Source organism: Mauremys mutica, chromosome 11, assembly GCF_020497125.1.
Source record: "Mauremys mutica isolate MM-2020 ecotype Southern chromosome 11, ASM2049712v1, whole genome shotgun sequence".
NCBI classification, from domain to species: Eukaryota; Metazoa; Chordata; order Testudines; family Geoemydidae; genus Mauremys; species Mauremys mutica.
Genome location: NC_059082.1, coordinates 46193186 through 46297627, shown reverse-complemented (window position 1 = coordinate 46297627; position 104442 = coordinate 46193186). Strand labels below are relative to the sequence as shown.

General features: G+C 48.6%; 3 protein-coding genes and 1 long non-coding RNA gene across 7 annotated transcripts; 1 reads left to right on the top strand and 3 right to left on the bottom strand.

Annotated features, from left to right (window-relative positions):
• Nucleotides 1-4517: 4517 nt before the first annotated feature.
• On the bottom strand, nt 4518-12466 carry LOC123343558 (immunoglobulin superfamily containing leucine-rich repeat protein-like). Its single transcript, XM_044978688.1, has 2 exons — nt 12385-12466; nt 4518-7841 (listed from the first exon to the last, which is right to left on the bottom strand). The coding sequence occupies exon 2, from the start codon at nt 7834-7836 to the stop codon at nt 6568-6570; it is 1269 nt and encodes a 422-aa protein (XP_044834623.1). The 5' UTR covers nt 7837-7841; nt 12385-12466; the 3' UTR covers nt 4518-6567.
• A 16907-nt stretch (nt 12467-29373) lies between these two features.
• ISLR2 (immunoglobulin superfamily containing leucine rich repeat 2) lies at nt 29374-36126 on the bottom strand. 3 transcript variants are annotated; one of them, XM_044978928.1, is made up of 3 exons: nt 35706-36126; nt 34378-34457; nt 29374-32545 (listed from the first exon to the last, which is right to left on the bottom strand). In XM_044978928.1, the coding sequence occupies exons 2-3, from the start codon at nt 34413-34415 to the stop codon at nt 30496-30498; spliced, it is 2088 nt and encodes a 695-aa protein (XP_044834863.1). In that variant the 5' UTR covers nt 34416-34457; nt 35706-36126; the 3' UTR covers nt 29374-30495. The 3 variants fall into 3 exon arrangements, with proteins under 3 accessions (XP_044834863.1, XP_044834864.1, XP_044834865.1); XM_044978929.1 differs by lacking the exon at nt 34378-34457 and having other exon boundaries at nt 35706-35801; XM_044978930.1 differs by lacking the exons at nt 34378-34457; nt 35706-36126 and adding an exon at nt 33700-33836.
• An 18823-nt stretch (nt 36127-54949) lies between these two features.
• Nucleotides 54950-99229, bottom strand: PML (PML nuclear body scaffold). 2 transcript variants are annotated; one of them, XM_044979631.1, is made up of 9 exons: nt 99075-99229; nt 96656-97140; nt 90524-91107; nt 89308-89369; nt 81143-81229; nt 79660-79915; nt 76979-77031; nt 58053-58200; nt 54950-57206 (listed from the first exon to the last, which is right to left on the bottom strand). In XM_044979631.1, the coding sequence occupies exons 1-9, from the start codon at nt 99078-99080 to the stop codon at nt 56632-56634; spliced, it is 2256 nt and encodes a 751-aa protein (XP_044835566.1). In that variant the 5' UTR covers nt 99081-99229; the 3' UTR covers nt 54950-56631. The 2 variants fall into 2 exon arrangements, with proteins under 2 accessions (XP_044835566.1, XP_044835567.1); XM_044979632.1 differs by having other exon boundaries at nt 76979-77028.
• Nucleotides 62061-95496, top strand: LOC123343974. The gene is made up of 3 exons (XR_006572423.1): nt 62061-62306; nt 92002-92091; nt 94811-95496. It is a non-coding gene; the product is annotated as an uncharacterized LOC123343974 (long non-coding RNA).
• Nucleotides 99230-104442: the final 5213 nt, after the last annotated feature.

The window sequence follows — 104442 nt, the reverse complement described above, 5'->3', positions numbered from 1 at the left end:
GAGGGGGGACAGGCGTTGTCCCAGGGGTCCCACCCACCGCGTCTCCCGCCATGCTGAGTAGGGAGGGAGGGAGAACACCGGAGAAAGGGGCGGGGGGGGGGAAGGACAGGTCAACCACTCCTCCCTGCTAGGCTGTGGGCAGGGGAGGAGGGTGCCAAAACGGGTGGGGCAGATAGGGGGACTACCAAGGACTCGGGGGGGGGTGTCAGGTACCAACACAGGATCGAATTCCGGCTCCTCTAGCTGCACTAGGGGAGGGGAGGGGGAAACAAGAGCAATGGGGGGTGCAGTGCAAGAGGGGCAACTGAAACAGGGGAGAGGCACAAGCGCACTGATAGAGCTATGGGCGCACGAGGGGAGGGGCTAATCAGGGTGAGGGGCCACGGAGGGAAGGTAGCAACCAGGCTGGGAGTGGGGCAGAGGGACCAAGGGGCTGGCTTTAGGGCTGGGGCAGGACAAACAAAGCTGCAAAGGGAGGTGGGCGGGGCAGGCAAACAAACTGAAGCGGGGGGGGGTGGGGCAGGGAGGCTACGAGGGGCAAATGGGGCAGGCAACAAGGGGCAAAGCTAGGGGGCCTGTTGCAGAGGGGCAGGGGTCAGTCCGGGGAAGGGGGGGGGTGCGTGCACCCACAAGCACTTGTGCAAAGTCAATGGCTGGCTGGCTGCTGCTGGAAGCCCAAATGGTGGCAATAGGGCGTGGCAAGCCAGGCGAGCAGCTGGGTCCCAGAGGCAGGAGCAGAGGCAGATGGTAAGCAGCCTGCGGGGGTGGTGGAGGGGGCAGCGGTGGTGGTGGGGGGAGGGGGGGGGACACAGATGGACCAGGGGGCAGGCTCCACACCACACCCCCTGTGTCCCCACAAACACAGTCTAAACCCCCACCACTAGAGCACAGTTAAAGGGTTACTCAGTCTTTGGGAGCCCCCTCCACAGTGGTCTTCGGTGTTCTGTGCGCTCCCCAGCAGCCGGTGGTCTTTTCAGTCCTCTTCTCCCTCCTCCTCCAGGCTCCAGCAGCTCCCCAGGACAAACACAGCTCCAGCAGCAGTAGCAGCAGCTCCTTCTCTAGCAGCCCCAGTGGCTAGGCAGGAAGGACCCCCCCACAGGTGGCAGCTGTAGTGGTGGTGGTGGGGTCCTGGCTTCTCCCTCCAGAGGTGGGGGAGTGGGGGCTGGCCAGCAAGGCCCCCCCCACCCCTCACTCACCCACTCAGCAGCAGTTGCAGCAGCAGCAGTCCTGGGAAGAAGCACTCCAGCCAGCAGCAGCAGCCCAGGAAGGGAGAAGGAGCTCCAGCCAGCAAGGCAGCCAGAGAAGGGGGAGCCCTCCAGCCAGCAGGGCAGCCCAGGGACACAGAGAGGGCCCTGTAGCAGGGTGGACCCCACTCCTGCCCTGAGGGGTTTAAAAGTGGCCTGGCAGGGCTTGAGAGCTGCTGCTCTAAAAGCTGGGCTGATTGAGGGAGTGGCTGCAGGTGAGGCCACGCCCCAAACTGAGCCACAGCTGGCCCCTATAAAAGGCCAGGGAGGCCAGAGGCCCAGACAGTCTCTCTCTGCATTCAGAGGGAGAAGGGCCTGGCTGCAGGGAACTGAGACAAGGTACCTAGGGTGAAGCAGGGCTGGGAAAGGCTGAGGAGCTGGGCAGCTCCAGCCTAGAAAGCCCCAGGCTGCGGCCTAGCGAAGGGCCAACAGGTACTAGGGGTTGCAGAGGGCAGCCCAGGGGTAGGCCAGGGCAGCAGGTCCAAACCCCTTTGCCTGTGATGAGTAGGGTGATACTGCAGTCTGCCCCAGAGTGTGGGGCTAGACAATGACTGGCAGTAGCCAATACTGAGGCAAGGTGGGGATAGAGGGTGGGGGTTCCCCAAGGAGGGGAAACCCAGAGAGAAAGGGGTTACTGCCAGGGGCAGCACCCCATGTAAAAGGGCACCGGGTCCAGGGAGGGACACGGGGGCCAGAAGACAGGCGGATCACCGGCCAGCAGAGGGCGCTCCAGCGCTGGACAGAGCTAATTCCCGGAGTTACCAGCAGGAGGCACCGCAGGGGTGAGTCTGACCGGTCTACAGAGGGGTAAACTGCTCTATGCAACTCTTTAGGGTGTCAACAGCTTCTGGGGCATGGCAGTGAAGGGACTCCTTTTGCTGCCCTGGCTCTCCTGAGGGGAGTGGGGGGAACCATCACTTCAAGTGGTAGTGGAGTCCTAGGGGGTCTAGGGCCCCAGCTTGTTTTCATGTGTCCCTGGTGGCACATGCAAAGGGGGAGGGGTTGGCATGCTCTCTTGGCAGGGATTGACCTGCTGGGTTAGTAGGCCCTGCAGAGCCACCCCTCCCCCTTGCATGCCCATGGCCCCTCAGACCCAGAAGGCAAATGGGGTGGGGCTGATAATTGCCCTCCCCATGGAGCCCTGGGTGTGATGTTTTTCCCCTTCTACCTGCCTCCTCTGTTGCATAGTGAGGGAGAGGAGATGGCCCAGGTTACTTCCCTTCAGCCTCAGCCATCACATCTGAATCGAGAATTCCCGGTTTATTTCATAAGCCATGGCTGGGTATTTTCCCATGGGACCTCTCCAAGGGGTGTCAGATCCACCCCACCCACATCTTAACCGTAGCCTGCAGCTGGTGATTCATGGAGATGTCAGGATTTCAGTCAGCTTTACTGCTGCCAAGAGGGGCAGATCCTGCTCTCATATCCACCAGCCAAGGGTGTGCTGTCCTTAGCACTCTCACTCTCACCCACTGAGCCACAGCCAGAGAGGAAGGTCATTTTAGAGAGATCTTTATTGCGCTCTGTATGTTTCAGCCACGTAGTTCTGAGAATAACAATGTGAGGTGGATACAGCGATATTGCTCTAGCTCTTTTGGTGATAGTATTAGCAAAACACACTGGGAAAGAGAGCTTTAAGTATCTGAGAAACTGCTGTACAGTACCCTGCCCTTCATCTATAGAACAGCTGGCTCAGCCTGCCCTTTCCCTATAGAACTGCTGGACTGTTCATAGGTGCCTGGGACAGCAGGAGCTATAGCCCATATCCTGGTCTCTCCCCTGCCCCCAGTACATGTGGCAAAGTTCTGATGTCATATCCATGGCAGTACAGCTCAGTTACTCACTCTCCCTCATCTCTTGTCTTCCCAGCTCTCTTCCTCCCCATGCACTGGGGGCGGGAAGGGGGGGTCTGTGCTTAGCCCCATTTGGACATGAGCATGAAGAGATGATTGGGGGTCTGGGCTGTGATTTTTTTCCCCTCTCACTTTTACAGTGGTATAACTCAGTGGGGCAGGTTCTCAGCTGATCTCCACAGAGCTTTGACAATTGACACCAGCTAAGGATCTGACCCATTAACTTCATGGGAAAAGTGAGTCAAGGATCAAGTCAGTTATATGGTGTAACTGATTCATCATGTGTAGGATAGGAGGATAATTGTGATTGAAGGGCCCAATACTGCAAAGTGCTGAGCACGCCCTGCAATACACTGAGCATCCTTGTCTCAAGGGCATTCAGGGGACTCAGATTCTAGCAGGATTGGGCCTTTTGGGGAAACAAAAGAAATAGAAGTGTGGAAAAGTTTCAGAATACTCACACATGCACCTCAGTCTAAAGGTCAGTGCTGGAAGCCCAGCCTCTGCCTCAGCTCAACCATATGCTCATCCTCTGCTACCTACAAAGCATAGAATCATAGAAGATTAGGGTTGGAAGAGACCCCAAGAGGTCATCTAGTCCAACCCCCTGCTCAAAGCAGGACCAATCCCAACTAGATCATCTCAGCCAGGGCTTTGTCATGTCACCATCTAGTGGTGTGAACTGCACCAGCTACCCCTGCCCCCGGTGCAATCCAAAGAGGGCATCTCAGGGCAGCAATAAGAGAGGACACTGGCTGAAGGACAGCTAAAGGGGTTTGCTGTGGGTTGGGTCCATCCTTCCTTTCCCTCTTCCCACAGATCATGATCATCTCCTTATAGTCATCTCAACTGGCTGCTCCCCCAGAGACTAGCATGGTTTTCCATTCAGCCATTCACCCTTAGCCCTGGTCTACACACAGCCCCGGGTTCGAACTAGGGTACACGAATTCAGCTACGTGAATAACGTAGCTGAATTCGAACTACCCTAGTTCGAATGACTTACCCGTCCAGACGCCGCGGAAGCGAACTCCGCGGCTCCAAGGTCGACTCCGCCAACTCCTCCTGCCGCGGTGGAGTACCGGAGTCGACCGCGGCGCTTCCGGAGTTCGAACTATCGCGTCTAGATCAGACGCGATAGTTGGAACTCCGAGAAGTCGAACTCGTCGCGTCGACCCGCGTGGTAAGTATAAACGTACCCTTAGGCTCTTATTAATATGAAGATGGTATTCTAGAATCATAGAAATGTGGGGCTGGAATGGACCTTGAGAGGTCATTAAATTGAACCCCTTGCACTGAGGTCAAGTAAACCTAGACCATTCCTGACAGGGGTTTGTCCAGCCTGTGCTTAAAAATGTCCAATGATGGGGATTCCACAACCTTCCTTGGTAGCGTGACCAGATGTCCCAATTTTATAGGGACAGTCCTGATTTTTTTTTTTTTTAGTCTTTTTCTTATATAGGCTCCTATTACTCCCACCCTCTGTCCTGATTTTTTCACACTTGCCGTCTGGTCACCCTATCTCTTGGAGCCTGTTCCAGAACTTAACTCCCCTTATAGTTAAAAGTCTTCCCTTATGTCTAACCTAAATCTCTCTTACTGCAGATTTAAGCCTATTACTTGGGGGGAGGGATAGCTCAGTGGTTTGAGCATTGGCCTGCTAAACCCAGGGTTGTGAGTTCAATCCTTGAGGGGGCTATTGGGGGATTTAGGTGGAAATTGGTCCTGCTTTGAGCAGGGGGTTAGATTAGATGATCTCCTAAGGTCCCTTCCAACCCTAATAATCTATAATTCTGTTTTTTTTACTATCCTACCTTCTGAGGACATGAAGAATAATTGATCATTGTCCTCTTTATAACAGCTCTTAACCTATCCGAAAGGTCTTGCTTTGAGCAGAAGATTGGACTAGATGACCTCCTGAGGTCTCTTCCAACCCTAATCTTCTATGATTCTATGAAAACTGTTATCAGTCCCCACCCCCCCTCTATCTTCTTTTCTCATGCCCAGGTTTTTTACCTTTCTGCATAGGGCAGGTTTGCTAAACCTGCAATCATTTTAGTTGCTCTGCTCTAGACTCTCTCCAATTTGCCAAATCTTTCTTAAAGTGTGGTGCCAGAACAGAACACAGTGCTCCAGCTGAGGCCTCCCCAGTGCTGAGTGCCTTCCACATGACACTCCTGTTTGTCCACCTCAGAATGATGTTAGACTTTTCACAACTGCATCACACTGACTCATATTCAATTTGTGATCCAGTATAACTTCCAGACCCTTTTCAGCAATGACTGTCTAGCTAGTTATTCCCCATGTTGCAGCTGTGCATTTGATTTTTCCTTCCTAAGTAAAGTACTTTGCACTTGTTTTTATTGAATTTCATCTTGTAGATTTCAGGACAGTTCTCTTAATTTTTCAAGGTAGTCTTGAATTCTAATCCTGCCCTCCCAAGTGCTTGCAACACCTCTGAGCTTTGTTTCATCTGCAACTTTTATAAGCATCCTCTTCACTCCCATTACCTGTCACTAATGAAAACATTGAATAGTAGTGAATCCAGGACTGACCTCTGCAAGACGGACCACTGCAGGGCAACAGTAAACATGCCTGTCCAGTTTGACAGTGAACCACTGATAACTCCTTTGAGAATGATCTTTCAACCAATTGTGCACCCACCATATAGTAATTTTATCTAGACCACATTTGCTTATGAGAATGTCATGTGGGATGGTGTCAAAAGCCTAACTAAAATCAAGATACCATGTCTACTGCTCCCCCATGCATCCACTAGGCCAGTAACCCTCTCAAAGAATGAAATTAGGTTGGTTTGGCATGATTTGTTCTTGGTAAAACCATGCTGGCTATTCCTTACAATCATATTATCTTCTAGGAGCTTACAAACTGACGGGGTAATAATTTGAAAGGAAGCACCTGATTGGTTGATGAAGGTGCCAGCTGTTCAGCCATCTGGTATTACCATTCAGAGGTGAACTTAGCTCCCCTAATGAAGGTAGATGAAAGGATGCTTTTGGCTTCTACCTGAACCAAATCTCTGTATCTGTTCCAGGGTTCACCCATCATTGCACACTGTACAGCTAATAAAAAATAGTTTAAAGCTGGGTCATGCCAGATAGGGGTTATTGCACCAGTGTTGCCATTAATCCTGAAACAGCACAATCATTCCAAAGATGAGTTGAAATCAACCCCTGCCTGCAGATCTGAACACCTTAGACTTGCAGGTGGAGTTGGGATCCTGAATCAGGTTTCCCAGCTGGCTTGTTTAATACAGTTGGCTGAACCAAGCACCTGTTTCTGAATGCCACCAAACTAGGGGGTGAAGGAAGATTTGAAAGTCACATCTGGGTTCTGCATCTCAGCCCCAGCTTTGATTAGTGCCTCAGACAGCTCCCAGCAGCTCAGTGCATGCGTGACACTATGTCAATATAAATGATACAGAAATACAAAGAAACCCTTTGGCGTTTCCCTTAACAGTAAAGGAAAATGACTAAACAGAGCATGTAAGCCCAGAGATGTGACTCCAGAAGAGTGCCTCCATCACTGCTCCCCATCCCTGCAGGAACACGGTAAATGATCACAAGCTTTTCTCCAGCCTTGGAGGAATTGGCTTGAGCTTCCTTGTTGCAGTGTTTGGCTCCAAGCTTACTGGTTGCGAGATTGTTTCTGAACAGATCTTCCACTGTGTTCTCTGAATTGGCCAATGCCATGTTGACAGAGACCTCGCGAGTACCAACCTCATTGGTGGCCAGGCAGGTGTAGGTCCCTTCCTCTTGCTTGCTGAAGTTGGGGATGACCAGGGTACCATTCTTGAAGAGCAGAAAGCTCTCTGCATTCTGCTTGGAGCCCCCAGCAGATAGGTCATTCCCATCTCTTTCCACATTGGGCCCATTTATCTCAGTTCCTTGGCTAGAGGTCTGGATCTTCCATCTAATCTCTGGCTGGGGGCTGCCTGTGACGCTGCAGTGCAGCATGAGCATGAGCCCATCATACACCACGGTGTTGTCCAGGTTGGGGTGGTACGTCAGCTGCACAGAGGGAGGTGTACATTGAAGTTTAGGGATCTTCCCCAGGGGGATGCCTCTGAGGCTTTCCGGGGCTGCACAGCTGATGGAGTCCCTCTTGGGGATGGAGATCAGGGTGTTCTCAGCCCAGGTCTTCAGCCACAGGAGCCTGCATGTGCAGTTCAATGGGTTATTGTAGATCTGCAACTGGGACAGTGAACTCATGGCATCAAAAGTGCCCTGGGCGATGGTGGTGAACTTGTTGTCATTGATCCACAGGGACCTCAGGTCTTTCAGGGTGTGGAAGGCCTCCCAGGGCAGCTTCACAAGCTGGTTGCTGTTCATCTTCAGCAGCTGCAGGGCACTGAGGTTGTACAGATCCCCCCAGGGGAAATCCACAAGCTGGTTATGGCTGAGGTCTATGTTTTTCAAATGCAGCAGCCTGGCAAAGGTGCCTTCCTCAATGGCACAGATTTCATTGTGCGCCAGCCACAGTGACTGTACCTGGGTGACATCCAGAAAGGAGCTCTGCTGTAGGGAGGTGATCTTGTTGGCAGACAGGGTGAGGGTGGTCACATTGGAGGGCAGCCCTGCGGGAACCGCCTGGAGACCTCTGTAAGCACATTCTGCTAGCTGGCGGCCATATTTTTTTTCTACACAAGTGCAGGGCTCCGGGCAGCCCTGGCTCACCGCAAAGAAAGTTGCAATCCACAGGCAGAGAAATGGACTCATCATTTCTCCTGTGGATAAAGAGACCAAGATTGGCACAAATTATTTTGCTTGCATCTTTTCTCTAAGACCTCACTGCTTCTCTCCTCTGGACCAGGGGCAGCTCTAGGCATCAGCAAAACAAGCAGGTGCTTGGGGTGGCAAATTACCAGGGGCAGCATAATGTTGGGGCCCCAGCTCAGACCTGAGGCAGTGTCCTGGGCTGGATCCTGACCACCCTTTGTTCTCTGACCGGGTGCCGCCAGGGCTGTGTGGCAGGGCAGGGGGAGCCGGCTCAGTGGGGAGTGTGTCCCTGCCGCTCTCCCACGAGCAGTGGCCAGCCCCCCTCAGGCAGGAGCGACAGCTAGGCTGGGTAGCCGTCCAGCAGCGTGACTTGGTCCGATCAGCACGGACCACATGAGCTCTTAGGTTGGCGCTGATGTCCTGCCTATGCCAAGGCCTCCGGTGCCCAGCTCACACAGCGCCCAGCTCACTCTTTGGCCAGCCCAGTGAGTAAATGAGTACGCTAGTAGGAAATTGTTTTATTTCACTAACTACAAATTCTCTTGTTTCACTTTTTTAAATTTTAAACAGTCAAAAACAAAACAAAAAAATTGCAAAGTACAAACATGTAAAAGCCCCAAAAAAGGGGGGGAGCCAATTTTTTTTGCTTGGGGCGGCAAAAAACCTAGAGCCGGCCCTGCTCTGGACTGCAGGTTGGAGCAGCATTTTCCCCTCTGGTTTTTATTTAGCCAATCAACCCAAGGAACAGCAGATTATTACAATACCACACATGGCTAGCTATAATTGTGGGATAAATGTGATGAAAAGAGGATTTAAATCTGATCTGAATAAGGTATTTACATTCTAACAATAACAGATCCTTAGAATCCATACATATTGTAGCTCCTAAATAACTGAAGATCTGAGCTTTACGTTGACTAAGCCCTAACACAACAGGGCAGCTAGGGTCCCCTAGCTGCCACTGAAGTACAAATAGTTAATAATACATAGAGCAAAATCAGCTCAGATTTCCCTCTGCTCCAGTTTCACAAGCGGACTTGGATATCTTTTTTCCTACATGCAGTTTTAGCTGCTACCTTCTTTCCCTCTCCTTATCATTTATAAGCAGATTTTTGTTGGCAAATATATATATATCTGCGATGTCATGATTACTGTAAGGCAGTGGTCCCCAACCTTTTTCATCTGGCAGGTGCTGGACGACGAGCCACCAAGGACCATGGCCGGCGGACGAGCATCTGCCAAAATCCCCCCGAGAAGCAGCAACATCAATAGGGTCACCGCCAAAATGCCACTGAGAAGCAGCGTCATCCAGAGGCGTCTGCTGAAATGCTGCCGAAGATCAGCAGCATTTCGTTGGTGATGCCTCTGGATGATGCTGCTTCTCAGCGGCATTTCAGCGGATGCTCATCCGCTGGACAGTACACAGGCACATATAGATGCCCCGGCAGGCGCCATGGTGCCTGTGGGCACACTGCATCGGGGACCACTGCTGTAAGGTTTGCAAAATGATTTTGGATAATGCAAAAGACAGGGCTGATTTGACAAACTGTGAGACAGCGTGAGATCAAGAAACCCATTGAATCTTATGCTATTATCACAAGATGGGTGCGAGGAGTTGGCTCCAGTCTGCATCTCTCTGTTGGAGAGAGAAATGTGAAAGAACAGTAAAGATTTCACATTAATCTGATGGCATTTTCTGCTCTAGTCGATGCATTTCTGAGCCTGGCAGAAGGCCTGGATGCAGAAGGTCTGACTACACTAGGAACTAGGCTGTGATTTTTCTTCCTCACATACACATACTTGTGCTAGCTCCATGAGAGCTAGTGCAAGTATAAATAACAGCGTTGCCATGGTGGCACAGGTAGCAGATGCAGAAGCATGGCTTAGCCGCACTGAATACATACCCACCAGTTTCAGTCAGGTTTGTACCTGGCATGGCTCAACCCATGCCTCTGCTGCCACTCCTCATGCTACCGCAGCTACGCTGCTATTGCTACTCATGCCAGCTAGATGAGAGCTAGTGTGAGCATGGCTACACAAGTAGGGGAATCCCACCATTAGCTGGTTGTGTACATGTTGCAGCGGCCCAGCTAACTGAAGTGCCCCTACATAATGAAGTGAAGTTTCTACCAGAGATGGGCAGGACATTTTTCTCAAAACAGTTTTTTTTTCCATGAAAAATGTCCTTTTTGTCTAAATTTACACACAAAGGGATCTTGATGAAATTTGTTTAGGAAAACCCACAAAACAAAACATTTTGATGCTCTTACATAGCACTTTTCATCAGTAGTGCTCACAGTGCTTTACAAAGGAGGGCAGTATTATCCCCATTTTTACAGCTGGGAAAACTGAGTCATGGGGTGGGGCCATGACATGCCCAAGGTCACCCCGCAGGCTAGGAGCCTGTTGCAACATTTTCGGTATGAAATGTTTTGATTTTTTTCATTCAGAATTACTTTTTGACATTATATTCTTGGGTGGGGGAAGAAGGGTTGTATAAAATAAAATTTTAAAAGGTTGAAATTGGAATGCAATGACTTTGGCACGAATTTCATTAAATGGGAAATTTCTTCTTTTGTGTTTTTCATTTCAGAAGGGAAAAGATTTTCACATTGTGGAATTTCCCACAAAAATGGAAATTCCAGTTCCCCGCCTCCCTCCACTGGTTACACACTCGTAACCAAAATATCAAAGACAATTAAACTAGCAAGGCTCTGTAGCAGTACAAGCCTTTGCCATTTTGAATCATTTCTTTAAAAATATAAACACTGCCTGAACAAAAATCAGCACTAAATGGCCAAACCAGGGTCCATGAGCAGAAGAGTCTTTTGTGAATGGACGCTCTGCCACTGCTGGTGTATGGACTCGTTAGGTCAGGGGTCAGCAACCTTTCAGACGTGGCGTGCTAAATCTTCATTTATTCACTCTAATTTAAGGTTTCACGTGTCGTTAATACATTTTAACATTTTTAGAAGGTCTCTTTCTATAAGTCTATAATATATAACTAAACTATTGTATGTAAAGTAAATTGGGTTTTTAAAATGTTTAAGAAGCTTCATTTAAAATTAAAATGCAGAGCCCTCTGGACTGGGCAGTATGAGTGCCACTGAAAATCAGCTCGCGTGCCACCTTCGGCACATGTGCCATAGGTTGCCTACCCCTGCCTTAAGTCAACTCCTGCATACAAGCATTAGGGTACTCAGGCCAAAACTGCTACAGAAACAGAGTAGCAAATGCAATGATCCTCTGCTCAAACACCCTGCTCCCCTGCACAGTGTGATTGAGTCCCAGTGAATCTATGCTGGGCGTGGTCCCTCCAGTCTCCAGGGGGCTGCATTCCAGCATAGAGAGTTTGTGTGGAGCCCCCTACGTTGCCTCTCCTCTACCTGACCCCCCCCTGCAGTGGCTTTTCATGCCATATGGAACCTGGCTGTGTACGGAGCCCAGGACTGACCCTTTACTTTCTTGTCAAAGGGCCCGATCCTGTAGACTTTCCTGGGACAAAATTAATGCACTTCTGTGGGTCTGTAGCCTAAGGAAGAATTGTGGGTTCAGACCTGTCTGGGATTCCAAGTCCCATGTTCACATGTGATAAGTAGCCTACCTGTAAATGCTGGTGGGGCTAGGCAGTCTGTTGCAAGGTGTATGTTAGCCCAGGCTGAAGCGCTGCTCAGTTTCTCAGGCTTGGGCTAAGAGTACAACTGGTCACAAATGTTTGTGTCCTGTCTTTGCTTGACTGTCCAGCGTTAGATAGTATATTGCAATCTGCCTAAGAACCCACTAAGTGGGGATGTTCCCAGAGTGTGTGTGTAGGGGGAGGGGATTGGAAGCAATATTTGGAACATGGCTGTATTGCTTCAAAACCTGGCTTTTGTCTGCTTCCCATTTCCCATCCCCCTTTCCACTTCCTAGCCTCCCACAGCTCAAGCCTTATGCTTTGCTCAGCTGTTAAGAATGTGTCTGGATGTTGCTGTTGGTATTTGCCTCTCCAGTCCTGGCCTGTGGATTTTTTTTTCTCCGGCCCCTTGGGCCAAGAAGAATGCTTTCTTCTAACATTCAGTGCATCTACTCCTCTGCCCAATCTTGCCAAGAGGATCCTGAGGAGTTTGCAGGTACAGTACTTGATAGCAATACAGGGCTCCACCCAGCTCAAACAAACACAGCCCTGTGCTTTCCTCAGGTTTTGACAAACATGACTTTTTAAAATTGAAACATCCATGGCTTCAGTTTCCAGTAAATAAAGTCTCCCTGTTCTGCAGGGGAGTCAGAGACCTGGCTTTAAAGCCACAAGGACAATTGATTTCAGGCTATTGTAGGGCCCGCATATCAGCTTATCAAACAGTTCTCCCCTACCGTTGGACCTCTATCAACATCAGCCCAAGTAATGTTGCTCAGCGAGTCCTACTCAGAAATGATCTTAGAGGCAAGATTTTTCTGCAGATAAATGGGCCAGTGTTTCAAATAATTACCTGGGAACAGAAAGTTAAATGCTAATACTCTTATTTAAATGTAAAGGCTCCCATATTGATCACTTAAAAGGTAGACTGTTACCTCTTTTTGCTGCTTCCCCTTCTGGCTTCCAGAGCAAATCAGTTCACGGCAAACTCTGTAAACATTGTTCTGGGTCCTGTCAGAGTCACACAGTCCAAAAATGTTGTTAATAAAAATACCCACACAACTCTGCCCTGGCAAAAGAAGTGCCAAAGAAAGCACAATCACCTTTTGTTGGTTGCATGCCTCAGGGAGAAGCAATAGTCTTTGCTATTGGTCCTACAACAGTTGTACCCTTATTCCTGGTGTATTTACAAACAGAGTTTATTTGCCCAAGTGTTGTCTTTGTGGATATATGGGTAGGGAGGACTAAAAACACTTTTAAATGGAAGTGATGTCCTGTGAACCAGTTGAATCACTGCTCCTCAACTGACATATTTTTTTTTTCTTCCCCTGGCAGTTTATAGTGCATAACATTTCAGTGTCCCACCAGGCTCATCCTGAAGACATAACTGAACAATTTATTTTCAGCAGCAAGGACCTGCCTTTCATAAGGGACTCTAGAAACTTAAATGGAAAAAGATGCCAAATTATTTTTCCCCTCCTCTTCTCTTGTGATACAGCTAGGAATCTCTTAAAGAAACAGTAAATGGCAAAACCAGCTTGTTATGAGAATTCAGGACTCCGAGCCTCTGAGCTGCAACTTCCACTTCCAGGGCAGATGTTCAGTTGATTTCTCTTTCTCTTCTCCCCCCGCCCCACCCCCTTTTTCTTTTTAACAGCACCAACCCACTTAAAAATCTGTATTTTTCCATGCTCTGCAATCTGAAGGAAAAATAACTCCAGGATTTTTTTAATGAATAACTGACGAAGCAAAACTCTTAAATGGCCTAGTCCCCATTCTGAATTCCTAGTACGAGGTAGCCAGTGCAGTTCTGCTATGAAATATATAAATTCTCCTCTTTGCCTCTGCTACTGATTTAGTGGCCAAAATGCCTGAGTCTGAGCCATACTGTCAGCCATAAGTTAGCCCCTCTTCAGATCAGTAGCCAAGAACTCTATACATTAAGTTCTGAAGAGCTGATGATGCCCCTGGAGAAATCTTAGACATGCAGGGCCAGATTCTGTGATCTGGCCCAATGTAAGTTACATTTCCCTGCAGTGGCTGAGCCCTTTGCACTGAGTGGGGGATTTGCCCTGGGAGAAACCAGCTTGTGGTTCCGTATTCACTCTCCCTTGAGTTTCTTGCCATAGTGTGAGCAATTTTAACTCCCTCTGGGACCCACTTTTAGGAAGGCTACTTTTGGGAGGCAATAAATTAGTGTGCTACGTCAACTAGCCTGTGGAACTCCTCACCACAAGTTATCACTGAGCCCCAAAGCTTGCCAGGATTTCAAAAAAAAAAAGTTGAGCATTTCCCACAAGTAGTAATGGGAACAATCATGGTTACAATAGCTAGGATAAAAATATAAGGGATATAAACCCTCATTCATTAGCCAACTATTAACAGCTAGGAGTCAGGAAGACAGTTCCCCTATGGGCAGATTATTTCATAATTGTTCACTATGGATTTTGTTCACCTTCCTTTGAAGTATCTGTCTGGATGCTGTCAGACAGGGGACTGGAAATGATGAAAGACTGGTAATTCACAACTTTTAGAGATAGAAAAGACCTGCTAAACTGTGTTCATTCCCAGGAAAGGGCAGATTAAAGTCCAATTTCCATTACTGGCACAGGTCTGAAGTGAAACAGAACCTATGCTGAACTCACATGGTGCTGTACAAGCAAGGTAATAAAAATGTCTAATGTACAAAACTCTAGCAAGCAGCTAGGTACAATAAATAAATAATAGCTAGGAGCTTCCATAAGCAATGATGTGTACACCAAAATGGCTGCTATGGCATCACCATAATGTAGTTGTTGCAGACAACATAGAAATTCAATAAAGTAGTGAGGTACCTGATCTTTGTATAACACTCTATCCAGGGTGTAGCAGATAAACATACAAACCCTCCAACATGTATCATACTGTGGTGGGGGTGGTAAAGCGTTCCTAACCCCACCCATTGTTTGCTGTATGCCTTGAAGCATGAGGATTGATAACCCTTGCCATTTTAATCCTAGCTAATGCAGGCTTAGACACTGTTCTTATAGTATCAATGTTTAATGTGCCAGAAACCTTTCTGTAACTTTACAGCAAGCTTGAGTCCTACCAGTGTACAAACAAACTGCACAAGAAATGAAAAGACTTCTTTGAGCCAAAAGCTTCCATGAAGTCACTGTAGCTATAGGAACCAGGGATGTAGGAAAAGCAGCAAGGCTTTGGCCAATTTTGGTTTTTGCTAGCCAGAGTTGTAGGATTTCATGGAGCAATGCAGCTGATTGTTGATCCACTTATGGCCAGATTCTGGCACAGGTCTGGTGTAAATGAGAGGCAAACTTGGCCCATGCTTTCTCAGGTACTGCACTTATGCACATGCTTATACACAAGCCTCAACAATACACATGTACACAAGCTTCAACAATGTTTAATTTAATCATGTGCTTAAGTGCTTTGCAGGATCAGGGCTTAAAACTAGTGCCCATCCACTATTTCATGTGTCCTGATGGAACAAGTGCAGAGACATCGTCTTTAGTGGTGTCAGGCCCATTTACCTCAAGGCTGAATTTGGTCCTTTGAATTTATTGGTGCACAGGACAACAGTAGGTGTAACAAAACTCATCCCTTACACAGCACTTCCGAGCCACCAGTTTCAAATTGCTTAATTACCAGGCTTGAAAGGATTAGATTTTCATTGGTAAATATCAGTAAAAGTCAACTTCACTGTGTACACACACACACGCACACACACACACACAAATTGAGGAAAAAATGTTTCTATCCCCAGTAATCAAAATTTACAGCTAGGCAAAGTACAAAAAATGCTGCACGAGCATGTATTCGAGTTTGATTTAAGGCTATTGTCTTTGTATATTTTGACAAGTGATGGTGACAATTTTGTGTTTTAACAGCTATGAAGATTTAACTTTTTGAATCTCAATGTCTATGGTCTTTAAATAATTATTGTCTGATCCCCCCATTATCTTATCCCCCCATAATTTCCTGCAATGGTGAAAATTGATGAAAATTGAAAAAATGCTTAAAATGCATAATTCTGTGCAAATGTTGACAACTGAAATTTGATACAAATGTTTAAAGTTGCACATTGTTTTTTATCCATCAAATTGATTTAAAAAAATAAAAGTTGACTTCTGCCAAGCCTGTTTACACCTGTGGTCCAGGCTAGCCTCCCAATGCCCTGGCAAGTGGTGTAGAAAAGGATTTGTATCAATCTGGCAGAAAGGTAAACTGAGGGAGAGGGAGGTGAAATGAATTCCTAGAGGTCATGCATGGCCTAATTCTGTTGTTAGTTACATCAGTGTGAACTGGGAGCGATGCCAGCCCTGCTAGTGGAGGTACTAGAGATGGGCCTATTAGTTTACCTTTCTGTTCAAGCCATGGTGCTGCTGTGATGATATATGTGAGTCACAACTGAGCTCAAAGCTGACTCTTGAATCACTGGCCAGGCTCATGGTCACAGGCTGTGCCATGAGACATCCCTCTGAAATGAGCCTGCTCCTGATGCCATAGCCATGGGACAGCTCTCATTCGAGATCCTGACTCTGACAGAGGCCTTGTCTATACTAGAGAGGGTTTGCTGGTATTGCTGTCCTAGCAAACCCTCCCAACAGAGCCAAAACTTATCCAGAAAAGAGGACTTGTGCCCCTGCAGCTTATATACAGGAGCAGGGGTGGGGGAATGTAGTGCCACTGAAGTGGAAATATTGCGGTGGGGGGCTGATGCATGTTTCCAGGCCCCCTTGGTGTTTTCTGGATGTTTAAAGGGGCACTGGCATAGTTTGAGTAGGTTAGATCTCAGCGAAATCAATATTCCCATTGTTATTGCTGCTTGCTATGTGCTCCATAATATCTGTGAGAGTAAGGGGGAGACATTTATGGCAGGGTGGGAGGTTGAGGCAGATCACCTGGTGGCGAATTTTGAACAGCCAGACACCAGGGCAATTAGAAAAGCACACCGAGGCATGAAAAGCACACTCACATCAGAGAGGCTTTGAAAAACAGTTTCATGACTGACCAGGCTATGGTGTGACAGTTGTGTGTGTTTGTCCTTGATGCAAACCTGCCCCCTTTGGTGAATGTACTTTCCTGTAAGCCCCCCCTCCCCCCTTCGACCACAGTTGGCACAGGAAATAAAGTCCCTATTGTTCTGAATCCATTCATTCTTTATTTATTAAAAAATGCTTGTAATCACTGACAACGCTGACTAGTAAATGGAAGCCTGGGTGTACAAAGGGTTTAATAATGGGATGGGGTGGGGAAGGAGGGAGGACAAGGCCACATTGCTTATTGTAGCCACACTACAAATCAAAGCTGTTTGAATGACAGCCTTCTGTTGCTTGCTGTCCCCTGGAGTTGAATGGGAGGGTGCCCGGAGTCTCCCGCCCTGTGTTCTTGGGCATTTGGGTAAGGATATGAAACTTGGCAAGGAGGGCAGGCGGTTACAGAATGGCTGCAGCGTGGTCTGTACTCTGTGCCTTTCCTGCAGCTCCACCAGATGCCTCATCATGTCTGTTTGCTCTCCCATTAGCCTCAGCATCTCCTCCTGTGTCTTCCGATCACGTTTACTGTATGCTTTCCTGGCCTCTGCCACTGAATGCCTCCATGCATTCAGCTGTGCCCTATCAGTGCGGGAGGATTGCATGAGCTTGGAAAACATGTCATCACGGAGTGCGGTTTGGTTTTTTTTTGGCCTTCTAATCTGCAATAACCTCAGGGATGGAGTTGATGCAGGGAGCAGGTATCAATGATCAATGGTTCCATGTCTAGATGGCAGCCGGTATCAAGTGGAGTGCCCCAAGGGTCGGTGCTGGGGCCGGTTTTGTTCAATATCTTCATTAACGATCTGGAGGATGGTGTGGACTGCACCCTTAGCAAGTTTGCAGATGACACTAAACTGGGAGGAGTGGTTGATACGCTGGAGGGTAGGGATAGGATACAGAGGGACCTAGACAAATTAGAGGATTGGGCCAAAAGAAATATGATGAGGTTCAACAAGGACAAGTGCAGAGTCCTGCACTTAGGACGGAAGAATCCCATGCACTGCTACAGACTAGGGACCGAATGGCTGGGTAGCAGTTCTGCAGAAAAGGACCTAGGGGTTACGGTGGATGAAAAGCTGAATATGAGTCAACAGTGTGCCCTTGTTGCCAAGAAGGCTAATGGCATTTTGGGTTGTATAAGTAGGGGCATTTCCAGCAGATCAAGGGATGTGATCATCCCCCTCTACTCAGCACTGGTGAGGCCTCATTTGGAGTACTGTGTCCAGTTTTGGGCCCTACACTACAAGAAGGATGTGGATAAATTGGAGGGAGTCCAGCGGAGGGCAACAAAAATGATTAGGGGGCTGGAGCACATGACTTATGAGGAGAGGCTGAGGGAACTGGGATTGTTTAGCCTGCAGAAGAGAAGAATGAGGGGGGATTTGATAGCTGCTTTCAACTACCTGAAAGGGGGTTCCAAAGAGGATGGATCTAGACTGTTCTCAGTGGTAGAAGATGACAGAACAAGGAGTAATGGTCTCAAGTTGCAGAGGGGGAGGTTTAGGTTGGATATTAGGAAAAACTTTTTCACTAGTAGGGTGGTGAAGAACTGGAATGGGTTACCTAGGGAGGTAGTGGAATCTCCTTCCTTAGAGGTTTTTAAGGTCAGGCTTGACAAAGCCCTGGCTGGGATGATTTAGTTGGGTTTGGTCCTGCTATGAGCAGGGGGTTGGACTAGATGACCTCCTGAGGTCCCTTCCAACCCTGAGATTCTATGATTCTATGGAGAGTACTGTGGTACTGGTAAGGTGTCCATCCCCCCACACAATGGAATGCAGCTGATCATAAAAGCTGCATGTCTGGGGCTCTGACCTGGAGTGACCATTTGCCTCCTTTGTCTTTTGGTAGGCTTGCCTGAGTTCCTTAATTTACACTACCTTAAATGTAGGGGTAAATTGACCTAACACGGCTAAATTTGACCTAACCTCTACTTGTAGACCAGGCCTAAGATCTGGTCTGTACTAGAAATCTGTACTGTTTAACTTTCCTGGCACAGTTAAAGGTATATGCTCCATTCCAGCCACTCCAGTATAAGGCACTGGTGTAGGGGGGGTGTATAAACACCCACTGGCAAGGTCAGGGTTAACAGGAGCCAGCAAGCCCAACTAGCCCATTCTGTGACCTGGAGTGGAGGCAGGTGATTAAGGATTAGAACCAGCCTATTAAAGGAAGCATAGCAGAGGGAGTTTACACTCTGGGCCTGGCCCCCCCAAGGGAGAGGGGTAAAGGGCTCCAGAGGGCTTCCAGAGAGGCTGGGGAGCCTCTGAAAGTCAGAGCATTTTCCAGCAGACTGGGGAGATGCTGGACTTCTAGAAGGACAAGATCCCTGGGTCTCAGTCTGAGACACAGCCCACAGTGGGAAGCAAGCCAGGGAAACAATAAGGGTTTGGGAGGGGTTGATTCTAGCCAATTCATGCAGGGCTTTTGACCTGGCACCTGGAGGAGCAGGTGGGCCTGGCCTCTCCTACTGACCCAGCATGGGGTAGGAAACCTACCTGAGGTAGAGGAAGCAAGGACTATAGACACTGGGATTTCTGCACTACCCAAAGAGAGGTGAGATTATGACTAGCTGGGCTAGAATCATGAGAACCCAAACCACTGTCTGGAGGGGGAAACAGGCAGAAACATTGCCCTATCACACCTGGCCATGGTGCTCTGGCTGATGAGTTTGCTCTATTATAGGCACTTTGCTACTGGTGTCACTGCACCCATGCTAGGCTAGGTGATACCGATTTAAACAAACTGCCTCGCTAAGTGATAGCACTAGAGTGGTGCAAAAGCTGTGTGTGGCATTGGCCTAGAGAACCCTTAGCTAGCTAGGGCCTAATGCTCCTTGTACAGTTGATCCATCAGTGTGATGTGAATGCAGAAGCTACTGACTCAGAACAGAGCATTTCACCCCCTCTCTGCCCTGGCACAATTGACAAACAAGGGGCAGGTGTTGCTTTGATGTTCATTTTTAAAACATTCTAAAAATGAGCTACTCTTCCACTATCAATAACCTGCGTGTAATAAATCAGAGCTGTTGACTCCCACCTCTGATCGGCCCGTGTTGCAGCCTCCTTTGCCTACTTGTTACGTTGTCAAACAAAGGCCGTTCACCATCACTCTGCACCTTTGTGCATTTCCTCACGTTCATCCCCAGCTAGTGTCAAACATCCAGAAGCTGACAGAGCCTGATTCTCATTTTTACTATGGCCCCTTTACAGGAACATGGAAGGCTGGAGGTTCCTTAATTTACACTCACTATCTGGCCCCCTTTACTCTGATAGACCTGTGCACAGGAGCCTTAGTGGAGATGAGCATCAGGCCCTGTCATCTGGAACCAGGGGTATTTTACACTAGTGTAAACAACTGCATAAGGGAGGGATAGCTCAGTGGTTTGAGCATGGGCCTGCTAAACCCAGGGTTGTGAGCTCAATCCTTGAGGGGGCCATTTGGGGATTGGTCCTGCTTTGAGCAGGGGTTTGGACTAAATGATCTTTTGAGGTCCCTTTCAACCTATGATAAGATGTAATCAAACTGGACTATCCTTCTAGCTTTCTCCCCTGTGCCAATTTCCCCTTTCCTCTCTAGTGTCTCTGTCCATGGGTGGCAGGTTTGTAGAAATTTTGGTGGTGCCCAGAACCTGCCCCTGCACAAACTCTATCCCCCCAAAACTCTGCCTCCCACCTGCTCAAGGCTCTGGGAGGGAGTTTGGGTGGGGGGGAAGAAGTGAGGGGTGCAGAGTGCAGGCTCTAGGAGGGAGTTTGGGGGAGGGATGGGGTGCAGGGGTGGGGCTGGGGATGAGAGGTTTGAGGTGTGGGACGGAGCTCAGGGCTATGGCAGAAGGGTGGGGTGTGGTGAGGGCTGTGGGGCTGGGGCTGAAGGGTTCATGATGCAGAAGGGGACTCAGGGTTGGGGCAAATGGTTAGGGTGCAGGGGGATGAGGGCTCTGGCTGGGGCTGGGGATTTGGAATGTTGGAGAGGCTCAGGGCTGGGGCAGAGGGTTGGCGTGGGGGGATGAGGGCTCTAGCTGGGGCTGGAGATGAGGAGTTTGGGGTGTTGGAGGGGCTCAGGACTAGGGTAGAGGGTTGAGGGTGCAGTGGGGGGGTGAAAGCTCTGACTGGGGGTATGGCCTCTGGGGTGGGGCAGGGCTGGGGATGAGTTTGGGGTACTGGCAGGCTGCTCCAGGACAGGGGCCAGAGAGGAGGACTCCCCCCAGTCCTTTCCCTGCCGGCAGCAGCAAGCTCTGGGGGAGGAGTCCCCCTTTTCTGCCCCCCCAGCAGCACACTCATCCCACCACTGTCACTGCATGTGCTCCTAGGGCCACTCTCAGGTCCAGGAATCTCCCTCGCCTCCCCCATGGTGGGTACCAGGGGGTGCTGCGTGCGCCTCTTCCCCTGCTGTTGCCCCTGACTGTAGCCTCACTGGGGGTGGAGGATGGGGCTGCCTCCTTGCCCAGCATGGGGCAGGAGCGGTGACTGGGGGGGGGCTGTGCTGGTGGAGGGTCCCACTGGAAAAGGGAAGGGTCTGAGGGGGAAGGGCAGGCTCAGTCAGTCTGCCCGGGCAGTCAATATGGGGGGCACTAGGACCCTGCAGCAACTGCTGCTGCAGGCAGCATGGAGCTGCAGGGAAAAGGCAGGGACGCTCTGCTCCCTCCTGGGCTGGGGAGGTGCACAGGGTCAGCAAGGGGGGGTCGGGGAACACTCAGGGGAGGCGCAGGGGGCAGCAGGTGGGGCAACCCAGCCCCAAACATTGGTGGAGCTGGGCTCCTGGGCTCTGACTATTGCTGGTGCCCAGGCACCATGTGGGTATGGAACTTGCTGCCCATGTCTCTGTCCCTTCTTGGCCTCTGACTCATTGTCCAGCATGACCCATGTTCGTCATCTACTTCTCTCTCTGCTGCATTCTCTTGGGTCTACTTTCTGTTTAACCAGCATCCTCTGTCCTCCTCTAGCACATCAGCCTCTGATTGCTCTGTCTCTGCTTGACTCCTCTTTCTCTGCCATTACTGGGAAATTGAGGTCAGCCAATCACACCCTTTTTGCTTCCTGCTTCTCCAATTATCTGGCCTCTGGGGCAGTCAGGACTGCAACCAGCTGCTCTTGGAGAAGGCCAGTTATCTGTTACTTGAGAGAGTGAAAATGAGTTGCTCTCTGGTAATGAACAAACGAATCCCCCTGGTTCTTAGAGCTTTTGCTCAGCTTCTAACCCCTCCCCGCCTTCCAGGGGTGCGTGAGGTTGCCGAGGGAGTGGCTGATTGCACAAGGCTGTCCCTTCATTTCCCAAGGGGCTCTTACGCCAGCTGCTGGGAGCCTTAAATGAGGCGTGTAGGGCACAATGCATAGTACAGGACTGATACAACTCCACTGAAGTCAATATCACTTGGCACTTCTGGGATTCAGGCCTGTTCTGCTGTCTAGCACTACCAGGCAGCTGAGCGCATCTTCCTCCAGAGTCAGCTGCAGCCACTGTACTTCAGGAAACAGAGTGAGACCAGTGCTATAAAGTTTTTAAATCAGAACTCTCTTTACTGGATACATAACAAGATGTGTCCTGCATGCTCTGAGCAGGCATTGCAGAGCCTGAGCATGCCTCCATCACATGAGAGACCCCTTACACTGCAAGGCCCCCTGGTGACTAGGCATGACAAATTTTAAAGAGACAGTGTCACAATACACTACAATGCCATGTATGCTGCACCCACAAGTCTAGCCAGAAGACTGACTGGGTCATGTTCTAACATTTTATCAAGACACCAACCCAGAGCCTGTGCAGCTGATGTGCAAAGGCTGCAGTTCCAGGGTCACACAAGCCTCTCTTTACCACCTCTGCCCTGCACAGCATTTCTCTACATTGATATTCTGTGGCGCAGCCCTGTTTTACAGATTGGGAAACTGAGACACAGGTTGACTACAAGATTTAGCCAAGTGCCTTGACATAGTACGTTGGCTATAGAGGAATTTTGGTCTATTTATATGATCTGAGTGGTGACTAGGCCTGTGATTTTTTATTCTGCTGATACTAGTATGGATGTTTGTTAGTCTCTAAGGTGCCACAAGTACTCCTGTTCTTTTTTTAGTATGGATGTATAGTAAGGATGTGTAGAAGCAGATGGGATGGGCTGAAAAGGCAGGGGAGAGATCCTCTAGAGAGGAAGGAGGGTTTGAGCAGAATGGCATGGATGGGCTTACTGGGCCAGATCCTCAGTTGGTGTAAATCAGTGTAGCTCTGTTGAAGTTACAGGAGCTTCAGCAATTAGATTTAGCTATTGCTGAGGAACTGGTCCACTAAGGACAGTTTATTGATGTGGCAAGTGTGTCTCAGTCCATGAGGTATGTCATATCTTTAATACACAGGCACATCACCTGCATTGTTCAACCTACTTCTTATGCACCCACTGGGGGAACTTCTACTCTGGCATTCACAACTTGGCAACCCAGCTGACTTCAATGGGTTGAAGCATACAGATCACTGAGAGCAGAAGATGGGGTATATGTGAGAGGCAGTGTTATCAGCTGGTTGGAGCAGGAAACTGGGGTTCAGGACATAGACCCCCCCACTTCAGCAAAACACTTAAGCACATGTTTAAATCCCATAATCAATGAGACCTAACCATGTGCTTAAAGTTAAGCGCGTGTGTAGGTGCTTTGCTGAACAGGATTGACAGTTGAATCAGGGCTTCAGTTGATAGTTATGCGCCACTTTCAGATCCTTGCATAGATGGTACTATATAAATGCAAGGTATAATTCTACGCTCTGAAGGCAACTCACCAGGTCAAGTCTGTAATCACTTGGTACCCCAGTTTCCCCACCTGTGAAACAGGGCTAATAATACCTACCGCACATAGGCTTATTCTGGAGTTGAATCAATGAATGATGTTAAAGCTTCTATACTAAAAAACACTATCCAAGACCAAAAAAGCATTGATTGTGTAGGTTTTGCACTCTCTTTATGTATTCAGGCTTTGACAGTAAAGGTTCCAGGACTCTGAATGAGAACTATTTCTGAGAGCTCTTTGACCAAGTGTCCAGGGGTGGCACTGAGCATGCTCTTCATTAACACACAAACCCACAAGGTTATTTTTATGAAAGGACAGGGAAAGAATTAGAGCTGGCTGGGCCCTCTGATGTGTAGGATAGTCTATGTTCCAGGGTGCTTAGAAGCCCTGTGCCTCCCAATCTCATGGGAATACAATATATGCCCTTCTTCATTGGTACAAGATTCAGGAGAAGTTGCATGCTCTGAATAAAAGTTATTCTACTATGCTACAGGGCTAAAAAGTACATTACAATTGATAGGATTAGCCTGGGGTGAATTTCACCCTTTCTTATTATTAGCTGCAGTTCTGTGATAGGATGTCAGGCACTAGGACTGGTAGGGATGGGGGCAGGGGATGGCAAACATTTTCACAATATTGAATTTGTTTGGCATTGCAATGTTCTGGTCATTTCCATGTAAGACCTTGCAGGGAAATGCAAAGATATTTTACTGCCTCCGGGGGCCTTTGCGGAACCAGGGCTAGGGTGAGCAGGGTAGAAGCTTTGGGAAAAAGTCAAGCTCATCAGAAAGCTTGAGTTAAGGTTTATGAAGGCAAACCTTAGGAAGGGGTTACCTCTTGGTTACTAATCCAGTGTGCATGTGTTCAGCCTCAAGACCACTTGAATTTGCAATGACTCAAACAACAAGACATGGAGGCCTCTCTTCCAGAAGACTCCCTACCTAGGGGAGGAGAGGGGCAGGAGTGACTGCTCTAGAGCTGGATATACCAGCTTAATGCCATGTGCAAGGGATTTTTGTAAGTCACAGGGAGGGCATGGGGACCAGCTCTGCCCATTCTGCACATGGGGAAATGCCCACAAAAGACTCAAAGCAGTGGAGAATCAGGTCCAGCAAGTTACATTCCCTCAATTGCATGAGAGACCCACAAATCTGGAAAAGCATGTTTATAATTCTCTTGGTCAACACCAGGGGGACCTGGGAGAAGGATTCCCTGCCCTGTTACATACTCTATTTGTCATCTGCCCTTGGTATTGTGAAGGGAGGATAAACTACCGGGCAAAAGTGCAGTGGACTATTGCTTCCTCTCATCAATGAAACTCAACAAGCCATTTTATGGCTACTAATGCTGATATTGATCACATCAGCGCAGCTCAGGACAAACAATTGCAATGCAGCAGACTAAACATACCACAGCATGTCGGTGCATCCAAATGATTATACTTTCCCAATGACTTGGCTCCATTGCTGAATGCTTGCGGGACTGATCCTTCTTCCACACTGGTGTAAATCAGGACTGAGTCCATGGAGTCAGTATAGTTAAATCAATGTAAATCCAAGCAGAATTAGGCCTTAGAAGGCTCAGAATAACACTGGAAATTCTTGTTGGTGTCCTTTAGCCAGTAGAACAATGTGAGCTCATCTCTCTATGGGACTGTCTCAGAGACAGACCCTCAGCTCCTGTAAATTGGCTGTGCTCCATTGAAGTCAATAGAGCTATGCTGATTTACATATGTTGGGGATCTAGCCCTGAAAGTTTAGGGGCCTGATCCAAAGCCCACTGGAGCCAATGGAAAGATGCCCATTGATTTCAATGGGTTTTGGATCAGACCCTCCAGTTGTAAGCTGCTCATGCTCATGAAGAAATTAAGGAATCGGATGGTGCAGCTGAAATATTAGTCTAATAAATGGATGTCATCATCCCAAATTAGGATGGGATCTAGTAATTTAGAGTCTGATTCTGCTGTCACTTACACCTGGTACAATTTGGGAATAACTCCACTGAACTCAGTGGAGAGCCCAGAGGAGAGTCACACCCCCAATGCAGCAGATGGCTCCAAGTAGCCACTGCAGTTCACATGTTATCCAACATGGAAACAATCTCTTCCAATTGTTCTGCAATGGGGAAGATCCTCCCCTGATGTAGCTCAGCTATGAAGTCAGTGGAGCAACTGTGATTTGTTCCAGCTGACGATCTGGCCCCCAACCTGTAACAATATCTTCTAGCATTCTTCCCCCACAGCAGATTCCTTGCTAAGTTCCTTTCAGGAGATTTCCTTCCTCTTTTTCTTGCCTTCTCCTCTCCACTGCAGGTCAGATTCCAGACCACATTTGAAAACAACCCACTGTTGTCCTTGGCATTGATTTTTGGCATCCTTCAGCAGCAGGTGAATTACCTTTTTGCAAACAGGACAGCTAAGTTCCTGTTTCCTGCATCCATTCAGCTTCTAGCCAAGGCCTTGGGTTAGCAAAATGCTTCAGCCTGTGTTTAAATCTAAGCACAGGAAGGGCCCCCTGACTTGTGTGGAGCCATTAATGAGCTCAGAGTTAAACCTGTCCTTTGTGGAGCCAGGGGTCATGTCGTCGTTGCAGAGGCTGCATCATAATTTTTAAAAAAATCTTCAATCACACTTTATATTAAATTTTCAATGATGAGGAGTTTATCACTGATTCAGAGATGTCATACGCATGTCACAGACAAGAGTATATATGTTGCAGAAAATTATGAGCACATCAGTGGAAGGTGCTATAGATGGGTATAAGCAACATGCAGGCCTTTATAACAATTTATAACCATTGACTATTAAAACATCTATTAATAATTTATTAACACTTTATAAACTATTTATAAACAGAGACAGTATAAGTGTGGCTAAATTACCTATGCAATTTGATGATTGCAATAATGATTTTGTATGATCTAAAACTCCATCTTCTGTCATAGCCTTTCTGACCTCTCCCTATTTTTTCCCTCTCCAAATGCTAATTAATACCCTCCAAAAGGGAAAAGTCCCAGTGTAATCCAGCACCAATGTTTTTCTCATCATAACTAGATTCCCTGTAGAAACATTAGGGGAAAAATCTATTACTCCATAATTAATTGGATGCAGAAATGATTGTACTTCCTTATTCTTTGTATGTTTTAAGGCATAAAACTCAATTAAAATGTATTCACAAAAGGGGATTGATCTATACTGGGAATTCTGAATCCCTATCATCTTTTGAAGTGGCCACATCCTAATAGCTGAAAGCAGAGAAAACATTTGGGGCTAATTTCTGGTCTGTTACACTGGTGTAAATCAGGATTAACTCCAGTGATTTTAATGAATTTACAATAAAGTCATTCTGAAGATCAGAGTCTGGACCATATTATTCTCCATTTTAAAGAGATTTAATCCATCCATTCTTTTGTCTTGACTATGTCTTTTATTTTTATAGTCCAGGTTTGCTTTCTTTCAATATAGCAGTCTAGAAAAACTTAATGTTGACAAAGGCTGAAATTTAAAAAAAAAATTGTACCTGTGCCTGAAGGGTGGCAAATACAAGTTCCTGAAAATGGTTTGTTAACATGCTTTTTTCATGGATTTTGGACTTGCTTAGTTATACGAAATATGGACATTATTCTAACATATGAATATAGAATAGTCTCTCTGTCCTCTGTTTGTGTGTACAAATATATATTTACACAAACACACATGCATTCTGAGATTCACAGGATTCACAGAATGTGAGTGTGTGTGATATTTCTCTCTCCTCCTGTTGTTTTTTTTTTAAATTCTGGAGTCTGTGGTATACATGACCACAATGATCCTTTCTCGCTTTAAAATCTGTGGATCCTGTCTGTCTATGAATGCAAGTATGTTTATGGGTAGGTATCTATGTATATGTGTGTACATGCCTACCCATTAACACACACACAGGCGTTAATATATATGTAAGCACACAATCTTTGATATATATACCTATGTGCAAAAGCAAACGCTGGCTAGCTCTAGTCTAGATGATAAAGGCAATTAAAAAAAAAACAACAACACTGATCTTAGTGTAATTGTTGGATAAAACCATTGGGTGGGGAAGGTGATTGCAAACACCTCGGTGGGGATGTTAGGCGTTGCTAGCTCTGAAATCGCCTCGTTTTACATGGAAACTAGCTGCTGTCCTTCGTTCTTACTGCTTTCCTACCCGCCTTCTGGTGAAATCGACATGGGCAGAGGGCTCCTTTTGATTGCCCCTGGGGTCGGTAGCGCTTCTAAACTGTGGGATTCTGGGATGCCCAACAGCGCCAAGGGGTTAGAGACCCGTGGTTTGGAACAGAGCCTGGCGTTCAGGAATACACCCTGCGAGGGGTACGCACTGGGAGGGTGTGTCTGCCTCAGCGGAAACGCCAGGGGAAAGCTCCAGTCCTGTCCCAGGAAGGGCGGGGATGGTCTAGTTCTGTGTTGGGGCGCGGGTGGCTGTTTTAGGAGTCGGAGTAAGCTCACTACTTCCTGAAGATCAGCGGGCCAGGGGCACAGGAAGCTGGAATCTTTACATCGGGGCTCAAATAAAACAGACGGACCAACTCTCCCCACCCCCACCCGCCACCGCACACAGGAGTGCACGGTTCCTTGGGCTTACATAGAATCTTACATACACACCCAGTATATACATGTTTGCAAAGTATGTTACAGCGGACCTATGCGTCTATATACGATATATTGTTAACGTGCGTGTCTAAATAATCATAGCTGCACTCAAAGTATGTACGTTGACCTACATACATAAAATGTGAGTACACATAATATGGGTGTGTAGGTCTACAAACACATTCAAATATAAACAGTGTTCTTTATTTACAAAGTGATTGTGTGCATAGCTGCGCACGCCCACCTAGAGTACATACTTTTCTCACATACGCAAAATGTGTGTATAAATAATCTGTGTATGTGTTAAGACACCCAAAGTACATTTACCTTTATTCACTGTGTGTGTGTCTATATCTACACGAACAAAACACGTATATAAATAATTTGTGTATATATCCACACACAACGTACACACATTTACCTTTATTCACAAAGCTGATGTGTAAGGGTGTAGATACATGTGTGTCTATATCTGCACACACACGGAGTATATGTATTATCTACACGAGCAAAACACACACACACGTATTATATATTGCCTGTGTATATATCCACACCGCGAAAGTACGGGCATTCACCTTATTTCATAAAATAGATGCATGTTTATAAATAATTGGGGTGTATATTTATCTGCGCGCACACGCAGAGAGTATACACATATACCTACATAAACAACGTATATGTGTGTATTTGCACACACATCCTCAGACACACACGAAGCACGTACCTCTAGACACACAGTACATAGAATGTTCATACAGATACTTTGGGGGCCATAGTTAAATATTACCCTGGCCTGTGTGTTGGAGTCAGTCAGTTTCTCTCCCCCGCAAGCACCTACCTTATTTGAACATACGCGAAGCTGGTGGTGGCCAGTCTAGTTTTATTCTTGCTCAATCCATGTGACAACTTTCTCAGTGCTTTCCCTGCATGGTAGACGAATTTATTGTTGGGATCGGGATTAGGGTTATTTCATTCCCAGTTTTTTGTGTCTCGGGTTTTTTTTAAATCACTTCGCGAAACAAAGCAAAACATGTTATTGGCGATCAAATCAACTCTCCAAATGTCCCTGTGCTCGTAAAGGTAAACACAGACAAAAGGTACCTGTGAAACAAAGCAGGCTGTCGCTTTGTAATTCCCTGAAACTGCCACCTCTAACGACGACCCCAAATTCTTTAAAGAGAAAGAACATGCTACAAAAACAAACAAAACCACGAGGGGAAAAAATCCCTCCGGAGAAATTAGAATGATCACAACCACAATTTTAAAAATAACTGCATCTGAAAAATAAAATTCCAGTTTAAGACAAAGGAGAATATTGTAGGGGAAATAATTATACTACAGCTTTTTAAGTTAAGCTGAAATATGGATTTGATTTTCCATTAATCTACCCCATCCCCTCCATAAATAATGGGCAAAGAGTCCATTTTAAATCTGTTTTATTGACTCTTCACATACAGAAGCGCTTAGAAAAGGTTATGGTTCCGTTTGTTTTCAAGGTTGCTTTTGAAAGTATTTAACAATCAATTAACAAACAATCTTTCTTCGCCTTGGGGACAGTTGTGCTGATTCATTTTGATTTTTGGTGCTTTTTTAATACAGAGGCAAAAAATAACCCACAAATGCACCTGCTGCATATACATTTCAGATTTTTCTCAATTCCACGACAAAGGTTACCTATCATTTCCCGTTCCCCTTTAAACATCACAGACTCACATCAAGGGTACATACATTTCTCTATAAGCACGCTACTCTACTCAATAAACATCTAGGAAATCTCAGAGAGTCACATGCCTCCCAGAAGGTCTGGGAAAAAGGGACAACAAAGATCAGAGGTGGTATTTCCACACTCCCTTCCCTACCTCTAAAGAAATGAGAAGCACCCACTATTTAAGAGAGGACCAAGTCACACACACATCTTAAATTCTACAGCACGGTTCCATTAACACTGTCTAGGTACAGGTGACCCACTAGATCAGCTTGTGTATCTTTGATCGGATGGTCAGGACCGGTGTGGGTTTCAGTTACCCACTCACCCATCCTCCCCATACACGGATTTATACATCCCAGCGTGGGAAGGGCACGGCTGTTTGCATTGGCGTGGGAGGGCGATGGGAGCTGTCCAGCACAGAAACTGCCTGAAATTGACATCACTCACGCTTGAAATTGACAACTGGCCTTGATGAAATTAACTCAGGATATCTTCGAATTTTTTTATGTGAAAGAGGGGGAAATAGTCAATCCATTGTATTTTAATTGTAACAAACCAACATAGCTTTTAAAAAAGACCACAGCCTCCGTTTAGGATTAATATGTTGGGAGCAGATAGTTTTGTTTTGTTTTAAAACTTTGTATTTCAAATAGTGTGTTAAAAACTTTTTAAAGGCCAATTCATTCCACCTATTTTGTTTAACCCCACCCTGAAGTGAGGCCAGAAAAACGGGTTGGGATTTGAATCCTGTTGGGTTTCCCCCACGCTGGGCTGTTGGCAGAAGTGTCTTTGGAAGGATGTAGCTGATCAACCAACCAGTGAATGGCTCAGGTCCCACCTCGAGTTTGTATCTTACTGTATTATACGATATACTGGTTGGGGCGGTGGCTGTGGGGAGGCCAGGGGTCGGATCAGCGAGCTGGCTGCCTGTAGTTCCCATTGATCTCTTGGGCGATGTTCACAGCCTCGGCCCCCAGGGGCAGCCTGTCGCTGTATTCGGACCCCACCTCAAACTCCTCCGGGTTGGCTTTGGATTGGGACTCGGCGATGGACTCGGCCACCAGGCTCTCGTCTCGCTCCATCTCCCCCTCCGCCTCCGCCTCCCGCTCCTCTTCGCCATCCTCCGCCTCACTTGGGTTGTAGTTCTTTTCCGACTCCACGTAAGAGGCCCGCGGGTCGAAATCGGCCGCTATGTGCTTCTCCATCTGGTCCGGGTTCTGGGCTTTCATGATGAGTTTGTAGGTTTTGCCCTGATACTTGGCGAGCAGGTGGCAGCAGGTGGCCCCCAGCAGGGGGACAGTGGCCAGGGCCAGCAGGAAGATGCTGACCACCACGATGATGATGAGGGAGGGGATCTCTTTCTTGGTGGTGAAGACCACTTGCACCTGGCAGTCCTCCCCCAGGTAGGTCAGGCAGACTGAGTAGTTGGTGCCTGGGGTCAAGCCCTGGAACCAATAGGAGTTCACTCCTTCCTCGATCCTGGACCACTGCACCATGGAGTGGCCCTGGCCGCTCTCTGCGCATAGGTAGAGCGCTCGCAGGTGGGCTTTTTCCGGCTGGCCGTAGAAGGGGGTGAGCTGCACCTTGGCCTCCTTCTCCGACACGTCCAGCGCGATGACGCCCAGGTCGAAGGTGTGCTGCTTCAGCTGGCCGCTCTGGTTGAAGGCATGGTTGGAGACGTACTGGGTGTCCGCGCTGGAGCCGCAATTCTTCTCGAAGGGGGGCCGCTTGGCGGGGACCTGCTCCAGGCCCGGCGAGTGGGAGCTGTGCCGGGTGGGGCTGAGGGGTTTGGGCCTCTCATCGGGGCTGAGGACGCTGTTCTTGGAGCCCTTGGGGCCCGGCTTCCTCTCGCCCGGCTGCGCTTTGCCGGCCAGGGGATCCTCCATGGGGTGGGCGGGGTATTTCTGGGCCCCAGCCACAGCCACGTTGACCGAGGTCTGATTGCTGCCCAGCTCGTTGGTGGCCAGGCAGGTGTAGGTCCCTTCCTCACGCTTGCTCAGGTGGGGGATGACCAGGGTGCCGTTCCCGTAGACCAGGAAGCGCCCTGCGCCCTGCTTGGAGCTGTCAGACGGTAGCTCGTTCCCAGCCCTCTCCACGCTGGGCCCCTTTATCTCCAGGTTTTGGCTGGCGGTCTGCACCTTCCAGCTGACCTCCGGCTGGGGGCTGCCCCTGACGCTGCAGTGCAGCAGGAGCGTGAAGCCGTCATAGAGCTCGGTGTTGTCCAGGTTGGGGTGGTAGGTCAGTTGCACGGAGGGAGGCGCGCACTGCAGGTCGGGGATCCTCCCCAGGGGGACGCCTCGGAGGCTGTCCGGGGCTGCACAGCTGATGGAGTCCCTCTCGGGGATGGAGATCAGGGTGTTCTCAGCCCAGCTCTTCAGCCACAGGAGCCTGCAGGTGCAGTTGAAGGGGTTGTTGTAGATCTGCAGGTGAGACAGGGAAGTCAGAGAATCGAAAGTGCCCTCGGCGATGGTAGTGAATTTGTTGTTGTTGATGCGCAGGGACCTCAGGTCTTTCAGGGTGTGGAAGGCCTCCCAGGGCAGCTTCACCATGTGGTTGTTGTTCATCTTGAGTAGCTGCAGGGCACTGAGGTTGTACAGATCCCCCCAGGGGAAGTCTATGATCTGATTGTAGCTGATGTCCAGGTTCTTCAGCTGCACCAGGATGGCGAAGGTGCCCTCCTCGATGGCGCTGATCTCGTTGTGAGCCAGCCACAGCGAGGTGACCTGGGTGACCTCCACGAAGGAGCTCTTCTGCAAGGAGGTGATCTTGTTGGCGGACAGGCTGAGGGTGGTCACATTGGAGGGCAGACCCACTGGGACCGCCTGCAGATCTTTGTAAGCGCAGTCTGCGAACTGATGGGCGTATTTGTCCACACAGGAGCAGGGCTCCGGGCAGCCCTGGCTCATCCCCAGGAAAGCTGCGATCCACAGCCAGAGCAACGGGTCCATCTTCCTCCTGCAGCTAGAGAGAGAGACAGGCACGATTACCCCACCCGCTCCTAGCCTCGGAGACACAGCTGCGCTCTCTGGCTTGGGAGCAGCCTGGTCCCTCCGCTTTCCCCTTAACCCAGGGAGAACAGGAAGCAGCGCTCTGCTCCCGACGGAAAACCCAAGGCAGCGAGACTTGGGGACAGGGGACAGCGCGCTGCACAAGCGGACCCCCGGACATGTGTGATGCGCAAGATAACATCAGCCTAAGCAGTAACACACCCAATCCAGAGCTAAGAGCCAACAAATCATTGTTTCATTTCGTTTTCTTTCTGCCTATTTCTCTGTTCTTTCATCGGATCGCATGCCGTTTGGAAGTTGCATGGAACCACGTTTCCGGCACACCCGAAACTCAGACAGCACTGTGCAGTTTTAAAATTGCGTTAGAAATCTACACGATCCAGCTTTTCCTTTTAAAAGCCCCGGCATCCCTTTCTTAGACTTTCCTGTTGAATTGGTCCTGAAGCTGCGTGGCACTGAACACCACGAGAAAGCTCCCAGGAGAAGAAATACATTCTCCAAAAAGCGCTGTCTTAGACTGATAACAGAACAATTGATAAAGCAACGATTATAAACTTTGACAATAAAAAGCATGCTGCCCACAAAGACATGAATAAGGAAAGATCCTTATCTATCTAAAACCTCCTGTGTGAAACCACGCTCAGATTTATCCTAATAACCTATAGTTTCCCCGGTGTTAATTTGAAGACAAACCGTGCCATTTGGGAAAGGCTGCGGATCAGAAAGCTAGGGAATCATTAGCATTTCTGCCATGTACCCCTGCTGCTTCCCTGCTTCAGATGCGAAGACAAACACCCCAGCTAACATTTGGGGCTAAACCCGGGCCCCACTGGAGCCCATGGCACAACTCCCATTGATTGCAAGGGAAAAAGGATCCAATCTACCGTAGCATCAGAAGAGATCATTTTCTTTTTCCGCCAGCAAAGCTGTTTGTTCCTGCGGTCCCTTCTTTGCTAGTCCATCCTGCCCTGCCTTTACAACCATGCCACGCGTGGCACACAAAAGCTACCACAATCTGCATAACTGCAGGCAGCTCCCAAAGCCAAAAAGGAAAGGGATCTCCTCCAGCTAACGTCCTACGCTCAGGTGAAGTTTGCCCAGCCTTACCTGCTCAGCTTGGGATCTGGAGTGCAGATCTATGGGGGCAGCTTCCAGGAAAGCACCCAGCTGCAGAAGCCAGACTGAACTCCAGGCATTTAGTTGGGAAGTACAGGGAGCCCCAGAGATGGGTGGACAGCTGTGGATCTGTTGCTCCTGGTGGTGGCTGGCTTTAATTTTGCAATCGCAGAGGCAACACACATTTTTTGAGCTTTGAGCTGTCCAGGCTGCGAGTCCCACTATCCTGATGACTGATCCCCCCCTCGGCCCCCTCCCTTTTTTAAATTGCTGCTGGGTTGGAGAGTCAGTGCGCGCTCCCAATGCGGCAGGGAGCGCGCCTAGCCTCTCCCACCGCCTGCATATTCTGAGTGTGTTAAAGCTGTAGGGATTCCCACCAAACCCAATGCAATATTTATCATGTCAATATGTTTCCCCGTCCATGTGCCATCTTTCAACTCTCCGCCCTCCTCCCGCACATTCCATGTTTAGTGAATCTATTTGTTGTGCACTAATTGAATGCAAATAGCTTCTAAGCACTTCAGTGTGGAGAGAAACAAAGGAGGGGGCTGGACTAGATTATCTGGGACGAGTTTGCTGTTTTGAATGGCTTAAACTCTTTTAAAAGAAAAATAAACATGCAGATGATTTGATGCAGTCTCAGTGAGAACCGATCGTGATCAACCTCACCTCCACGCATGTGTTTGCATAAAGTCTTTTAGCTCCATCTCTCTCGACCTGCTTCCGCCCAGAGCTCGTTAGGTTTTGAACTATATTAAACAAAATAAATAATTGATTTTATTTGCAGAATTGATCCCCCTCCTCCAAGTAATTCGGGAGCCAGCTGCAGCACCTGAACGCAAGAAGGAAATGATGCTACCGCTGCTGAGCATGTTTTTTAATTCAATGAGGCAAGAGGGGAAACAATAAAACTATTGTTAAGTTTTAACCATTCAACATGTACACAAATGGATGTTTGAAAAAATTTAACCCCAAAATCATTTAAAATGGGTTGAATCACCATTGTATATATGTAATCAGAGAGTTATAAACTCTCAGATCTATTGTGTTAAGGGAGAAATGACCTGATGAACTAAAATTCACATGCAGGAAGAAATATACATTTTGGTGTACAGTACGTCCACATAATGTTACTATATACTAATATGTGTAGATTCCTTTCACGTGTGGGTATATATTCTTAACTAGATGTGTGTACAAATACATCCATCCATCAAACATGGATGTGTACACGTAAACCCACTATAATATTATATACATTCACTTATGAACATATACAGTACATTCATTACATGTTTGTACATCTATATACATAAACATTATATATATATACACACACACACACACACACTTACGTGCAGGGAATGTACACGCATTATATACAGAATATATGCGACATGTGTCTACATATTCAACTCCACACACGTTTGGGTGTGGCGGGACCCGCTGTGAATGAATAAGGGTTTATCCAATTTTGCCGGGTGTCTCTAAGAAGATCAATACCCTCTGACATGCTCATACATATTTTAATGGCCAGCATTTAAATGAATGCCAAAAAGGGCGGGGGGTGGTATCCGAAAAGAACCTCTGAAAAGGGTCCTCTGCTTTCGAAGAAGCTTTTAAAATTAAATATTAACATCCACAGAGCACAGTGCTTTGTTAAACAAACAGCGTCCCCTGAAATTGTTCTAAAACTCATCTTTCTTTCTTTGCCTCACCTACACAGACATTTGCACTACTTTAGTTAAACGGATTTACTTAAACCAGTTTAATTAATCTGGCACAAATGCCTGTGTAGACCCTCTTAAATTGGTTATCTTGGTTTAGTTTAAACCTGTTTCTAATTGCAGTAAACTAAACCGAAATGATCCTGGTTTAAACTGAAATAAGACCCACCATTCCACCTGGTCTTTTGCATTGGTTTAATAAAACCGATTAAAATCAGACCTTTAGTTAAACTGGTGTCACCCTGTGTAGGCAAATCCAAATTTGTCTACCTGCTCTGATCCCATTCGGAGGGTCTGCTGTGCTCAGATGCTCAGCATAGTGTCCCAGCTCCTCAGGTTTATCTGCATGCAGCTCCTGGGGGAACAAATCAGCCTGTACAAAGGTGAACGGTATCTGGCGTGATCATGCAAATTAAACCGTATAAAGCCACTGCCGGGGACATCTGTCATTGGCTGGAGTTTGGGGAGAGCAGAGCAGAGCAGAGAGAGCGAGCTGCAGTGACCAGGGTGGGACTGGTGTCAGCTCGACAACAGTAAAATCATCTTTGGCATCATACAGCAAGTATTGGTGCTGGCGCGCTGCTGCCTTTCCGTGCAGATCTCGAAAGTCTGGTGAATCAAAATCCGTTATTATCTCCTGAGCAAGCCTGTAACTTTTGGAAAGAAGGTGAGCTCTTGCCCTGAGGGTTGTGCATGGTCCTGTGGTTATGTGAAGGTGCTGCATTAAGACGCAGAAGAGCTGGGCTCAATTCTTGGCTCTGCCACTGACTCCCTGTGTGACCTTGGGCAAGTCATTTAATTCCTGTTGACCTCAGTTTTCTCATCTGTACAATGAAGGTAATAATTCTGTATTGCCTATTTAGACTATTTAGTCCACTCTGGAGGACTTTAGGGCGAGATAGAGATGATGGATTCAACAGATTGCCCTGCCTATAACTGGATCTGCCTTTTGTGAGGCGGTAGAGAAGATGCAATAGACTAGAAAAGCAGGTGAAGAAAATTACTTTGCAGCTAAAGGACGAGTCTAATTATTTAATTGCCTCTGGGCTCCAAAGTCCCATCCTCCCCTAATAACACAGGGAAATCTACACCTGCTTATGATGGAGTCTAGCACTAACGTGGCTCCAGCCCGGACATTGCTTCCTTAACAGTGCAGTTCTTTCTTGTAGGAGAACTGCAGGTCGATTGGGATTAGAAAGGCAAAACTAGGGCTGATTTGCAGCTAGTTAGACAAGGATTGTTTTCAATTCCTCTGGTGCTGATGACATCACTTTTTCTTTAACACTAAACAGCGAAATGCCTCCGTCTCTCAGCTGTTCCGCGGTGCCAGACAGACAGTTCCTAGCCCCCCCGCCCCCCCGAGCTCTGTCAGCATTAAGGGACCTGCTATTTATTTTTGAAAACAGCTTAATAAAGGAAGCTCTCCGGGCTGTGTTACAAGCTTTTACAAACTGTCTCTCCTATTGCTGCTGCTTAAAGCAGCCTGCACCGAAGGAACCAGCAGACAGCTCCCGCCAGCCACAACACAAGCAATCGAGGGGTGAACTTCTTTCTCACCCTGACGGGCTGGTGGTTGAGCTGTCTCTCCGAGAGAGACTCCTCAGCAGCTTGATGGCCTGATTGCCTTTGTTTTGTCTTAGACTGGTATCCAAGTGGGACGCGGAGGGGATGAAAGATTCCGCGTTACGATGCCTGGTTCTCGGCGATCGCAGCCTTGTAACTGTTACTCGTAACAGAGGCTGGGGGCGGTTTTCGGCTAACGAGTGACCTGCTTGAGGAGTAGTGCAACCCATCAATGGTTTGTGCCCAGCAGGAGCGGCTCTAGCTTTTTGGCCGCCCCAAGCCCCTGGCAGGGACCGGCAGGGCGCCTCCCGCGGCTTGCGGCCCCAGGCACGCGCTGGTCCCCATTTCACACCGGGAAGCAGTGGCGTTCATTAGTGTTAATGATCACATTCCACGATGCTAGAGACAGGACATTAAGGGAGCTGGCCCATGGCTCTAACCCACTCCGGCAGTTCCAGAAGTGTCTGCAGTAAAACATGGCCCCGTCCTTCCAACTGCTGGTCTTGGGGCTGGGAGGGGCAAAGGGCCCGATCAAAAGCCCACTGAATCCAATGGTAGGTTTTTCACGCACGTCAGACGCTTGGGCTCAGTCCGCAGTGAGTGGGGGGAGGAGGACAAAAGGCGGTGGGGAGGAAGAACGGCCTAGCAGATAAGGCTCTGTCCTGTTACTGAGGAGACCTAGCTTCCATTCCTGGCCCTCTCTCTCCTTCTTGTATCTCCTCCTGGATGTCCCCTACCTGTCATGGTCTTATCTATTTTGACTGCAAGCTCTTTGGGGGCAGGGACCATCTACTACTGGGTGTTTGTAGAGCACCGAGCACAATGGGTTCCCACTCTTGGCTGACCCTTAGGTACCACCAGAATACCCATATTCTATACAAATAGGTACCTAGATGGATGAGGTGTGGGGGGAGGTGGGATAGAAGATGACCAACACACAGATGTGTGGGCCGGTGGGGCAGTAGGGATTTAATATAGCCCCACTGTTAGACCTGCAATAGAGGCCAACCTACAGGATGGGGAGTGAGCAGATACTGGACACAGTGTTGGTATATAATACTCTAAATGATCTTTATTGATTACAAAACAAACTTTACTCATACACATTCACACCCCAAACATACTATACCAGAGCCCAAAGTCTGCTAGAGAAGATTATTGCATTTGGAACATGACCTTGAATGGAAGGTGTGATGGAACTGGATGCAACACTCGATACCTTAGAAAATGTGTTTGAGAAATATGTACAGCTGTACAAGCCTGATGCCAGTAAAAAGCAAAGGGCAGTAGTATGGCTGTTGTGGCAAACTGTAAAAAAGGAAATTGCATATAAGGGGGAAGTCTGTGCAGAGTTAAACATTACAAGAGCATTTTAAAACTTGCCAGAAAAATTTGTAAAGGGAAGTGAGGCAGGCACAGATAATGCAAACTCAGAACAAATGGGAAACAAAATAGGGAATTGGAGAAAAGAATAATGGATTGGGAAAAGATTAAAGCAGGCAAAGATAAATTAGACTATCAAGTCATAGGAATGAAACAGTTATTTCGAGATTTGACTAAACATTTCTCACAGCTGGTGCCAGAAAACTATAGCAGCAATCTACAAGTTGCGGCTGAGTGTCAAAAAGAGAGAGATTTGGATTCTAATGATATTTGGTATGGAGAGGACCTGTGAGGGAGTCAAGAGAAAGGGGTAGAAATATGGCTGTTGGCTTTTATGCTTTTTGAAGAAAAAATATATTTGGAGAATATATTTTCGGGAATATGGTTGGGTTTTTATTGTTTATTAATCAGATACCAGTAAACAAGATTGCACAAAGAATCATGGCAGACAAGTCCCAATATAGAAGGGAAGAAATAATTGAAGCCCCAACTACTGTGGATCTAACAATCTGGTTGGAAGGAGTGCAAGTAAACATAAGTGCACAACATCCAGAGTGTATGCCGTATGCTTTGCCTCTGTTACAAGCATGGCAACAACAATGGGGAGACAGAACTATTCAAAATAAGAGAGGTATAGGTAAATATATTGTAGCTAGTATTGGAGCTGGAGTTTTAAACTCATTTGATATTGAGACTTACAAGGGAAAATATCAGCTTTGGGTAAGATTTTGGGGGCTATACAGACATGTGACACACAATTTTGGTGCATTATCGAAACAAGGAATAAGAAGTGTGGACCTCCAGTTGAAACAAGCCCAAGCTTTGAAAACATCTCTAAATGTAAATCTGTTTGGTGTGTCTGAAATTGACAATAAAACTTTATTAGCAATACCATGTGTACAGATACAAACTTATGGGATACAATACATACAGAGAATGGTTAATCTGTTACGTAATTGACAATGGTCTTTTTAATAGTTCAAAGATCCTCATATATGGAATCAATGAATTACAGGATGGAAGAAATATATGGAATTTAATTGGGATCAAGCCACTCTGAGGAGAGAATGGAAAGGCAGAATGCTGTTATACAACACAGGGAAGCAAAGAAAAGCAGCAATGGCCTGGGTGTTGCCAAAAATTATTAATGCAGAGTTATGGCAAATAGAAATAAGTGAGACACACTTGATTCAAGAAGAAGGGGATTATAAATTAGTACAATTAACAAAACATTGTGAAGAGTGGGGAAGAAGCAAATAGGCGTCCCTACAACTAACTTGGTCCCTAGCGGGATGTCATTTGAACCATTCAAGTGGACAAGGTACCATGCAATATTTAGCCTCTAATGGCACAAGAGTGTTTGATTTAGGCAATGGGTGTATTTGTGTGGTAACCACTGAAAAAACATGTATTTTGGGGAAGTATGACAGAAAAAGGCCCAACTGAATCATGTAAATGAAATGTAACAGAGGTCATTATTAATGGAATTATTTACTGAGATCCTCTATTTTTAAAAAAGGAAATTGTTTGGGAACCAAAAGATGTGGATTGGTCCTTTGATTTGGGGAAAAATGGGAAAAACTGAGGGAAGTGAAAAAAAATCAAGCAATATGCAAAAGATGTCTCTATGTCTGCTCAGCTGGGAAAAATAAACATTTTGATCCACAATGGTCAAATATTAAAATTGGGGAAAGAAGAATAATTGGTAATTTCTTATTGGTATGATGTTTTAAAGGATGGTTTCCCAGTGTCACAGCTCTTCTAAATTTAATGCAACATCCTATTGTGATATTATTTGCATTAATGATTTTGTTAACCTTTATTATGCTATATTTATACTGCCGAATAAGAAAGCGACAAGAAATTTTGGAGCAAGTGATGTATAAAATTGAATTGTTTGCAAAATTATAATGTGATACAATAATTAACAGCATAATCATGTATCGAGAGGGGGTAATGTTGGAATATATATATCCCAACACCACCCCATAGCACACCAATGAAGAACTCATTTCCACTCTAATTATGGATGCCTTCTCCTTTTGTGGCCCAATCCTGCAGTCCTTGCTCAGGCAAAACCCATTTTAGGAGTCCAAGGCAGTCTTGTCTATGTAAACAGTGCAGGAGTTGCCCAGGCAGATGAGGTTACCAGATCCCCTCTGTGGAACCAGGGGCGGCTCTAGCCATTTCGCCGCCCCAAGCACAGCAGCACACCACGGTCCCGGCTCCGGTGGACCACAGGCGTGCCTGCAGATGCTCCACCGAAGCCACGGGACCAGCGGACCCTCCGCAGGCACATCTGCAGGAGGTCCACCGGAGCCAGGACCGGCGACCAGCAGAGCGCCCCCCGTGGCATGCCGCCCCAAGCACATGCTTGGTGTGCTGGGGCCTGGAGCCGCCCCTGTGTGGAACTCCTGATCAAAATCCCACGTATATTGCTTTGGGATGAAATTCACCCCTGTGTGGAAAGCCAGCACTAGACCCAGGCATCTACTGCTAGCAGTACATGTATTACTATGTACATCTTTTTATCAAATACATTGGGCAAGGACTTGGAAAGGTGACACCATGCCCTGCTGATTGGATCCTCAGCAATTTTGCATGGGACTTTCTAGAGGATGAGCTCTGACCCAGATTAAAGTTACTGTAATTCATTGCCCCCTTTTCTACCTCCTACTAAGACTTCTTAGTCCATCTTGTGACCAGAGACAAGATGCTGAAATACTGCATCAGTGTTTTTCAAGACATGTTCCGGTGAGTGGTATCTTGATGCTAGAAACAGGTAATGGAAAAGACCTCTTGGACTATCCCAGTGCAGATATCAGGGTGATTTTTCCTGTTTCTCTAACCCTGATACTCTTATTTCTTTACTTCAGTTCTATACTGACCTATGGCAAAAGCGCCTCCTGGTGGATGGACTGTGCGATTGCTTCCATATTTTCCTAGCTACATCTTCAGCTGAGTGGTGTTTTATGGGAGAGGAAAGAAGATCCTGGATGCAATGAAACTATAAATATGAAAATGTGTGTACAAGCTGTCAATCCATACAGAAGGTTCAAAGGGTGAACGTTTGCTGGCAGTGTGGTGTGGTGGACAGAACATTAGCCTGGGAGTCAGGAGATCTAGCTGCTATTCATGATTCTGCCATGGGCTCACCTTGGGAATTCACATTGCTACCCTGTGCCTCAGTTTCCCCATTTGTAAAATGAGGATCATGAGGCCCTGCTTTGGGCCATTTTATGAGCTCCTGGGATGGAAAGCTCTGGAGAGGTGCCACATGTGATAAATAAAGAGGCTGGACTGACAGCTTGTGGACCCTCCTACTGGAAACATACCCTACAGTCACCTGCTTCCCCACCTCGGGGAGCACCCTAGAGCTTTAGAAACATGGTTAGACCAGTGGTTCTCAATGTGGGGCCCACAGGCTGCTTGTGGCGCAATCATCACACAGCTGCAGCCCATGTGACATCCTGAGGGCTATATAGGTAATACATATATTGTGTGGATGTGGCCCACAATAGTAAATAGGTGAGAAACGCTGATTTTGATACAAACCAAGGGGAAGATGGACTGTGGACCAGATATCCAGCTGCTGTGAATGGTGCAGCTCTAATGAAATAAGCAGGCTAGATCTCCAGCTGGTGTAAATCATTGTGTCCCTGCTAGAGTCAATGAGCCAGAGCTGTAGTGGGTATAAATCAGCATAACTGTGAGGAGTGGCAGGGCTATAACCTGGGTCTGCTGAGTCTCCAGATGGGGCCTGCTTCCACACAGCCAGCTAAGGCCTTTAGGAGTAGAAACACTTGACAAGATCATGAGCCACGGGCTGTGCCACCCACTTGGAGGAGAGGAAGGTGATCAGGAACAGTCAACATGGATTCACCAAGGACAAGTCATGGTCACCTGATTGCCTTCTATGATGAGATAACTGGCTCTGTGGATGAGGGGAAAGTGGTGGACATGACATACCTTGACTTTAACAAAACTTTTGATATGGTCTGCCACAGAAAGTTAAAGAAATATGGATTGTATGAATGGATTACAAGGTGGATAGAAAGTTGGCTAGATCATTGGGCTCAATGGGTAGTGATCAATGGCTTGATGTCTAGTTGGCAGCTGGTATCAAAGCAGAGTGCTCCAGGGGTCTGTCCTGGGACCGGTTTTGTTCAGCATCTTCATTAATGATCTGGATGATGGGATGGATTGCACCCTCAGCAAGTTTGTGGATGACACTAAGCTGGGGGGAGAGGTAGATAGGGTCCAGAGTGACCTAGACAAAATGGAGGATTGGGCCAAAATAAATCTGATGAAGTTCAACAAGGGTAAGTGCAGAGTCCTCCACTTAGGATGGAAGAATCCTATGCACTGCTACAGGCTGAGGACCAATTGGCTAAGTGGCAGTTCTGAAGAAAAGGACCTGAGGATTACAGTGGATGAGAAGCTAGATATGAGTCAACAGTGTGCTCTTGTTGCCAAAAAGGCTAACAGCTTATTGGGCTGCATTAGTAGGAGCGTTGCCAGCAGATTGAGGGAAGTGATTATTCCCCTCTATTCTGCACTGGTGAGGCCACAGCTGGAGTATTGCATTCAGTTTTGGCACCCCCACCACAGAAAGGATATGGACAAATTGGAGAGAGTCCACCAGAGGGCAATGAAAATGATTAGGGGGCTGGGACACACGACTTATGAGGAGAGGCTGAGGGAACTGGGCTTATTTAGTCTGCAGAGGAGAAGAGTGAGGGGGGATTTGATAGCAGCCTTCAACTACTTGGAGGGGGGGTTCCAAAGAGGATGGAGCTAGGCTGTTCTGAGTGGTGGTAGATGACAGAACAAGGAACAATGGTCTCAAGTTGCAGTGGGGGAGATCTAGGTTGGATATTAGGAAACACTATTTCATTAGGAGGGTGGTGAAGCACTGGAATGGGTTACCTAGGGAGGTGGTGGAATCTCCATCCTTAGAGGTTTTTCAGGCCTGGCTTGACAAAAAGCTCTGGCTGGGATTAGTTGGAGTTGGTCCTGCTTTGAGCAGGGGGTTGAACTAGATGACTTCCTAAGGTCTCTTCCAACCCTAATCTTCTATGATTCTATGAAGCTGGAAACACACACAACTAGCCTTTCAGGTACAACAATGAAGAAGCTAGATAGTGCTAATGGCCCATCAACAAAGACAATGGACCATGGAAGTGCTTAGGGCTGCTTCAGTCAGCCTATGGGCAATGGCTGCCATGACTCATTGGGAGTATGCAAGGGCTTGTGACCAGATCACATGACACTGAACTCCATTTTGGTACCTGTACTTTTCCACAAACTGGGCTGGGAACAAAGGGGTTCCTACTTTATGGAAAAACCTATATAAGGGGGAGTGACATCATGACTAGGATTCACTCCCCTCCAAGACAACACCTGGAATCATTGGAGGAACAAAGACTGAACTGGGGAAGAGGGTCCCGGGTGGGTTTGATGGCTAACAAGTGGATCAGAAGTTTAGTGTTCCAAGGGGAATTCCAGTCAACAGCATTGCAGAGATTCCAGTCGTGCTACTTACAGACAAGAGCAAGTCACTAACCACACCAGAGTTAGCACGTGAAGAAGTCACTGTCCTGTGGCCTTAGTATCAAGGAGATCACAACCTGGCCAACTTGCTCATTGCACAAGTCTCGCTGGAGTCCAGCCCTGCCCCCTTCCCCTCCCTAATGCCAGTGGGGGCAGCCTACCCCGGATGGAGCTACGGGGCCCAACCCTGCCCCTACTGATGCCAGTGGGCCCAGTCCTACTCCAGAATCAATAGTCACGGAAGAGTCTGGACAAAAACATTTCAGATCATGGATCGTTCACCAACGTTTCATATTGACTGGTCACTGTTGATGATTCCTGCTGTAGGATTTGTCACCTAAGTAGATAACTGAAACTAGTAAAATACCAAGTAAGGAACTGCCCTCTTTCCAGCACTGTTTTTCAAACAACAATTCATTAGAGTGGAAGTTCAGGGCCATCAGGATTCACAAGCATTTTCACAGACACCTAGCTGTTTTTCACATGCTCACAGTCAGCGAACCCAGCTTGGCTGTCAGGAGGGAAGGGGGAGCAGGAGCAGAGCGAGTTCCCTGGAGGGGAGGCAGTGGGAACCTGCTGGGGACCAGGAGCCTCTGGGGTGAGAACACTGCGAGGTGGTGCTCACCTAAGAGTGGACAGAAGAATCCTGAAGCAGGAAGGATGGAATGGGGCTGGGAGCTGGAACCCAGGCTGGGCTGAGGAACTGTTTTGGTGTTTTGTTTACATGTGAAGAAGAAACTGGGCCTGGAAAGAGACTCTGGGTGCAACTGCACAGAAAACAGATCAGGTTGTGAACATTACCTCAGCATCTGGTTTGCATGGGTTGGATTGGCACAGGAAAAGTTACTGAGCTTCCTGGCATCACCAAGAAACTCCCTGGCAGATCCCACCTTGAGATCACTCACTGCCTTGGCCTCATGGCTCTCTCACTTTATATACCTCTGGTGGGTCTCAAACCTCTTGATGCAAAAGCAGCAAAAAGCCCTGTGGCACCTTATAGACTAACAGATATATTGGAGCATGAGCTATCGTGGGTGAATATGTCTGTTAGTCTCTTGATGCAAAGGTACTCCTCACAGTCTGAGCACCAGAATGCTCCCCCTTACCCACAACTGTCACAGACTAGGTCATTGCATTTGACAATTTTCTGGTAGGTGCTTATCTTGGCCTGCAGGTGGGTAAAGAGCAGGTTGTGCTGGTCTGGGATCCTGCTGGCTTCTGGGATGGGAGCGCTGGACAATGGACTTGTTCACTTCTAGACAGTTGGCGGACAAGGTGTGAAGGCAGGACAGGAGCTTGGGATTTCTGGGTTTTTTTTTTCTGGCATCCCTGGCAGAGTAGGAAATGGAATTCTTCCTCCATCGCCTTTGGGAAGGAGAGAGAAAGCATGGAACTCCCCCTCACCTGCATTTTCCAGCCAACTCTACTAATGAGTTCAGCTCTATGTGTAGGGTTGGTGATGCCTGGGAGGGGCAAGAAGGGTGACATGCCCCTTCCCAGATGCCAGGGGGGCACATTCAGCAGGGAACAGCAGCAGTGAAAGGGGCAGAACGTGGGGCAGCCGGCAGTTCCTCCGGCATGGCTGTACCGCCCCAGCCCTGCCTCCAGCTCTTCCACACAGCTGGGTCTCCTGGCTGGGGTCTGTACAGCTCTACCGGAGGACAGTGCTGTGGGTGGGGCTGCGGGCGGTACTGGTACAGCTGCACCAGAGGAGCTGCTGGTGTGGGGAGCCAGGCAGCTGCTTCGGCATGGCTGTACTGGTACGGCCCTCAGCCCCATCCTCCGGTGGGGTGTACAGACCCCAGCCAGGTGACACAAATTGGTATCCTGAAATCACTATCCAGCGCAACAGGAGAACAGACCCCCTGCCACAGGTAACATGGGATGGGGGGGCATGGAGCAAGTGCGGGGGCCCCCGGGCAGGGTGGAGTCACGAGGGGCGGTCATGTGAGGAGGTCACGTGCCCCCCCCTTTAGCTGGTGCCCCCCTTTAGTCCCTTCTATGAGTCGCCTATCCCACCAAAGTGCCTCCCAAAACAGGGAGAATAAATGGCAGTGACTTGCAGTGAGATCTATGAAGTAGGTGCTCTGGGCACCACTCAGAAGTATGATGTTGAACTGGTAAGAAGCTCCAACTTGGCCGACCAAGGACTCAGACAGGAACAGCTCCACAGCTGGCAGTAGCTCCTCAGGGCTAGGTTTCCTCCTGCTGCTGCTACTGGTGATGGTGATGGCAGGAGCTGGTGGTTCTGCCTCATTCACTGTCACCACGCTGTCTGCTAGGGACAAAGGTGTAGAGATGGGTTCGGGGGCGCCAGGGTGATTGGGATGAAGTTAGCTGTCAGCCCAGGAGTGGCAGGGATCCACAAGCCACTGTCCAGTAAAGCTCTGATGAGCGGTCAGAAAGGAGTCCCCTAGTGCTTCCTGTCCATCTATCCTCTATCGGCCACACGTATAGCACATGAATCCCCATTGTATCGGGGTATTATAGTAACCTGCTACAACATAAAAACAGAGGAGAGTGGTATTGTGAGTCCTGTTCTAAGAGTTAGGATGATCCAGTGGTTAGGGTAATAGTCTGGGATTTAGGAGACCCAGCTTCAATCCTCTGCTCTGCCACAAGTTTCCTGTCTGATCTTGGGCAAGTCTCTTAACCTGTCTGTGCCTCTGTATACTGGGGATAATAGCACTGCCCAACCTCTGATGGGGGCTGTGCAGCTAAATACAATTGATTGTGAGGTGCCCATATACTAGGGCAAGGGTTTGAGAAGTACCTAAATAGACAGTCCTTATTTAATCTCTTCTTCCTGTCCTAGTGACCATTAAAGAGACATTTGGCAACACTCATTGCACAGCAGCATCAGAGGGATCAATTAAATCCCTCCTCTCACAATGGGAGGTGTCTGTGCACCTCAGCTGCTGTTCTAAGTTCACTTCTGGCAACAGATGGGCTGCTGCTGGGAAAGGGCAGTCACTCCCTAGGAAGAGGGAGGAGTGTTTGGAGGCTGCAGTCTCTCCCAGGGAGGAGGATTTGGAGCTGGTACACCCTGGGCAAGGAGGGGAACCAGAGTGGTAGGTAGCAGTACAAGGAAAGAGCAGTGAGGGCTGGGAGAGGACAGCCCAGAACTGCTGGGTGTAGGGTCTCTGCACAGGAACCCAGAGCAGAGGGCAGGCTGGGTGCCGCTACCCGACATTGAGAGAGTGGCCCCTGAGGCAGTGAATGGGAAAACTGCCTGGGGCTGCTGAAGAACAGACTTTGAAATACCCCAGAAATGGGGAACACTGAGTGACACGGCTGGAGGGCTGACTCACAAAGAGGATGCTGTAGTTCCTGGGACGGAAAGGAGCTACAGACTGAGAGAGAGATGGTGTGATGGCATGCACCCACAGGAAGGGATGTCGGTCTCAAGCGCTAATCCCCAGAGTGACCAGGAAGAGGCACCAGACAAGCAGAGAATGGTGTGCCCCATGACACTCTCCCATGGCATGGGGCCAGAGATCCAGCATGGGTATGGAGCTATGGGGCCCCATGTGGGGTTTGCCTTAGTACAGGCAGTGCCTAGCACATGGGGTGGAGGTTCCAGTGATTGAGCGCAGCAGGACACTGGGCAAACACAGACTCCTGGCATCCCCTGGGCCGATGGAGGGATTGTCTAGATGCTGCGTGAGCTCTCCTTGTGCAGGGGAGGCTGCTGGGTCTGGTGCCCTGGGGCAGGTCCCCCTGCAGGGCTGCCAACTATCTCATGTGATGTCCCTACCATGCCTGCTCTCAGCCACGTCTCGCTGCCAGCTGAGCTGCAGGGATCGCCCCACTATGTCTCTGGTCGGTCAGCAGGGCAGCACTGGGGCAGAGGGGCCCGTGACCTCCACTCCTGCTGCTCCCCGTGCTGGATTGGCCCAATGGGGAACAGCCATGGGAAGGGGAGTGGTGGCTGTAGACAGCTGCTTCAATGTCACCTTATGCTGGCTTTTCAGGGAGAGGGCCTGGGGTGCAGGGAGAGAGTGGGGTGCAGAGACTGAGGTGGGCAGAATGGGGGTCAGGGGTTGGAATGGACAGGGACAGGAGGGGGAGAATAATGGGAAGCAGGGTCTGCTCCAGGATTTCCTACCCCCTCCCCTAGTTGATTTCTCCTCCCCTCCCTCAGCAAGCCTCCCACCCCCTCGAAGTGCCCCATGCTCTTCCCAGCCCCATCCTCGCCCCCCACAGTTGTCCAGTCTCTCAATCCCATGCTACCCCTACTTGGGGACAGGGGGAGTAGACCCTGACAGGGGACAGAGATCCATTCTCATTGCCACACATGGGGCTGCCTGGCAAGGTGTGGAGAGGATAGGTAGGGGGCACGTCAGGGTCTTGCAGACCTCACTGCACCCAGTGGCCGGTACAATCCTGGCTCCATTAGGGACAAGCCTGCTGCACATTGAATGCATTGGCATCCTGGGCACCAGCCTGGCCTCCTACATGCTGCAGGCTGAGACAGGCAGCCTGCAAACGGGAAACTTGGCCTGTTGGAGCCCTGCAGCCAGCTGCTCCCTTCCCTCAATCCTGACTCAGCCTTCCTTGGCAGCAGTGGAAACTTCCAGCAGCTCTTCCTCCCTGCAGGTCACACAGAAAAAATGAAAGAAGCTGTGGCACTTCTCCTGCTCCTTATTCTCTATTGGCCACAGCAGTAACTAAACAAGGTGGTCTCACAACACATTTTTGGTGGCCTCAGAGTGCATCCACCAACTCATGATGGTGGCTGCTCTGACAATCTTTCTAAGCTCAAGCCCTGCTGGCCTGGGAACGTGGGTTGGGAACTCAACTTGGTGCAGTCTGGAAATGAACCGGCTGCAAGTCATGCAGCTGGCTCATGGTGAAGGGGCAGGGGGGCCGATTGGGTCCATGAGACAAGACATAACATGATACAAGGGAGAGACGTTTGCCATGCTCTTCCTCTCTCTTCCACCTCCATCTACAGACATCACCATCAAGCGACTGAAGCGCTGATCAAAGGGGAGAGCCTGGCTGAAGGGCAACCAGCCAGCCTGTGGTGAGAAGAATCTAAGTTTGTAAGGGCATTGAAAGTGTTAAGATCAGCTTAGAATGCGTTTTGCTTTTATTTCATTTGACCAAATCTGACTTGTTATGTTTTGACTTATAATCACTTAAAATTTACCATTATAGTTAGTAAAACTGTTTGTTAATTCTACCTGAAGCAGTGTGTTTGGTTTGAAGTGTTTCAGAGAGTCCCCTTGGGATAACAATCCTGGTACATATCAATTTCTTTGTTAAACTGATGAACTCATATAAGCTTGCAGCGTCCCGCAGGCATAACTGGACACAGCAACATGGAGGTGTCTGGGGCTGGAGATATTGGCTAGTGTTATTTGGTTGCATAATCCAAGAAGTAGGTTACATGCCAGAGGCTGTCCGTGAACAGCCCAAGAGTGGGGGTTCTCACAGTAGAGCAGGGTAAGGCTGGCTCCCAGAGTCAAGGATTGGAGTCACCGGTCCAGATAACACCAGAGGGGAACGCCACAAGCCTATTCACAGAAAGCAGAAGCTGTCCCAGTGGCTGGGGATCACCCTGGCCATATCCCCTTTTCTGCAGGAGTAGGGATGCACAGGAGTTACTGCAGTGGTTTCTGTGCCAGTGGCAGATTCCCCTCTGCAGGGAGAACTGTCTCCTGGCTGAATCTACTGGCTTTGCAGCAGCTCAGTGCGGGGAGACCATCCTCAGAATTGCTCCAACAGACCATAAACATAGCCCATCATTTTACAGGATCTTCCTGCCAAGCTGTCTGGTCCCCCGCTATTCAGAGTTTGGGGATAGGTCACACGAAAGAGAAATCTGGGCTAAACACCTGCATAACTGTAACCCCTCTGCCAGGCTGAAACGATAGCAGCAAGGGCCAGGTTCAATACCTAGGGGTCCCTTCCCCACAACATAATGCAAACCAGCTCGAGCCCCCACCCAGTGACCTGGGAAAATCTTACACACACCCCTGGGCGCCTCAAGGAGGCAATACTTCCCCTCTCGCAAGCACAGACTCTTGGTGTAGCAGAAAAGGTTTAATTACATAAGATAAACAACAACAAGCATGAAATTTGGAAAATACCTCAACTGGAGTTCATAGGTCAAACCGTGAGCAAAGACCCACCCCAGCAACTTGGGCCGTGTCCTTCTCTCTGGGCCCTTGAGTCCAGCAACCCCCCAAATCACCCACAGTCCCAAAAGTCCCACAATTCAAAAGTCTCTGTCCCGGGTCAGGCAGCCCAGAGTTCAAGAGTCTCTTTGCCCCAGCCTAGGTAGAAAGGGGCACCTTATGTGGTTCGGGGCCAACTGCCCTGCCTCTTCGTGGGGTTCTGCTTCCACTAGTCGTCCCTGCAAACAGCTCAGCTCCGCTTACTCTGTGGGCTGCTCCACTCTGCCAGCTGCTCTGGTCCACCAGCCGTCCTCACGAGCTGCTCAGCTCCACTCACCCAGTGGCTGCACAAACTGCTCCACTCCGCTCTACCAGTATTGCTTCAGGCTCCCCCACTCATTAGCACATTGCTCTCAGCTCAGCAAGTCCAGCTCTTCAGTGATTTCAGCTCCACTCATTAGCACAGTGCTCTCAGCTCAGCAAGTCCAGCTCTTCAGTGATTTCAGCTCATAGTAGGGGAGCCCCAGTACCAGTGAATTCAGCTCAGTAACCTGCATCTAGATTCTTAAGGGAATCAAAAATTAACTCTGACATTCCACAGTGGAGAGAAGCATAGGTGGAACTGGTGCTTCTGGCTCACACAAGGAGCCTGCACCACCAAGTACAGATACCTGTCCCCAGCCTCTCTCTCTCCAATGGGTTTTGGAACCCATGTCCCCCGTCTAGCAAGCGCTATCCTGCTGACAATGAAACCCCCCATCACAAGACAATTTTGTAGTTCCCCATTTACCCAGTCAGGGTGACAACATTTCATTGCTCCTGCCCCAATAACAACGAAATTGGGGGTCCCACAGCTGTGAAAATAATCATCCCATGTTGCTTTGCGGTATGCTAAGTTGGGTGGGAGTGCCAATGCAAATAACCGAAACTTCTTTCCGCACTCCCCATAATTTACCACCAGATGTCAGGGTGGGGCTCATCCTGACTCTGCTTACATCACTATGACATGGGAAAAGAACACACATTTTCTAATTCTGTTCCAAGAGACATGGTGTTGACTGGTTAGTGCTAAAGGACTGTGCAGAGATCCTTCTGGATGCAGAGGGGGAAAAGTGATTAGGGGTGTGGTATATGGACAGTTACCTATTAGCACTAAAGGATCATGATCATGTAACATTTTCAAGAATGCCTAAGAGATTTAGGCACCCAAGCCTCATTGAAAGTCAATGGGACCTTGGTGCTTCTTGAAAATGGCAACTATCAGAATGTACCATACGCAGTGCCTGACCGGGTTTCAAAGGGACCTAAGGGAGTTAGGTACTCAACTGCCATTGACTTTCAGTAGGTCTCTTTGGAAATCCTGCCTTCAGTCATTAAAACCATACTGTGCCTTTCTTATTGTCTGTATTGTAGTAGCATGCAGGAGTTCCATTCAGAGCTCAGCTCTCCAGCATGCTAGGCACGGCACACACATGGAAAGTGTCTGTGTCTTGGCTCTGACACCTTGGAGACTTGAGCTAAGATTTGCACTAATATTTAAGTGCCTAAATCCCCTTGGGAGTTAGACGCCAAAGTACCTTTGTGGCTCTGGGTTCTATTCCCAGCCCTGCCCGCATGTCCTGTTATAATAGTGAGCTAAGTGCAAGTGAACTAGGCTGAAACAAATATATCCTGCAGTGTTACCCATGTGGGTCTGTTACAGGCAGCTGTCCTGTAAGGGGCATCGGGCTCAGCCTTGCCTGTGACCCAGTGTCAATCCCCCAGCTGAGCCTAGACTGGACTCATTTGCTGTTAGTGACCCCAGCTGTGACAGGGAGAACTCCAGAGTGCAGAGCTCAGTCAGGGAGGAGACCTGGGACAGAGGAGCTGGGGTGTGCTGCTCTCTGTGAAGGGCCTGAGGCACAGGGCTGTCGAGAGTGGGTTTGGGCCCCGGTGAAAAAATTTTTCGGGCCCCCCAGCCAGGGCGGACCGGCTAAACAGGGTTGACGAAGCCAGGGAAGCTGGGCCTCGGGCCCCCTTCCAGACTGCTGGGCCCTGGTAATTTGTACCAGCTTCCCCCCCACCCCTTGTCAGTCCTGGGGGCAGGCAGGCTAAAGAGGGCCATAAGGCTAGGGTTAGTCCCCGTGGTGTCCAGGAAAAGGGGCAGGCCAGAGAGGCATCCTGTGGGCTGGTGTTGCAGGGAAGGAAGGAGCTTGGAGGGCCTGGAACCAGAGGCAAGAGGCTGAGAGGTCGGAAGTGGCTCAGGGAAGCAGCAGCAGCGTATCTGAAGGAGCAGGCTTAGCTGCTGAGCATTGGATCCCTGGGCTGGACCCCAGAGCAGAGGGTGTGTCTGGGTTTCCTTCCCAGTCCAGAGGCAGGGACGTAAAAGCCCCAGCACAAGGACTCTTGAGCCCAGGGTGAGGCTGAAGACTGGGCCCGGAGGGCGGGTTGAGGAGCAACCCCAGAAGATTGGCAGGACCTCTTGGGATGTTTGGACATTTAATTGTACTTTGTTACCACAGAAGGGGCCTGGACTAGAAGTCGCTGAGCCAGAGAGCTGGGTTGTGCACAGGAACAAGCCTTCACAGGGCCAATGAGGAGACCAACAGGGGGTGCTAGAGGTAAAGACCCTGGGAGGCACATGGTGGTGAGTGGTACTGCTGACAGTATCTAAGATTGGAGTTGAGAAGGAGGATGGCCTTATAGTTAGGGCAGTAGCCTGGAACTTGAGACTGAGGTTCAATACTTCATTCCCTTGCAGACTTGCAGTGTGACCTTGGGCAAGTCACATATAGGGTGACCAGATGTCCCGATTTTATAGGGACAGTCTTGATTTTTTGGTCTTTTTCTTATATAGGCTCCTATTACCACACCCCCTGTCCCGATTTTTCACATTTGCTGTCTGGTCACCCTAGTCACATAGCCTCTCTGTGCCTCAGTTCCCTTCCTGCCCAATGGGGATGACAGCTCTGCCCCACAGGGGTGTGCCATGATAAATACAGTCAAGATTGTGAGTTGCTCAGATACTGTAGCTACGGTACTTCTAAGAGCCCCATTACTAGATACAGTCAAAACGTTATACTAGCTGAGAAATTAACATGTGATCATGTCATTAAGTCTGGTAATGTACCGGGGGCATTTGCATGTTTGCTCTTTACTTTGAATGATATTGCCACAGTTCCCATAGCTCTTGCATGGGATGTGTCTGTTACATGGGACAGAGTGCTGCAGCAGGTGGGGTTAATGGGCATTCACTTGGGCGGACTTGCCTCACTCATAATCAAGTTGACCAAACCTTTTACCTTAAAGCAAGACTCAGAATGCTTCAGGCTTCCTGGGTCCCTCTGATTTCTAACAGCAACACTGATTCCTCAGCCTGGGGCCCAAATCCTGCTTGTCTTTCTCATGGGCATAGTGCCATCATCTCCAGTAGCCTCACAGAGGGGTAAGGAGTGTTTCAATAAAAAAGAACAGGCAGGCTTAAAAACACAGAAAGCCTGTTTATAAAAGTAATGTATTGTGATAAAAAAGTTTTTCCCTAGGTTTTAGACTAGCACTGGTCATTTTTTAGTAAGCCCAATATGAAACAATTGGCTTTCAGCAAAGCCATTGTTAGCAAAAACAGCCTCCGTGGGTATGTCTACACTACGGGATTATTCCGATTTTACAGAAACCGATTTTTGGAAACGTATAAAATCGACTGCACGCGGCCACACTAAGCACATTAATTTGACGGTGTGCGTCCATGTACCTAGGCTAGCATCGATTTCCGGAGCGTTGCACTGTGGGTAGCTATCCCATAGTTCCCACAGTCTCCCCCGCCCACTGGAATTCTGGGTTGAGATATCAATGCATGACGGGGCAAAAACAGTGTCGCAGGTGATTCTGGGTAAATGTCGTCAAAGTAATTTGCTAACAAATAGAGGTTAAAGTTTTGTAAAGGCCTTGATGAACACTTGAAAAGACAAACCTATCTGAAGACACAGCCCTTTTGTATGTGTTGTAATAAAAAAAGCAGACAAAAGCACCCCAGGCCTAAACCCTAAGACATTTTTTTTCCCTAAGGTTTTTAGTGAGAACGACTTGAAACAGCCTTTTGAAGGTAGTGAATTAAAAAAGAAGAAAGCCTTGTTTTTCAAAGGGGTTATCTGAAGACACAATTTTTTCATTTAGCCCCTTAGGCATATGTGTTTTAGTAACATGTGAGTTTGCAGAAACAGCCCCGAGTTAAAAACAAGGCCTTTCCAAAACTTTAACCTCAATTTGTTAACAAATTACTTTTATAAACTAGCTGGCTGTGGCTTTAACCCTAAGGTAATTTCTTTTTTATTTTACCTTGTAAATAAAACTACTTACAAAGCAGTGCCTTCTTTACATAACAAAAGGAAAATGTTTAGTTTAATAAATAGAGGTGAAAGTTTTTTAAAGGCTTTGATGAACACTTGAAAAGACAAACCTACCTAAAGACACATCCCTTTAATTACAGGAGTGTTTCAATTAAAAAAGCACACAGAAGTATCTCTGGGAAAAAGTTTTTAAAAGCAGGCCTAGGGCTTTCTTGTTATGTTCTGGCCTTCTCCTCTGTGATCCACTGACTCACAGAGGTTGTTTTTGCTAACAATGGCTTTGCTAAAAAAGCCTGTTGTTTCATATTGGGCTTACTAAAAAATGACCAGTGCTAGTCTAAAACCTAGCTCTGGACAGCGCTTATCTCAAGCAGCTCCTGGAAGCAGCAGCATATCCCCCCTCTGGCTCCCAAGTGGAGACGCAGCCAGGTGGCTCTGCGCGCTGCCCCATCCACAGGCACCACCCCCGCAGCTCCCATCGGCCGCAGTTCTGGTGCTGACTGGAGCCACCAGGATCCCTTTTCAACTGGGTGTTCCCATCAAAAATTGGACACCTGGTCACCCTAGATTCATCCAGCCATCAACAATAAATGAGTGAGCCTGTCTGCTCTTCCTTAGCTGAACAGGAGAAGAGAGGTGGTGATATCCCTGTAGGATGGAAGGAATAGGGCCATGGGGTGGCATCTGCTTCCCCCAGGTTTGAATTTGAACCAAGAGCAGATGGGATCAAATGTTCATCCTGGAGAAACCAGCTCAGTGCTGGTGCAGTGCCAAGGGAGAGACTCTGTGTAGAGATATGGCCAATGTCAGCTATGACCTACCCATGCCTGTGGCACTGAACATAGAATGCAGCAGGTTTAGCCCTCAGAGGCTGAGCATTTGACTGGGTTTGAGCTGGCAGAGGCATGTGTCTGCCAGTGCTTTGCGACACTCCCCTCCAGCTAGGTCATGCTCCTCCTCAATCGTCTGGAGTTCACATCCAGAGCTGGACACCAGTTTGCAGTGACTTCTCGACTCCAGACCTGGTGAAATGCACAGGGGGATTGTGGGCATAAAATCCCAGCTCTCTAGGGCTGCCACTGGAGCTCAAGGAGTGTTTCCATGTGTATGAAAGCTAGGAGCCTCCCGCTACCAGAATGCAATGTGATAGGCACCCAGACACCATGCTGATGGGCATTATAAGATGGATGGAGAGAAAGGTTTGAACCCATGTTCATTTACCATTCCATCCAACAGGGGATCGCAGTGGCAAATGCTCATTAGCCAGGACATTGCAGGACCTACTGGAGGGTCCCCCTCAGAAGGCTGGTGGCCACCGTGAGTCCTAAAGGGCAGGGAAAGAGAGACCTACAAGGCCACGTCACCCACGTGGAGTAAATGTTCCCCAAGGTTCCTAGAAAAATTATCACATCCTGTGGCTCCTGGCTGTGGGTGAGGCAGGCTCTGCAGGCTCACATCTTTGCAATCAGCTGCTTCCTCATTCCAGGTGCAGCAGATGATGCAAAACACAGGTCCTGAGAATCCTGTATGTAGGGAGGTAGGATAATGGCTGGGACTAATTGTACAAGAGAGACACGAATATGCCAAATTTAGGAGTGGGCCTGAGAGCTTAATAAAGGTAATCACAGCTCTCTCTGGCTCATACTGTCCTCCCAGGTAATGCCTCCTCTGTCTCTTTGGATGATAAAGGAAGATGCTATCACTCCCCTTGTCTAAAGAGAAGAAAGGGGGAGAGTGGGGTGACATGAATATTTCAATTGAGTGGTAGTCTGTCTAGGGGGAAAATGGCTTTTGCTGATCCTGCCAGATTTCCAAAGGTGTGTGTAGCAAATAGGCCCCTCTACAGTTGTGACATGGGTTAGATTACAACCAGGAACATCTTAAAGACTCTCTTAGTTTTAAAAGTAGTTTAATCATACATGACAGATAGAGCACTGGGACAGTCTGGTGGTGACTGACATGCTAAAAGCACCTAAGGATAAGGTAGCTCAGTAACGGCCTCAAGCTGCAGTTTGTTGCACTCTTGCTAGGAAAAGGGAGAGCTGTTTTTAGCTGTTTAGCAGCTTCCTCTCAGGTGCAGTTCGGGAATGCAGCGCTTGATCCATAGCACAGATACACTGACAGTTGATGGCACCAGTAGAAGCAGATCGACTGTCAGCAGCAGCACTGAACAATAATATATCTTATCACTCAGAGCTTCAGGCTGATGACGGAGAGACCTGAAGTCACTGGCAGCCCTCTCTCCTGCTACGACTCCTGCAGTTCACAGAGGACCATATTGCGCATTGCCAGAGTCTTTGCAGCAGACCTGGTGAGCAATTTCTCCTGCAGCAAAGGCTGGAGGGAAGTGTAAGATTCGAGGTTGCAATGAGAGAGTATAAGCCTCGGCTCTGTATCTGTGTGGATCTCCAGAAGTTTACACAGATCCCTTAGGGCCTTCACTGATGCCAGAGCGCTGCTGTCGTTCAGAGGCTTGTGCAGGTACATTCTCACCAGGTTCTTCATTTTATAAAGACCAAACGTGGGAATCTTTTCCTTAATTAAGGGCAGGGTGTCCAGGTAACCACAGACAGTTGTGCAGAAGTCCCATTTCTTGGCAAAAGAATCCAAGGCTTTAAAGAGAATGGTGAGCTCCGATGTCCAGAAGTTATATACAACTAAGATGGGCTTGGGAACAGAGCGGAGGTAGCAGAGAAAGTGCTCTAGCCCTGTCTCAAGGGAGACACCTTGTGAAATCAAACTGAGCACAGACTCTGGGGTTTGTATCACAACCTTAAAGCTGTTTTCTCCATTCGCTGCAGCCAGTTGAGTGATAATCTGTGCTAGAATAGGAAAATGGCAGAATCAGGAACTTTAGAGACATCATTCAGCATCAGTAATGCAGAGAGAACTGGGATATGGGGAGCTGAGAGAAAGGAGTCAGAGGGCCCAGTGATCTCTTAGTTCTTGTCAAAATCTGGTATTGTAGGGACGCCCTGCCTACTAGCTGGAGATCTTTGCCTTCTGTAAGTGATGACTGGGTGTAAAGGCAGCGTTGGGGGAGGAGGTTCCCAGCTAGTCCATCCTGCTGTCTCTTTTCCAAGCAGATGAGAATGCTTTTGCTTGGAGCTAAGCGAGGTCCTGATCAGAGAAGGCTTAGATTCCAATTATTTATTCACCTGATGTAACACACTAGCAAAGTGTGCTTCTTTGTCCCTCTAGTGGCAGGCAAATATAAGAGGATATCAGCCCTGCTGCTGCTTCCTGCTAATGGAGTTAGTCCTTCAGTGCAAGTGGCAGGGGCCTGTGCTTTGGAGCTAGACGGCTCAGGTTCAGTGAAGACTCAGCTATGGTCATTACAATAGTCACTGGGTTGCTCTGTAAAGCACTTTGTTCCCTTAGTGATTGGCACTATAGAAATATCAAGGGTAGAAGGATAAACAAAGGGGGAGTGGACCTGGGCCAAGGATTTTCATGATGCTGGGGGCTGATTTGTGTGAAGCCCTGTATGACTGCATGTGTCTAACCTGAACAGGCCTTGGAGTTTGTAGGAACTCCAGAAGGAAGATCTGCTCTGGATTGGTTAATAGCAGAGCAGGAGCAGGAGCTGCTATAGAAGCTCCTATCCCCTGCCCATACCACACAGCTTATCTGCTAATAGGGATTCTCAATGAGCAAAGCAGACTCACTGTCTTTGTTGACCTTCATGTCGAAGAACACCAGCGTGCGTCCCCCAAAGCCAGCACTGGCCACAACCCCAGAGCCTGGTGCACTGCTTTCCCATTCGAACCGCAGGTATGAGGAGGAGTCCTTGCTGCCCTCTAGCATGCTGGAGAGCTGCAACAGAAAACCAGAGAGAATGCACCATGCTCCACTAGTGCCAAGAATCATCCGGATTCACCTGCACTAGGAGGGAGCCCTGTGCATGTGCTGAGAGGTGGAAAAGGAGGCTAGGCAAAGGTGGTCAAGCTGGGGGGTAGAGGAGTGGCTGAGTTTAAAGTCTGCGCTCTAATGCCTGTCTAGGTAACCACCTTGACACTGGTGTGAGCTTGGGACCGTTCCCTCTCCCCAAAGGGAAAGGAGGAGGAGGCAGAAAAGTCTTGTTCCATGGTCTTGTCTGATCTCTTGATGCTCATCTCTAATGCTGTGGGAGCCAGATGAAAAACAAAAAAGCAGATGGGAATGGATGATGCTGCCTTTTCATATTCTTTTTCTCCAGGTTTTCACTAGCACCACACAATTCTGAAATCTCACCTGACGTGAAATATGTTGACCTACTTTGCAGTTGGTTGAAAAATGGGGGCACAGATTTTGAAATGAAAAAATTCTCCATGATTTATTGTTTTTTCTTGGTTTTCAGCAAAATTTGAAATGTTTTGGGCAGAATTTTGAGACATTTGTGATAATTTCTCCTCTCTCTTTGTCTCTCTCACCCCCTTGGTATTTATGAAGCACTCAGACTAAGCACTGTAAGGCTCTGTACTCCTTGGACAAATGAAGGGTTGCTTTCTACGTGACATTCTGCAATTCTCTTTCCATTACAGATGTGCCTGCACTTCTGCCATTCTGCTTGGGAGACTAGTCTGGAGTTTAATAGATCTGCAGCTTAGGAAATCGTTGTGTCTTGTAAACACAATCTGCAAAAACACCCTGTCAAGTCAGGTCCCAAATAATTGTGGTTACTAAATATATCTTAACAGGCAGGGCTACGCTCCACACAGCTGGCTGGTTGGGCTCTGGTGGCTTCTAGAAAACATGGTGAACGCCACTGGAGGGCTCATCAGCTTTTTAAAGGGACACTACTACTCTTTTCCAATAGACTACAGAAATATTGCCTGCTGTCCAGCTTACATAATCTTCCGCTCAGTTTCATTTAATTCATGCAAGTTTATACCCCTTGAAACAATTCTTCTCTCTCCTTTGCATACTAGGAACACATTGCATATCAGGGCTTGATTCTGCTCTCGTTTACACTGGTATAAATCAGAAGGAAGTCCATAATCAATTGAGTTACCCAAGGACAAAAACACTGTGCTGACTTTTCCTTTCTATTCACAGCAGTTGAGAGGCTAGGTCTTGCTGCCACTCCCCTGGAATGAGAAATCAGCTGTTCTGCTTCCAGTTTTCCACAGAAGGTATCCTGCGTATGAAAGATCCCAGAATTTGTGCCATTAACTGCCCACAGCAAACTAGCCCTTGCTGCATCATATCTAGACAGAGGTGTGGGCCAGGGGTCAGACCCAGAGCTCTCAGGTCTGACACTGGTGCCTTGTGTGTGTTGGGATACAACTGCTGTCCCTTGCTGTGTCTCAGTTTTCCCACCTGCACATGGAGAGTGATGACTTTAAGCACTCTACTGTGCTGCAGGAAATGTGGGTTCAGTTCCTGGTTCTGCCATGGGACTGCAAGGTGACATTGGGCAAGCCACTTCCCTCCCATCTGTACAATGGAGACACTGATACTGACCGTTGAGATCTTCTGCTCTCTATATAGTATCAGACACCACCTTTCTACAGAAGGGGAACTGAGGTCCCTAGGTCACACAGCTGGCCAATGGCAGAGCCACAAACAGAACCCATCTCTCACATGGGGAGAAGGGATAAATACCAGGGAAGGAAAGGCATTATTTAAGTTTAGGGCCAATGTTGGCATAAAAACAAATGAATATGAAATGGCCATCAGCAATTTTAGGCTTGAAATTAGATCAAGATTTCTAACAATCAGAGGAGTGACATTCTGGAGCAGCCTCCCAAGGGGAGTAGTGGGAGCAAAAAATCTAACTGGTTTCAAGCCTGAGCTCGATAAGTTTATGGAGGATTGGAATAATGAGACTGCCTATAATAGCATGTGGCCCATCAGCGACTGCTAGTAGTAAATATTCCCAATGGCTGCTGATGGGACAGCAGATGGGGAGAGCTCTGAGTTACTACAGCAAATTCGTTCCCAGGTGTCTGGCTGGTGCGTCTTGCACATATGCTTAGGGTCCAACAGTCTGTCATATTTTGGGTCAGGAAGGATTCCTGCCCCCCCCCCCCATGTCACATTGGCTGAAGCCATGGAGTTTTTGGCCTTCCTCTGCAGCATGCAGTCACTTGCAAGTTTAAACTAGTGCAAATGGCAGATTCTCTGTAACTTGACATCTTTAAGTCATGATTTGAGGACTTCAGTAGCTCAGCCAGAGGTTCAGGGTCTATTACAGGAGTGGGTGGGTGAGGTTCTGTGGCTTGCAGTGTGCAGGAAGTCAGACTAAATTATCACAATGGTCCATTCTCGCCTTTGAGTCTATGAGTCTAAGTCCCAGGCCAGTGATCTAGCCAGAGCTGTAACCAAGGTAGTGCAAATGGGAAGTCACCCAGGCCACAAAGCTGTGGAGGAGGAAAAATGGGGCAGAAACAGAGGTGACATGTAAAGCCCCAGGTGGCAAGGCTTGGGTGGGCCAGCCCCACGCACCAGTGTGTTAGGGAGAGAGTGCCATCTCCAGCCCCTGACTCTCCTCAGTGGGCCACCCAGCCTGTCTGTGTTGGCTGGGGGGGGGGGATGCAAAAACCTTGGGGGCATGTGACTGAGAGCAGAGAAATTCCATTTGGGGTTGGGGTTGACAACTTTCTAATCCCACAGATCCAAATACCCTAGCCACGCCCCTGCTCTTTCCCTTCCCTGAGGCCCGCCCCACTCACTACATTCCCCCTCCCTTGGTAGCTCACTCTCCCCCACCCTCACTCACTTTACTGGGCTGGGGCAGAGGGTTGGGGTGTGGGGGTGATGAGGGCTCTGGCTGGGGTGCGACTTTGGGGTGGAGCTTGGGCAGAGGGGTTCAGGGTGTGGGAGGGAGTTCTGGGCTGGTGCAGGTAAGGGCTCTGGGGTGGGACCGTAGATGAGGGGTTTGGGATGCAGGAGGGGGATCCAAGCTGGGGGGTGGGGTGGAAGGGTTCAAGATGTGGGAGGGGGCTCTGGGATCAGGCAGGGAGTTGGAGTGCAGGGGGGGCAGGCTCTGGGGTAAGGTGGGGGAGGGCTTTGAGGTACAGGAGGGGGCTCTGGGTTGGGGGGGGGCTCAGGGCTGGGGCACCGGGGGGCTAAGGCAGGCTTCCTCCCTGTCCTGGCACCGCAGACCATGCTGTACCCCAGAAGCAGCCAGTAGCAGGTCTGGCTCCTAGGCGGAGGTGCGGCAGGCAGCTCTGCGCGCTGCTCTTGCCCACAGGCACCACCCCTGCAGCTCCCATTGGCTGTGGTTACTGGCCAGTGGGAGTGCAGAGCCGGTGCTCAGGGCAGGGGTAGGGAGTGCGGAGCTAGGACAGGTAGGGACTAGCCTGCCTTAGCCCTGCAGCGCCACCAACCAGACTTTTAACTGCTCGGTCAGCAGTGCTGACCAGAGTTGCCTGGGTCCATTTATGACCAGGTGTTCCGGTCAAAAACTGGACACCTGGTCACCTTATTTGGGGGGGCTCTCAGATTCCACTTTATATTCCTGGCTTCCATTTTGAATAAGCAAGAGTCACTCCACCATTAGAAGCTGAAGGTCACAGAACATGAAAAACCAAATTGGTGGGAAAACCAAATTGGTGGGGAAAAGGTGGTGAACAATGCTAAAAATAGAAGAAGATCATACCACTGTCAGGTAAATAATGATCCCAGTTTAAAAACAGATCTGACAGTTTAGAATGTTGACAGTTGGCATGTGTCCAAGAAGGATCTGACAGGAAGGTATTAACAGAAGTCTATGGAAAGTTCTGACAGAATGGTATAAAGGTCAGTGTGTCAGTTGAGTTGGATTGAGAGCTGGTGGGAGTCGAGAGCTGACGGTTGAGAGAGCTGGCAGAAAGAGGAGGAGAGCAGCAGAGGGAGCCCTGCCCTGCTACTGGAGTGCAGAGACAGAGAGAGAGAGATAAGAAGCAGAGACCTGAGGAGAAAAGGCAGAGAGAGAGCGTGCAGGACAGCGCAGCGAAGTCTGTCAAAGTTCTAGTTCTGGTATAGTATAGTGTTAGTGTATATGTGTGTGGATGGGTTTATAAAGATCTATTTGCATGTGGTAATTGTAAAAGGAATTTATACATGTAGGACCTAAAAATGTATTTAAAAACTGGTGTCAGTGATCTGTGAACAACTGATCTCCAAAATCAGGGTGCCTCACTTAGCACCACTTTGTACTGTAAAGCAATATGGTTTGGGGTGCTCTAACTTGTGGAAGGGATTTGTGTCTTATAAGATCAATAAGGGATTTGTGCCAGGGATTGGGTTTATAACATCTATAAGAGGTGTTAACATTAAGAAAGGGTGATCTTTAGCTTGTTGTGAGGAATAACATCAATAAAGGGTGCCTTGTTTAAAACACGGCTTGTGTCACTCATTTATTGGAGGGCTGTATCCATGCCCTCTAAGATTTTTCCTTAATCACCCTGGAGACCCATATCTAATGAGAACAGATTAGTCATCTCAGGATACCCAAATTCTGTTTTTGGGATAACAATCCCGTGTGCCCCTCACCCCAATCCCTGTCGCTTGTGAGTGGAAAAAAGATGAAAAAAATTGGTAGGGGGCACAAATATGCTTGCTCGCCTCAGGCGCTAAAATGCCCAGTTATGTCTCTGGTTCTAGTCCCTAGGCCATAATTGTGCCTATGTCCCAGGGCTGCTGGGAGGGTTACTCAGGTACTATATGTGCAGTGCTACGAAGTGGAAATATGCTCTGCATTACTGCCATGGTGGCTGCTGCTGATTGAATTTGAATTGGAATCTGGGGGGCTTCTGTGAGATTGGAATTCTCCTGCCAAATCAGAGGGCTCCCAGGAAATTGTGGCTTCTGATGTGTCATTTTTTAACTAGTGGAACAGATTGTTTGCTCAGTGAGGGAGCATGAACTCAGCTCCCTGCCAGACAGGATATGGAGGAGGCCTTCCACAAAAACCCAGCAGCTGGCCCCTCTCCCCACCAGTCACATTTCCTGTCAGTGCCACAGTATCCCCAGTGGCTTCAGGAAGGACAAACCACTCATGGAAACTCTCTTAGGCTACGTCTATACTACCCACCCGGGTCAGCAGGTAGCGTTCGACTTCTCGCTCCCGTCGACTCCGGAACTCCACCACCGTGAACGGCGGTGGCGGAGTCGACGGGGGAGCCGTGGACTTCGATCCCGCGGCGTCTGGATGGGCTATTCGCGTAGCTGAACTTGCGTACCTTAGTTCGAACCCCCCCCCAGTGTAGACCAGGCCTTACTGTTAACTGTTGCTACAGCTGAGCCAAGCACATCTGCACATTGTTACTGAGTAGTAACACATGGAGATAGTCCCAAGCTGTGAAATTTTTTGGGAAAATTTCCTAAAATGTCTATGTGATTTAGGAGCATAAATTCCATCTACAAAAGTGACTTAAGAACCTAAACCCCACTGATTGTTAATGGGATATAGGCTCCTAAATCCAGGTCCCCTACGATATTTAGGTCCCTGCCATTGAAATCAATGAGAGTTAGATGCCAAAATATCTTTGAGGATTTGGGCCTGAGTGACAAAAAGTCACTTCTGAAAATGAGACTTAGGCAACTTTTGAAAATTCAACCCCTGATTGGGATTAAGATCTGACTCTGAACTTTCCTAAAATTTGAGGGTGGGGTTTCAGAGATTCCATGTCCAGAAGGGACCATTGTAATCATCTGGTCTGACCTCCTGTATAGCACAGACCAGAGAACTCACCCAAAATAATTCCTAACACAGATCTTTTAGAAAAACATCCTATCTTGATTTTAAAATGATCAGTGATGGAGAATCCACCATGACCCTTGGTAAACTATTCCAATGGTTAATTTCTCTCACTGTTAAAAATGTACACCTTATTTCCAGTCTGAATTTGTCTAGCTTCAACTTCCAGCCATTGGATCGTGTTCTAGTTGGGGCATTGACTTGGGGGTCCAGCTCCCCTGTTTCCAAACCAACCGTCTGTTGATAATTTTGGGCAGGGGAGTTAAGGGGGAAGGAATCACCAAATGACCAAGCCAGAGATTAAGATCAAGTAATCTGTGAACTACACAGTCTGTATGTGAGGCCAGTTGTCTCTAGTTAGAGAATTCACAGCACACCAGGACTCTGTTGCTAGCCCATACACTAAAGGCAACAATTCTAGGTCTTAGCTTCTCCTCTTACACTGTTACACTGACGTAACCCCATTGATAATGGTGGAGTTACTCCTGATTTACACTAGTGTAAATGAGGAGATTCAGGACACAGTCATAAGAGGAAGTTACTTACCTGTAACTGGAGGATCCTTGAGATGTATGGTCCCTATTTGTATTCCAATCATGGATGTGCATGCCTGCCATACACCGGAAGGTTTTCCTAGCAGTGTCCGTTGACATGCACATGCATCATGCGTTGTCTTGTACTCCCAGCTGAGGCTATATTAAGCCATGTGGCTTGATGCCACTCCAGCGACACTCTTACCACTGAGTAGTGCAGTCCACAACTGAGGGGATGGATGGTACACCTCTTGAAGACCCTCCAGTTACAGGTAAGTAACTTCCTCTTCTTCTTCGAGTGATGGTCCCTATATTTATTCCAAACATGAGTAAGTACCGAGCAGTGATCAGTGTGGAGAGGGGTGTGAGGATGCGAGAGGCAGTGCGGTGTGTAGTATGGTGCATCCCACTGACGCATCGTCAGCCCCTCCTTGGGCAATGGCGTAATGGGATGTGAATATGTGCATGGAGCACCATGTTGCTGCTCAACATGTGACTTGCCAGAAGATATCCATCAGGCAGGCAGATGTGGTTGCTTGCACTTGCGTAGCGTGCACCGTAACTCTGTCAGGCGGCGGCATGTTGGTTTGGGATGGAAGACAAGGAGGTGAACAGACTGATTGAGGTGGAACTGCAAAACCAACTATGGGAGGAACTTAGCATGCAGCTGTCAGTAAATCTTATCCTTGTGAAATTCTGTGTGTGTGTGGAGGTGGGTGTCAGCGATCATGGCTGCTAGTTTGCTGATCCATCTAGCCGAGGTAATAGTCACTAGGAATATTGCTTTCATGGAGAGATGGGAGAGGAAGCATGTCGCCATTGGCTTGAAGAGCGGCTTCGTGAGGGCAGATAGAAGAAGGGTAAGCTCCCCTGGGGGCGTGGGCTTAAGTACTGTGAGGAAACTGTTGAGGAGACCTTTTATTAAATGAATGGTGGTAGGGTGTGTGAACACCGAGCTGCCATCCACAGCGGGGAAAGGCACTAAGTGTGGCCAGGTGGGCTCATACAGAGCTGAGGGCAAGGCCCAACATTTAGCGTTAGAGGAGATAATTGAGGATGATAGGTATGGATATAGGTATTGGTCTCAGGTGGTGGTGATGGTCATGAGGACATGAGGTGAAGCATTTACATTTAGCTCAGTAGTAGGTCCTGGGGCATGGTGCTGGATGAAGGGAGTACAGACCAAGGGTACGTCCATACTTACGGCCGGGTCGACGGGTAGCGTTTGACTTCTCGGAGTTCGAACTATCGCGTCTAATCTAGACGCGATAGTTCGAACTCCGAACGCGCTCCCATCGACTCCGGAACTCCACCACCGTGAACGGCGGTGGCGGAGTCGACGGGGGAGCCGTGGACTTCGATCCCGCGGCGTCTGGACAGGTAAGAAGTTCGAACTAAGGTAGTTCAACTTCAGCTACGGTATTCATGTAGCTGAAGTCGCGTACCTTAGTTCGACCCCTCACCCTAGTGTAGACCAGGCCCAAGACCTTGGAAGGGTCAGTCCACCAGGTGAGGGAAGACCAGAACCATCTTTGGGACAATGATTTTGGCATCCAGCTGGTCCCTTGTAGGGTCTGTAAATGGAAAGGAGCCACATTTGGAGTCAACGCATGTGCAGACATGCATGTGGTGTCACATAGGTGCAGGCTGCCATGTGACAGCAGAGGGAGAGTAAATGGCAGACTGTGGTGCGAGGGTTACAGCGTAAGTCCACAACTATGGCTGTCAACATCCCAAAGCATCTGCTGGAAGGAAGGCCCATGTCACAATGGATTTGAGCCGTGCCCCACTGAAATTGATTGTCTGAGTAAGTACAAACACAGATTTCTCCTCCCAGGTAGGGGTACATTAAGTGGCCAGTGTGGAACATTGTTGCTGCCACTGCCATCACAATGCCAAATGGGAGCACTCCAAACTGTTATTGGTGTCATCTCACCTGGAAACGGAGAAATTTTAAAGTGGATGGGTGACTGTCAATGTGGAAAGAGGCGTCCTTCATGTCAAGAGCAGTGAACCAGGCCCTGTGGGAAAGGGAGGAGACAGTAGATGCCAGTGTCATCAGGAGCCGAAAATTAGGTATGGGGAGGTGCCCTCCGCCCTTCTATGAAAGGAAGAAGTACAGGGAGTAAAACTGCTTGCCTGCGAAGAGAGGTCTCATGGGCTCTACTGTGCCCTTTGCAAGAAAAGCATCTGCTTCTTGCTGTAGTAGGCATTGCTGGGAAGGATCTCCGGGAAGTGGGGGCAGTGGCAGTGGGGAGGAAAAAAAAGAAATTCTATGGAGTATCCTTGGTGGATGATCTCCAATACCCAACGGTCCATCGTGATCTTGCCCCAGTTGTGGGCGAACAGGGCAAGCTGGCCCCCAAAGATGACCTGGGGGCCGCAGGTGGCAACGGGGACGGTTCGCAGTTCTCAACTATGATGTCAAAACTGTGTCTTGGTTTGTTGGTGGGCCAGGGTGGAGGAGGTGGCCATGACAGATGCTGTGGGCGGCTGTCACTGGGGTTGGTGGTGCCTACGTGTGTGTGTGTGTGCTGCTGATACTAGGCCAGATAGGCTGGGGATGGAATGATTGGTGTTGCTGTTTGCGTTGGAGGGCTAGGGGATAGATCCCCATGGAGCGCAAAGTTGCTCTAGAGTCTTTAAGCGAGTGAAGGGACTAGTCTGTTTTGGCAGAGAACAACTTGTTCTCATCAAAGGAGAGGTTTGCACCTCCTGAGGAAAGCCAGAGGACTGCAGCCAGGAGTCTTGTCACATGACGACACCCATGGCAAGGGAGTGCAAAGACCTGCCCGTGGCATCGACTGCCAGTTGGAAGCCCACTTTGGCCACCAGGCACCTCTCTTCCACCAGGGTATTAACTGTTGGTTCTTGCTAGAGCAGTGTTGTTGCTGATATCATACTTGGCCAGCAGAACCTAGTAATTTGCAATTTGGCATTGCAATGCTGCCAAGACCTTTTTGGCAGTAGCCCTTTTTCCCAAAAAGGTCTAGGCGCATGGCCGCCCAGTCTGGTGGACTGGACTTGTGTGTGCTGGTGCACCTGTTCCATTGCTGCATGCATAACCAGAGAGCTGGGGGATGGGTGGGAGAAGAGAAAGTACGTCCCCTTAGTACTGGCACGTCACACATTTTGATGTGAGGGTAAAGGAAGGAGGAGTGTGCCACACTGTCCATGTGGGCTGAAAGACAGCACCATTAATGGGCAGTGCCAGCCATGACGATCCCTGTGGTTGGAGGATGTCCTGCAGTTGATGGTGCTGGTCCTGGACTCCTCTAACGGTATGCCCAGATCCTCAGCTACCTGCTATAACTGGACCAGATATTGCTTTTGGTCATTGGTGGCCATAGAAAGGGAGGAATGAGGATCTCATCAGGCAGGCGATGGTGAGTCAGTAGGAACCTGTTCATTCACTGGCATGGGTAGCTCACAGGCAAGCAATGGAGAAGGCAGGTAGGGCAGCTGCAGTTGCTCCATCAGGAGAAGAGGCTCCAAGTGGCTAGGAGTCTGAGGGATGTCTCTGGAAGCACTGGAGAACCGAGGTGGTGTTTGTGGGGATGGTTAGATCAGTAGGCGTGAAGGCAGTGGGTGGATGGGCGGTACGTGAGCTGGAGACCGGTCAGGGCAGGCAAATGCTGGGACAACCAGCAGTATCACCAGATCCTTCTTGTGCTTCAATTCACTCTCGGTATGGGGAAGCTTAGCACTGGTGCAGCAGTGTTGGCACACGACTCCTCACCTGACCTGGTCTGGCTCGGGAAGGGAACACTGCGCTTGGAGGCGGCCCTCAATGGGCACTTGCTCAGATGCCCATGAGAATGCTTTGTACTCTCATGTCTCGGCTCGTCCTTGACAGTTGGTAGTGTCAGATGGGAGGCGTGGGAAGTGCTGGGAGGAGCACTCACCACTGGTGATGGACCACCGTTGCAGTGACGGTTCCGAATGAGAGCATGCCTGCGGTCTCATGGCTCCTCCATAAGCAACTTTCGGAGGCGAAGTTCCCACACTTCCCAAGTCCGTGGCAGGAAGGACTTAAGAGATCTTGCAACGAGTCATGATATGAGCCTCCCCACGGCAGTAAAGGTAATGCTGGTGCTTGTCATTCACCGAGAACAAGTGGGGGCACAAAGCACAGTTTTTAAACTCTGGAATGTGGGGCATAGTACCCGGGGAAGGGAAAACATACCGCGAGCGGGGTAAACAATCTCTAATTAACTACACTAACTACTATGTGTACTTACCATGCTATACAAGCAAACAACAAACAAGAACTCTATACAACAGTCGAAAGTGCTCTCTTTGTGAAAAACTGAGATGCCAGAGGAGCAGGGGTTTCGACTCCAGCCATGTGGCAGTAAAAGGGAACTGGCGCTGCGTTGACTCATCCAGTATAATATTGCCTCAGCTGGGAGCACAAGACGACGTGTGGGTCAATGGACCCTGCTAGGAAAACTTTCCAGCTCAGGTGCATGGTGTGCATGTACACCCACATTTGGAATACCATATAGGAACCACCACTTGAAGAAGCCTCTAAACTCATAAGTACTTTGGCAATGGTGTCTTGACCTAAGTCTCTGCCTATCAGTTATTATTCATGGGAGGCAGAACTATTCCTAGTCCTTAGGTTCAGTCTGAATGGGGCTGGGGACAGGACTTTCCCTGTGGAGGGTCCTTGGTGGTAAAACTCACCTAGAGGGCATCTGTTGGAGTCCTTCACCAACTGCTTACAGGGTGAGATGAGTGCCATTTATTTGAGCAGGCTTATCCTTACCTGTGGCTTGGGTTTGCGCTGCTATTCTCTTATATCTGCTACCCTTTTCACTGCTGTTGATGCCATCAACTGACTCAGGGTAATGGCCACCTGAGTCTTTGCCCATGTGCCTGGTCCTTCGGGCTGCTTTCTTCTTCCTTTCCATGCTAACATTGGCATCCCATGGAGATACCCACTGGGGGGCCCCCATCAATACAGCCAGACAGCAGCTCTTTACAAGGCAAAAGGGGCAGCTAGATTAATAATTGTCCCAATTCACTCTACACCTGGTAGCTGGGATTTCCAAAGGAGTCTGAGGGAGTCAGGTGTCTGAAAAGCATAACGTTCTCCTGGATTTTCTTAGCCAGGAGTGCAGTGAGAGCAGGCTCTGAGCAACGGTGCTCAATGACTTCCACGGTGAGTCAAAGCACTCTGACCTACTGAAGCTATGATGAAGGACAGATAAAAGGAGGATTCACCGATGCAGACACGGGCCTGGGAGGTGTATGCAAAGCATTGAACAGACACTACCCTAATTAATCCTCCCAGCACCCCCGTGAGGCAGGAAGGGTGAGTATCATCATCCCCATTTGACAGGTGGGGAAACATGAATGAAAGGTGAAGTGAGTCACTCAAGGCCACACAGTGAATCAGTGGCAGAGCCAGGATTGGAAGCCAGTGCCCTGTGACTCCAAACTCCATGCTTGTTCCTCCAGACCATGCTGCCTGTGGGAGAAAATGCCAGAAGGCATTAGGGTTTACCAGAGGGACAGGGGTGCAGGAGGCAGCACTGGAAGAAGGAATGGCATAAGAATAAGTCCCTTGGTTGGATTGGATCCAGTTCCCATTTAGGCTCAGTTCACCACTGGAAGAAGGAAAGAGAAATTGCAAAGAAAACAGGTAAGGAAGATGGCAGTGGGTTGCTTTTAGTTTGGAAATAGTTTTATTGAGAGTAACAAGAGTGACTTACATTCCTGCATTATTATCCCATACAAAAGCACCTCTATGTTACATTCCCCAAAACCATGGCCCCCATCCCAATCTTATATCCAACTCCTTCCACTGAAAACAGGTCCCCTTCCCACCCCATCAATTCAACTGCTTCTTTATTTCTAAGGACATTGGCCACTGGGATTTGCCATGTGGTTAAATATATCATTAATCCTGTGGATTTTTAATATTGTTTTCAAAGCAAGGGGCAGGCAGTACCTTTTTAAAGTGTTACATGAAATTTTATCTACACAACTACTATTAAAGTTTCTACACATTGAACAGCTTATCCCCTATCCCATGCATCAAAGATGGTCCCCATTTTTATAGCCCTAGATAATTGCTAATGCTGATACAACAGTAACAAACAAACTACAGAAAACCTCATTTGCTAATGTTTCCATGTATCAAAGCTCCAAGGGCTGATCCAAAGCCCAAGGAAGGCAATGCAAAGACTCAGGGCCGGTGCAACCATTTAGGTGACCTAGGCGGTTGCCTAGGGCACTGGGATTTGGGGGGCGCCATTTTCTTCGGCAGCGACCGCGGCGCCTGGATCTTCAGCTGCCCCAGTTGCCGCAGGCATTTAGGCGAAGGGAGCTGGGGCAGGGGAGCACGAGGAGGTCCGCCTGCAGCAAGTAAGGGGGGTGCGGCACGCAGGGGCTGCTTCATTCTCCCGCCTCCCAGGCTTACGGCGCCTGAGCTGATTGGCGCCGCAAGCCTGGGAGGCAGGAGAAGTGAAGCAGTGATGGCGTGCTCGGGGAGGAGGTGGGGCAGGGGTGAGCTGCTTGACTTCTCCCGCCTCCCAGGCTTGCGGCGCCAATCAGCTCAGGCGCCGCAAGCCTGGGAGGTGGGAGAAGCGAAGCAGCCACGGCGTGCTCGGGGTGCTCGTGCTTGTAGCAGAGTGAGCTGGGGCAGGGGGTTGCCTCAGGGTGGAGGGTGGGGGGTGGGGAGCTGCCATGTGGGGGGAGGGGCGCCTCCTGGCCGAGTGGGGAGCTGCCGCGGGGTGGGGTGCCTCAGGGCGGGGCGGGCACGCAAGGTGGAAGTTTTGCCTAGGGTGCGAAACATCCTTGCACCGGCCCTGCAAAGACTCCCACTGATGTCAACTGCTTTGCAGCACACCCTAACTTTGCCCCTGATCTGGGCCAATTCAGTTTGGAACAGACAATCTCTGCCATATTGCTTTATCTTTGGCCTATGCTAAAAATTCTCTTCCCTGTGAGGTTTATAAATTCCACAAGCTTCAGCCTCTAGAGTCTTTAATTAAAATATCGTTAAATATAACATCCTTAATTCAGTCATCCTTAACTGATCTTGTAAGTTTCTTGATATGAAGCTATTTTGTCTGAAGATCTTAAAAGCTCTGCCTATTTCTTGAGTCAGAGATATTTTGACTCTGACAGTGCGGCATGTCATGGACAATGGTGGCATCATTGACAAAGTCATCCTTAAAACGAGTAAAAAAACCAGGAAAGTTCTAATGGGTGACACACAAAACTGCTGACTTCCAACATTCCAAACTTCAAACCATCTGAACCGACAGCCTGCAGACATAGCCTGTGGTTTTAAATCTGAGTGAGATATAAAAACAAGACAAGTTTGAAGTTCCTGGGCCCAATTCTCCTCTCACCTACTCTGGTGTAACTCAAGAGTGAGCGCACTGAAACCAATGTAAAAGTGACAGAAGTGAGAGAAGAATTAGACCCTCTACATTTTAGTTATATTGAGTCATCTGAGAGCACTTTCTAATGGAGACTAACAGAAATTATTGTTCGCCCACTCCCCCATTCTCCAATAACTCACAAATAGCTCAAATGAAGTGGCCCAAACAATTCTTCTTTGGGCTGAGACAAAAACATAAAATTGAAGCCTGCATTTGTCTGTGTAAATTATGATAGCTGCTTTCAACTACCTGAAAGGGGGTTCCAAAGAAGATGGATCTAGACTGTTCTCAGTGGTACCTGATGACAGAACAAGGAGTAATGGTCTCAAGTTGCAGTGGGGGAGGTTTAGGTTGGATATTAGGAAAAACTTTTTCACTAGGAGGGTGGTGAAACACTGGAATGGGTTACTTAGGGAGGTGGTGGAATCTCCTTCCTTAGAGGTTTTTAAGGTCAGGCTTGACAAAGACCTGGCTGGGATGATTTAGTTGGGAATTGGTCCTGCTTTGCGCAGGGGGTTGGACTAGATGACCTCCTGAGGTCCCTTCCAACCCTGATATTCTATGATTCTATGAGCCTCTGAAAGAGCAAGCTGGAAATCAATCTTAACTAGATCACATGCTACCAGCACCAATTATAAAAAATGATTTTCGTGCATTTCATTCTGTCATGTACCATAGCACCACTATCCAAGTTAAGCTTGAAGAAACTAGTTCAGAATCATACTGCCAAATTCTATAAAGGATACTTCCTCCTATTTAATTTTTATACCAGTGTCATCAATCAATAAAGAATAATACCAGAACATCTCAATGAGAATGATGTAGGAAAGTGCTTGAGTTCCAGAAAAAATACCAATTGGGCAGAATTTGTGGGCTGGACACGACTGGAAATATTAAGTATAGAAATGTGCAAAAGGATTTTTATTAGAAGATTTAGCAGTTCCCTTAGACTCCTTTGGAAATCCCAGGAAAGATGCAAAGTTTGGACCTGAATCCAGATCTTTACTTTTTTGGGGCCATCTCTAATAAAGCGCTGATCACTTATGTTTCTTACAAGCCAGGAAAAGAAAACACCCACAAAGGAGGAAATGAACTCCCTGAGAGAGGGGGACATTCACACAGATTGACTTGAGAGGGTCATTTCATCAGTGCCATCTGCAAAGCTGTATTTGCATGTGATGTGAGACCATTTCAAAGTACTTGCTGGCACATCCCCTGCAAGAGAAAATGCCTGAGGAAGTGAGAAAATGTCTACACTACGCGTTTAAACCGGTTTTAGGAGCGTTAAACCGATTTAACGCCACACCCGTCCACACTAAGAGGCCCTTTATAACGATATAAAGGGCTCTTTAAACCGGTTTCTGTACTCCTCCCCAACGAGAGGAGTAGTGCAAATATCGGTATTACCATATCGGATTAGGATTAGTGTGGTCGCAAGTCGACGGTATTGACCTCCGGGCAATATCCCACAGTGCACCACTGACCGCTCTGGACAGCAATCAGAACTCGGATGCAGTGGCCAGGTAGACAGGAAAAGCCCCGCAAACTTTTGAATATCATTTCCTGTTTGCCCAATGTGGAGCTCTGATCAGCACGGGTGGCGATGCAGTCCGAAATCAAAATCCAAAAAGAGCTCCAGCATGGACCGTACGGATGTCATCGCTGTATGGGCAGGCAAATCTGTTCTATCAGAGCTCCGTTACAGAAGACGAAATTCCAAAGCATTTTTTAAAAATCTCCAGACAGATGCCATAGCAGGGACTCAGCACGCTGCTGCGTAACGTAACGGAAAGCCAAAGAATCAAATGGACGCTCATGGAGGGAGGGAGGGAGGGGGGACTGAGGACTCAAGCTATCCCACAGTTCCTGTAGTCTCCGAAAAGTATTTGAATTCTTGGCTGAGCTCTCAATGCCTGTAGTGTCAAACACATTGTCCGCGGTGGTTCAGGGCATAGCTCGTCAATTTACCCCCCTCACCCATCCCCAGAAGTAAAAGGGAAAAAAATCCTCTCTTGACTCTTTTAAATGTCACCCTATGTTTACTGAATGCTGCTGATAGACGCGATGCTGCAGCAGTCAACGGCAGCATCCTCGCCCCCCCTCATGGGTGGCTGATGGTACAATATAGCTGATATCCATCGTCATCATCAGCCTTGTGGCAGATGGTGCAGTACAAAAGGACTGGTATCTGTCCTCATCATCAGCCTGTGAGTGCTCCTGGCTGGCCTCCGGTGAGGTCGGCTGGGGGCGCCTGGGTAAAAAACTCCTGATCATTCCCAGTAGATGGTACAGAACGGCTGGTAACCATCTTCATCATAGCAACAGGAGGCTGAGCTCCATCAGCCCCCGCCCTTCATGTGTAAAGAAAAGATTCTGTTCTGCCTGGACTATCATAGCAGCGGGATGCTGGGCTCCTCTCCCCCACACTGCTTAATGTCCTGTCTGGACTATCATAGCAGCTGGAGGCTGCCTTCCCCTCATTTTATCTCACTAACAAGTCACTGTTTCTTATTCCTGCATTCTTTATTACTTCATCACACAAATGGGGGACACTGCAACGGTAGCCCAGGAAGGCGGGAATCAACAGGTGGGGTTGTTGCAGGGGGCACCCCCTGTGAATGGCATACAGCTCATCATTTCTGCGGGATCTGACACAGAGCAGCTGTGCTCTCTGGTTCTCTGATACACTGGTTCTCTAGTACACTTGCCCCTTATTCTAGGCAGGACTGATTCTATTTTTAGATACCATAAAGGAGGGATTGACTTGGGGAGTCATTCCCATTTTTGTCTTTTGCGCCCCCGGCCGATCTCAGCCAGGGGCACCTATGACAGCAGCAGATGGTACAGCACAAAAGGACTGGTAACCGTCATCTCATTGCCAATTTACAATGGCATGGTAGATGATACAGAAAAGCTGATAACCATCTCTGCTATCATGCAAAAGCAAATGAATGCTGCTGTGTAGCACTGCTGAATCGCCTCTGTCAGCGGCATCTAGTGCACATACGGTGACAGTGACAAGAGGCAAAACAGGCTCCATGGTTGCCATGCTATGGCGTCTGCCAGGGCAATCCAGGGAAAAAGGGAGCGAAATGATTGTCTGCCGTTGCTTTCCCGGAGGAAGGAATGACTGACGACATTTACCCAGAACCACCCGCGACAATGATTTTTGCCCCATCAGGCACTGGGATCTCAACCCAGAATTCCAAGGGGCGGGGGAGACTGCGGGAACTATGGGTTAGCTACGGAATAGCTACCCACAGTGCAACGCTCCAGAAGTCGATGCTAGCCTCGGACCATGGACGCACACCACCAATTTAATGTGCTTAGTGTGGCCGCGTGCACTCGATTTTATACAATCTGTTTTACTAAACCGGTTTATGTAAAATCGGAATAATCCCGTAGTGTAGACGTACCCTGAGACAGTTACAGCGGCATTCATGAAACGTGGGTCCAGGTTCCCCACTGCCCTGCACCCTGGATAGTCAATTACACCTAGGCAGTGTGAGCAGAGCAGATCCGAATGCTATTGGTTCATGCCCACTTTGCACAGGTGTGAGTGACATCACAAGACATGGTGGCAAAGCCAGCCCCTGGTGGGGCCACTGAGCTCACCACATTGGAGTTGCAGCAATTGGGCTAAAGGATATGAGTCCAGATGGGGTTTGCCAACAGCTGGAGATCACCAAAGCACAGGTGAGAGCTACCCATGCTGGTTGTACTGGGAAGGGAGAGGGGACTTGCATTGCTTGTTCCATGCTCAGAGCCGTAGTCAATGAACAGGGCATGGTTGAGATGGGACAACACCTTGAACCAAATATTACTTGTGTGGCTCTCTGGGCTTCAGGGGGGTTACAGCAGGGATGAATTTGTCTCCTTTTGGTAGCATTAAGCAATGCATTTCTCCCTCAGCCTATGGCATTGTGGTTGGGTGAGTTGCACCCGTGCTTGCCTGTGACTTGATGTACAGTCAGCAGCCATCTACTTCTACTCAGGATAGTCTCTGATACCAGTCTCCTGAGAGAGGCACTGTAGAATAACCATACCCAGTTCTCAGCTAGCATGGTAATCTGTAGAGTGCTTTACAAAGAGGGCAGTAGCATTATTCCCATTTTATGGGTTGGGAAACTGAGGCACAGAGAGCTGAAGTGACTTGCCCAGTGGCAGAGCCGGGAATAGAACCTAGGTCTCCTGAGTCTTAGTCCTGTGCCCTACCACTAGGAAACACTGTCTAGGAGCAGTAAGTGGATATGTCAAACACATAATGCCTTTGGTGAAGGGGAGGCATGTGCCTATCTGGGAAAGAGAGAAGGGGTGTCTAGACCACTGGGAACATCAGCTGGGGGGGAAATCCACAATTGGCTTCATTTTGGAAGGGATGTTAAGCAATCAGAAAGCAGCTAAGGACCTATCCTTGCTATTACAGAAGCAAGAGCTCAACCCATTGTGGTGCATTGAGAAATGGCATAGAGTCACTGAAGGAGAAGAGAGTGAGCGAGCAAATGATGAGAACTCTTGCTGAACAAACATCAGGGTGGTGGAAGAATGTTCTGAAACATCTCAGCAGATTCCTTCTGCTGGAATCTGACCAAGGTATTGGGAGAGGAGCCAACAGATAATGTGGTTACTCATTCAGAAAGAGTCCCGGAGAAGAAGGTTAAACTTATACCTGCCTGATGACTCTCATCCAACTAAGGAGAGGTTTTCTTGCCCACACCTAGGAATCTCAAAACGTATGTGACTGGCAGATTAATGTGGATCCTTAGGACATGCCAAACCTTTAGTGCATGGTCTCAGAATCCTCACTGAACGAAGTGGGGAGAAGTGTAATGCTAAGGCAGGTGGCTGAACGTCCCAACCATAGCGTGCTTGTGTTTCCATTCACTGCTGTTGATCTTACAAGAGGCAGCGTGAGTGGCAGCGACTCTCAGCATTTTGGCACAATCGATATTGCATCCCAGTTACCGTGGATCCTGGGCTCTTATTGCACTCACCATCGTGTCTTCGTCGGTATCTTCAGAACTACTTATCATGATGCTGGAGTCTTCTGAAAACAGAAGACAGGGAGTCAAGTGCCAGTTTGAACAGGTGCAGCGTGAAAGCCACTCAGGGCTTGTGCAGAAAGGAGCACAGGACAGAGGAAAAACTCGCAAAGCAACGTGGGTCCCTCCCCAGCCACACAGTGCTTGCCAAAGCCATGTAAGGGCCACATAGTCGGCTGGTTGATGAGTGTTGCATTAGAGTCCTCTCCACTGGCTGGGGGATAGCAGCTAGAGCTTTTACAGAGAGGCAGTTTCCTCTGTTGCTGCATGTGCCGATTTTCCTTTTCACCCCAGCTGAGATACATTTCACCTCTGTGCTGCCCTCCTGCCCTGATCTGCTACAAGAAGTCCAGTGCTTCAGGGAATCATTTCCAGCATCATAGCCTCCAATCTGCCAGGCATTTCTATTCCTTGCTTTCTTATTTTCCTCCCTTACTCCCAGTTCGACTCCTGAGACCTTCTGCTGCCGTTCCTTTCTTCCTTCCCTCGGTGTTGAGGCTGTGTGGTTGTGTCTCTCTGCATCACTGTCTAGCCACACTGAACTTAGTCTTTTCCATCTCCTCCTCAGTCAATCTTTTAAACTCCCTTATTATTTTCAGTCACTCATTTCAGAACAGTTCCCTGTTTGTCTGTACGTGAAACCAGGAAAGCCCAGATTACTAGATGTTACTATAGATCATGGATTCTCTACCTGTGGTCCAGATCCCTGGCAAGGGACTCGTTAACAATTTGAGGATGTAGTGGGTGGGACTTCTCTTTATGGCTATACGGAAAAGGTCCCAAAATTATTGGAAGTGGGGGTGGTCTCTGAACTTTTGTGCTGTAATATGGGGTCATGTCATGAAAGAGGTTGAGAAGCCAGCTGCTCTGCAATGACTGTAAAGGCTCCATCAATGGCCATTTGGTTTTACACGTTGAAGCTCCAACTCATTTGATTTTCATTGGGCTGCCGTGACAATTAGGGAACCCAACCCTTTACCCTGGGATAAGGAGTCTTGGCTAAGCACATGTCACTACAGCCCATTCAGACCCCTCCAGGCCTTCCAGGTGATGTTACCTGATGGCTGGGTATGTGTGGAGGTACTAAAGTGTGATGGGGTGTGCAAGTCTCAGCCAATGCCAACGCTGAAAACTCGTCCTGCTGCTAGCCTGTGTTTCCCCATCTGGGTCCACAGATGCCACTCCTCTCCCAGGGCCTGTTACCTGCCTGCTCACCCCTACCCTGGAAGTGTGGCCCCATCACTGCCTTCTCCAGCTCCTCTGCCAGCTCCCCCGCATTCCAGGTTCCAGTGGGAAGTTGCCTCCCTCCATGGATATGGTCCATCCTCTCTCCTTTCTCCTTCCCTCACCATTTCCTCTGCTTGTGGGCCATTGATTGGCTCTCTGCCCAGGGCTGGTGCAAGAGCATTCTCCTCCACAGCTCCTTCTAGCAGGAAAAAGCCTTTTTGTATCTTTCCGCCTTGCCAGCCTGTTCACCCAGAGGGGGTTGGTTCACCTCTCTTAAATTTAAACACCGGGACTCAAATGAAGAGCTTTCCTGGATCAGCAGCTGTATCTCTCAGCTCTTCTTCTCAGGACTTCACTATGGAAAACATGGGAGGCTGCATTTTTAAAAGTATCCACCAGATGTCCCCCCTGCAGTCCCTGTCTGTCTGTCGGCTGGGACACCGATCTGGCTTGGAGGGCTGGGGAAGGGCCCAGTACTATCTGGGCAAGGCTGTGGCTGCATTTTAGACTGGTGGAGCTTGATCCCTGGCTGGACTGTGCCTGTGCCTGCCTTGCCGAGCACTGTGGCCTCACAAGTTTGCTAAGTGGCCCCAGTGTGATACTTGCTGATGTTGTGTGATACTTGACCTCTCTCATACCCCTCCAGAGATTCTAGTTTTCCATGATAAAAACCTCCCACAAAATTCTCTGATAAAAAAAAACATGAAAATCTGTGGTTTTCCACGATTAAAAGGAAACGCTGAACTGTAGTTTCCCCAGCCATAGTATACACAGGTATCCATTGAACACAATGTTTGATTGATCTATTTACAATTTTTAAGCTAGCAGTCTGAGCCCTGCTGTCTGGGGCTGACAGCCAGAGCTCTACCTGTTCTCCAGATTATCCGAATTTTTGATTATCTGCTCTGTCCCCGGTCCCAATTAGATCAGAGAATCGGGGTTCCACTGCACATTCTTATTTTTTAACAAAGTGTAAAAACGAGAAATTCTCTGTAAAAACACAAATTCCACGTTTTCCCCGGCAAACAGATTTCTAGGATCCCTGCTTCTTCTTCTTCTTAATTGATAATAATAAATAATAGCAGTAGGAGAGGTGAGATGGGAGTGCTAAGAAAACAGTTCCAAATATTTGTTTTGAACTACAATGTTGGCAACTCTAGCTGGGTTCCAGTCCTGTGCTCTATCCACTAGGCTGTACTGCCTTTGCCCTCCTCCTTACATGAGCATGGACGGTGCAAATTACAAAGCCAGAAATCTGGAGGGTGAGGCTGTGACCTCTGCTTCATAATCATTACGTTCCTTTCAGGACCCTTCTCGTGGCTACGTCTAGCTGCTTTGGCCCAAGCTCCCCTTTCCAGATGCCCCGTTGTGATCTCCCCACAAGGCTCCCACTTGGCCCTTCCTACCTTGATCTCCGGGCTCAGAGTGGGCGTTTCCCAGCTCCTGTGAGAGCACTGCGCCCCTCGCTGCAGGAGCCCCTCCGCAGTTTCTGCTGGGTGTTGAGGTGCTGGGCCCAGGCTGCAGGTCCCAGTCTAGCAAGCCCTGGTCGCACTTGCTGGGGGTTCTCTCGACCACTTCGGGCTGAGATTCAAGCTTCAGCACCTTGGGAGGTGTCTGGATGGCTTTTTCCGCTTGGCCTCGTTTCCTCTTCCCCGGGGGAGCCTGGGGAGGGAGAAGAGCCCCTAAGCAGTGTGGGGATGGGTACCCCCCCAGGGAGTGTTGTGGGGCAGGCTGCCAGTGTGTTGGGCCAGAGGTTTGCTCGGTCCTCTGAACACCCAGCCTGGCTGTGGGGGACTCTTTAAAATCCAATTACTGCTCAAAAGGTCCAGGGTAAAATATAAAGGGCTGGATTGTTATTGGGAAGTGAGGTCTCTGCTCTGTCATCCGGCTCCCTGGGTTTGGGCTGCGATGCCACATGCTGCCTGCAGGGGGTGGGTGTAGTGCACAGGGAGTGGGCGGAGTTATGACCCTCCTTTGCCCCACTTCATATGCTCCAGTCGGCGCTGGCTGGGCGCCCCGGGCAGTGGGGAAGGAAAACTGCACCTTTCTCAGGGCTGTGGTAAAAGAGAGGGGGCTATGGGAGGGACCGTGATGCCCCGGGGGTACTGCTGGGATAGTAACCTGCGCACACGACCACTAGCTCAGGGTGAGTGCAAAGGGCAGTCTAGCCCTACATGGTCAGAGTACTGAGTGTGAGCTCTTTGGGGCAGTGGTCATGTCTCTGTGCTGCATTTGTACAGTGCCTGTGTAGCACAATGGGCTCCTGGGCTGTGCCTGGGACCTAGAAGCTGCTGCGCTACAACCAGTGACACCCCCTTCTCTTCCCTGTGCACTTTACGGAGCGCTGTAGTGAATCTGGGGCCCGAGTGCCAGCCTCTCTGAACCAACAAGACAGACTCTGGGCAGGAGGCAGTTGTGCGAGTTTCCTCCACCCCACTTGCACCCCACCCTGCCCTGCAGAGACCACCAGAAGTGTTGGGTTTGTCCAATTTTTGGAGGGGCCCTGGGGGATGCCTCCAGCAGGTGGCGTAAGGGGCAGAGACCCCGATACCCCCCAGGGAGGAGAAAAATACCTCCATCATACCAGGGACAGGCTCCCTTATGCTTGGTTCTGCACATAGACTTAGGGAGACACAATCCCTGCCCTGAAGAGATTACAGGCCAAGAAGGCAGAGACTTACAGGGAGGCAATCAAATAGATACAACGTGCTGGTGTGAATCAGCATAGCTCTGACAACTTCTCACTACAGCCCAACCATCTGCTGTACTTTTTGGTCCAATTGTTCTGCGGGCCGCTGGGCTCCTCCCGCATGAGCTCAGGTCCGGATCGGAGAGGGAGGGTCATTGGCAAGCCAGAGCTCAATTTTCCATAATCAGCAGAAAACCTACCATGCCCAGGTGCGTCTCCTGGATGTTGCCAGTAAGCATGGGAACCGGGTGCTGCTCTCGAGTCCTGAGCTGAGTGAACTCCTCTGGCTGGAGAAAGCACAAAGGAGCTATTAAAAGGAGCCCTTGGCATTCGGGCTAATAAGGGCCAGTGGGTATCTGAGGTCAGCTTTTCGGAGTTCTAATCTGGACATTACAGGGGCCAGATCCAAAGACCCTGTGGAGCTGCTTCCTCAGCTTGGGCTGATTGGTGGCCTGCTATAGCTGGGGAGAGAGAAAGGAAGAAGCTGCTGCGAGAGAGGCTGAGGAACCACTGAGTGCAGGGGCCTGGTGTGATGCAGCCCAGGTAGTTGGACCTCCAGAGGAAGAGGATCACGGGACATGAGTCTGGGAAACAGCTGACTTGAGTGGCAAGGTAGGGAGTGGTTCAGGGAAGGAATAAGAACATAAGTATGGCCAGATTGGGTGAGACCAATGGTCCATCTCACCTAGTATCCTATCTTCTGACAGTGGCTGGTGCTAGATGCTTTAGAGGGAATGAACAGAACAGGACAATTATCAAGCGATCCACTCCTGTCATCCACTCCCAGCGTCTGGCAGTCAGAGGCCAGGGATATCCTGAGCATGGGATTGCATCCCTGATCATCTTGGCTAACAGGTACAAAGAAGGGCTACTAGGATGACCCAAGGAATGAAAAACCTGTCTTATGAAAGGAGACTGAAAGAGCTTGGCTTGTTTAGTCTAACCAAAAGAAGGTTATGGGGGGATATGATTGCTCTTTATAAGTATATCAGAGGGATAAATATTAGAGAGGGAGAGGAATTATTTAAGCTTAGTACCAATGTGGACACAAGAACAAATGGATATAAACTGGACACTAGGAAGTTTAGACTTGAAATTACATGAAGGTTTCTAACCATTAGAGGAGTGAAGTTCTGGAACAGCCTTCCAAGGGGAGTAGTGGGGGCAAAAGACATATCTGGCTTTAAGACTAAGCTTGATAAGTTTATGGAGGGAATGGTATGATGGGATAGCCTAATTTTGGCAATTAATTTGGCAACTGATCTTTGATTATCAGCAGGTAAGTATGCCCAGTGGTCTGTGATGGGATGTTAGATGGGGTGGGATCTGAGTTACTACACAGAATTCTTTCCTGGGTGCTGGCTGGTGAGTCTTGCCCACATGCTCAGGGTTTAACTGATCGCCATATTTGGGGTCGGGAAGGAATTTTCCTCCAGGGCAGATTGGCAGAGGCCCTGGAGGTTTTTTGCCTTCCTCTGCAGCATGGGGCACGGGTCACTTGCTGGAGGATTCTCTGCAGCTTGAGGTCTTCAAACCACAATTTGAGGACTTCAATAACTCAGACATAGGTTAGGGGTTTGTTACAGGAGTGGATGGGTGAGATTCTGTGGCCTGCATTGTGCAGGTCAGACTAGATGATCATAATGGTCCCTTCTGACCTTGAAGTCTATGAATCTATGATGAACCTATCCTCCAAGAACTCATCTAATTCTTTTTTGAACCCCATTATACTTGTGCCCTTCACAACATCCCCTGGCAACGTGTTATACAGGTTGATTGAGCACTGTGTGAAGAAGTACCTTATTCTGCAGAAAAGGACCTAGGGGTTACGGTGGACGAAAAGCTGAATATGAGTCAACAGTGTGCCCTTGTTGCCAAGAAGGCTAATGGCATTTTGGGTTGTATAAGTAGGGGCATTTCCAGCAGATCAAGGGATGTGATCATTCCCCTCTACTCAGCACTGGTGAGGCCTCATTTGGAGTACTGTGTCCAGTTTTGGGCCCCACACTACAAGAAGGATGTGGATAAATTGGAGAGAGTCCAGCGGAGGGCAACAAAAATGATTAGGGGGCTGGAGCACATGACTTATGAGGAGAGGCTGAGGGAACTGGGATTGTTTAGTCTGCAGAAGAGAAGAATGAGGGGGGATTTGATAGCTGCTTTCAACTACCTGAAAGGGGGTTCCAAAGAGGATGGATCTAGACTGTTCTCAGTGGTAGAAGATGACAGAACAAGGAGTAATGGTCTCAAGTTGCAGAGGGGGAGGTTTAGGTTGGATATTAGGAAAAACTTTTTCACTAGTAGGGTGGTGAAGAACTGGAATGGGTTACCTAGGGAGGTAGTGGAATCTCCTTCCTTAGAGGTTTTTAAGGTCAGGCTTGACAAAGCCCTGGCTGGGATGATTTAGTTGGGTTTGGTCCTGCTTTGAGCAGGGGGTTGGACTAGATGACCTCCTGAGGTCCCTTCCAACCCTGAGATTCTATGATTCTATGATTCTATGATACTTCCTTATGTTTGTTTTAAACCTGCTACCTGTTAATCTCATTGGGTGACCCCAGGTTCTTGTGTTATGTGAAAGAGTAAATAACATTTCCTTATTCACTTTCTCCACACCATTCATGATTTTATAGCCCTTGATCATATCCCTCCTTAGTCACCTCTTTTCTAAGGCGACCACTCACAGTCTTTTTAATCTCTCCTCATACAGAAGCTGTTCCATAGCTCTTAATCTCCTTTTGAGATGGGTGACCAAGTAAGATGGATTTATGTAGTGGCATTATGATATTTTCTGTCTTATCATCTATCTATTTCCTAATGGTTCCTAACATTCTGTTAGCTTTTTTGACTGCTGCTGCACGTTGAGCAAATGTTTTCAGAAAACTATTGTGAAAGTAGAATGAATTATATTGTAAATAAGAATGGTTAAATAAATGTTGTATGTACCTTTAAGCAGAAATAAGAAATGTTGAAATACAGGTGCCAGGAAAAGAAACGTTAGGCATAAACAATGGTGCTAATGGCAAAACATTAACAGAAGATTGGTAATAATTAGTAAGGAAATAAGATATGCATGCCTAGCCCAGGTAAACTTATCAGATTCTGCTTCCTTTGTTATCTTGTTAAGTTCTCACCCTTTTATCTGTATAAATAAGATAGTTTGTGTCTTGCATGGTGCTCACATTATCTGGGTGTTATTAGCAGAGCGCTGTGCTAATAAAACAAGAGTGGTCTGATAAACTCTGAGTCCTGAGTCTAACTTTGACAATTTGGAGGTTCCACGAGATGGCAACTGTCTTCACTGGGGCTGTGTGATTCCTGACCATTTTTGTAGGACGACCATGGCAGCCGGCATCTTGGCATTTGGCCCGAGCGGTCCTCCACCAGAACGGAAAGGCGCACGACCACAGTGAAGTCTATGCCATCGAACCTGTTGGTTCCCACTCTGTTCTGGTAGGGATCCCGGGATCTGACATCAGGAATCTCTGGTCAGGTAATTATTTCTGTGTTTTGTCCGGACTGAGGACTGTCCTGTCTCTGTGTCTATCCGTCCTCCTGTGGAGTGTTTGAGTCTGGGTGCGGTCTCCGTCCGGGGATTGGCCGACCAAGGGGTTTCTGTCCCCGTGGTCTGAATGAGTGGAATCTGCACAATCGCAGCCGCACCGCACTTTGGGTAAAACCCTTGGTGTGAAAGCAAGGGCAAATGAGGCAGTAGCCTGTGGGCTCCTTTTGTGTGTTGCACCGGGCATCGCTCTGACGAACCCGAATTTCCTTCTTGTGCGATTGGTGTGTGAAGTCCTCCTGTATGGGTAACCAGACGTCTAAGTTGGGACAGTTCCCTAAACGAACTCTGGCTCATTTTATGTATTTAGGATGGGTTCGGACTCCTGTAAGAAGGGTCTGGACTCCTGTAAATTTCTGGGAAAATGGTCTAGGCTAACTCAGGGGGATCCCAAACTCAGTGGCCACTGTTAAAATCTTGGAACAAAGACCGAGTGGACGTCTTAAAGGCCAACCTAAAACTAAATTGGCTAAAGGAGAAGTTAATTGTTTCATGCAGTGGTGGGAAGAGGCAAATCATAAGAGGACAAATTCAAAACTCTATCCACAATGACCCCAAGATCTCTTTCTTGAGTGGTAACTGCTAATTTAGTTCCCCTCATTTTGTATGTACAGTTGGGACAATGTTTTCCAATGTGCAATACTTTGCATTTATCAACATTGAATTTCATCTGCCATTTTGTTGTCCAGTCACCCAGCTTTGTGAGATTCCTTTGTAACTCTTCACAGTCAGCTTTGGATTTAACTGTCTTGAGTAATTTTGTATTGTGTGCAAACTTTGCCACTTCACTGCTTACCCCTTTTTCCAGATCATTTATAAATATGTTGAACAGCATTAGTCCTAGTACAGATCCTCAGGGGACCCCCACTATTTACCTCTCTCCTGAAACTGACCATTTAGTCCTACACTTTGTTGTCTGTCATTTAACCAGTTGCTGATCCATGAGAGGACTTTCCCTCTTATCCCATGACTGTTTATTTTGCTTAAGAGCTTTAGGTTTGGGACTTTGGCCAAGGCTTTCTGAAAGTCCAAGTATACTATATCAGCCGGATTACCTTTGTCCACATGCTTGTTGATACACTTAAGGAATTCTAATGATTTCTCTTTACAAAAGCCAGGTTGACTCTTCCCAACATATTGTGTTCATGTATAATTCTCTTCTTTACTATAGTTGCAGCCAGTTTGCTTGGTACTGAAGTTAGGCTTACAAGCCTGTGGGTATGTCTACACTGGCAAGTTTCTGCGCAACAGGGTATACCACTTTTATTAAAGTATTGGAATTAAACTGCTGTTGTGTGTCCACACTGTTGCTCCTTGTGACGGTGGAGCACATCCACATTAGCAGCTCTTGCAATGGTAAAGAGAGCAGTGCACTGTGGTAGCTATCCCACTGTGTAAACTAGCTGCAGGGTGCTTTGGGAAGGGTTCACAATGCTTCATGGGGCAGGCACAGCATCACATGATGCAGGTTTCCCAATCCCATTGTTCCATGGGCATCCTACTACATTGCCAGCTGCTTTTCAACTGAAGTGGGGGTGGGGTGGGAGTGTGTGAGACAGGGAGTGTGTGTGTGTGTGTGTGTGTGTGTATGGAGGTGGGGAGAGACAGTGTGTTTTGGGGGACAGCGAGTGTGTCAGCTTGCTGTCTTGTAAGTTCAGACAGCGGCAGGAAAGAACAAGTTCTGAGGCAGGGGGAGGGGGAACCCCCGCCATCAGCCCCTGCCTTCCTCCCCAGCTCTCCGCACAGCAATCTGTCTCTGTCTCTCTCACACACCCCCCCACCTGCCTCTGTGTTCAACAGCACAAGCGTTCCACATTAATGGTTTGCTTTGTGTCCCAGAGCAGATCAGCACAGCATGCAATGGCTGTCAGAAACAGAGCTTTGAAAGGGGAGGGGCACATGTCTCCAGGGCAGCCAAGTTCAAAACAATGAGCAGAGCAGTCATTTGAGGGATTATGGGACATTTCCGGAGGCCAACTGATTGCTTTCTGCACTGTAATGTGTTTACACTGCCAATACAGCACTGGGGCCTCTGTGCTTTAAGACTTAGGACTCTCAGGATATGTCTACACTACCCACATTGCCGAGGCAGCGCTGTGACATGGGCTGTGTAGACATGCTTATCACCAGGGAGACAGCTCTCCTGGTGATAAAAAACCCCACCCTGAACGTGGCTCCTGGTGAGAAAGCACTGTCTATACTGGTGCTTTTCAGCACTAAAACTTTTGTCGCTCAGGGTTTTTTTTTTTCACACCCCTGAACGACTAAAGTTTTAGCACTGAAAGTGGCAGTGTAAACACAGCCTCATCGAGGTGGGTTTTTTGCAACGCTGCAACTGAGGAGTTTCTGTGCACTAAGTGGCTTGGCGGTGTGTACACCTTGGGAGTTACACCGCAGAAAGCTGCTTTACTGTGCAGTAACTTGCCAGCGTAGACAAGGCCTGTAATTGCTAGGATCACCTCCGGCACCTTTAAAAAAACATCAGTGTTACATTAGCAATCCTCCTGTGAGCTGGTACAGAGGCTGATTTAAGCATTAGGTTACATACCACAGTTAGAAATTCTACAATTTCATATCTGAGTTCTTTCAGAACTCTTGAGTAAACACCATCTGATCTTGGTGACTTATTACTTTAAATTTAAAAATTTGTTCCAAAGCCTCCTCTACTGGGAAATCTGGGACAGTTCCTCAGATTGGTAATCTAAAAGGAATGGCTCAGGTGTGGGAGGCCACGTCCTTTGCAGTGCAGTCCGGTGCAAAGAATTCATTTAGCTTCTCCACACGGGGCTTGACTTCCTGGAGTGCTCCTGTAGCACCTTGATCATCCAGTGGCCCCACTGATTGTTTGGCAGCCTTCCTGTACTTAAGATTTTTTTTGCTATTAGTTTTTGTGTCTTTTGCTAGTTACTCTTAAATTTCTTTTTTGGCCTGTCCAATTAAACTTTTACCACATTTTTTACTGTGTTGTTTAGCCGTGGTGGCACTTTTTTGGTCCTCTTATTATTTTGTTGTTGTTAATTTGGGGCCTACATTTAGTTTGAACCTCTCTTATGGTGTTTTTAAATAGTATCCATGCAGCTTGCAGGCATTTCACTCTTGTGACTGTTCCTTTTAATTTCTGGAAGCCAGCTGGGAGAAACCAGTTCTAACTGCTTTGTATAGGGTCCATGGACTGGAAACAAGAGGAGTGGATGGGTCTGGGTTCCCCTACACACCCCAGCAGAGGGGTTAAATGCTGTGGTTTAAAGGGGTCTGAATCCCAAGGGGCTGGAGACGGCTGACCCTTTTCTATAGTTACCAGCGTCCTGTGTCACTAGACATTTCATCACCCCTAGAGGGGAGTGACCACTAAAGAGTTGGCTAGAGTCATAGTGAGAAACTACCAGGCACAGGACTAAATGGTGATTGGCTGAACAAAGGGGGCATATGTGCCATAGTACCTGTTCAACTGTGGGGAGCACGTGCTTCTGCAAGCAGCCCTGGAGAGGTTGGGAATAACAGGCTGGCACAGGCCCCAACAATGCTCTGGCCAGGGCTGTACAGGAGGTCAGATGAGATGATCCAATGGTCTCTGCAGGCCTTAATCCTATGGGTGACATTCTGGACCCATTGAAGTCAATGGCATTAGAATATCTAGGTGTTATGTGATGCTTTTCATCAATAGAACTCAAAGCTCTTTACAGAGGAGCATTATCCCCATTTTACAGATGAGGAACTGAGGCACGGAAAGGCAAAATGACATATCCAAGGTCACCCAGCAGCAGAACCAAGAATAGAATCCTAATCTCCTAAATCCCCGACCAGTGCTCTATCCACTAGGCCACGCTACCTCTCCTTGACATCATGAAGGCATGATGTTACCTCATGGACCACCCATCCAAATGTGCTTCTCTGTCTCCTTAGTTGTTTATATAGGGCCACCATTGGGCTACAGCTTTGTGAAGCACAAAGCCAGGCCAGGCTCTAGTCCAAAGGAGATTACAGCCTCTATGGGATGTCACCACCTCTTTGTGTGGCCTTTCTAGGGGTCCCAGCTTCTCCTAACAGACCCTTTTTGGTTTGTTTTCAATCAGATCAGTCCATGAACTCCCTCCTTATACTGACTCTATCAGCCCTTCAACTCCAGGGCATGCACTCTCTTTCTGTCTCCTGGATGCTTTCTCAGAGGCTGCTTGGTGTGGGTCTGTAGCCCCTTGGCTATCTCAGGCCTTTCTGCCTCTTTCTCCCTCTCTGTTCTCTCCCTATTATACCAGCTCATGTTCTCTGTTGGTCACAGGTGTGGCTGCCTGTCTCCAGGGTTGGCAGTTCTGGCAGCTATGCAGGTATGTGATCAAGCTGATTGCCTGTAAGCAGGAAAGACTATCCTCTCCTTTCTGCCTAGGCTCAGTACAGGATGTGTGACCCCATTACAGAGACCAACCAGTGAGAGGTGGAGCAGGCAGAGCAGCGGCTGGCCAGCGAATGTGGGGTGGTGACAGCGAATAGGGGGATCTCTGTTATTAGGTGTCTGGACAGAATCTCACCCACAGGCTTCAGCACAATGAGGTGCCATGTTCCCCTCCTTCGGCCTTTCCCCTGCTAGCACTTGGTGGGAGGGACGCGGCAGCCACGCTCCCATCAGTGCAGAATCACGTCCCCCCACACTCCTAGTCCTGCTTAGCATTCCTTACCCCCCATCACGCATGTAAACTCAGCCAGTGCGGCAGGTGGAAGCAACTACAGAATCAGCACCTCCCCCAGCCCTTAGCATGGCAGGAGCCCTCCCCTACCCCTTTGATAAGGGCAAACGCAAATAGCTCCTCTCACCCAGTCCTTAGCTGAAGACACCTCAGTCTCTGGAGCTGCTGGGGCAGCGCAGGAGGCAGCATCTACAAAGGAGAAAGATCGAGCTGGGTGGGGCTGTTCTCAGAGACAGTGAAAATACAGTGTCAGCAGAGTGTCCCCATGCCCTGCAAGCAGCTAAGCTGGAAGTGGCCTTTGTGAAAGGCCTGTAACAGTAAGAACTGGCTTGCTTCTCATTCTGATTCCCTATTCCTCGTCAGAAGCCTGACTGCTAGGTTCTGGATGAGCCAGGGACGTAGGTGCCTGCTATCTTAGCCAGGAGTCCAGCAAGCAGAACCACAGCAGTAAAACCAGCACGTCATAAAATCCTGGCTAACAGTCTTCATATCTGCATGGGGAGATGGCAGAAACCACTGAGTGATACTACCAGTAGACCAACCTCATTGCTGGTGGAACTGACTGCAGTGGAGTTACACCAGGGGTGAATCTGGCCGCCTGCTTTCGGACAGAGCAGAGAGTTGCCACCTGGCTTGCAGTGATGTGGGAATGGCCTCAACTGGAGGAGGCGGTCCTGAGTCCTTCGAGACACTGAGGCCCTGCTTTTGGGAAACAGCTTCCTATTCTGAAGGGGCAACTCCTAGCTCTTAAGTCAACCAACTAGCTGACAGGCGGGCCCAGTTGCGTCGGAGTGCTATGGATTGCAATCCCAAAACTGGAGCGCACAGGCTGGATTATCCATTGTCCTGCACCTCAGGCCATCCTTTACATCAGTACGTGCAAAAGGCTAGGGAATCAGAAAGGGAGCTGTTGCCACCCACTTTGCACTGGTGGGAATGATGGACCCATAGCATGGGGAGATGGCGAATCAGGGGAATGGGACTGAGGCTGAACCCTGAAAGTTAGAGCACCGTTAGCTGAATGAGGGCCAATCATGCAAAGAGGGAAAGAACTTCTGGACACTTGAGAGACACTGATATTTTGTGGGTTTTAACACAGCTGCCCCAAAGTGTAACATCTTCCTCCGATTTCACAGGGAGCATTTTGCAAGAGGGAAAATAGTTTGCACCATTTTTGAGGTATAGTAATTAGTAGTTAGCAAGGCAGGGCAGGTGGTACATTGAGGACCATCTAGCATGTCAATCAGACATGGCATCATGCAGCCATTCCTCCATCCCACCCAGCACCATCCCATCTCACTCCAGCAGGAGCCACATAGGTCAGGTCTGTGAAAGCGTCTTACCTCTCTCCCCAGTCACTCTTTCAAACAGAGCCTGGAGTTCAGCTTTACACTTGGTGAAGTCTCCAGCCTGGACATTGGCTCCCACTGCCAGAGGCTGCAGCTTCATGAGCTCCTCTAAGGACTCCTTGATGAAGGGGTGCATGTCCATCACTTCCTGGTCCGACGCGTAGAGATGCATCTTCTCCACTAGCTGCTCACCAGCCCCCATCCTTTTGAGCACGGCTTCCATCTGCTTCAGCTTCCCCTCCAGGTCCTCGTTCCCCAGGCGGTGCTGCCTGTCCACCATCTCCAGCAGCTCCTGCTCCTTCTCTCGGATCAGCTTCACCATGTGTTTGACTCTCTTTTGGATCAGCTCCTGGTTTTCAGTCCTCACTTGGTCCATGTGGTCAGCTTTGCCCTTCAGACTTTTATAGACATCTTCAAAGTGGGCCTTCTTCCTCTTCAGCTCTTCGCTCAGGCTCCCCAGCTCCTCCTGCCTCCGCTCGATTTCTGTCTGGATGTTGCAGTAGAGTTTTGAGTGCTCACTATCCAGGAGCGCGCAGGAACAGCAGAGGGGCTTTAAACATCCTCTGCAGTAGATATTACTGATGCAAACACAATACAGTTTCATTTGAATGCATACTAAGAAGTCCATCTTCTCCACAACCCACTCCTTGGGCTACAGTTGGGGCTGGGGCAAGCACTTTGGTTGTAGCCACATCCTGAGCCTTGTGATTAGAGCTGGTTGGGATTTTTTCAAACAACATTTTTTTTCATCAAAAAATGCCAATTAGTCCCAAGTGAAACCATTCGCAAACAGGATTGGTGTAAATGAATTTCATGACTCGACAAAATGTCAAGCAATGTTTCAAAAGGGTTAGTTTTAACATTTTCAAAATGAAAAATTCTGGTTTTCTGGTCGAAAACAAACAATCTAAAAAAAATAAGCTAATTGAAGTAAAAAACGAGAGAGCTTTATAAAAAGAAGAAAAGGTAAAAAATTAAACAAAATGTTTTGATTTACACAAACAGAAACCTTTTCTGATTTGGAAAAATCATTGAGATTTTGACTTTTTGTCCTGATTTAGGATGTGGAAAAAGTTTTGAATTCTCAAAGATTTTAGTGGGATGGAAAACCATTTCCCACCCAATACTATTGTGATGTGAGGTGTAGGGGAAAAGGTGAAAAGTGGTGGAGAAGGAGACATAAGATCTCCAAAGTTTCCCACTGGCAGCCAGACTTATGAGGGTTGATTCAAATATTTGGCCATTGGCATATCCCTAACAAAGCATTCCTTATTGGCACATAGAGAAAACGGGCAGAGAGATAATGGGATAATAGCTGCACCCTGTGGAAATTCCCTTCCCATTCTGGGGAATTCCTTAGAGATTCTCTGGGACAGATCCTCCTCAGCTGGTGTTAATGGGAATAGTTGTGCTGAAATCAATGGAGCCATGGTGATTTACACCAGCTGAGGATGATGCCTTTTGTTTTTCAGGGAGTCCAGAAAAGGGACAGTCTCCAAAGAGAAGATGAATGGAGAAAATCTGCAGCCCGGCATAGCCACCCAGAGGCTGGAATCTATAAGGTGATTCATTAGGAGCTGTTTGTAGAAGTTGGCAATTCGCTCTTGATGAGAAATGCTACATCCCTTCCTCTCTGATTCCATTTCTCCTCCCACTCAACTGCTTGTAGGTACCAACCAAATTAATAGCTGAGGCACAGAAAGGCTAAGAGACTTGCCCAAGGTCACACACAGTCTGTGGTAAAGCAGGGATTTGACACCCACCGCCAATCTCCCAGGCCCTAGCCTAGTCCCCTAAGCACTGGACCAGCCTTCCTTGCAAGGATATACTGGTGCAGCTGCAGGAATGGTACTAATGGTGTCAGCTGCAACATACCCAGGGCTCAGTCACTACTTTCACCATGCAGGTTATGCTGAGCAGATTTCCATGACTTGGTGGTGAAAATGCCTTAGTCCCATCTACCCTAATATCTTAGCACTGATTTCAGCTGCACTGTTTCTGGCAGTCATTAGCCCAGCTGCACCCAGTGAGTAAGCGAGACAGAATATCCAGGATGTCTATGCAACAAATGCTTCTCATTTGCAGTAATCTCACTGGGCCAGATTCTGATCTCCGTTAGAGTGGCATAAAGCCAAGCATAACCCATCAGTGACAATGAAGTCATTCTGCATTTATAATGGGGTAAATTGGATCCGAATCTGGCCCATTCTGAGGTTAAAACTGTGGGGTCTGGGATACAGCCACCTAGAGCCTGAGCAAATCTGAGACATGCAGAGAAATGTGACGTGAGATTCTCTCTCCTCTTGCCCAGTCTTGTTTCTTTTCATGCCTGTCACTTTTCAGTTTGATGGCATCCCAATTAATTCCACCCCGAAGTGTGATTTAAAATGCTACAGGCAACCAAAGAAACAGGGCTGGGTAGATGGGAGGAATAATCAAACCATTGTTCTCTAAGAGAACCAGGAATTTAATTAGTGATTGGTACAGGCTGCAACAGATTACTACACGTGTGCTATATGCATGATTGGCAGGTGAAGCTTCCCCTCAGTGAGGCTAGCTCCCTGTCCTGCCTCTTCTGTCTGTGGCCTCACCCACACTGCACCCCCACTTTGCCCCAGGCCCACCTCCTCCTCCCCTGCTGCAGGTGTCCCTCCTCTCCATCCCCCCTCCTCCTCACCACTTGGGCCCCTGCCGCTGCTCACCGGTCCCTCTTCCCCCCACTTCCTGCTCAGTCCCCTTGCCGCTGCTCGCCAGTCCCTTCTCTCCCTTCTTGGCTCCCCTGCTCACCCTATGCAACCCTCTTCTCCTTCCCCTCTCCTCCCCAGTCAGCCCCACTGGTTCTGTCCCCTGTCCCCACTAGGCCCCCCATCTCTGTTCACTGGTCCCTCCTCCCTTCCTCTTCCCTTGTCATCCCCCTCCCCGTGTGCATCCTTCCTCCCCTCCCCACTCACCTCCTTGCCACATCCTCCCTCTTCTTCCCACCCACCTCCCCGCCACATCCCTCCTCCTACTGGAGGCTGAGTGGGGGAAGAGGAGGGACTGGTGAGTGGGGGTGGGGGCTGAGCAGAGCAGAGAGGAGGAACCGATGAGCGGTGGCAGGGACCGGCAGGGGGCGGGGTGGAGAGTATTGGAGAGGAGCAGGTAGGTGGAGAATGCTGAGCTTTTATATGAGCCATGCAAGTTCCAGGGCAGCTGAGGAGGCAGTATCTGCTACTCAGCTTCCTGGGTTCATCAGTAATCTCCCTGGGGAGTCCCAGGGACCTGGGAAGCAGATAGCTGCCTGGGAACTTGCATGGTGCATAATAAATAAGCAAACTCTTCCTGCAGAAGTCCACTCCCAGCAGGGAGGGGAAGAGGTGGAGCCACCATGGCCCAGGCTTTTGGTGGCAGGATCAGCGTCGGCTGCGCTGGGGAGCCTTAGCCCCTCCTGGCCTATTGTACCTGCCACGCATGGTTATATGCCTTTCCATGTGACACATGCATAAGGAATTTGTAAGACTCCATGGGATCTTTAGGAATAGAGGCTTTCTCATACTAACCCAGAGGGTGTATCAAGTCAGTGCCTCCAGCAGTGGTCAATGTGCCCTGTGTCAGATGAAGTGTGTGTGTGAGGGAAATCCCAAAATGTACCTGGCTGATTGCTCAATGGGGTGTGTGACACATGCTTTGTCACCCTTGTTACTGCACCACACATAGAAGTTTGAGTCTCCTCTTGCCTCCAGACTAAAGACCTTGGTCTTTTAATTCAAGCAGTAAGGGCTCATGAATTTAGATCATAGAATATCAGCAGAAGGTCATCTAGTCCAAAGCAGGACTAATCCCCACACAGATTTTTGCCCCAGATCCCTAAATAGTCCCCTCAAGGATTGAGCTCACAACCCTGGGTTTAGCAGGCCAATGCTCAAACCATTGAGCAATCCCTCCCCCTCTAAGGTCCCTGCTGAAGAGCAGCCCTGGGGCACTGTTAGAGGTGCAGGGGGATGCGAATTCTAGCCTGACCCTGTCGTGATCTGCTGACACCCTGAAGCAAGGGTGGGAATGTGCAGAGGCCACTTGAAAAAGAGCTGGCCTCATTTTACAGATGGGGAAACTGAGGCACAGGAAGAGGCTGTTATGACATTACACCCCATATTCTGCATAGAAAGATGGTTATGATATGAATATGGCATAACTAAGATATACTTTATGCAAGATGGCTCATGTAAGATACCATTGGCAAGGTTATGATTTACTGAGTGTGATTATCCAATTTGTATTCATGTATCATTTCTGTATCTAAAGTTAGGAATATTGACTATGTAACAATTACATCTGTGTGTGTACGTGGGAGGAACGTCCACCAGACAGTAGGCAATCCTCCTGAATGACCCATTTAAGAAGGACAATAGAACTCTGAAGATACAAATCTCCCACCATCCTGAGGTGCTTCCTGGGATGCTTCATTGACACTACAAGGTCAGGTGAGAGTGTCACCTGATGAAAAATACCCCCTTGGACACTGCTGGTACTTTTCCACTGTAGGGGGATGGGGATCAAACAAAGGATTCCGACCTTAGGTAAATCCTTTTTAAGGGCTGGGGAGGGGGTTGATCTTGACTCTCCCTCCATTGCCTACCCAAGAAGAAAGACTGCTGAAAGTACCTGAAGGGACAAAGAAACTAACCTGAGGAGAAAGGCAGGGGTGAGTCCAGACTGAGACAGGGGTCCAGTCTGTAAGAAGAAATAACTGGAACTGTAAGCTACAAAAACTCTGCAACTTACCTAAAATAACATTTAGAGTGAGAAATTACTTCTTGAAACAACTGTCTTTAAGATCTTACGCTTAGTATGTGGATTTTGTTTTATTTGCTCAGTAATATGCTTTGCTGTGTTTGCCATCCCTTATAATCACTTAACATCTGCCTTTTATAGTTAATACATTTGTTTTGTCTATTATTAAACCCAGTTTGTGCAATTTCTACCTGGGGGCGGGGGGAAGGGCAAGAAGTTGTGCATATTTTTCTTCACATTGAGGGAGAGGGCGATTTTTTATGAGCTTGCGCTGTGCAGATCTTTCTATACAGCACAAGACAATATTATTTTGGGTTTATTCCCCAAATGGGGTGTGCACATCAGGGCCGCCCAGAGGGGGGGGGCAAGAGGGGCAATTTGCCCCAGCCCCTGAACCCCACGGGGGCCCCCACCAGAGTTTTTCGGGGGCCCTGGAGCGGGGTCCCTCACTCGCTCCGGGGTGCCCGGCAAACTCTTGTGCGGCCGGGCGCAGGAGCTTCTGCCGCTCCCGGTCTTCGCCGGCGGCGGGTCCTTCCGCTCCGGGGCGGAAGGACCCCCCGCTGGCGAATTACCGCCGAAGACGGAGCGGGACCCGCCGCCGAAGTTCAGCCCGGTCTTCGGCGGTAATTCGGCGGCGGGGGGCCCTTCCGTTCCGGGACCCGCCGCCGAAGTGCCCCGAAGACCCGCGGCGGGGCCCCCCTCTGCCGAATTACCGCCGAAGACCGGGCTGCGCTTCGGCGGCGGGTCCCGCTCCGGCGGTAATTCGGCGGCGGGGGAGCCCCTGCCGCAGGTCTTCGGGGCACTTCGGCGGTGGGTCCAGGAACGGAAGGGCCCCCCGCCGCCGAAGACCCCGGGCCCCCGGAATCCTCTGGGCAGCCCTGGTGCACATGAGTGCTGGGTGAATCCTTTCACACAGAGCTGGCTTCAGTCTGTGTCTGCAGCTGGGTGTGGCCTTACCTCTGTGTGTGTGCTGCAAGAGGCTGGAGAGCCTAATTCAACAAAACAGGGAGAGAGAATCCAGGCTGGTGGAGCAGGAGGGCTCAGTGAAACCCCAGTACATCAGGTGGCATCCCAGAAGAGGGGTCCAACTCATCACAGCTGTGACGTGCCCAAGGTCGCATAGTGGGTCAGTGGAAGAGCTGAGAATAGAACCCAAGGGCCATATCCTTGCTACATGACTCAAGTAGCTCCTGAGGAAGTCAATGGGCATTACCTTCATATCTTGGTGCAAGAAGAAAGGGTCCTAAATTCCCTAGACGGGAGACCTGGCTTCACCACAGACCCTCCCTTCCAATACCCTTTTCCAATGTGCTCACAACTTTGTGGGAATAAATCACAGCAGGTTGATGTTCTTACCTTGTAATGTAGTTCTGGTCATTGTGGGTGGGATTGGAACAGAAGAGGATTCTGGACTTCCTTGCTCCCTCCAGAAACTGTTTGGCAGATTCTGCCTTCAGATCTCCCACCTTCCTGGTTTCATGGCTTTTCTTCTTCAAGAACCACTGGTGGGCCTCAAAGCATCTGATGCAAAAGAATTCCTCACACTCAGAGCACCAGAATTCAGCCAGATCCTTGCAGCGGTCACAGACCAAGTTGCTGCTGCTGACAATCTTCTGGTAGGTGCTCAGCTTGGCCTGCAGATTGGCGAAGAGCAGGTTGTCCTGGTCTGGGATCCCGCTGACTTGTGGGATGGGAGCCTGGCAGATGGGACACTGGCCAACGGGCTTGTTCTCTTCCAGGCAGTCGGTGCACAAAGTGTGAAGGCAGGACAGGAGCTTGGGATTCCTGGGTTCTTTCCGGCACCCCTGGCAAAGCAGGAATTGAAATTCTTCCTCCATCACCTTTGGGAGAGAGAGAGAGACCCTGGGGGTCACCAATGCTCTGCTGCTCTGCTGAGAGCCCCAGTGAGTGATGGGGGGCAGAGCGGGGGGGGGGAGGAGAGATGTCTCTATGTAACAGTAATAATATTACAAGCTAACCATGTAGTGTATTTTTTTTAAATCCCTTCTATCCATTTTAAATTTGCCACCTTTCAATTTCCCCAGGCATCCCCTTGTTTCTGTGTTTTGAGGAAGGGTGAAGGGGAACAAAGGGAACTATGAAGTGTTGTGCTGTGTGGTATATGGCCTGTGTGATGGGGTGGACCAGGACTAGAGGCCTACTGGAGGCTGCCGGACCCTGCCCCTGAATATTGCACTCATATCTTTGTGCCTACATATTGCAAATTCATGGCCCTCAACATCATGCAAACTGGCTTATTACAGAACAGTTCACAGTGACATTGCATGCAGCAGAGCTGCATGCCTATCTCTCCTGGGTGTCTACATTGTCCCCACTGCTCAAGTATAAAACCTCACCATGGAAAGATTATTTTATCCAGTCCTGAGAGCCAGGGCAATATTATTATGCCCATTTTGCAGATGGGGAACTGAGACACAGCGCAGTTCAGTGACTCGCCCAAGCCACCCAGGGGTTAATATGCAGAGATCTCACAACTCCCCAACTCCCACAAAACCATCTCACCCCTCTTCCCCACTGTGTCTGCCAACTAGTTATCAGCTATTAAAGCAGAGGCTGGACTCTGTGCCCTGGACAAAATTTGGAGGAGGACTCCAATTATCCCTTAGTGGTAAGAGATGGAGGAGAGCCATCTCTCCCAGCAGAAAGGAATCTCAGTCCAGATAGGGCTGTGATGCTACCCCTCAGCACGAGCATACTGTCATGACACGTGTGAGTCTCTCCACCTCTGTATTAAGATCTGCTGGAGGGGCGGCGTTAGCGTCACATAGAATCATAGAATCATAGAATCTCAGGGTTGGAAGGGACCTCAGGAGGTCATCTAGTCCAACCCCCTGCTCAAAGCAGGACCAAACCCAACTAAATCATACGTTAGTCACTTAATGCACTGCTGAAAGGTGCTCAGATACTATGGCAATGAGCACAGCATAAGAATTAATATAGAACAGACACAGCAACAAGTGCAACAACAAGGATGTGTGCAGATGGGTGGGAGATGGGGGTGAAGCTTCAGCCTTGGCAAAGCTGTAGTTACAAAAAATTAGTCTCCATTCCTTGTCAGCAAGTTTGCAGAGCAAACTTCAGCCCCTCCCCTGCTGGGAATATTAGCACTAGCGATGTGTGTCGCCAGGTGGGTGGAGTATGGCCTAGGGGGTGTTGTGTGGGCTTGTTTTCAGTGGTGTGTGCTGCTTTTGAGACCCATTTCAGCTTGTGGTTGTTGAAAAATCTAGCAGCCAGTTCCTGTTGAAGTGAATTACAATGCAACTTTGTCAGGTTGGGTCTTTGGGATATCAGCTGGGGAGGGAGGGAGGCAGACAGGTAATAGAGGAACATGTACAAGTAGGATGCCAGCTCTGAGAGCTAACTCCATGGTCCTATCCTGGGCACTAGATCCAGCCTTCTCAATATTTCTGGGATAGTCCCAAATTCATGGCCTGCCTGCCTGCCTCATGTGCAGGAAGTTAAGGGGACCCTCCAGAAATACAGAGGTGCATGAAACCACAGCATTTTGCCCTCTCGCATCATGGCACAACGGTGTCACAGGACAGTGATGTGCTGAGGCTGTGCCACAATGCTGATGACTGTTGCGCCATCCCATCCGGAGCAGAGTGTGCCCCCCAAAGTGGGTCTCTCCCAGAAATGGTCTCCAAACAGTGGGGAGCTGGGGTAGTCTCATGCAGGAATTCCCCCACCCCCTCTGCGTAGTTGGGAAACAAATGGCACTCTAACACCCAAAGATGAGTGAAAGATAAAATACCTGCATTGAGAGCGGATGCACAGCCAGCTCCTGCCACAGCTCTGGGAACGGTCTGTCTGCTACTGTGGCCAAGAGAGAGTAACAAGGAGCTTCCTGCGAAGCAGAAGCGCCACAGATAGTTTCATTTTCTCTGTGTGACCTGCAGGGAGGAGGAGCTGCAGGAAGTTTCCACTGCTGCCAAGGAAGGCGGCACAGCCTAATGTTGGGGGAAGGGAGCAGCTGGCTGCAGGGCCTGAACAGGCCGAGTTCCCCGTTTGCAGGCTGCCTGTCTCAGCCTGCAGTATGTAGGGGGCCAGGCTTGTGCCTGGGCCCTGCTTTACGTCTGGATTTTCGTGGACATTTCTTTTTTTTGATCTGCCCATCTGTGTCCGGGAGGATTTTTCAAATAAGAGGCAATGTCTGAGACTCTTCCTTGCAGAGCAGACCTTGCAGCTCAGAAAGAGCTGTCACCATGCCCCGATTGTTCCCTCCCATACGGCCGCACCTGCCAGCAACATAAGTTGCTCCCTGTCAGAATTTGCTGCCTACGTGGTACTGAGAACATAACCTGCCCCAGCCTGGCTGCCAGGCAAGCGGAGTTGCCATTGCCTCTAGCTGGGCTGCCTGTCCTGCTGTGGGGCCTCAGAGCCTGGCCAAGAGGGGTGAAAGGGCCAGGCCCTGGCTCTGCACCCGGAGGAGAGGCCTGCAGGGAGGCGCTGATGGACTGGCACTGTGTCCTGGGCATGCCCTCCACCTTGAGAATGAGACTGCAGGTACCCCCTCAGTATCCCCAAATACCCCCTCCCACTACACATGCACCCCCCAAATACCTCCCTCCAAGTACACACACATACACCTCCAGTTCCCCTTCCCTCTTCCCCCTGGTAGTGTCCTCTGTTTTGGAACTTGAAACATGTAAGTCTACCTGTGCCCATCCCTGCTGGGCAGCCCCATGTGTGGCAATGAGAACAGATTGCTGTGCCCCACCAGGGTCCCTCCATCCACCAGGGGGATGCCAGGAGTCTGTGTTTGTCCAGTGTCCTGCTGGGCTCAGTCACTTGAATCTCCATCCCATGTGCTGGGGATGCTGGGCACAGACATACCAAGTCTCACTCATTGGGTATGAGCCTCACTCATTAGCATGCTATCTCTTTCTCCACATACATTCCTTAGCTTATCTTATTCATTTTGAGTAAATAGATAATATTTTTACTCAGGCACTGCAAAAAACAACAATACATCCGGGCCCTCAGGCACTGGGCCTAGAGCTTGCAAAACTGCTTTCCAAGCTTGCATGCTGTGGTAACTATGGAGACTACAAGCCCGCCTTGAGAGGAGACTATGCAGGAGAGAGAGAGAGAGAGAGAGAGAGAGAGAGAGAGAGAGAGAGAGAGAGAGAGAGTGTGTGTGTGTGTGTGTGTGTGTGTGTGTGTGTGTGTGTGTGTGTGTGTGTGTGTGTGTGTGTGTGTGTGTGTGTGTGTGTGTGTGTGTGTGTGTGTGTGTATTTGACAGTCAAGAAAACAAGTTTGCCCAAAAACCAAGCAGGGCTTTTGAAAGTTTGCGGGTTCTGAAAATACAGTTCAAAATTTAAGCCACACTGGACAAATTCATGTTCTCTGGGATTTCCAACCATCCAGGTTTTTTTTCCTACCAGCAAATAATTGTTGAAACCCACTGGTTTGCATTGGCTTTTAAGCAAAATAAGCAGTCACGGGATAAGAGGGAATGTTCTCTCATGGATTGACAACTGGTTAAAAGATAGGAAACAAAGGGTAGGACTAAATGGTCAGTTTTCAGAATGGAGAGAGGTAAATAGTGGTGTCCCCCAGGGATCTGTACTAGGCCCAGTCCTTTTTAACATATTCATAAACAATCTGGAAAAAGGGGTAAACAGTGAGGTGGCAAAATTTGCAGATGATACAAAACTACTCAAGATAGTTAAGTCCCAGGCAGACTGCGAAGAGCTGCAAAAGGATCTCACAAAACTGTGTGACTGGGCAACAAAATGGCAGATGAAATTTAATGTTGATAAATGCAAAGTAATGCACATAATCCTAACTATACATATACAATGATGGGGTCTAAATTAGCTGTTACAGCTCAAGAAAGAGATCTTGGGGTCATTGTGGCTAGTTCTCTGAAATCATCCACTCAATGTGCAGCGGCAGTCAAAAAAGCAAACAGAATGTTGGGAATCATCAAGAAAGGGATAGATAATAAGACAGAAAATATCACATTGCCTCTGTATAAATCCATGGTACGCCCACACCTGGAATACTGCGTGCAGATGTGGTCGCCCCCATCTCAAAAAAGATGTATTGGAATTGGAAAAGGTTCAAAAAGGGCAACAAAAATGATTAGGGGTATAGAACGGCTGTCATATGAGGAGAGATTAATAAGACTGGGACTTTTCAGCTAGGAAAAGAGGTGACTAGGGGGGGATATAATAGAGGTCTATAAAATCATGAGTGGTATAGAGAAAGTAAAAAAGGAAGTGTTATTTACTCCTCATAATACAAGAACAAGGGGCCACCAAATGAAATGAATAGGTAGCAGGTTTAAAACAAACACAAGAAAGTATTTTTTCACGCAACGCACTGTCAACCTCTGGAACTCCTTGCCAGAGGGTGTTGTGAAGGCCAATACTATAACGGGGTTCAAAAGGGAGCTAGATAGATTCATGGAAGATAGGTCCATCAGTGGCTATTAGCCAGGATGGGCAGAAATGGTGTCCCTAGCCTCTGTTTGCCAGAAGCTGGGATTGGGTAACAGGGCATGGATCATTTGATGATAACCTGTCATTGTCCACTGTCAGAGGACTGGGCTTGAAGGACCTTTGGTCTGACCCAGTATGGACGTTCTTATGTTCTTATTGCATGGAGAAGTCTCACCTGCCCTAGACTTTAGTATGAGCTAGGACATTGAAGTGTTTCAGATGCAATATTTAGCAGTGTACATTTTAAAAAGCTATTAAGTGCTAGTTGGATTAAAAGCCTGGGCTATTGGATGTCACCAAGAAGCAAAAAAGAGAGTCCCTGTACTAAGCAATGACCTGACACACCCCTGTAAATTCTTACTCTTTGAGGCTGTAAATCTCATTATTAAGGACAGCCAACCCTTGGTATCTCGGTGGGCACCACTGCCTAGATTAAGGCAAACCCCAGATAGGGTTGCCAAATGTCTAATTCCAGAAAACCGAACACCCCTCCCCGCCCACTGCCCCACCTCTTCCCTGAGGCCCCACCCTCCCCCTTCCTGAGGCCCCATCCCCCATTCACTCCACACCCCCTCCCTCCCTTGCTTGCTCTCCGCCACCCTCTCTCACGTGCTCATTTTCACTGCAAGGCCCAAACAAGCATATTTATTGTTTTGATGGATATATTATATTAAGTTCAAGTTTTATTTGTTACAGGATGCTAGAGCTGGCAGCAAAATAGTCAAAAAGGGTAATTTTAAAAAAAATGAAATTTCACAAAGGTTTTCATTATTCTTTCCCTCCCCTCTTCCCATTTTTCGTAACCAGCTCCATGTTTTTTGTTCACTAAAGTTATTGTAATTTTACCTGTGAAATTAGGACCACACATTATCACAGCTGCAATGGGTCCATTAAAGGCCCACTCCTGAAGCCCAAATACAAATCCATAGAGGACAACCACAGAAATGCACATTTGTCCAGATACCTAGATAAATAAATCTGTCGAAACTGACGCCCACACCTACCTACAGATACACATGTGTATTCATATGTACACATCTAGCATGCACTAACACATATACTTCCTCATTATTTAATATTACAATTGTTGTTTAGTGTCTAGTGTCACGGATTGTCGGGGATCACAAGGCCCTGCACTCCCGGCTTCCTGCAATTCACCATGACTCTCAGCCAGCCAGTAAAGCAGAAGGTTTATTTAGACGACAGGAACACAGTCCAAGACAGGTCTTGCAGGCACGGACAACAGGATCCTCCCCAATTAGGTCCATCTTGGGGTCCCAGGGGCACCACAGCCCCATTGGGGAATCAGAGCCCCATCTCTGCTTCCCTTCATTCCCCAACCACCTCCTGAAAAAACTCTCTCTCCCCAGTGTTGGTGGCACCAGGCATGGCCCACTATTAACCGAAGGGTGGAAAACAACAGTGCCAATAAAGCCTCCCTGTATTAGGCCTAAATAAACCAAAGTTGCCTTACGCTTGCCCACAGTGCGCCCATGTTTAAACTCGGATTGACCTTACAATTCAGTAACTGAGAATGGAATGTGTTATCAGTGCAGCACTGATACCAGAAGGCAATTCCTGCTTGCACCTGGATAGCACAGAAGCAGTGAAACAAAATAACCGGTCGGGAAAAAGTTACTAACGAGCTAAAGTGGTTTTTGCCAAGTATAATTGCTACTTTATAATGTATCTGCTGTATGGGAACTAGAAGGGAGGGAAGAAGAGGGGGGGGGGGAAGGGGGAGCTGGGCAGTGGGGGTAATAGAGATGCTTAGCTGAAATCATGTATAAAGAGAGAGAGCTGCTTGTATGGGGTGTGCTTGATCTGAGACGTGTCTGTGTCTCCAAGCACCGCTTTGAGATCTCAAATAAACCTTTGTTTGCTTCTCCACCCTGGTGTGTCTATTGGAGCGAGGCACTCCGGGCAATGAACCACTGTTGCTGTCGCCTCGGGCCTTTGTGCCGGCAACACCAGTGTCTCCTCCTCCCAGCCTTTGTTCAGTTTCCTGGGCAGAGATGTCACCTGGCCTCTAACCCCTTCCTAGGTTCTCATGTTACATGCTCAGGCATCTTTCCTCAAGGCCAGTCTCCCATCCCCCAATGCAGACCATCGTCCCAGGCCAACCCTCCCCACTCAGCATTCATAGACCACATTAAGAACAGTCCCAGTTCGTCACACCTAGAGATCCCAACTAAGATCAGGGTTCCAGGGTGGTAGGTACGTACTGGACATACACATAAAAAGAGAGAGTGCAACAAAGAGTCTATAATGTAGCTAAACAAAGGTAGGGAGAAATGTGTGATACACTGGCCCTTCTGCAATTCCTAGTCAACAACATTCACTTTTTAAGAAATAATACATTTCTTCTAGAGTTCCTGTCTCTTTTAAAAACTTACAGAATGAATACACACATATTTTATGTCATCAAATTTTTTGTGCGCAAGCCAGCAAAAGGAATAAAAGTCAAAGAGTTAGGCTGCAAATTTTATTCACACAGATATACCCACATGTGGCAATACACCCACCTCCCCTACACAAAGACACACAGTCTCTTACACACATATAATGCATGCATGTACACACTTGCCTACACAGACACACTTTTTCGTACACTTTTCCAGGGGTTGCCTAAATCACCCAGCTGGGAAGGGAGGAAAATGGGCTGGAGGGGAA

Coding starts and splice junctions, on each gene's coding strand:
- LOC123343558 (XM_044978688.1), bottom strand. CDS start 7,836: ATGATGAGTCCATTTCTCTGCCTGTGGATTGCAACTTTCTTTGCGGTG.
- ISLR2 (XM_044978928.1), bottom strand. CDS start 34,415: ATGGAGCTAAAAGACTTTATGCAAACACATGCGTGGAG. Junction 32,546..34,377: donor ATGCAAACACATGCGTGGAG/GTGAGGTTGATC, acceptor CTCTCTCTCTAG/CTGCAGGAGGAAGATGGACC.
- PML (XM_044979631.1), bottom strand. Junction 89,370..90,523: donor AAGAGTGACTGGGGAGAGAG/GTAAGACGCTTT, acceptor TCTCCTTTGTAG/ATGCTGCCTCCTGCGCTGCC. Junction 77,032..79,659: donor CTCTGAGCCCGGAGATCAAG/GTAGGAAGGGCC, acceptor TTCTGTTTTCAG/AAGACTCCAGCATCATGATA.